Below are 120,852 nucleotides of genomic sequence, written 5' to 3'. Positions count from 1 at the left end.
GCGTCGCTATAGCATCAGACTTGCAGTTCCTACCAGAATGATGCAAGTGCAAGTTTTTGTATTTAGTTTTTTTTAAGATGCAGACATGTTGAGTGTGACAGGGTGGCGCAGTGGTTAGCAGCACTGAGACCCTGGGTTCAATGCCTGTGGTGCTCCCTGTGTGGAGCTTGTAAATGCAACCTATGTTCGCTTGGGCTTCCTCCAGGTGCTCCAGTTTCCTCCCACAGTCCAAAGACATACTGGCAGGTTAATTGGCTTCTGGGAAAATTGGCCCTGATGTGAGTGTGTGGGTGTCTGTGTTTGTGTCTGTCTGCCCTGTGATGGACTGGTGCCCCATGTACCCCGTCTTGTGCTTGTTATATGTTGGGATAGGCTCCACCTACCCTGCAACCATGAATCGGAAGAAGCTGTTAGAAAAGTGATCGATGGGTTGACAGACGTTTTGAGAATTCTCACTTTGCAGCTGACTTCACTGTAGCTCACTTTCCTTTGCATATTAAAACACCAACACACAGACCCACACATGGATGTCTTCCATAATCCAACCAAACTGAATCATGAAGTCACAGGAGATCAAAATTGACCTAAAACAGATTTAGATTTGAAAGAAGATGCTAGTTTTTTCCGGACCTCTTCTCAACTTTGCTTCACCCCCGTCCAGTAAAGGTACTAATAAACCCCCTACTGTACAAACACTTTGTAGGAACTTCGTGAACAAAAGATTCCAAATTTGAAAAAGCCTAGCTCAAAATTAAGCAACAAATGAAAATGGTTCTAAGGGGGAAAAAGAAAACTGAAGTAGATAAAGGGTTTATTATGTTTCTGTCTAGTTTGCAGCAGGGAATATTAAAACAAAGTGGGCTTTTGACTTGTCAGGAAGAGAGCAACAGTGTTCCAGGTGGATGATGGGCTGTTCAATGAGACACAACCACCAAAGAAGGAAGCTCTCTGCAGAGGTAATTGAAGAGCAACTACAGCAGCTTTCGATGTTGCAACTCGCCCAAGTATCTTCAGTTCAGTTCGGTTTATTTGTCATATGCACAAGAGCAATGAAAGAATGATTTGCATGCGTGCTCCAATCCAATACAAAGACATTAGCGGAATCACCAAAAAACATAAACACAGAACAGCAGCAACAACAAGTTAAATAACATACAACTTAATCTGGAAGAGGTGTTGGCTCCCAATTTCCAGGTAATGTTGGAGCGTAGCCCGTTCGTGGGATTCGATCTGGTCTTCCAGCCTACGAGTGGGGAACTCGTCACGCAAGGGGACAAAAAAGTAGGCGCCGCTTTTTCGTGGCGCAGCAGTCATTGGAATCAGTGGATCGGCCGTCAAAGTGCTCTGCTTGTTCTATGTTATTCTGCCTGGTCTTTTCTTCTAAGATCATTGTTTTCTGTGCCGACGTGATGTAACAACAAGCACAGCTGCATGGAACATCTCAAAGCTGATCTACAGTGGCGATAGATGGAGTAGATTAGCATTACAGAGCACCGGGGAGTCTGTTCTTGACCTAGTGTACCACTCATCCGTTATTCATTTTCTCTTCAGTACGTCTCCACTTTGCAAATGGCAAAAGCACTAATGAGCAGACATTTTAGCTGAAAGTGTAGCAGGGGATGAATAATGAAAGGAAACTATGTAAAACTGTATTTGATTTATTTTTGAGGAATTCAATTGTGCCATAAACAGTGTAAATTGGGATTGTGAGCTTAGTACAATGGTTGATAGAACCAAAACAGTTTCTAAGTACATGAAAATTGTCGGCTGAGTTTATATATGACATAAACGTTTGTGCATTCTCTAAGCAAACTATTTTAAGACATAGTATTATCACAAGAGAAATTTGAATATATACTGTATGTACATTCTTGTTAACGCCAGAAAGTCTGAATTACACTACAATCCACCTAACAAAATTATAATCTTTAACTTTCTGTAGAGAGAGGTTCAGAAAATCTGGTTCTCAAATGAAAAAACATTGCAAAAGCATCTTTATTACATTGCAAATGTTCCAATAAATCACAACTTAATGGATCTAAACATAAATTCTCGCAGGGAAATGATTTAGAACATTTTTCAGGAAATGCTTTTTTTTTGGTTTTGTTTTGTGACCCATTTTACTCCATGATTTCAACTTCTAATATATAGCTGTTAGTGCCTCTGAAGACTGCAGGCATTGAGAAATACAGGAAGTCCCAAATAGCTGTGGGAGACATTAGGTAGCTCCATTGATGCCTTAAAAGCTTAAGTAGCATCATCCCTCTTCTAAATTGCCAAACTCTTTTAGGTTAAGTCCAGTGTGTTCCACTTGTATGGGTCCTGGCTTTGTACTTTGACTGTATTCTTTAAGGCTCTGCTTGTTTGTTTTATTTCAGCAGGACTGTCACTCATGTCTGAACAGCCTGAGCTTAAGGTTACCCTGTGTAGCTGCAAGGCAACCTGGAGGGTGGAGGCATCTTGTCTTTGGGCTCGTATATCAAAGGGTATCAGTGTATGGTCAGTTCAACCGTGATGTTTACTTTGAGCCCTATCAGTCAAGGTAAATAGAAAAGCCATTAGGAGGTGTGGGGGAAATGAGTACTACTAATTCAAGATTTAAGCAATGGGAGGGTGACCCCCAACCCAAGGGCTAATGCTCAGAGAGGGCTGGGTTGTTCTACAGCTTCCTGAATGGTTGTCAGCTTGCTCAGTTGTAAACGGTATAAGCCACAGTATAAAGTGTAATCAGAGGCAGGCTTTGAGGCAACTAAGGAGAGCAAGAAATAAGCTACAGCTCTTCTAATTGTGCTGTCCTTACTGTCCCCCAAGCCCGTCTACATTGTATGGGTGACAGAGCCTTCTCCTGTTATGCCCCCAAGCTCTGGAACTCTCTGCCCAATGATATCAGAGAGTCACCTTCTCTAAACTCCTTCAAATCCAGACTCAAAACACTCTTCTTCAGAAAAGCCTTTACTTAACTGGTTCCATTCTTCACCCTTCTGCTTTTCTTAGTACCACCATCCACGGTCTCCTCTATATATTGTAATTGTGTTTTATCTTTTTATTCTTCTTATTTATTGTTGCGGTCATCCTGTAAAGCGCTTTGAGAAGCCACCTTTAAAGGTGCTATATAAAATAAAGTTATTATTATTATTATTATTATTAATAATAATAATAATAATAATAATAATAATAATATTGTTCAGGTGGGTAGCTGCGTCAGCATGCGTAGGCTGCAAAGGAACAAGTAATAGGTTTATTCCATGCTGAAAAAAAGAAGAAAGAGAACACAACGTTTCGGCCGTGGAGCCTTCTTCAGGTGTGTGATATTGTTGTTAAAGGTGGGTTCAGATAGTTTGGTTTCTGGCTTCTATTTCCACAGAGGGGACACAGAATGGACTTCTTCATCTCAAAAATACCCATCCTTCATTTTTTATATCCTAGTGAAGGGTATTAAGACGCATTTACTCCACACTCTTCTGGTGCTTCGCTCTTCATCAAAGTTTTGAACTGGTGCAGTAGGATAGATAACACTGACTGTCAAATATCAAACATAAAGCAAAAACTGTAAACATAAAATGGAAATACATACAGTATGCAGTTTTAAGAACTCAGGACATTTTACGTAAGCAGATATTCATAACATAGTGCTGCTCTGTCCCTCTCATATAGAAAGTTATAAAATTAGGGTTGTGGGGCCATATACAGTAGTACATATAGAAGTGGATGCAAGCTGTTCACCTTTACAAGGGCAGCACAGTGTTGAGATTATATTGTTACTGCAATAGACGTTTTTTCCTCCACGTTTGCAGCTTTTCATTTCATTGACTGCTTTAGATAAAGCCAATATATTGCAAACATGGTTCTAACTCCTGTAAAAAGATGCTAAATGCTTGTCCTTAACAAGAGCTGGAAAAAACAGATGGCAATTTTTGTTGTCAAAAACATCTGAAATTCTTCCTCTTTCTATCTTCACATTTGATATCTGAGTCATTCAAAAGTCACTCAGTTTACACAACGGTGCTCACTGCATTCCAAAGCTAGTCATAGAGAAGAAAACAAACCTGCAAGTAGCAGGTAGGTAGTTCCATTTAACACCTAAAAGCAGAAGGGGTCTCATCTGTCTCCTGATGTTCAATGATCACTTGCTTACTGGATTGAGATTGTTCACCTTTTTGCAAGCACAAATACAATGTAGCATAATTTTGAAGGGAACATGTGACAATACTGAAATACCCTTCCAAATATCAATCATTTTTTGAAACTGTGATTGGACAGGGGTAAGTTGACCTTGCTTTGAATTCTACTCCCAGATAGAATACACCCTGACCACTCAGGACTGCATTCTAATAGAAACACTGAATGTAGAGGCAGTAGGAGGAAGTGTAGACCGTGTTTTGTGATCTTTTAGAAGTCACTGATGGAGGTAAGAGGGAGAAGTCAGATATGAGTGGAGCTGAACTCCACGATATGCCTTTCAGAGAGTTACAAGAATCTGTTCCTCACTAGCAGCTTTTGAGAGCTCGAGAAAATAATAAAAACTCCATTTTAACATAAGCTCTCAGGGCTGTGACTCTTCTAGCAAGTTTTTATGTCAAAACCTGCTGAGCCTCATAATGCAAAGTAGACTTCCACTGCCACAAAACACAAGAGTACAACTGGAAAGTATGGTAAGTGTTAGGTTTGTGTTTGTAAGTGCTGCCCATGGTTTGGAACATAGGAAACGGCACCTTCTGTCCAGCAATTTGCGTCCCAGGGCTAGAGTAGAATTTAAGGTTGGTGTCAAGTTTCTAGCTGACAGTGGTAAAGCTTTATCAGTGAGAAGATGCGTCTCAGCTCGCACATTATACCTCTAATCACTTAAACCCTCTTCTTCCTGGCCGTGCTTTCTTGTTCAACAGGTGCACTTTTCCGGATTAAGGATCAGGATATCCTTTCTTTTTGCAGGTTTTTGATGTGGGAAAACCTTGATGTCCGGGGAAGAGAAGGCTGGTGCAAACTTTGTCTTGCTTTGCCAACTGAATCTCGAGATCTCTTTTGCGAGAAACGTGTGGTAGAGTAGAGCAGGACAGACCAAGATTTGACACAACCGGTTGTCTGTGGGACAGGATGAGTGAAAAGTGATTTTCAGAGCATCTTTTCAAGACAAAGGGGACTGACTGGGCCCATAGGTATAGAGATCTATTTAATAGTGGCACATTCTTACACTACAGCAGCAGAGCCCATTTAGATGACACATCAAAATCTAAACTAGAAAAGTGAAAAGTGCAATGGAAATTAGTTATTTCAGTAAGGGGCTAAGCAGGAAGTTTTCAGGTGAAGTTCTTTCTTTGGCAGACCCTCTGCCCCCACTCCCCCTCTCAAAGTCACACCCTCTCCACTCTCTGGGTCAGCTCAACAGCCAAGCCCTCATTCATCTTCAAACAAAGCAGGGGCACTTTATTGATCGTAACCCCCAGATCAAAGTCCTCCTCTGGCCTCTGAAGCAGAGAGGGATCAAAGCTCTGTAGCAGGCATCAGGGTGTGTTTACAATTTTGTTTTCAAGAAGAAAGAGGCAAGCAGGGTGGAGCTAATGTCAAACTTGTTCGCCCTTCTAATAAAAAAAAAATACTAGTAATGCAATAACACAATGCAGACATACACATGTTTTCAGTTCAGATACATTCAACATTAAAGTAATAAAGCTGCTGCCTACCAAATCTGAATTATGGTGCTCTGTGAAGTCTGTATAAAAATCAAATTAAGACTAATACTAAGCAGCCTGCTCTTCCAAAAATAAACACTAATTTAAAGGCAAAAACACTTCCTCATCCAAATCAAGTAAATATAATATCGTGTCACAGAACAGAATTTTGGAGAGTTCACTATAAATTAGGAAATTGCACTCAATCAAATCCTTACTGCACAGTGTCACCATCGCAGCTGCCTAATGTTGCTCAAGAGTCTATTGGCTGGAGTGTCGGAGACATTCATTCACTCTACTGATGATGGGGGAGACAGGGGGTTCAATTGTGTTGTACTGTTCTTTTTGTTTTCTCTTCTGTTCATATTGGAGACAATTAAAACTAATAATAGACCGAGAACAACCCAGTAAAAACAATCAAAGAGTTATATTTTATTACATAAAAGAGTACATACCATTAAAACAGCAGGAGTACATAAAAAAGTATAACTAGGCTAGCACAAGTTAGAGAACAAGAAATGGGCTTTGCATCCTTGTACAGGGTTTTAAAACTATTTGACAAGACATTTGTGTAAATTTAGGCCCAGACGTCTTTGTTCATGAATAAGACTTAAGTCCGGCTTGTGAACTTTTGACCTATCTTGGACCAATCGTAAAAAAAAAGTGCAATTGTAAATGTCACATTCTAAGGTCCTTTACTTTTAGATCTACTGATCAATTGTCACAATCCTGGGTCAGACATCCTGAGACATTCTGACCAGGAAAGCAGCCTGAGCTCTGTGATCTACATTCCCAAATCTGGGCTTAGTTATTAGGTGGCACCAATCAGGACTCATGGCAATTGGTAAGAGTCTTTGGGTAGCTGTGCAGCATGGAGCCCTGGAATTTGTAATGATCCAGTCATCTTGCCCTGTTAATTGAGATCTTCTTATTGCACATACTTTACCAGCAATCCTTACGAGATGCTCACTCTTGTGTGAGGCACTGTGTAAGATGGTGAAGAGCTTGGGAACTGTGTCTGATCTCTACGCCCTCTCCCACTTGAAGCATAGACATCAGTCCCTGAACACTCTTCAATAACTGCTCAACACTCTTGTGTTTTGAAAGAACTTGTGACCTCTCAACTCCTAACTACAGTACATCCTTCAGGAAAATCGTTTACATGATTTGGTAATGTGATTTGTTTATATCCCCTTATTCACTGCAAACAGGGAAACATACCAATAGTTAAGTTAGGCATAAGCTTGTATCTGCCCTGCCTGCTGTTTTAATATTTGTCGATTCTTTTTTCTTCTTATTTGTTTTTTGTGGAACACTTGCGCTTTCTATCTTACCTCATGCAATTGTTGTAAAAAAAAAGACAAATAATCATCAAGGAATGTAGAAAAGGAAAACAAAAGATTGTGGGCTTAACTTTTAAGTGATATTACTTCACTCCTCACCTGTGATGACAACAGAAACTGTAATTTTCTAAATCTTTCATAAATCTACAGTAATGTTATAATTGTAGGATTTGTTCAAGAATTGAGTTCTATTTTAAAACTTTATCCATTAATATCACCAAGGTACAACACAAAAAGAGGGAAGGTCTGTCTGATTTATTTTTATTCTATGTTAGTACTTGCTGTCCTGGAACTTTTCCTGCAGTTACTCCCGACTTCATAAAAAAAAATCTCAAACTGAGTTTAGTTCAGTTGTGTGTTTAGTGTCAGTGGAGCTGAGAGCTGTTTTTATTAGACTGAGCAACTCATTCGAAAGTCAGCTGTCTAATGTAATCAGCTATAATGCAGAGATACGATTAAAAAAGAGTTGGAGAGCAGATTTCAGTGAAGAGAGCAAAAAACTGGAATCTAGCAGTTACAAGATCTACTGTGCTTCAAAGACTGAAGGCTTATTATTGTCCTACATCTAATTACATTTTATTTACAGGTTCTGACCTCATAAATGTATAGTGTAAATTTAATTACTACGCAGCAATTTTCACTTCCCTGTCCCAATACGAATGCTTTTCACTTGTATATGCAATGATATTCTATATGGATGTACTGTATTTAGGTGTTCTGTGATGAATGAAATTTAAAAAATGCTAATAGCATCTTACAGTATGTAGATGGTATTTATTAATATTATTATAAGGATAGTGTGGCTTCCAAAAATAGTACATAGACACATTTTGTTTCTTAATTTGTTTTATATTGAGTGTTGCAGCTCGATTCAAATTTAATATAAAAAGAAGACATAAAATTGAATGAAGTCATTCAGGCTGTATTAAAAATATCACAGTAATTTTAAGGTGTTTTATGATAAAAATAACCTTTATTTGTTTTTGTAACTCAACGTTCTTTATACTGACTATTCACACTTATTAGTCTTTTCTGACAATTAGAAAATGAATATGAGTCTTTTCTGAGAAGGGGAGGCTCAGGTTCTGCAATCCTATTTAGCATTTGCTGACAAATTATGAATATGTACAGTATATAAAGAAAAACCCAAGTGTTTTTAGTATTCAGTGAGACACTTTCTAGAGCTAAATAGCAAAAGGTCAAGGAGTAAGTGTAGAATATACAATCCATGTCCTTTGCATTGTGTACTCTTAATATTAGATATGAAGAAACTGGCATTTTCATTTTTTAACCAAATGTCTTCTCTGAAAGAGGTGCATTTAAATGACAATTGAAAAATGTTTAAAATCTCTTTGAATTTTTTCCATTTCAAAATTTTCAATTTTAGTTTTTTTATTACTTAAATTCTTTTAAAAGTGGCTTAAGTCCACGTTCTTTCTTTTTAAGCCTAAACACATTAAGCAAATAACAGGACTGCAATTCACGTGAGTAACTAATATAAAGACGTTTAATCCTACACATTGTATGAGATTTGTTAAGCCTCACTGTATTCACAATGAGAAGACACAGGCTTTTATTGAAATTATTTTTTCTAACTTTTATGCTCTGCTTAACTTACAAACCAATACAATTGCTATACAGAAAACTCTCTAAAAGACGCCAATATGACACTTGTTTCTCTGGTGCAAACTGAGTCACATATGTCACAAGCAGATTGAGAGCACATGTCAGATCTGAAAGTGTCCTTGAAGGGCTATTCATAAATAGCACCAAACCTACATTAGAAGCCCAAAACATACTGCACAGACATCTTAGTGTTTCTTAATGCTGGAGTCAGTCCAACAAAATTGCTGGTTTACCAACAGACAAGTTAAGACAACCTTTCATTTGGCAAAAGGACACAAGTTCAATTTAATTAAAAATCAAGATCCTTAACAGCAATTGAAAGAAGTCTGAGATATTGCATCCTTGATGTTACTGTCAATAGATGATTTTATCTTCTGGCCAAAGCATAGATTAAGCGTAGGCAAGTAATGGATTCTATTCATTTAGTTCTCATGCCTCTGTGACCCGAGATTGAAGAAATCTGAGAAAAGTTACTATTTACAGTAGTGTTATAGGTTATAGAACCTTGAAACATTGCATTTCTCAAGTCAGAAATTAGAAATTAATTATATGATTAATCAGCATTGAGATTACATTTCCATTCTATAGTTTTAAAAGCTGCAGGTTACTGTAACTCCATGCTAAAACCAATAACAACTGGTGTAAGCGTTCTGAGGTAAGAGGTCTGAACAAGCAGATCTCTTGGTTCCTAGACACACATAGCTGAAGAAAACTATCTATATTATCTATTAAGAACACTGAAGGCTGAAGCAGACAGTATTGTAGCTAGAAGAACCTAAGATCTTATTAGCTTTTTCTCCCAGTTTAACCCATGGAAGATGACAACTGATTTAAAGCTAATCGCTGGGTAACTTCATGTTTCCCCAAATCCAGTTCATAAAGGCATTTTTGAAAATCATTCAATCCTGCCCTCCGAATACAAAAGTGTTCTTAAACACAGGAGAGCTGTAAAACAACTGTACAGTAAGTGATAATAAACAGTACATACAGAATAAATCTGGAAGTCATCCCTGCAGAATCTCAAACAGGTGAGACCCTGAGCACAGAACAACTCTCTGGGCGCTGCAAACTCATTTTGCCTGGTTTTGGGGGACCTTAGGGCATCTTTATAGCTTCAAAACCTGCCAATTATAGCTTAAGCTCTGTGAGAGCCATTATAAAGCAGGCTAATAAACCTGTTTTGTTTTTTGTTTTTTTTTCGGGGGGGGCAGCTGATATGATAGTCTCCTGCAGAGATCCAAAGGCTGAAATTCCCAGGGTGCCAGCTGACATCGATCCCTGACAGGGAGGGGGCCAGCCTGGGCACCATCTCCTGCATCAGCTTCACGTCCGAGGACTTTCCCTGAATCATGCATCAGCAAATGCGGTCGGAGAAGTGAGACATTTTAGACCTCCAGACATAATCTCAGCCTAAAGGCTAATTTACACAACAAGTAGAATGCATGTAATGGGGAAGAGGAGAAAGCAAGCTGGTGAACACCTGTACCTTGCATTTGGAGTTGGAAGACACGTTGCCAAACCAAACAGAGAGGCAGTCTGAATGCTTTCAAAAATGGCTCTGTAAAACTGTATCAGAATTGGTCAAGAGACACCAACAGTTTTCAGCTGGCAGAAAAACTGCATTTTCTGCTGTGCGTTTTTTGCGATACTGGCGATATTCATGTCCCATTTAAGGGTGTGGGAGATCATAATTCCCGAACATGTTGCCTCCTAGTGCAGTGGCTTCTACTTAAAATATTTGTTTTTTTTAATACTTCTAGCCTACAGTATATATATAAATACATCATAATCACACAATTGCACTCAGTTCTAATAAACGATTCTGTGTAAATTATAGATAAAACCTACGTCTCTCTATATATCTTACACTGATCCCCAAACTACAAATCTCATTAATTTTCTGCTGCTGAATAAAGTCACCTGATATCTCTTATGTTTTAAGATGGGACAGAGAGGAAGCTCAGTGGGTGTAATTCTAAGCTTGTTATAATAGCCCTGGAATTTAGCAGGTGTTTGCTACTGTATAAGCAGCTAGCAGAGACTACAGGTTGAAATCTGCATCAGCAGCTACTGCCGCAGAGTCAGGTAGAGCAGACATTTGGATTAAACGTCATCTAAAGATCTGATGGACCAGAAGGAGAATTACTTCTGTTATATATTGTTAAATTTGCACGGAACAGAGAATGAGTGATGCAGCTCAAACTTCAAGAGGAGCAGAAAAAATTGCAAATAGATACTGCGTGCACATACTGTAGATGGAACCAAATTTAAAGTCGACCAAATGTATACACTTCTCAGTTTAACCAGAGAGAGCAGGTCACAGGTCACAGGGAGAGCACTCAGTCCTGGTTATGTAATATTTAATTTCCATTTTTAAAGATTGATCCGGATTTGACTTTCAATAAGGCAATTATATTTATAAGGACTTTAAAAATAATCAGTGACGTTAATTATTCATGTTGTTCATTGTGTGTATCATTTGCAGTGCACATCAATATTAATACTATGTCTTTCAGACATATATCATATTACACATATTAAGGCAACCTTACAACGTCTGTATCTCCTGGCAACATCTTTCTGCTGAAACAAAAAAGGACCAACCAGATGTCACTTATTTTGCCACTTCCTGGAAACTGCCTGGTCTAATTCAATGGGCCGTCACAGGCAGCATGGCTGGTCTATTACTAGTGCATATGTTACTTTTAGCCAACATTTAGTCATTTAGCCAAATACTTTATTTAACATCAAGTTGGTTGGAACTTGGAATACAGCTCTATTGCAGCTACAGTCACTGGCAACAGTGCCTTACATCTCACTGGGAGGTTAGAGCAAAAACCGGTTGGGTAATTTGTTCAGTGTAATACAGTGAGGTTTAAAATGGGAGCTTCTTAGAAATGAGCCTTTGTTTTTTACCTCAGGAAAACCTAGCTGCACAAAATGAAAATCGACCACACAGTGCAATTTTAGTCCAATTTAAATTGTAGGAGCTTTCAACCTGCTTACACAATAGAAACGTCCTAAGTCCAGAATGTGATAACTCAGTCTCTTTAGCATTGATTGTGTGTGGAAAATGCTCTTCTCAGCTCTTGGGGTTTCTACAGTAACTATTACCTGTGTTACAAATGATTCATTCTAACATTATGTCATGTACATGGATTGAGCTTTTGACCAATTACATATATTTTTTATGTATTTTCGCATTTGAAAATAACTTTAACAAACACTATTACCCTTTATTCATCTGAAAAGCATATCCACCGCTGTTGGGGATGGCGGATGTGGATACTTCGTTCTGGGACTGTTACCAAAATAACTTATTTAGCATTTTATTATTTAAACCACAAAGGCACGAAAGCTACAGCTGTCAAGTTGAAATGTGCGTTTAAAAAAATGTAGGATTCCGTTGATCTTGCCATATTCATCACGTTGAAAGAGTTGTGGTGAGCTTTGTAAAAATGAATTCAAATTTCTTACAAACACCCCCCCATGGAAAGACATGATATTGGTGGCTGACGTGGCACGCATTTTTAACATCACGCCCTACTTTTGTATCCCCACAAATAGCTTTTTTCTCTGGGAAATTACAGATCTAAAGCGCTTAAATGTGGTTTATTTGCTTTTGAAATTTCACATATCAATCTATCACCTTCTATCATCTGTTCCCCGGCATTTCACAAGCATTCAAACCTCATAGCCAATGAGTTATAGTTTGGATTGTAAAGTATCTTCTCGTGTGTTACAGTTACAGTAAGCTTAAAATGCAGGATCTGCATTTTAAAAGAATTTAACACCCCAATTTCTGCCAATAAGGGGAAAAAGATGCAAACGTGTCTTAAAAATGTAGAAGAACATGTTGCCTATAACTTTGAATTTGCAATGCAATTTTTACAGTATTATTTTAAGAAAAAGAAGTACCTGTTAAAAGCTAAATCTTCATGCACTAATTACTATATGAAGACACTTTAGAAGGATATTATGAATAATTCTTTCGCTGTTTTGGAATGTTTTATAACATCCCATTTTAAAGGTCTTTGGAGTGCAATGAAGCTATATACTGTTCCATAAAATAGAAACTGACTGACCTGATGATACAAGCTCGCAATAGATTGCAAAGGCATTAACTTACTGTGCCAATTCAACAGACGTTTGTAGAGGGTAATTCCACTCTTCTTCTGGTAAGAAAATGCTATATTTTGTCCACTTCCTACTTTTCATCATGGAATTCGCTTATAATGGTTCCTTTACAGCCAGTCTGATGTCATAGCTTGGTCACTTGAATGTGACAAGAGCCTTTTACTAATTTTTAGTTGGAGATCAGCATCATGTTTACTGTGCAGGTGACGTATTTTAATTCTCCCACCTCATGTACTATAATTAACGTCACTTGAATCGCTGTCGCTAACCTACAGTACTGGCTTTGCCAGTGACACTCCAAAATAAGCATCTCTTCATGTTTATTTAATAGGGAGACGAATAAGTCATATGAATATCCCCAGAATACATCATGACAAAATGATTTGGGATTATTTCTACGGGAAATTATGCATTTCTTTATGTGTAATTAAATTACTAATACTGATACTTTTTGTTGTGGCACAGCATTGTCTTTGCCTATGCTAATCTTGTTTTATGCCTGTCTCCTCTCATCAGCCTGTAATTCTTTGCAGCAACTCATCCAAATTGTTCAAATCAGTCTTAACCCAGCTGTTGCCAATTTGAAATCTTCGAAGAGTAACACCTGATATTTCAGGGGCAGTATCGTAGTATCCCATAGTAATTCAGTACCAGGCAAATCATACGTTTTTATCAATTACAAAACTGACAAATACAGTCGAGTCCAAGACTGCTACAGAATCTATTTACTGTACTGCATGCCAAATCTTTCCACGAAAGCCAACACTGGGTTTTCGCTCCATATCATTCTAAGAAGGCTATGGAAACAAATGTAAATATTTCGTGCTGTAGCTAACTTTAGCAGCTTGTTTTCAACTAAGAAAATTAATGTGCATTTCCCAGATGACACAGAAATCCCATCAGATCCCAGCTACCACAACTATCATTCTGTAACCACTGAAGCTTAATTTTGCAGGATTACTGTGATTACTGTGTTTTTTGATTCTATATTTTGCATATACAGCATACAAGGTTTTACATACATATAATGCGTGAGGCAATGTGGTAATGAAAAATAAGCTTTCCCACTGCCCTCTGTTCTAACCAATAGCCACCAGAAAGAAATACTCAGAAACAGTCTCTTCAAAGGACATTGAGGCATCTTGATGAACAACTGACTTAGGGCCTCATTGTCAGACAACAGAACCGCAGTATTCCTCTGAACAAGTTAGGTAATAGAACATGAGTGCATTCAACTTTAAAAAAAACACACATTTATAATATTATATTATTATTATTATTAATTGCTTACACTTATATAGCGCTTTTCTGGACACTCCGCTCAAAGCGCTTTACAGGTGGGGATCCCCTCCACCACCACCAGTGTGCAGTCCCACCTGGATGATGCGACGGCAGCCATAGTGCGCCAGAACGCTCCCCACACACCAGCTCTCAGTGGGGAGGAGAGCAGAGTGATGAAGCCAATTCATAGAGGGGGATTATTAGGGGGCCATAATTGGTAAGGGCCAATGGGAAATTTGGCCGGGACGCCGGGGTTACACCCCTACTCTTTTCGAGAAACGCCCTGGGATTTTTAATGACCACAGAGAATCAGGACCTCGGTTTTACGTCTCATCCGAAGGACGGCGACCGTTTACAGTATAGTTTCCCCGTCACTGTACTGGGGCATTAGGACCCACATGGACCGCAGGGTGAGTGCCCCCTGCTGGCCCCACTAACACCTCTTCCAGCAGCAACCTTAGTTTTTCCCAGAAGGTCTCCCATCCATTATGGGAATTAGATCTGAATTATAGCAGAAAAATTATTGAGGCAAAGTTCTAGAACTTCTCAAGTCTGGTCCACAGTAGATAATTAAATTGTATAAATTATTGGAACAATAAGAAAGGTTGCAAATGAAAGACAGCCACTTGGTGAGTCTACAGTAGCCTTTTTACTTCTCTTTTAGCTGCTTCTCTTCTTGGTAAAGATACTGTAGATAGATACTTTATTGATCCCGTGAGGGAAACTGCAGACCTACTCTGTAGATTTATGAAAATGACACAATTGTATCCGAGCCGGAGTGGATTTTATTAAACGCTACTAAAAAACTGCAAGAAAAATTGCAAGCAGTTTTTTTTCTAAATATATTAACTTCATTTAGTTTTTTTCCCCCATCACAAGGTTAAGCCTTAATTTTTTTTTCTTCTGCACAATAAAAGGCATAGTTTTATTTTTTGTTGTTGAAACCGTTTGGAGCTCATAGATATTTGCAGGAAAATCTGACTCCGCTGGGGGCACAGGGGCATTTCATTGTGTGGATGTGTCTCTTCACCATCTTGAAGGAACAGTTTCATCACAGCCAGAGTGACAATCTTATTACTGAAAATGGACAGGTGGAAACACAGGAGACCATTCCTGGCTTCATAATAATGCACGTGAGATAAATGATTTCTAATTAAAATGCCTATAATTACCTTACCTGGGGCAAATTATAATTGCTCGAAATTTTGAGTTGGTGATATGCTGGGGATAAAGAGAAGATTCTTTTTCTATACTTCTCCAAGGTTACAAATGACAATACTTTTATCTCAAAATCAGCACCAATCTTTCCTTGTGAAAGCTATTGATTTTTGAGGCAAACTTAATCAGCAACAGCAAAAGAGTGTGTTTAAAAGAGCAATAATGGGGAATTTCACATGAATTCCTCAACTGCTAAGCACTGGGGGCATGTCTCAATGCTGTAGGACAGGAAGTCATTGTCCTGCTTTAGGCTTTTTTTTACTGACACTGCTTATCTGCAGTATTGACCAAGAAACACAAGTCTTCTCCTACTCATTTGAAAAGGAAGGAAGCTGAGAGTCAATACCTAATTAAACAAAGATTTCCAAGAAGATTGCATTTAGAAGTCAAAAGGTCAAAACAAACAAGAAGCCAAGATTGGTAGCAGGGAAAAAAAAAACATTTCAGCCGAGGACTTCGCATTCTGGATCTCTGAACACAGGGGACAGCATTTGAGCAAAGAGCACAAACAACTCACATTGTCCGAATACTTTCATTAATACAGAGTCTTCTCTATCTACTTTTTCAAAAGTATGCTGCAAGAACGATACTCCCCAAATTTAAAAAGTCCCTGGTCAATTAAACAAAAACTGGCACTAGAGGGATAAAGGTAACTGTACACAAACATTGATCTTTTATCACCCATTATGTGAAATGCTATGGTCAGTTATTAATAGATTAAACTGAGTTAAATCAAACTTGCTTGGAATGCACCAACAGCATATCACAGTTACAGTATTTGCTGTGGGCCATGCAACATAAAATGCAGATGGTTTGGTAGGTTAAAAGATTGCAAATATGAAGTAAAAAGCTCATATTAGCACAATGCACTTCACTTTGAACTGTCTGGCTTCAAACATTTTTTTTCCAGAACAATCACCATTAGAAACCCTACAGTCAACACTGTCTGACAAGGCTTGCAAACACAATTATGGATTTGGCCATATGAGCTGGGGAAATTAAAACAGAAAATAGACCAATATAAGTGAATAACATTTAAAAAATAACAAGGTAGAGAAATGATATTCGCTATACTGATATATCGCTTTACTGTTTTCAGTCACTGTTGTTTTTCCCCACCAAAGGAAATTACAAATAATCCCATTTCATTTACTAGGATTTTAAACATGACAGGGCTGTGTTGCACAATCAAGTTGCCATTTTTTTAAGGTAACAGTATTTTCCTTTTAGTGATTTACAGGGAGGAGGTAATTATGTTAAAATATAGTCTGAAAAACCACCTTAAACATTTTGTTTTCCTCACATAAATCAGTGCAGGGTTTGGGGGCAGGAAAAAGAACACAGGAATAATTACAAGCAAGAGGAGGACATTTGGCCCATCTAGCCCATTAAGGTAGTAGTTAACTGATCCAAGGATCTTACCCAGCCTTTTCTGGGAAGAAACGAAGGTATTGGCTTCACAAAAACAGAGCTTGTTTCATACTATCGCAACCCTTTCGGTCAAAGCTGGTCTCGGTTTTTACTGCGCTTCCACATGCGATTTCTACTTGAATCCTCGGATATGTGTTGCACTGTTTCACTGACTAACTGCCTGGCACTGACGTAGCTCAGTGTAGCAGGGCTTCAGACACTGTGGTCAGGGCTACCGAGGTTGCCGAATTAAAGACATGTCTCCCCCGTTTGGGGATGTGGAGCCTGGCAGGGCTCTTGTTCCACGCACATGGGGTTCATTGAAGTGCAACGACACCAGCGTAGCTACCCTGGGGTGAGGAAATAACAGATGGCCGGACGTCCTGGCCACATTCAGTTTTCTAGTCGGCTCCGTACAAATCAGATGACCCGCTCCAGTCACTTCTTAATCGTACCATTAAGTGGTAAATTAAGACTAGACAGCCAGACAGCAATTGCAGCTCTTGCAAGGCCCAAGCCTGGGCCCACGTTACTTCAAGTCCGAGAGCTCTCTGCTGCTGGAGAAGATCTGGAACAATGCGGCTCATATTCTAAAACTCTTTCATCTGCGTTCTCCTCACTTCAAAAGGCACGAGAGGCATCGTGGCTTTTGAAGTGCGTTTTTTGGGGCGATTTTTTTTTTTTTTTAGATGCGCCGTTCAACCGCTTCTCTGTCCTCTCCCGTCTAACCTCGGCCTTTGGTTCATTAACTAATCCAAATCAGATTTTGAGGGGCGAGAAGGAGACGTCTGCAGCCAGATGAGACACGAATGGCTCGAGGAGAGCCGCGCAAAGGAAAAGGTGATCAGCTTTTGAACATTTCAAACCGGAATTCCTTGCTTTTTAAAAACAAATCCTGTCCCCATTATTATATTAGAACAGAGAACATAAAGGAATTGCTTCTTAGAAAGGGTATGGCATTCAATACATGTAATGTTTCTTTTCCAATATACATTTTCCTACTTTGTTTGCATAAGAGAAACAAATTATTTGTGCTTGGCAGTAAATATACCAGAGTTTTAATTGCAACAGCACACTTTTTGTTTTGATGTTCTTTGGTTTCAGTGTGTACATACGTTGGGGAAGGATCTGAGTTTTTTTTTTGCCTAAAAAGCCTCAGTGACCCCCCCAGCTGTTTCTCAGAGCCGATGTGGTCAGTGTCCTCGAGGACTTCACCCTGGATCTTTAAATGAAAAAAGGACACAGTCCGATGGCGAGGTTGGTGGGCACTTAGCGCAAAATGAAATCTTTCTCATTCTCTTGCGGTATGGGTGTAAGTGGTGAGGTTGTTGTTTGAACTGGCTGGCGCATTTTTTCTGTTGAAGCAAAGAAAAAGCTAAACAAAATGACCCGTATCAGCAAAAATATATAAGCAAATATAAGCAAAACCACACATCATTTAGCAGGCTTGTGGTGTTAGCCAGATGCTCCAGTAAGGCTGCAAACATTTAAACCATCATGGGCTGGTTAAACAACCCATCTGCGTGTAACCTGGACCCAATGTACAGGGAGAAAAAGAACCCGAACATCTTGTTTACACAAATCGCTGCAGCTTGGTCTGTTTAACACTTCACTCCCTACTTCAGTCTCATTAGAAAATTAAGTATTTTTTTAATCAACTCACTTGTCCTAAAAACAACTGCTCCTCACATGTGAGCTCAGTGAAAACACCTTCCTCTTTTCTGAAGTTCAGGACCTCAGAAGGGCGAGATGCCAGATACGAATGCCTAAATAGAAATGAAGTACCGTGGTTTAGCACATGACACCGATATACAAGGAATGTCAACTGGAACAAGTGCCAAATATGAAAGGGAAAAAGACACCTGTTGACAACATAAAATGACACAGATGAAAAACCTCCTTATGGGCATTATTAATTTGTCCCTTTAATTTTCTTGGAGACTTATGGTACTTATGTCTACCAATGATAATTGCCCAGAATCACAATCTCAATGTTTGTAGCCAAGCATTCAGAATCATTATATTATATACTGCACACGTAAATAACAGACAACCCCCCGTACAGAGGATAACATAAAAACTGTAAGGTGATGAATGACCATCATTCAGTTTATGAATCTAGATGACAACAGTATCTTCCATATGAACCTAGAAATAATATAGCACATCAAAAAATGAAGTATAAGTGTCTGTCATGCCGTGCCCTAGTGCCAACAGCTGATTTAACATTTTACTGACATCATTTCAAGCTCACAGAGAGTGGCCATTGCAAGTCAATGGATAACCTGATCAAGTCAAAAAGATCCAATCTCAGAGCACCTTGAACAGTTGGCCACCATTACATGGAGAGTCCCAGTCACAGCAGACTAATGACCCAGAATCAGACAGCAATGTCGGGATTGCAATGTATTTCCTGACCTCCAGATAAGTAGCTCTACTGGTGGGGCCAAACCAGGAACCACTCATTGATCATTCATTTTGGTTTCTGGTGATATTTGGACCCTTCAATTAAATATTGGCTGACACTGGGGCAAAGCAAAAAGTATCCCTATGCCAGAAAAGACCAACAATCACACAGAATAGCAAGATGGAAAAGCATTTGAGCGAAGGTTAAATTCCTCATAAGAAGCCAAGCAAGACTAATCTTCTCGCAGCAATTTCCCACAATGCCACGGTTTGCAGTCGCTGCAGCTGGTGGGTTTTGTTTTCTTTACACGATGGAGATGAACAAATGGTTCTCCAGCAACATTTTGATGATCACAAAGACCTGTAAATTGTTTTTAAAAAAAAATAGGAGTGGAGGAGGGACAAAGTGTCTGCTTTGCTATACCCTAATTAGCGATTTTAAAAGAGTAAGGCAGGTGGACAGGTGGCCGAAGTTGGAGATCCCACTAAGATGGCCACATTCCGGCAGCTGATGCTGAGATTTGATGCTACGATGTCTATTTCGTGCATAAGCCTGAGTGAGATACACATGTGGCAGAAATAAGCATCTGGGGCTGACAGACTCCTGCATCTCTGATAGTGCTCAGAGGCACCTCAGTGAATCGGTTAGAAGATCAATGAGGACTCAGCAGGCATCCCTGCAAGCACACCGGCAAGCAACTTTGATTTTCCACCATCAAAAGCCCCTTGTAATTCCTTTGAAAAGAAGCGTTTATGACCCTCCGTCTTTCTTATAAGAAAATGTTAAATATTTCTCTCCCCTTTCATCTCAGCCTTGTTAGCGTGCTGCACTTTTTTTTTCCTTTGCAAAGCTAATGCAAGATGAGGACCAGCCCAAAAAAAAAAAAGGTGTCTACTGCCCTTCTCTCACAAGCACAGTTCAAGACAGATTCAGAAAAGTGTATAAAAACAGGTGGAAAACTGCCCAGGCAGAAGAAGAAAAGGTCAAAGCAGACACTTAGAAATAATTAAAATTCTTAGTAGGAAATCCTTCAAGGGGGTGAGCCATATTCTTCAGAAAAGCTTTGAAGAATGTTTGAGAAGGCAATTGTGTTTGGATAACACAGCTTTAGATCTGTTAAGTGCCATCTTCCCTTGTCTGATTGTTAAGACTGAAGATTAGCCTGTGCACATCTCCGAATGGATAAGATGGAGAATTTATGCTAAGGCATGTGAGCATTTGTTAATGGTGGGTGCCATTTTCTCACGTAAATGCTAGACGTCTAGACATAAACATGCATATTTGAGCATCTGTCCTAAAATCATACTGCTTTGAGATTAATTCTCACACTTAAGCATTTGATTCTAGCAAATGTGTTCTTGTAGGTACCCGGTCACAATTACCAGAGAAATAAATACTAAAATCTTGGCTCTTTTTTAGTACTCTTTGGATAAGGCAGTTGGAAAATGGATGGATAGTTGGATAAATGAATAGTAAGAGATTTTCTAGCACAGTTTCCCAAGAGCAACTCAGCTCCTGGAGATCCTTGTGTCTTTTACAATTAACAATTTAACAATGAACAGTTATTTTCTAAATTAGACATGTAGGAGATCTTTTACAAATGGATTAGATGCAAGGTGTTCCACTTCATTAAGGGTACAGAGTAAGAAATATTATAATTAAGAAGCAAAGGAACAGGTAACGGGTTTATTCCATGCTGAAAAGAAAAGAAAGGAAACAACATTTCGGCTGTGGAGCCTTCTTCAGGTGTGTCTTTTCAGCATGGAATAAACCCGTTACCTGTTCCTTTTGCAGCCTACGCATGCTGACGCAGCTACCTATGTGAACTACTTATAATTAAGAAGCTAACTAAATAATTACACCGTTATTAAAAATGTGAGTGGAACAAAAACCGAAAGAGAGGAGAGGAGCACAGTCACACATTTCATTTTCTCCACGGAGATGCAGTCAGGAACCAAAAATTATTTGTAGAATCCAACTTTGGTGGTTATACTGAATAATAGTTATAGAATAATGCATCATATATATTTATTTCATTATAGAAATTGGCAATATCTGTTTTTTGTAAAAAACATCCAATCCAAAGAAACAAAGTATACTGCAACACGTTCGTTCATTGTAAACTTCTTTTCCAGAAAGATAAGATGTTTAGCTTTTCCTTCTAATCAATCTAGAATTTAAGGCATATCAAAGATTTTCTGGGTGGAGCAGTGGTTAGTCTTGCTGTGTCATATCACTGGGGCTCCGAATTCAATTCCAGACCTGGAGTACTAACTGCATGGAGTTTGTCTGTTCTCCCTGTTCTTCTGGGTTCTCCAGTTTCCTCCCCACAGTTCAAAGCCGTACTGGTAGTTTAACTGGCTTCTGGGAAAGTTAGCCCTGGTGTGAGTGTGGCTCTGTTCTGTGTGCTTGCTGGGATAGATTCTGGCTCCCCTGCAACCCTGAATTGGAAGAAGCAGCTAGAAAACAGATGAGTGGATGAAACATTTTAAAAGCTTAGCTTTTACAAAAACCAGGGTGATCTGGTATGCATAAAAGGCAACAATGAAACTGCATTTAACACAATTGGCACCCCACCATATGATTACCAACCAGTTTTCCTGTGCTTTGACAATACTTACACAGTGGGCCAGACCCAAAGGGGTTAAAGAAGTATCCGCATTGGAATAAGGAGGGAAATGAGCTGTCAAAGCTATGGAGAATCTCCCTGCAGCACAACGTACTACTCATACAAGATGGGAAGGAGCCAGGACAAACAGCAATTAATTTACTTGGCACTAGGCTCCTCATTAGTCACTTCCTCAGGAAGCACTTAAAGAAGAAAATGAAATTGACAAGTATGGTTTTCAAGCCACATTAAAGCGGCGTACAGCATAATAAAAACACGAGCTTTGCAGGACTGATTAAGTCATCATTGTCTGTGTGTGCGGATGTGTAACGCCTGGCTAAAATGTTGATCTGCTATTAAATGTTTACTTTTACATGTTTGTTTTAAATGTTTGAACTTTTAAATGTTTTCTTCATTTCACAAGAAATGAAACGGCACCAGTCAATGTGTACCAGTGAAGCAATGGAACTAGTCACAGTGTTTTGTTTTCTATAAAATGAAAATCTGAGAAGACGCTTATATATCAGTTCTAACAGAAATGTGTTCACATGTGAAAACCGTATCAAAGAATATCTTTGATTTTGTTCACATTATACTTGTTCATTCTTTTATTTTTATTCAAGCCTAGGGCATTTCATTAGTCATTAGCTGTGACAAGAATTCTTTAAGTACCAGTGCACATGTCAGGGTTGACGTTAAGAGCACCTGGTTGGACCCTATGCGTTGCTGAGTCATTAGGCAGCTAGTCTTTGGTGTCCAAATCCCAAGGGCAAAAGGCAAAAGTCGTAGTCGAGGTAGAAGAGCTACAGTAGGTTGGGTATCACGAGAGTCAGGTCGAGAGCATCCACATCCAAAACGAGCTGAGACAAAGTTGAAACCAGCTGAAAAACAAGGTCGGGTAGCCAGAAATCAGGTCGAGAGTATTAAACACACAAGGCTATTCTCAATAGTGAGCAGGGACTGAGTGGAGTGAGAGGGTATAACTAGGGAAGAGCATAAGGAATGAGAATTGATTAATTAGTGCACGGGTGTTGGTGCCGAGAGGTGCTCGTAGGAATGCGGTTCTTTTATTTTTATTCTACTTTTTTGTTTTTTTTTATTATGTACAGCCTCCTTGGTTTCGAAAGGAACTTTATCAATGAAAAAGTTATTATTCATTTAATTTACATTTAACAGTTAACTTTCTCTTCTTTTCAATTACATAAGAGGGATCATTTTTGCATTGAAAACACCTGAACAGAAAAGTTATTTTTGATGATCCAAGGGGATTGTAAGGAAAATACAACACCGCATGAGTTTTCTGACAGTGTTACTACAGTATGGTATACCCTTTGCGCCATCATTGCTGTCAGTATTTACCTGGCATGTTATTTACTTTTGTACAATCATAATTGTTCAAACTCACCCCAATATTGTGTGAAGCACTGATGATTCCAATGCATCTTAAGATGCAATCCAAGATAAATCCAAAGATTTCAAAGAGCAATCTCACTGGTAGTTCATTGACGAGCATTAATGTTGAGTACTAGAAATATTGTTTCCAGACTTAACCTTAAAAGACAGCAATCTAGGGCAGAGATGGGCAAATCAAAGGTCCTGGAACTTTTTTAAGGTACCTTTGAGTTGGTTAACAGATTTATGAGATACTCCTTCCATCATTTAACCATTTTCTCCTTTTCTAACTACTTTATCCAATATAGGGTCAGAGGTGAGCCCGAGCCTACCCCAGCAGGTAACACGTGCAAGGCAGAATATACCCCTGATGGGACGCCAGTCCATCACAGGACATACACAGACACAGACAAGCACACACTTCACAGAAGGGATGGAAATGGTGAGTTAGCAGAAGAAATCGCCAGTTCTAAATGATTAGTTATACAGTGGAAGGACTATACCTGTACCTCACTCTTGTGATGCTTACATATCTATAGGGTGTAAAGCAGGAAAGATGTAGGAGGGAAATAAAGTATAGACAGCTACCCTTGTGTGGATGGGGGGGGTCAGTCTCAGGAATTCTGTCTCAGTTGCTTGGTTTTTTCCTTACCCCTGTACTGAGAGGTTTTGTGACAGCTCCTGGTTCGTGTCTCTGGACCTATTTTTCCAGTCTTTTGGTAGGCAGGGAGGCGTTACAATGGGAGCGGATATCTCATTTTCTGACACATGACCTGCACTTTATGGGACAGTTAGAAACTTTATTCAAGATCTCATCCAATGGGTCACATTCACCGCCGAGATATTATTTTCCTCCAAAACCTGGCTGATCTTGTCACACATCACAAAGAGAGGTTGACCACCGAGGGCATTTTAACAGCAGCCCAAACAAGACAAGGTGTGGAAACGTTTTTAGTAGGAGTTTTAGTACAACAATCCCAAAGACTGGAATGTAGTCAACCGCACATACCAGTACTGTTTCCCAGTATGAACCTTCTTGTACCACAGTGACCTCACTCCCAGCCCTCACTGTGTAAGAACAGTAAGAACAGGCAGTTGTGAGGAAGAGACTGTGACCCGTCTCTTGTAGTCTTACCACTTTTCTAAGGCTTTCTGGGCCCAGTTTCCGGATTCACCTAACATTTCTCACCAATCCTCTCCGTATATGGCATCTCCCTTGTTAGATCCCCCTCCTATGTCTTTAACAGGATTGGGGCAACGGGAAACAGTGGAAAGCACACCCCTCAAGGGTGAGAAATATGGGGGTGTTCAAAGGCATTGAGGTTCCAGTCAAGCGAGCCTTTTGCATTATTAGAGACAACTATTACCTCTAACTATCGAACCTTAAATGTTTAAGAAATGTAGGAGTTCAGAACCTTATTTCTGAATCAATATAACAAAATAAACAACCACTTCAGTCCCAGGAGACAGGCCGATATGAAAATGTTCCACCAGTGAAACACCAGTTAATTGGATATTTTTTATGTCTGTCATAGTCCAGGGACAAATTCCTTGTGTTTTGGAAATGCTGAAACTCTTTCCAGGAAAGTGCACACATAAGAGTCTAACAAAACAGCATCTGGGACCCAGACTATGTATTCTGTGCCCCCAGTCCAAATCATGCAGCTCGGTTTTCATCACACGAAACCTAAAAACAACTTGTCAACACTTTGTCATTTCCCTACCGCAAAAGCAAATTATGCAAGCACTTAGGACTGCTCTTCAGAAATTAAAAGTACAGAACTTTAGGAAGATAATCAGCACAGGGATCATCTCGACAACATAAATCCTTGAATATTTACCCTGGACTTGGCTCTTTCAGTATGTGTGTGGGATTTATTTTTAGACATATTTCAAATGTACAAACTTTATGTAATGTAAGATTCCAAAGAAGAATGGGATTCTACATTGAAAAACTACCCATCTTGTAATCTTCGTTTTACAGATATATAGAGGTAAATCAAAAAGATACAGCACAGCACTCGAGGCCACATCCGTCCATCCCCAGAGGAATCCCATTAAGAACATAAGAACAGTTACTCTATGAGCAAGAGTAGGCCATTTGGCCCATCTAGCCTGTTGGATCGATAGTGGTTAATTGAACCAAGAATCTCATTCAACTGTTTCTTGAAAGAAGTCAGGGTGTTGGCTACAACTTTTTTCCAATCGTTATGCTAAAAAATAAAGACCCTTTGCAGGGCTCGAGTCGGTGATATCCCCACACCGTTGCAGGAAGTCCTCATAGAAAATGTTCCAAAAAACGCAAGTCCTTATACTCAAAAACCGGTGGGCAGGTCGAAGGTAAAAAACCGGGCAGGGACAGTTCAATCGGGACTACAAATCCAAATCGCAAAGGCAGAAACAAGCGAGAATCCAGGAAGCAACAACGAGGTCAAAACCGAAAGAAGGAGGGTACACGCACTAGGGAGCTCCGAAGAGAATCCGAAATAGTGAGCGATGGTATGGGAAAAGAGGAGGGTTAAAGTAGTGATGGGAGTGAAAGGCGATAGGAAGATTAGTTGTGGCGTGAGCGTGGGAATGTGACGGCATTTGCGAGAGCGTGTGGAATGCGTGACAGCGCGAGTGCGTGCAGAATGCGTGACAACAACAAGGCAGAGCAGCTATTATGCCAAAGGATGCATCAGAAGGGGCTGTGCAAACAAGTCCACCATGCCAGGCATCTACTCCACCAGTTCCCATTGGTCTTAAGGCCAGTGTCCGGGTTTTCAGTGTTACCCTGCAGTAGTATGATAACGACTTCATGTACGGTAAACAGCCAAATTATCCAACCGCAGGATAATCAGAAAATAAATTCCAGTAGATGCCTCTGGAAAATTAAAATCTGCTAACCTGATCTGCTTATAAAAATAAACAGATTCACATAAGACATTACCTTGAGCAATTTGGAATTTTATGTGCACTTTGATTTCAGCGAGAGTCATCGGAAGCAGCTTCAAAGGAGGCCGCTGGCTGGCTGTTTGAAGTGGTTTTCATTTGATCTCACACCAGTTAAGTTATGTCCCATTAAATTTTAAAAGACTGATCTTAACCGTCAAGCAGCCAAACCAAAATAAAACGATCAGAAACGCATTTGTATACTGGGGAATTGTGGGTTAAGTCAGATTTCTGCAAACACTTTCTTAGTTTTATGAAAGAACCCCACGAGGGTTACAAGTTACTTGAACAAAATGGGAACTAAAGTACTTACAGTAACTAATTACTCTTACTGTTTCCCAATGTAAGTAAATACAGTTATAACTTGTTTGGGCAAAATATTTGCCTGGGCGATCACAGATCTTCCTCAATACATTTTAATTTAGGTTTGTGCATCATAGCTTTTGTTCCTCAACTGTTCTTGGGATTGAAAAGGAAGCACAGTTGATGTCCATGACTCCTAAGTGAATCAATCAGAAAAGCAGCTTATTAAAGTCGAGGTGGAACTGTATATTGTAATCTAATCCATGGCTGGTTTAAGCCTAGGGCATTTCATTAGTCATTAGCTGTGACAAGAATTCTTTAAGTACCAGTGCACATGTCAGGGTTGACGTTAAGAGCACCTGGTTGGACCCTATGCGTTGCTGAGTCATTAGGCAGCTAGTCTTTGGTGTCCAAATCCCAAGGGCAAAAGGCAAAAGTCGTAGTCGAGGTAGAAGAGCTACAGTAGGTTGGGTATCACGAGAGTCAGGTCGAGAGCATCCACATCCAAAACGAGCTGAGACAAAGTTGAAGCCAGCTGAAAAACAAGGTCGGGTAGCCAGAAATCAGGTCGAGAGTATTAAACACACAAGGCTATTCTCAATAGTGAGCAGGGACTGAGTGGAGTGAGAGGGTATAACTAGGGAAGAGCATGAGGAATGAAAATTGATTAATTAGTGCGCGGGTGTTGGTGCCGAGAGGTGCTCGTAGGAATGCGGTTCGTGACAGCACTAATGGTTAAAAACCATTTCCTTGGTGCTTATTTTGCAATGGTGAATTCTGGCACCTGCGAACTTGCAGTGATGTCAGTGAGCAACGTATCATTCTTCCAATTAATTCTAACTCGCCTGTAAGACACTGTGGAGCTCACGGACAAAAACAAATGGCATACTGTAGCAATTCATAACTTAAAATAAACCTTCATCTGCACAAATAATGCACAAACAAAATGTGAAGGATCACTCAGAGCTAAAAAGAGAAAAGAATATACAGTAAAGGTTTATATGTGATTTGATTTTGTTTTGCAGCACACTACCTTACAGAATAGCATGACACAAGCAGATATTAGACACATTATATAATCCACAAACTTGTGATGCCAAAGTATTCTTTGTGGATTATCTGTTATGAAGTAGATACATTGAGTTTCTGAGAAGACAAAAGCATTGTAAAAAATAAAGCAATAAGGTACGTGTGTTATTGAGGTAAAGTAAGGAATAGTATATTTTATTGCTTTTTAATTAACATTTATGACTAGTTTATACAGATCAAACAATCATTCCTCCCATTGCTGTATTCTTACAAAGTAAGCTATGCTCAGTTTTCATTTAACCATATTTTGATATTATTATATTATTTCTATAGTTTTTATGAATATCTGTGAAAACTGCTTCTTCTGCAGTATAAAAAATAAGGAATATTGGACTTTAAGCCAAGGAGCCAGCTGTTAGTATCTCTTGAAAGTCAGAAAATTAAGGAGACATTAAGCAATATAAATCTTTGTTATCTGTGCCAGGGTGCTGTACCTACAGATCACAATATACCCTTACTGAAATAGTTTACAATGAAGTTTAACAAAGTTCTAGCATCATTGTTTGTGTGGTTTCAGTGATGAAAGACAAACCCCAAAGGATCTGTTCGTGTATCCTTCTAATTTATACAAATTATAGTTACCCAGAGGTAATAGTTTAATATTGTCTTTTAGAGTCCACTTAATATTCATCTTACTCTGTACTAGCATGTCTTCCCAGAACATGGATCAAACTGTAACAAAGTAAATGCTAACTGAGCATCTTTTTTAGCTGATAGCTCTTATGGTCGCATAATATAGTTGATAGAGTTTTTCATAAACCCTCTACAGCACCTGGTATGGCAGATTGTAAATGTGCGTCCTTAGAAGAAAGGTTCAGAGCTGTGCTTGAGGTGTTCATTTAAAACAATGTGTATGTGTTTTCTCTTCCAAAACAAGACTCCCAGGGACTCCTGGGACATTTTTAACGCAAAATCCTGAAACCACAGGTCGAAAAGTGAGACACATACAGTACTATGGGTCTATGTTACAGACTATGGCCTATTCTAACAGTGTACTCAAACACAATAGTATACAAAGACGACTGAGAGACCTCAATTAACCCAAGAAAACATGACTAAATATTCATTTTTTGCTGCATTCCTAGAAGTACCATGTCAATCTTTGTACCAGGTGTCCCGTAGCCGTTTAAAATATTGTAAAAAGCAGAAAAGGAACAGGATGATTGTGACCTTAAGTAATATGGAAGGAACCATCAGGACATGACAGGGGCACATGCACAACCTCGGACATTTCTCAACATTTCTCCTCTTTTTAACAGGGGGCAATTTAAAAGAGCTGTATTCACAAGCCTGCTTGTTTACAATGTAATGGGGCGCATGACGTCATAGGAAGTTTTGTTGCCTCGTTCTGAATCCCAGAACATGGCTCTGTGCAGACCTGTAAAAACTTGGTCTGTTTTGTGATGTAAATTGGAGGTTTTACAAGTTACTGTGTACATTTAACTTGTGTTGTGGTTTGAAATGCACTCATCAATGTGGATGCTTTCTAACCCCAAAATATAAAAAGAGCATTGCAGTTCCCCTTTAACACCTTCTTAAATATTGCTCACTGTTACTTTCGTCATTTTTATGGTCCATATGCTGGTTTTTGTGTATTTCTTTTCTTACAAATGAAACTACATTACTTAAACGTTGTATGTTGCACCGCTTGCTGCTTAATCCAATCGCCAACCAATACTACTTCCTTGTTAACTCTACATGCAGATCACGTCGGAACATTTCTGTGGTGAAATGTCTGCTGCACAACTTGTACTCATTCGCTCGTACATCGCATTTCATTAGTCATTACAGAGACTAGTGAGCAGGAAGGGCTGCTTTACATCACAATTCGTGGGAACTCGAATGCGAGTTTGCGACGACATGGCAACTGGCAGTACTTTCACAAAGTTCACGATTTTGTGCTTAATCCTGAATTTGGAATATTTTTCCATAATGTCAATTAATTAATTTGTTAAGAAGATTTAATAACCGATCTGAGAAACTGGGACTGCAGTTCCCCTTTAAGAAGGTATTAAAGTACGTACTTGTAGAGGGGGCACTATGCAATAGAGATCATAGTGATAAAACTTTTTTACACTTATTAGCTGTAAGCCTGATGGACTTTAGAACAAAGCTAAATTTCCTTCTATTTTTCTTGCAAAGGGGACAGCAGGAAACATCTTCCTGAAGACAAAAATTCTAAAGACTGAAGTCCCATCATGTCCTTCATATGTTGCTGTAGGTCTTCCTCAGGATCTGCTGGCCTCCTTTGAAGACTCACCCATGATTTCAGACAGCATTTTGCCTTTTTGACTGAGAGAACTGAACCAACAGATGAAGGAAGAAGTTCAAATACTTTCTATGAAAGGGCTAGAGGAGCTAAGAACATAAGCAGGCTTATTTAGACTTCTAGTTCCTTTACTGAAGAAGAACAAAATCCAAAGGAAAGAAAAATGGCAAGTTTAAAAATTGCACTATATTAGAGGATGCAAGGGAAGAATTAAAAAAAATTGTATCTGTCTTACATAGATGAGTGAATAGTCTTTAACATGGATACAAATAAATGTCTACTTAAAGGTTAAAATAAACATTTCAGGATAAATCCAAAAGAGTTCACTGAGTGCAGTTTTAATTTCCTCCAGAGTGGCTTTCCAAGCCTCCTGGAAAGTAAAATAGACTAAAAAACAAATTACTTCAAATGGATGTGTCTAGTACAGCTTCAATTAGATCATCAGATGTTGTTTGCAGGCATGGCTGCCCTCACTGTTAAGGACATGAAAATTGTGGTCTGTCATACGCCTGCTGGCTGTTTCCTCTTCAGAATCTGTTCTGCATGTTCAAATATTGGGGTTGTATGGTACCTGGCTCCCTGTGGTCTAGAATATTTGCAGAAATGACACGAAGATGTTCAAATGATTTGTATTTCCACTAGTGGAGCGGTGGCTCTGTGGCTAAGGATATGTGCCTGTGACTGGAAGGTTGCCGGTTCAAATCCCACGGCTGGCAGAGGAATCCTACTCTGTTGGGCCCCTGAGCAAGGCCCTTAACCCTAACTGCTCCAGGGGTGCTGTACAATGGCAGACCCTGTGCTCTGACCCCAAGCTTCTCCCTGTCTGTGTCTCCATAGAGAAAAGCTGGGGTATGCAAAAAGACACATTCCTAATGCAAGAAATTGTATAGGGCTAATAAAGAAACATTATTACATTATCATTAGCCAGATAAGACTTTCTGACATTTTCAAAAAATTCAAAAAGCACACTTACTCTGATTTTTTGGGGTGAGTGACTGTACTACTTTTCTGGAAACTACAGATGATATTGTTCTTTATGTCTCATATGTTTGATGACTGACATTTTAAGAGTTGCATATATGGATTATTGTACTTGGATGTCATGGCATTAATTCATATCTTGATCTTTGTGCTGTGGACAATTACTAGTATTTGCAGATAGTGATCTACAGTTAAACTTAAGGATGTTTAACAGTTTAGCGTGAACAGTCTTTCTTAGTGTAAGTAAGCTTTTTAACATTATCCTGCAATTAACATGCAATTTCACAGCAATTAAGCACACAGCAGACTGAACACAGTCCACTTTAAGAAAGGAAAAAAAAATCAGATAATGGAAATCAGTGATAAACACTGAATGTCAAAACAATGTAAAAAACCCTAATATAAATTCCTGTCCTCTTCAGTGTCAAACTGGAATTTTAACTTTTTGTGACCGTCATCATTAAAGCCTCTTTTGTTTATCTTGTTACAGCTACGACTCGTACAATAATCCCAAAGTTCTGCTACAAAACTGAAGCAATATTCGCAACTTTTACCAAGTCTAATTTAATGAGCAGATTCTCAGCAACGACCTAATGTTATAACCCGTAATATAAACATTGAACACATACAAAAAAGGCAAGGCTGTGTATCTTAATGACGGCCTGATTAACAAACAAGAAAAGTTTATTGTTGCTGTGCTACTTCTTCAAAGAGAGATACACGCCAGATCTGCTGTCCAACAGCTTGAAGAAAATGTACAGCAAGAATCTTAATGACTACCTTGAAGTTGCCATCAAAGTATCCCTCAATTGTTGTCCTTTGAGCATCAAAATATCCCCAGACTAGGCTGTACTGATAGACCTCACCAAGAAAAACTTAGAACTCACATCAAATGCTGCCTTTGTTTTGATTTTTTTTTAACATTAACATATCAAGGGGATCTAAAATGCTTTGAATGCTGAGCTATTTTCCCTAGGTGTGTTCTCAGTACTACAAAGGGGTGACCAAACTTTCAGGAACGTTTCGAGTATGGCAATAAGCAGTATGAAAACAGGCAGGAATAATGTTGTACATAACAAATCCCATTTAGTCGCACATAATATTAATAAGCAATCTAGTTCAATACTGTAAACATCTGCAAATGCAGCGGGCTGAAAATTACTGACTAGCAATTTGTATTAATGTTTTACAGTAAAGACTAGCTTCTGTTCCAAAGCAATTGTGCCCAAATACTTTCGCAGTTCTTCTTGAGGTAAGTATTAAATGTGCCAGCTGTTACAAGTTAGAAATAAATGGAGCAAGTCGATCTACAATATCTGCAGGAGTTACCTACTGAATTTTCTCATGACAACCAGTTCCTGTACAGTCACATATAAGTAGCACTTACAGCAAATGAAAGCAACTACAACTACAACCACGCAGTGGATCACTAACCTAGAATTATAAGAGCAAGAAAGAGTAAAAACAACTCTTCGCATCGGACATCTCTTTCACAGCACTGTCTCCAAACCCACAAAACTCTTTATCTTCTGCCTGTGTTGTTTACGGTCTCACTACTGACAAAAACCCAGCATCTTTCTACTGCTCCATGCTTCTTAGTAAAATAAACTGGTGTGCAAACGATGTTATCCCGGCGATAAACACATATGTGGAGCAAGGTTATAAACAAGTTCTTTTTATGAAAAAGTGAAAATAAAATGCATATTTAGATTTTTTTAATTCATTATTATTTTGCAGTACAAGTAAGAAAAAATGATCTCCTTTTCTTTTACTCATACTGTGTGACCAAAAAATGTATGTGCACATTAGAGCAATTTACTAAATAATATTGCAGATAATTGGACACCGGGCAGCTTTATTTTAATGTTCACTCTACCCTCCAACTGCATTAATCTGGATAACCACTATCTTTTTGTCCTACATTTTAATTACATTCCTTTTCCATTCTTTTAACGTAATCAGTCTTAATCTATAACCCATTATCATCAATGTGTTCATATCTGGCTTTTCTATAATTATCCATAAACACTTATCCGACAAACAAAAAAACATCTTCGATCTAAGTGCCTGCCAAAAATAGTTTTGTGATCTAGTTCAGGAAAATAAAGAAATAAACAAGTCAACATAATAATATATTAAGGTTATCATTTGAGAGCTCGACTGGAAAGAAAAGAACTATATAAATGCAAGGATGTATAACTAATTATGAAAACTGGGGGCCTAGTTCAGCCAAAATGGTTTGCCTGAACCACATATTTAAAACTACTTTTGTCCTGTTCGTGGGAGCTGCTGTAATGACTGAACTGAAACCACCTTCTACCTGATGTGTTACTACGATCATTTTGACTCCCACACCAGATCCCCAACTTCTCTGAAAAATGACATTTGTAACACAAACTACACCAGCTCAAAAAACCATCAGGTCAGTTATCTCCACACAACTCCAATTAAATGGGAGCCTTTCAAGTATTTATGTTTACAACCTTACAGTGGAACTATTTGTTATAGTTGCCACAACATTTTTAACAGGTCAACAGAATAATTAAGGTAGTTCAACCGCCCTCACACACCAGATAAATATAGAAATTTAGTTTTGCAAGAACTACTGTCCTTGGAACTTACAATAAATCTTTCACTTTGGTGTAACGTCAATTGGATTAGAAGTACAAATTCATCAGAGTCCGTGGTTCGTTTGCTGAATTTGTACACAGTATACTAAGCATCAAAAGATGCTTATAGAAAGTCAGTATATGACTGTTGGATAGTTTGGATAATTTAAGATTTTTTCATAATGTTATTGAGTTTGTCGTATAAGCACAGAATCGCCTCATTAACGTGGGAGGATTGGGTCTATTGATTGTGAGGTCATATAGGGAGGGAGAAATAAGCCTTCTATTTTGGAGGCCGGACTAAGTCTGCATAGGAAGGCAGCCTGGCTGGACATTATAGGCAAGCACAGTCTCCAATGAAGGCCACAGTCTGCCAGACCATGAGTCATGACACATCACTGGATAAATGGGGAGGACCATTCTGTAGGGATTGTTAGCAACCTCACTACATGATGAGACATTATTCAAGACTTGCAACCTCACTTACTGAGTGACGCGAAGCCCCCACCTGGATGATGCGACGGTAGCCATAGTGTGCCAGTTTACTCACCACACAACAGCTGTCAGCAGGGACAGAACAGAGTGATGAAGCCAATTCATAGATGGGGATTATTAGGAGGCCACGACTGGTAAGGGCCAATGGGAAACATGGCCAGGATGCCGGGATAACACCCCTGCTCTTTTCGGGAAACACCCTGGGATTTGTAATGAGCACAGTCAGGACCTTGGTTTTAAATCTCATCCAAAGGACGGCGCCTTTTCACAATATAGCACCCCCATCACGATACTGGGGCATTAGGACCCATACAGACTGCAAGCTGAGCGCCCCCTACTGGTCTTACTAACACCTCTTCCAGCAGCAACCTTAGGTTTTTCCCAGGGGGTCTCCAATCCAGCTACTGACCAGGCTCACACCTGCTGAGCTTCAGTGGGCTGCCAGCTGAGAGTTGCAGGGTGATACGGCTGCTGGCATGTTTTTGTGGGCTCTTCCCAAGACCGTCACCTCTTGCTGAGTGTTTAACAATGGTTTCCTCACGAGATAATGTACAGGTTATGCCAGATGCTCTCCTTGTCAGCCTCGAGCCCACCGGAGCATCAATGGCATGAGCAGAGAGGAAATTTTGCTTTCCTTTATTGCCAACAGCCACTCCTTAACACCTTTGACGCCACCTCGTGTTCCAGAGGATTGCACAACAGTGGAATCTTCTTTGACTGCCATCTAAAATGTAATATGGATTATTATTTCACCTGCAAAGCCCACAGATTACTTTGAGGATAGCCTTACTTTAGGCTTATTGATTCTATACAAGGTTTTCTTCCTCTGACTAAATAGGCCGAGCCCCAGCCCGGTATTAAAGTACCAGCTCACGAAAGATTAAAACGGAGCCAAGGTGGTACGATTGACACATCTCTAATAAAAGAATCAGTTCTAAGTCAGGTTACAGAATATTGGAATACCTCTCCGTCTCAGAAACAAGAACCTCACACTGGTCACAACAGCTCTCAGATAATAACACCCAGACTGCATTGACGAAATTTTGTGCATGTGACTCTCAGTACTAAATGTCGCCAGACAATACGAGACAGCCTTCGGCTCTTGTAATTCATGTCTTAGGTACAATGGTTTGATAAGAAACAAGTAATAGGTTTATTCCATGCTGAAAAGAGAAGACAGAAAACACAACGTTTCGGCCGTGGAGCCTTCTTTGGCAATGTTTCGATCGTTCAGTTGCATTATTGTAGGATTGTGACAAAAACATGGCTGTTGTCTGCAGGTGTTGTCTGGTTGCCGCGACAACTCCACCAAGACTTTTGAAAGCTGGCTGCCAGGAAACTTACAGGACGGGGGGGTGGAGGGGGTAAATTAGCATTACACAAAGCCGAGAAACAACTTCAAGAAAGAATTCTCATGATCTGGAATAGGGGGAAATGAAGAGTAATAAACATACAGCCAATACACTATCACAGGATTTCAAGGTTTAAAAAAAAAACAGATTGTCCAGCACTAATATGCTATATCAGTTTTAATGGAACAGTTTTTAAGCATCACAAACAATGTTATGCAAGGTCACGACAAGAAAATCGCATGGTATGACAGGCCAACAGTAGCAAGCAGAATTAAAGAGACCGAAATTACAAAATGACATGAAATTAAAACAAACCTACGGCACTGCACATTTTTGTTAAGTGCATAATTTTAGAGGGGACTGGGCAAAGGTTTGCAAAAGGCTGAAGATATCGATTAACACATATAAGAAATATATTTCTGGGACATTTGCATTGATGGAAGGACTAGACTTTGAAATGAAGAAGAGCCCCCCAGCCTCAAATATCACAGAGCCTGTTTAAAAGACTTCAGTCAAAACTTTCATGTTGAAAGTTTAGCACACAATCAGCTGTGCTTAGTCTGCTACACACTTTGAGAAATTCTTACTTATAGTAAATCACTACTGTCTATCCCATAGGAAACGGAACAAATTCATCACTTAATAGTTGGAAATAAAGGTCAGTAATGTATTGTACTGTACAGAGGACAGGTGATTTCCAAGTTTCCAATGTATAGTGTACCAATCTGCACCCAGTCATTACAAGAGTGATTTTTCAAAATGAAACTTTTTTCCCCCCATTCACACTGTATGATATCATCCGGAACAACACCTGCTGAACTGGATTTGGGTTTCCAGTTTCTTTTTAGTGCCTTAAAAACATCAGTGCTCCCACTTTTACACAAAACAAAATCTGAAGAATTCTAATTAGCTTAAATACAAAAAGAATTACCAGTACATTCATACTGTACACCCTCACGAGGAGAAGCTTTTTGACATTGAACTACAGTAGTGAGGAGATCCGTGGCCTTACCAATCACTCACTTCCTAAAATGTTGGGTAAAAGATGGAAAAAGATGTAAAGACTCTGTCTGAAGTGCAGGAATCTATTTTTATGCCCTCACCCAAAAAGCTGCAGGAGAAAAAAAAACCAAAATAAGCAATTAAGAAATAAAGAGAGCTCACAGAGAGAAAGAGCAGCCCCATTCAGAAAGGAATGCTTCTGGAACCGAATGTGACCATGGCTATAATGAAGATCACCTTTTTCCAGCTATGCCTTAATTTTATATGCCTTCAATTCAGATTCAAACCAAAAGGGTATAGGAATGTCAAAAAAGTACGTTTTGTGTACCAGGAACCAAAGAAACGAAACGATGGCTTGGCTGTATTCCCTTAGTGAATGTATTTCCATCCTCGAGCTCTATTCAGAAGCTTTTTATTACATCGGTCATTAAAGAGTTGAGCATTTCTCTTCCTTTACTCCTCCGAGAATGGTTTCTTGCACTGTGAGGGCAATGTTAAAGGAAATCCTTTTTCAGACCTAAACATCTGAATGAAAAGGTCAATGCCTAGTAACAGAAATATGAATCCGAGACCAGTCAGAAATCTAAGCGCCCAGATCTGAGCAACAGCCCTCCAACAAGTTAATTGAAATTCATTGAAGTCTGAGCGTACGCGAAGAGGCAGAACAAAAGACAGTAAGGGGGGGTGAGGGGGGGACAAGTTTCTTTCTCTGGGAAGTAGGGTGGAGTGGGACCCCTGGCTATCTCACCCTGGCACGGGGATACAGGAGACACAAACAAAAAAACCCTTGTCTTTGCATGTAAACGCAGTTTACATTTATGCAAAAGAAAAAAGCCGAATGCCCTTAATCGTGACTGGCAGGCTGGGTGACCTCTCTTCCACAGGCTACCTCGCACACAAAAGCTGGCATTTTCAACCCTTTTCTTTAAAGTCTGTCCAACTGCTTTTAAAAAAAAAAAATTATTATTCCCGCCTAGTGACAAGGAATGGATAAGTCTTTTATTTATTTATTTAAAGCCTCTGAAACCTCCTTCAGGGGCAGCTAAGGGGAGAGTGGAGGCTAAGCGGAGGTTTAGCCGTGTTTGTCTGGGCCCTTTTGTAAGTGGCGGGGCTTTTTGGCTGCGACTGACAACCGGCTTTGATTCACAGGCTGACAGGAGTCAGCCTCAGCACCCAAGCTGAGACCTTGCTCTGTTCCAGCTGGCGAAGGAAGAAAAGGGCTTGGGTTCTTTTCACAGACAGTATTGCAACACCTTCAGTTTCCCCTTAGCAGGAAGGGCAACTTGCAGACACACACACAGCTTTAGTTTACTGGCCTATATTGCTGGAGCGGGAAAACTGCAGGTCTTGCTCAAGTACCACCACAACCAGGTGACTTCTTGACAACTGCGTGTACTTGGAGAATTATCAAGAGGTTTGAGGGCAACATCAGTGTAGCACTTCAAGAAATTGGAACAGAACATGCCTTGTTAAGATTCTTTCAAAAGAAAACCAGCATTTTAACCAATGTAAGGAAGCACTTCTTCAGGAGTTTGAACAAATATGGCTGTTTGGTTGCTCGGTTCCTTAAGAAGAAGACAAGAGCTTGACGATCATCTTGTTGGCACCTGACTATGATTAACCATTCACGAATTTGACTATTCATATTTTGATACAGGCTTCTGTTTCTGGAAGAAAGCTCCAACAAGTTCATGGGCACCCATGTGCATAAACATACACCTTTTGGTGAATTTCACCTCTATTAGAATTTAAGGCTATTGCTCACAGCAACTGAATGTAATGTACTGAGGAAACAAGTTAAGGACACACAAATCGAGGATTAAAACTTTAGGTATTCAAGACTTCAGGTGTGACAGGTGTAGCTCCTGCTACTCACCATTAATCTGCGTCTAACTTTGTTGCAACCTCTGTAGTCAAGACATTTTTTGTTGCAAAAAGAAAATTAGAATCGATCCGTAATTGGTTTGCTTGGGAGTATTTCTAAACTCTAGATCATTTCACAGATCAGATGCGACATTCCCAGGTTTTTATATTGGTCAAACATCCAGGGTTCTAGCCCTGTTTACAGTTTTCAGAACAACCATTTCCTCATCTGACGGAGGGAGACAAACACAGTACAACCCTCCAGGCCGAATAATCTGCTAATCGTTTTAGTGTTTTTATTTACCAGTCCAGAACAATGGGCATTTTGTTCGATGAAGCAGAATCGAGCCTATTGTTTCCGGCACATTCTGAACCAAATTAGCGGTACAATTTTCAGACAGCAGAGGTCAGTCTTCAGTGCCGCACTGTGTAACCCGATGTAAGAGACCGAAGACTTCAAATCAAAAGTCTTGCTCCTGAAAAAGAGAGATTTGATTTTTTTTCCCCTCTCTCTTAAGCACTGTACATTAATGAAGAGCAGTATCCTCATTTTTAGGAAACAAGTCCAACTCAGAAAAACAATACAGAATATACAGTCTTAACAAGTAGATACGTTTACACAATTATGTTTGTGAAGTATCAGTATCTACAGTATAATTATTTTATACTAAGAGCCAATACAAAACAACAAATTACTATTGAAACAAATAGCATTTGTTTTGTTTTAAGTACACACAGTGTATAATACTATGATACTATGAAGAAACTTAAATATTCATTATTTCACTCAACAGCCCTTGGGAATTCCTCCTGCACTCAAAGATAGAGGAGCATTTTTTTTGTGACAAATTGATTTCCATCTTGTACAGAATCTGTGCTAGTGCTAGACACACAACTGATCTCTGAAAGTCTGGCAATTTGACCATTTGAAATTTCTTCATCACAAAGTTTGTGAGCCAAATCCATTTGGTTCTTCATTCTGTCAGAAAATAATGAAGCTTAGCATGGACAATTACCTTTGTTATGCCTTAAACATACAGGAAGATACCAGGGTAACAGCTCAGGATGAGAGAGACATTAGGTTAGAAATTCAAGTTGACAGGTACATGTACAAAACGCAGAGAGTGTTCCAGATAAAGAGAGAGCTTCAGCTGGGATTAAGGACTGAAATGTGTGACCTCAGCTTTCATGTTACCTGCTAAGGAACTTGTAAATAAATTCAGTTTTGCCATTAGTATCACTTTCAGTCTTTTCCCAAGATGCTAATGAATGTTTTCTGCTACAAGGTCAAAAGTATTGGTAATCTGAAAAAGTACACAATTTATTCTGAAACTTTATCTTTCTTGACAGCAATATCTAAGGCATATCAGCCAGATTCAACAGGAAACTGCGGATCAAAGTTTTGGAATAATGGTGTTAACTTGTGAAACTACCAGGGTACTAGCAGGAACCTAAACTAGCAGGTTTGCTGCTGGAAGGTAGCCGAAATCGAGGTCTTCAGCTTAAACTTTCTTTAGTTTAGTATTCTAAATACTGAAAGGTTCCAATGAAGATTCCAGTTGTGACACAGTAAACTTTAAATTCTCTCAATTTGTTCATTTATACCTGCTTTTGAACACAACAAGACTTCATTTTTAGTTTTCCCAAATGCAGTTCTAAAAGCGTTTTTGAGTAGGACCAAGTTTAACTATAAAACACTGTTATTTTGGCTATATACTGTACAGTGTATTATAAATAACTGTACATTTCACATTCCCTTTTTATAAAAACATCAATTTGGTAATCACTACAATTTATCATCAAGAAAAAAGAAGGTGGAACTGACATTCAGATATAAAATGCAGGAATATCATAGCTTTTGGCACACTGAAAAAAGAAAGTTAATTCATACCAAAATAGTAAAATAAACCGAAATATCAATACCTTTATATACTTCTTGATTTCTCTGTTTAAGGGTTTTAAAAACCTGAAGCCTTTCTTTTGACATTGTTACCAATTTTCATCATTTCAAATTTGTCATATACAGTATTTGCATCACTAAGATGGTGACTTGTTCTGACATGACTACCACATTACTTACAGTCTGATTCTGCTTAGAGCCTTGACGTGTTTATAACATAAGCTACGTTTTTAGCACATGTATACCATATTCTATTACATGCAGTATTTAACGTACACACAGGTGTCTGTTCTCAAATCGTGTTATGTTTAACAAGTCTTCGTATTAATGTCCCAGTTCTAAAATTTTAAACCAAATGAATATGAAAAAGAACATAATCAATTTCAGAATCATTATTTCCATATTTAAAATTCAAATGAGAAATAGATTACAGCACAAATGCATTTGCTGTGACGTCTTCGCCACAATGGGCGTTCAGATAATAAAATGTTTCGTCTGCTGCCACCTGATGGACCGTATTGGTACTACACGACTAACTTGCAGATTGAGCGCTATCACTTCTTTTTTTAAAATTAAATTGACCACATTACTGTACAGTACATGTGACTTCAAATACATGAATTTATTAGAGGAGTGCTGTCTAACTGCCCTTGAATTTTAATTCCTAATTTCAAACTATCGTCTGCCGACTCTGAAATACACGCACTTTTGAGGCGGTAATTTATACAATTAAATTTGTTTATATTCTATTAATGTACAATTACATACTGTAAAAGGTCAACGTAAGAACAAATTCGAGTCGTAGTCATCAACTTATGTCAACTTTCAGAAATAGTGATTTTATATTATATTCTGCTGAGCTTGCCTCTCTTTTCCAGTGTGCGACAACACCCGTCTAATTGAACTTCAACTTACAAATTGTAAGTAAAGTACAAATGCCGATCACTTCTTTTCTTTTATATAAGGAATCAGAAATAAGTACCGGAAACAAATCCATTATAAGTTATTAAGCGTCAAAAGATACATCATTCACCCATGTTTATCCGAAATGAAGCATGCGCACATTCGATATTGATTAAATATTTTTGACCTCGTTTTGATGAACTGATCACTCATGCTTAACGTGAAAAACTCGGACATATACTGTAAGTGGTAAACTGCAGAACATCAAGAAAAAAAGCAACTCAACACGCCGTGGCTAAGAAGGCTGTCAGCACAGTCGCTCGCTATCTCGAGTGTTCACAACCACGAATCTCTAACCTGTTACCTTTGCAGCCAAAACCACGTCTCCTCGGTAAGATCGATGGGTTGGTCCAAGTCTAATCGTTTGATCATGATTTTGTCCCTCTGTGTCCCTCTAAAATTTGCTTTAGGGTCTTAAAAGGTCACATGTGTTTTGTAACTGGTATCAACCCCACACCAATTTGTGCGTTTCAGAACTGCCCCCATTCAGGTGTGTTGCTGGAAATGTATCCAATTGGACCCCTGCAGAAGGAAAAAGAAAGGTTTTTGTGAAAAATAAACTTCATTTCACCTCTTTCAGGTCAGCATACACTAACCACTTAAGAGCTGTTCAATCAGAAATTAAGGTAAGAAAGTGAGGTAGCAAGGGTTAGGGTGCTGGACTAGAAGGTTACTGGTTCAAATCCCAAATGAGACACAGCTGTTGTCCCCTTGAGCAGGGTGTGGCACCTGAATGGTTATGATAAAATACAAGCTGTAAAAATGGATACAAACATATGCTGATTTGGATAAAAGCATCAGCCAAATAATGCTTTATAAATTATTATAAATTAAAGTGGGTGGCTCTGTGGCTAAGGATCTGCGCCTCTGTTCAATTAAAGGCATCAATCAGCTCTGGTGTTTTAGAGCTCAGTTGGAACAGAAAACAGCTGACGTAAGCAATTATCTACAGAAGCTCATTTTTTTGTGATTGAAGGCAACTTGACTTCACAGTGGTGCTTTGAATACTGTATGTCCTGGGACCTCACCAGTCACCCTTCCTACAGGCTCAATCTGACGTTACAGCATTCCGGAAGCACGACACAAGACCTCAAGCTGCTCCTTCACTTTGTGAATGGGAGAGACCCTATATCACCCATGACTGCAGTTCAGTATCCACCCGGGTGAGGCAATGACATGCATTTTGCAATAGCAGTCCCACTACACAGGAGATCAGGTGGAGTAACAATGGAACTAAAGGGGAACTTTAAGGGAGGCAGATTGTGTAGAAGTTATATTGCTTCTGATGATGGCTATTTGCTCGTGACTTTCACAGGACGCCCCCTGAAGATGACTATTTCTGAAGTTGTTGCAGTTATACCCTTTCTTTTGATGCTCAGAAACAACTTGCGTTAACAACAGGCATTATCTATAAAAAGGCGTGAAGGTAAATATGTGGACATCTGGATGTTCGCACTACTAATGCACTTTGTAATGACCTCAGAATTGCATGGATCCTGAGGGTGAGTTCCTTGACTGGTTTATTGTTTGTTTTATGCTCATTCTTTTCTTTTTTGCTGTTGTAGGTTCAGTTTCATTGATACAAGATATCTGTACTATCGCCTACCATCAATATTTTGTATTGCATTTTCAGGGCCTTTTTTAAAAGCGATGTGTAAGAAGTGGAAGTGCACTAAGCAGAAACACAGAAAGTGAGATTCATGCAGGAGGAAAAACTACAAATAAACAGTGAAATGAAATTCGGAAGTAGAATACAATACTATTGGAACTTACTCAGATAGGCACAGGATGATTACCAAAAGTTTAGATACCTAAAAACAGTACCTTAAGTACCATTTTAGGCTTTCATAAAATAATGTACTGGACCCTAATTACTTCATTTTGTCCAAATGCATCATGGTTAGGTATGAATAAGACACGAAGAAATCTAAAATGTCAAGTATACTCAAATGTACCACTACAAAAAGGCATGTTATTTCTGTGTATAGGAGAACTGCCTAATAATACAACTACCCTATTGCCTTTTTCCAATGGCTCAAGGAAAGTAGACGTTTTCTAGATGAAAATGTTTAAATTATGAATCCAGTAAATAGTGCTTTGAAACTTGCCCCATCTTCCATTTTCAAATAATGAAACAGGTTCGTTACAGATCTATATTTATATTAAGCATGCTACTGTACATTAATATATTATATTATTATATTTATTAATATGATGTTAATCACTGGCACAAATGTGTGCTGGTAAAATGTCATATTTACAACCACAAAGCAGCACGCCTGATTCAGTTCATGATTTTCTTATCATGTATGGAAGTACCGAATTTTGGTTCCTTTTTACATACAGTATGAAACACAAGCAGCAATTACATTTACAAAGGTATAACTGTTTACAAAGTATCAATACGATCAAACAGACTGAATACAAAACATCTTTGTGATATTACTGAACGTGCAAAGGTCTGTAGTAGTTTCATGGTTTCACTCACAGCTGACATGATTTAGCAGAGAACTTGTTACAAGGAACGTTTAGAAATTAGGAAGGTATAATCGGAGCTGTCCACGTAAGTTAGCACAAATTTGTTTTAAACAAAATACACTACATCTAAAAAAAAAAGGATACTTGCCCAAACTGACATTGTCTCAGAACAGCATCTTCATTAAAAAAATAATCTGCTATTATCAACTGCTCATAACAGTGCAGTGTACTTTCTTAATTGCCTTGGCAAATAATCATCACCATTAATGACCCAGATCTATTTACGTCTCTACTAAAAATGATGATGCTGTTGGAAAAACTGAATTTAGTAAAAGAAAAGGCAATGGAAGAATGAGTTTAATAAAAAAAAAACATTTCACTGCGGAGTACAGTACGTTATTACTTTAATTCTCATCTGTTATTGTGTTACAATTGTAAGACTGTTTACAAGACTATACAACGGAGGCAAAACATTCATCTTTCCCCAGATTACTTCATGATGATCATTACAGCAACAATTCCTTGATGCATGCTCAGAGCCCGTTTCTTACATACTATGCATTACTAAAATACTATATACTGTATAACTGGAGCTATATATTGGACTACAGGTTCTGGAGAAGGCGTAAAAGTCACCTTTAAAACATCAATTTGTAAAGATCTAAAACCCAATTGAGTTTCCTTGTGCTAAAAAACACAAATGACACATCACACAGGTGACCTACAAGACCTTCATGGCTTCCCAGGACCCTATAAGATCCTGACGTATGATGAGATATTCTTCTTTCAGGCATATAAATTGATTTTTTTTTAGCCAATGTGTGAAACTGTCAAAACTGTACATCAGCTTACATAGAATGTGAACAATGCCCAGACAATTAAATCAGAAATCACTCTGAAAAACTGAGATCTTTTAATTGCAGATAACAACCAATGGGTACTTGTAGCAAGCCTTCTGGCAAGATGGAAACAATATCATTACAAAAGGTCTGCAGGTAAAGAACATTAATGTACTAACACTTAGAAAGCTTCAAAAGGGTGATTTACTACCACTGTGTCTTTATAACAAGTAGTGATGTAGAGGCAATTCTTCCTGGCTGCACTGCTCTGCCTTTTACGTTTGCAATAGAAGCACTATAGGTCGTGTACAAAGTAATTTTTACAGGTTTTTGAATATTAAATTAAAGTGATTTAATAACGACTACTGGCAAACCTTTTCAAACATTGAATTCATACAACTTTTCCAGATTCCCACAAGACAAGGTCCATTCCATGCGTCAAATGTTAGGAAAGAAGTTCTGTCCCCTCCACTGGAGTCCTCCTGACCATGATTAATCAACAGGGCTATCTGAAGAGAAATTTTAAAAAGAGGCTATGTGAGCGCTCTTGAAATGAGAAGATACAAAGGAAACTGAGGAATCTAAGAAAAAAAAAGTCCGATCTCTATCAAGGAACCGGTATACACCACACAAGTAGGAAAAAGAACTGGAAGGACTAAAACTATGCTTGCAATAAAAACTCCCACTCCTTTAGTTTAATCCGTAATACTACTGTAAGTAACCGATTTTTGGTTTGCCAAAATACTATGCAAGGCTGCATATATAGTCACAATAACTATTTTCATTTAGAAAACATAAAAAATTGCCATGCTCCTTTCAGCCAAACTCAAATTCTTACAAACATCGCAGATTTTAAAATTGACACTTCGCAAATCACAATTCAATCAATAATTTGAACAGAAAAAAATCTGCAATACCCTGCTATATTTTGGATTTTCCCTTTTTCTAAACTCTTAAGATTTGACAGGATCAAGTTGTTTTCATTTACAACAGGTATCGTGGCAGATTATACTTAATTCACTTTAGTCTCTATGCTGGGGCCACTGAAATAAAAGCACAACCAGTCAGAAGAAGAGCAGGTAGCACCTTCCTGATAACTTCGTATTTGGATTAATTTAATTTAACTTTGGTTTGAAAAATAAGAGTATAATCTACAAAAGGTTACAAACGAGAGGAGGCCATTTGGCAATAGCTAGTCATCCATGGATCTCAGGGTACTGGATTCAACAAGATGATTGGGTAGCGAGCTTGTTGCATCCTCCTACACCCCTTTGCGTACATATGTACCTCCTGTTCTCACTTTTGAATGGGCTTCCACGTAGTTAATGGATGGGGATGATACCCGGACTTACTAAAAACGTTACAAAGCAGTGTTTTTGATCACAAAGCATGCGTTTCATCTTCAAGCTCAAAGTAAAATGCTTACTTTTTTAAAAGATAACATCCACAATCGTATAAGAATATGGGAAGAATGAAACATACAGGCAACAGCATTCCTAGAAGCCTCAACCCTTCTACCTCTCTTACAAAACAATTGATAAAAATGAAGCCTGATTGAATCATTCAGATTAAACAAACTGTTCAGTGGAAGTAAAAACACAAGGATCCTAAGGTTTTGCAGACTAAGCTTCTACTCCCTCCAGACTTCACACTTAATTTGTTTCTTTAGCTGATGCACAACTAACTACACATACTCAGACCACATTTTAAAGTGCCATCTCTATTGTGGTGTCACACTTTTGTTCCAAAGCTGAATAGTCATTTTGGAATGCTCAAGTAGCTCTGTTCTTCAACTCTGGCCCAAGATAACAGATCAGCAAGCTTTATAGTACTGTAAAAAATGGATAAACAGATGGAACCTAGAAGACTGTGGCTCTCAAGGGCAGAAACTGAGGAACACCACTTTCAGTCAATAACTAAAATTTATGTAGGCTGAATATATATAAAAATCTGATCATTTAGATTTGTAATCTTTATCCATTGTAGTGCAAAGCCGAACAGATAACTTAGAGTTTTTTAAATGAGGGAGTTTAAAGAACAGGAGAAATAAGTAATAGTTAATAGTATGAATGTGCCTGTATTAATATTGAATCCATAACAGGATTCAATATATTTACTTTGGTTTGTAAACCAATATCAATGGATAAGTCTCTTTTTACTATAGTGGTGAAAAGACTAGAAGGAGACTTGAAAAATGTCACCATTTTAAGTAATAAATGTCCCTTTCCAAAAATGTCATAATTCAAGTTCTCCTAAGATCAGAGAGCATCTACACACAAAACTATTGAGCTTCTGAACGCCCGGCATGGCCTTTTCAAAATGTTAAACATTTAATGGTGTGATTTTCATCACAACGGGGGAGAAGACATCTCAGATTACCCAAGAGTTCTCAAAGTACTCCTGTCCCAAGATACATTGTCTGTTGTGCACCAACGCAGAATCAGCTGAAGCTGAAAGATCACTTCCTTACACAAGGACAAAGGTAGCTTGTTCCCATGTATCCCTATTATGGTTTGAGGTAAAGTCATGCAAAAAAAAAAAACAGACATATTTCACAAAACACAATTCAAGATGACACCTACAGAAAATGCCCACCTTTTGAGGAATGGGTCTAGAGTCTCGTGCATGTTGCAGACAATTTCAATTGGGTCAGCAAAAACAATATTGATGCTTACCATTACAAAACCACAGGAACCCCGATTCCTAATATTTCTTTATCTGCGTACACAGATAGAATACCAATATGTTCATGCCTATGGCCAAACGATGAGGCAGTCTGTACTCAGGCAGGCAAGATTTACTTATCCTTCCCAGAACAAACATCACTTCCTTATACCATCCTGAAAGTCACCAACATGATTTCACAAGGAAATGGTGTACTCGTGTATGTCATTGCGCTCATCACTAAACTAAGGTATATACAAGTGATGGAAATATATGTATGTTATTTTTAATAAGTTACATTTTTGTATTTCCAAATCCATAAAGCAACTTGATTCAGTTTCCATAATGTAAAGACCTGTTCTGTAAAATGACAGCCATACTGTCAATTAATGTTTCAATAGAAGACTAAAAATGTTAACAAGCTGCTTACTCCAGAAATGCCATTTTGTGTCTCTGTACATGGCATGTATACATGTATGAATTCAGGTATATGTACAATTTATTATTCATCATCGGGTTACTAAAGATTACAGATAACCTTACCGTTATGTTTACATAAAACTAGTCCACTGTCAACATATCTGTCAGGCATGACAGAAAACACAGCCTTAATCAAACTTTGTTTAAAACGTTTGTGAAAACCAAATCATTTCACAGCACACTGCCAACATCATTTTCTCAGTAACCTACCACCTAATATACTATAAATCATGGTCCGGTCAAATCAAATTCTTTGCGATGGTAAAAGTTTCAGCTACGATGACCACGCTCTCTCGATTACATTTGTAAGTAGGACTGAATTAAATTTCTTGTGAATGTGGCTACATTTCACTGAGCAAAACCCTGGTACGTAATTATATGCTTATATTTAGAAACAGGAGAAGCATCTTCGAATTGGCGATAAAGCTAGGAGTCTTCCGTCTGCGGGCAGGAAGAGGGTGTCTCTGTAGGCTGCGCCACTGTCAGTTCCTGCTCTTCTTCCCTCAGCTCTGAGCTCAGGCCCAGCTCCGCGTCCATCTGATCCAGTTCTCTTTGGTCCAGCAGCTCGAAATCTTCCTCCTCCAGGCCCCCAGGTGCCGTCGCCTCATGGGCAGGGCTTTCAGTCTCCTCTTTCAGGTCAGTCTCAGTCAGGGGCGTCTGGGGCTCCGGAGGGAGGAATTCGGCTATAGAGGGGCCCTCGCTGGCCTCGCTGGAGCGCAGGAGGGCGGACAGAGTGTTCTGTACCACAGTGGAAATGGCCGTGCTGACAATCTCCTCGCTCAGGGCCTCAAGGGAGAGCCCCTGGCCCTGAGCCTCCTCTCCAGTCCCTGGTGGCCTCCCGTGCCCGTTGAAGTGCGTGTTAACGAAATGCAGAGGGGACGCCAGGCTCTGGATCAGGAAACCTGCGGGGCTCTGCTCCCCGGGCCCCGGAGGGGCTGCCAGGGCGGTCTCGAGCTGCTGGCCCACGCAGCCTCGGGGGGACCCCTGCTCGATCGAGGTGTACTCGTCCACTGAGGGGAACTCTGGCAAGTCTTTGGAAAAGGTTTCCTCTGGCTCACTGTTCATGCTCTGCTGGTCCAAGTCTGCAAAAACATAAAACAAGGGGAAGATAACCACAGACGCATATATAAAATGTATGCATCCCTTTACACATTTTCTACCTCTCTGCACATCTTCAGAGATGCTATCAGAGCAGGCGGCACAGTGGCACAATGGGTAGCATTGCTTCCTCACAGCACTGAGGCCCTGTATGCAATTCCTGAGGTGCTATCTACATGGAGTTTGCATGTTCTCCCTGCATTCCTCCAGGTATTCCAGTTTCCTCTCACAGTCCAAAGACATGCTGGCAGGTTAATTGGCTTCTGGGAAAATTGGTGCTGGTGTGCATGTGTGTGCCCTGCGATGGACTGGCATGCAATCCAGGGCGTACCCTGACTTGTACCCGTTCCTACTGGAGCAGGCTCTGGCTCATCCGTGACCATGTATTAGACAGAGAAAATGGGGGTCAATTGGGTCCTAGTGAAATATAAAGAAAACCAAAGTTTTCATAAACAAGTCATCTTATATCCACTGTCCCTTTGTGAAAAAGTTAACACCCCCTTAGATTCAGTAGCTGCAAACAGACGCTTCCTGTAATTGGTGACCAGTCCCTCAGATCACTGTGTGGGAATTTTGGCCCATTCCTCCATGATGAACCGTTTGAACTTAGTGACATTTGTACGTTTTCTAGCAGGAACTGTTTGTTTCAGGTCCTGCCACAACATTTCTGTGAGGTTTATGTCTGCACTTGGACTTGGCCATTACAAAATGTTGAATTTCTTCGTAAGGTCTCAATTTTTTAATAAATTAATCTTTTTGAAATTTTTGTCTTTCAAATCACCCTTGAAGTTGAAGGTAAAATGACAGGCTCTCAAAAGGTATTCACAAATTCCACAGGCGAACTTACAGTTACAGTACCTCGTTATTTAAGGCATTATTAAAGTGAAACGTGTAATAAAAACTGTGTCTCTACAAACCAAAAGATTCTTAGTAAGACACAAACATTAGAGAATGAAAGAATCAGAATTTTGGAATTGTAGTCCTTGTGCAAGAACCTGTGACTAAAAACCATCCAACCTGCTGAATCACACCCGTCATTCCAGTGACATTGTCATTCAGTCTGTGAATGCTATACGATCTTCAAGATCCCAGACATATGAATTCACTTACAGTACCTACCCTTTGTGAAATCACTACACAAGTGCAGGATGTTTTTTTTTCTGAGAAGCAAAACGGGTTTACCTTCTGACACATCAGTGAGCTGTGGTGTTGTTGCCCTGGAGACAGAGAATCCACCGCTCTCCAGAATTGAGGCCTCTTCGTCAGACAGCTCCGAGTCTGTGATGGCCAAGGCGAGAGCAGCCGTCTTCACGTCCACCTGGCAGAGACATTGACAGCACTCCAGCCCTTTATTTCCGCAGTACATAAATAAGCCACTGGCCAGTCTGATACAGACACAGGCCTGCGAATCCTGAAGTGTGGCACACAGGACCTACTTATTTGCAGACCCATGGGAAGAGTACTTACAGTTGGAGAGAAACAGGAAAGCTCCTCCTCACTTTCACTCTCGGTCTCTGCCAGCGCCTCTTCACTTCCTTCTGGCTCCTTTTTCATTTCTACACAAGATGTTAACTCTTATAAGACCACAGCTCTTAAATGCAAGATATGTTTTTCATATCCTTACATCCACTACCAGAGACTTGCACCCTCTCCTTATTTACTGTATTACTTTAAAAAAAAGCATTTCACCAACACAGAATAAAGACACCCACTAATTAGCTGTTTGAGCCATTCTAGGATTCCTGAGCTGCTGACTAAGGGGGCAAGAGGAGACCTAAAACTGCTTAATACAGATGCAGATTGGAAATATATATTTACCATTTACTCACACTGAATTGGTACGAAAGCCTGCAAAGCTCAGTCATTTTTAGAAAATTTGACATTTAACAGTTTTGTAGCTTTTGCTTGTTGATACGTTTTGATGGCCCAAAATAGTGAAGAATTAGAGGAATCCAAAAGGGAAAAGTTGTTTGGCTTTTCTCAGTCCCTATACACTGTTTACAATGATCCTAAGTCAAACAATGGCCCGTGCCTTTGATGCAAAATAGTTACAAAGTCTGTCAATGTAAATATTAAACTAGGATAAAATTGGATCAACAATTCAATAAAACAGGCCCTTCATTAAATCTATTAATGACTGTTTATTTTGGCTCTGTCTTTTGTCAGCTGCCCTGCTGCTTTTCTTTAAAAGTGACTTACTTTTCTTCTCATGCTTGCGGTGCTGCGTGCCTCCCTTCATGCTGTAGTCGAGTTTCATCAGGATGGGCTCTAGCCCAGTGTACATCTTCTGAATCAGCTCATGGTATACCACCAGTGGCCAGAGCAGTACACTCAGCACTGCGGAACACACCAGAGAAACAGAAATAAAAAAACTGTCCTGATCTTGTTTTGAGACCTCCCATAAGATGACCAATTTAAAAAGTGGGATTAACGTCAGAGAGTGATCTGCACTCATATTTACTTACATATAATATACGAGATCATTATTCCTGGGATGTAATGTCCAACAACAGCCAAAATTGAGCATCCTGCACACATCATCGCACAGAACTGAAAGAACATAATAAAGAACACAATACTTAATTCTGAATAAGACCACTTACACCTAATACAAGTATTCCTTGTATTTACACAGTAGCTATCATTCTGAAGGCCGAGAGCTTCACAAATTGAATGGGAATCGATTCATATGAATGTGATGAAGCGAGAAAACCATCAAGGTCAGCTATTGGTAAAATAAAGGTGGGTTCGAATAAGTGGAAATTAGCCAGGACATGGGGGTTAACACACCTAGTCTTCATGAAAAGAGCACATTTAAGGCAAGAGTATATGTATTGTATGATCTTTAACAACCACCAGTACAGAAGGTGTCAGTTTAACACCAGATTTGATGGTCAGCATTTTCCTATTGCATAGTGATCGCACCACATTGAAGCGTTAGTCAAGAAGAGCACCACCTGCTGGTCCACTTGCACCACTTCCAGCTGCAACATGATTTTCCTTGAGGTGATCTTCCATCCACCCATGCTTGAGTAAACCAGAACAAATATAATGTATAAAACAGAAGAATAAGTTCCAAAAATAGGGGTTTTGGCTCTTAAAGATAAAAAAAGAGATCACTTTCATCCGTGTAGAAATATGAATAATTTCTGCAGTGGAATGCCATGTTTAGAGATGGTTAGAGAGGGTAAAAGACAGATAATAAGCATTATATTTACATGTATTTAAAATAATGTATAATATGGATAGCACAGTGGTGCAGTGGTTCACTTTCCTGCCTCATAGCGCTGGGGTTCTGGGTTCTATTCTAGACCTTGGCCGCCATCTGTGTTGGTTTGTATGTTCTACCTGTGCTCTTGAGGGGTTTCCTTTGGGTGCACCAGTCTTCTACCATAGTCCAAAGACATACCGGTAGGTTAACTGGCTCCTGGGAAAATAGACCCTAGGTGTGAGTGAGTGCATGTCTGTGATTGTGTCTGTGTGTCTGCCCTGAGATGGACTGGGCGTCCCATCCAGGGTGTAGCCTGCCTCACGTCTGCTGCTTGCTGCATACAGTAGGTTCCGGCTCCCCTGTGACCCTGAACTATATACTGTATAACATACTGTATATTAAAATCTACAAAATATTGTGTTGAACTCTTTTACATTAAGGAAAATGTTAAAGCAATGATAAAGGAGTAAACATAAGGTATTACTGCTTTGGAACAAATTCTGTTATACCCTGGATGGATTCTGGTTGAATGAAAACAATCTTCACTACAAACAGATTAAGAGTACAGACAAAATCTTAAATCCCATACATTAGAACATATCAAAACAAGTAGAACTAGGCATTTCAAAGTTTAAACTATGTATTCTGGAAATGTAGTGCTTGTTCTCCAGCAATCACTTTAGATAAAAATCTATTTAGATGAAGACCCGATCCACTTGATCATGCAATCATGTTAATCACGAGAGATATATTACCTTGCCATGATTGAGCCGTTTGTACTGCAGCATTTCTTGAATGTAGAGGCTGCAGGTCAGGTAGCTCTCAGCCAGATGGTGACTAAGCTCTGGAACACTTAGGAGCCGGGGATGCACTGCTATATTTTCTCTGAAGATACAGAAACAGTCCAGTCCCATTTCAAAAGTACTCCAATTGAGAATTTTTTTCCCCAGCAGAGAACACCAAACACACAAAAATAGACAAAAAAATGGATGCAATGTATGCTACAATAATGGGGCAAGGCTTGGAAAAATGTGTCAAATATTTTAATAGCTTCTAGCTTTGTTTTCAGATGTCACTCAATGGTTCAAACATTTAGCTAGAGGCCTTATGACCAAGGAGTGTTTCAGTAGGAGAAAGATTAGATAGGAGGCCAAGACATGTCAATACATTTCTACTAACAATTTCTAAAAGTATTAGTATTAGGAGCAAATTGTTGAAGTTTATTAGTTGTTTTTTCTTTGTACAAAGAAGTCCTATTTTTCTGTAACTGTTTTTGTCATTTACAACATGCAATATAAATAGTGCTTTGTTTCATTTTAAGTACCCAGATTTCTTTAGTTAAAATTAATTTACAAACTGAGAAGTCCTACTCAAAAGAAAAACCCGACAAATTGAAAATGCAAACACTCGCTCATCTCAATGATGGTTTCCAGATTTGTTCAAACAATTTGTCAAAACATGAAAACCACTGTCGCTGCCAGACTACACACCATTTACAGGCCTACTCAGCCTTCAAAAAGGTAACATTAAGTGCTTCAAGACATTCTGAAGAGAACGTGGCGAACATGTTTTTTGGTTGAGTACATACGTGTCACTTCCGGAGGCTTCTGGGTACCGAACTGCAGCCCAAGCAGGAGAAGCAAAAGAAAAATATTAAATGTTAAATGTTATATTAGAAGGACATCTATAGATAGAAGGATACTTCACTAATACTTTTTTAAAAAAAAAGCTCTACAGTAATATTATTAGCGATGACTAATTTTAGGGTCATGGTGCCTTACTGCATGTACGTACCAATACTGTTGATAAGGAGATTTGGGAGCTACAGTTCCCATGACATGGTGCAAGTTTTACCTCAGTATTATATCTGACCAGAAAACACAGCAAATGTTCAAAAGACTACTGAGGTGAAATAAGGTATTAGTCACTTCAAAAAGTAACATGCACAGCTCTTTCGCCTGCGTATACATCCAAACTGGGTATACTGGTATCTTTCTGCATTTTTGTTCTTGTATTTTTACCCTACTTGACATTCCTATTAAATCACCTCAGCACCTGCATCCAATTACTCGCTGATCAGGTAATGTTGAAACAATTGATTAATCAAAGAGATGTCAAAAACCTTTCAATTCCAAAATGTTATTTCTGAATTTTCTAAAGATTAACACAGACTGATATACTTGTTTTTTTATGTCAGTGCCACAAACAACAAAATTGCATCTTGTGTAGAATTTGTATTTGTCTTTTATTATTCAAGCCAACGGTCACTGCTGTGTTTTGGCACAAGTATGTTTAAATCAGACTCATTTCCATCAATTTTAATATTTTACATTTCATTACATGTACAACTTCATAATTGATGAGGATCTCTCTTCTGTTGTTCAAGGACTGATAGCAGATGTTCCCCAGTATCACAGAATGATTTGATAGCAGGTACAGCATTGGAAACTGAATCTTTGCGACAGGATAGTTACAAAAGAACATTCAAACAAAGAAAAAAAAACTTGATCACAAATCAATTAAACCCATTATTTAATAAAGTAACTTTGAACTCGCTGAACTGAAGAAGGCCGAAATATATTCGGCACCATAAACCAGGTTTTGAAAATCATTTTGAAGCCCAGTTATTTTTGCCTCTTTTGAAAACCACGATGTCTGTGTCTGCTGAAAATAACATATTGCATGGTATCTAGCCACTTGATATGCAGGATAATGTAAATGTTAAAGTTAATGAACTCATCTCAATACACATGAGACAAAACAGTGCTTTAAACTTAATCAAGTCACTTACACCTATAAAAAAAAGAAATATTGAGCAGTTTAGCCTTCTACTTTGATTTCTGCCAGATGTCATTTTTGGAACAATTAAGTAGAAGCATATTCAGATCATGGGAAATTGTCAAGAGAGGAGAAATTTAATAACCGTGTCAGTGCCATGTTTCATTAATACACTTTTACAGCATCACCTGGAAAGCTGCTACACACAGAGTGAGCCCTGCACCACACATTTTGCTGCTTAATATGAAACAGCTGCCACCACCACTAAATACTGGTTAACAAAAGGCAAGAGTAACTTCAAATAACTAGCCACACTGAGATGGGCAGCTGAAAGCCCAACAGCAAAAAAGAACTGGGTCAGGTCAAATCGGTCAGCAGGACCTATTTCCATCACACAAAATGACACGATTCATTTATTGCTTCTTCTTGGGGTACAGCTTTTTCAAAACCAAACAGCTCGCTTAACACACAATTAATGTGCTGGAACAAAAATAACAAATCAGCTCACGTTGTATCTAAAAATACAGTTTAAGCTCCTCGTATGGCTGACTCATCCTGTTCAAGGCAGATAATTGATCAGGGGAGATCAATGAAGGGCGGATAAGCAGCAGACAATATAATTCAGCAGCTCATAACTAGGGTGGTGTACTGTATCAAGGCTTGGTATTGAAAGTTGAAGTACCATCCTGAACCTCCAGAGGGCCATATTAGCACTTAGGTACCACGGACCAAAAGCCAGAGAAAAATACTCCAATCCCAAATGGAAGCCAATCCAACATTTAAGCATTGTACTTTTTTTCCCCACTTTATCACAAAGTCAGCAAAGGGCTCTTTCCTAAATAAGAATTCAGCAGAATTTCTGTAGACTCAATAAATCTGAACTTTATTTGGGGGGCAGTTGTTAAATTTTTTTAGGGTTCACTATCACTGTCACAACGCAACAAAAAATATTTTTGTACATGAGGATATATAAAACCATATTCTGGTCAATAGCTACAGCTAAGGTTTAGAGAGCCAGCAGCCATATCACCCTGCAGCTCCCAGCTGTCAGCCCACTGAAGCTCAGCAGGTGTGAGCCTGGTCAGTACCTGGATGGGAGACCTCCTGGGAAAAACTAAGGTTGCTGCTGGAAGAGGTGTTAGTGGGGCCAGCAGGGGGCGCTCACTGCTCACTGGGTCCTAATGCCCCAGTTTAGTGACAGGACACTATGCTTTAAACAGGCGCCGTCCTTCAGATGAGACATAAAACCGAGGTCCTGACCCTCTGTAGTAATAAAAAATCCCAGGGTGTTTCTCGAAAAGAGTAGGGGTGTAACCCCAGTGTCCTGGCCAAATATGGCCTCCTAATAATCCCCATCTATGAACTGGCTTCAATACTCTGCACTCCTCCCCACTGATAGCTGGTGTGTGGTGAGCGTTCTGGCCCACTATTGCTGCCGTCGCATCATCCAGGTGGGGCTGCACATTGGTGGTGGTGGAGGGGAGTCCCCATTATCTGTAAAGCGCTTTGAGTGGAGTGTCCAGAAAAGTGCTATATAAGTGTTAGTAATTATTATTATTAGAGATGTATAGGTATCATAGACACTCTATCATTGATGATAGAATCCCTTGAAATACCGGGTTTGAGTAAAAAGTTTTATTTCTTGTCCATCAGGAACAGTTTCAATATAAACACAAAATACAACCAGCCCGTTATAATTCAGGCTTTCATTCACTTTCCATCCCTAACCATCCTCCTACGAGCTCCTCACATTTTTTCTCAACTACACAACTTCACACACAAACAGAAGAGCACCACACAAACGTCTCACATTCCAGTCCGACACTGTGTCCCACCCATTAGTTAAGAGCTGCTTCTGGAATGTTTATTACCACAAATTACATATACGGATCCCGGTCATTAAGGAATCAAGAGTGCTCCAACAGTGTGTAAAACTACCTCTCTGTGCACGCTGAAAGCAGGTAGGGTTCTGACCCTTCCCTGCTCTGAGACGCTTGACTGTCCCAGTTTACCTGTGATGGCAGGCAGTTTGTCTTTCCACCTCTCCAGCAACACCAGCCCCAGCAGAGACAGGCTCAGCAGGAACAGGGGTCTCAGGGTCGTGGAGGACAGAAGCCTGTACAGAGGGAAGAACAAAAAATAAAGGAAAGCTGACAAATGACATCCTTTCACCAAATAATAGGTTATCATGACAATGTGCGGATGCATGCTGTTTCGAAGAATCAGTTACACGATCCAGAGGACTCAAAAACAAGACAAAAAAATCTCCAAACAAACCTTCCTGTCTGTACCAGGAAAACCGCATGCAAGTCGACGAAAAAGCCTCCCCCCCCTCAGAAAAGAGCTCTCTTTCCGGATGCCTAATTAATTGATTAGAAACACGCTGCTGAAACGACACAGCTGGGGGTCAGGAAGCACTGGCTGGCTCACGCGAGCAATTAACCTCAAATTCAATTATGAAGCTAGGTAATTAACGACAGCCGGACGGGACTGTCATGACACTGTGGACATCTGCAACTATCCTACCCGAGATCAGCGTTTTCTTGGTATGGAGACACAAATCCCCCAATGAAGTTAGATGATTAAGGTGCACAGCCCTCCCAATATTTTGAGTTTCTTTTGGTTGGAAAACTTCTCGATTGGCATACAGCTGCCTACAAGCAAACCAACCCCTTGTACACGGTAACATGTTTCTCTACCACAAACCCCATACAGGCATCGATGTCAGCAAGTTAAAAAAACAACAATTAACTTGTAGTGTCAATAAGAGAGAGTGACAGCAAAGACATTACTGTCTCCGAGTCTCTTTCCACCCACAAACTTGCACCGCAAATAAAACCAAGCGGTTCATAAAAATGCCACCCAAACAGCTTCTAGACGAAGCAAAGATGCATTGAAATGTGCACAGGAATTTTTAAACTCAACTATTTCAATCTAATTTTAGTCAAGCAAACTCGCCAGTGTGTGTGTGAACACTTCTGTCCTGTTAAGCTGCGATAAAAACTGAGGCGACTGTCATAAACACTATTTTCATTCTCTCAGACTCGCAGCTGACCATACATTCACGGACCAGACTTTTTTCAGTAAATGCGCTGCAGTTTTCTTTCTAAAATGTCCGGGCGGCGTGTTTTAGACAGGAAGGCCAATGGACATTTCTGCTGTCAAGTTGCAAGACATTTTTTTTTTTTAAACCCAGGTTCTCTCTCACAGTACGGTTTGCCGACAAACGCAGGCACGACCTTCCCGACTAAAAAAAAAACAAAACAAAACAAAACAAAAAGAAGACGGGCTCTGAACTCCACCGTTTCTGCCTTTAAAAGTGGTGTTTATCACAACCGAGCAACGACCACCCGGCTTGTGCGTTTGTGCGCAGTGCCGTTACTCGCAGTCTTACATGGCGTGACTAACAGGACGGGTTTAAAACGCGCATAACGGTGTCAGTGGCTTTCAAGAAAGGGCCGGTAGCCTTTAAAGGATGAGATGTTTTACCAGAACACGCCATTCAGCGTGCAGGCGACGACGATGCTGTGCAGTGGCCTCTCCCACACCAGCAGCCTCTGCACCCAGAGCACGGCGAGCTCGTACTGCGCCAGCAATCCCTGCAGACGTTCGCGGAGCCGCCGCAGCTCCGGGCTGCCGTCCCCGGCCGCCCGCTCGGCCTCCCCGGCCGGGAACAGGGCCTCCAAGGCGTCCGTCGAGGAGGACATGAAGGGATCCCGACCCACCGCGGCTCCTACCTCCTCCCCGCTCGCCATCTTCCAATGTTGTTGTTATGGTGCTGGAGATCACGGGGTCGGGAGGAGGGGACGTTAACCCCTGTCATGTGACCCCTCTTAAAGGTCCCTTGCGTGGCTTCATTACTGACACCTGCTGGACAGGGGTGACAGTGCTTTAAAAGGTTTCAATATTTTATTTCTCTTTCAAGAAAGAAAACTTTTGACTTGGGATTCTATCATCACAACAATTACAAAGTAATCGTTTTATGACACCTATCCATCTCTAATAATAATTAATAATAATTACTTACACCTATATATATATGTACACTCCTTCAAATCCAGACTCAAAACCTTCTTCTTCAGAAAAGCCTTTACTTAACTGGTTCCATTCTTCACCCCTCTGCTCTTCTTAGTACCACCATCCACGGTCTCCTCTATTGTTATTGTTGTAATTGTAATTGTGTCTCATCTTGTGAAATCTTCTTATTTATTGTTGTAGTCTTCTTATTTATTGTTATTGTCATCCTGTAAAGCGCTTTGGGAAGCCGCCTTTAAAGGTGTTATATAAAATAAAATGTATTATTATTATTATATTATATAGCGCTTTTCTGGACACTCCACGCAAAGCGCTTTACAGGTAATGGGGACTCCCCTCCACCACCACCAGTGTGCAGCCCCACCTGGATGATGTGACAGCAGCCATAGTGCGTCAGTCCACTCACCCACACACCAGCTATCAGTGGGGAGGAGAGCAGAGTGATGAAGCCAGTTCATAGATGGGGATTATTAGGAGGCCATGATTGGTGAGGGCCAATGGAAAATTTGCCAGGACGCCGGGGTTACACCCCTTCTCTTTTCGAGAAACACCCTGGGATTCTTAATAACCACAGAGAGTCAGGACCTCAGTTTTATGTTTCATCTGGAGGATGGCACCTTTTTACAGTATAGTGTCCCCGTCATTATTAGGACCTACACAGAATGCAGGGTGAGCGCCCCCTACTGGTCCCACTAACACCACTTCCAGCAGCAACCTTAGTTTTTCCCAGGAGGTCTCCCATCCAGGTACTGACCAGGCTCACACCTGCTGAGCTTCAGTGGGCTGCCAGTTGTGAGTTGAAGGGTGATATGGCTGCTGGCAATATTACACTAATTATTACAATATTCAATTTTCTTTATTAAGAATGAATAATTTGTTGGAGTTATTTAGGGCTATTCTTTACAAAGGATCCCAAAATACTGTACATAACAGAGTGGACCCACTATTGAAGTGAAAACATCCACCTGGGTGAAGTGATTTGGCCATTTTGCACCAGCAGCCCCAGTACAGAACAAATCAGGTAGTGAAGTGAGGATCTTTCACCAGTTTAATTAAGGGGGAACATTAGGTAGACCCGAATGTGCAATTCCAGGATGAAATTTAGCCCAGAGAGCCAGGGATAACAGCTTTACTCTTCAAATGATGCCATGCAAGATTTAATGACTATTTCGGGAGCACCTCCTACACTACTGTGAGTGTCTGTGGTTTCTTTCTCACTGGGGAAATCTTCGTGAAGTTCTGATCCAGAGGTTAGAGCGCCACCTACTGGTCTACCAGCACCAATTACAACAATAACCAGGATGGCCTTGGAGATCCCCCACCCCAGTACTGGAATTAACATAGGCTTGCATAGCTTCTGATCTAAGCCAAAGCCTTCTGTAGCTTCTGATAACAGTGCTGCAAATTATGGTTTCTCGTTGCAGTTTCTGTATAATCTATTCTATTGTATGGAGGTTTATCCCTGTTTTTAAAGCACTTCAAGTAGTAGACACCATTGTTTGTTATTGATTGATAGCTTTGATAAGCTTGAAGGTATTATCTTCTGTCCTGTTGTTAATGGTGACAGAGGAGAACAGTGTGACAGGCGCTTTCAAGGGACTTTTGAACCACCTGTTTACCAGGGGTGTATATTTGCACAGTTACCTTACATCCTGTTCCCAGAAGTTAAGTAAACACATAACTTGGCAAGAAAAAAAAAACTATGTTTCAAGATTGGTAGATAGGTGATGAGAAACAAAAAAAAAATCGATGCGACATGCAAATCTGTTTCAGCAGACATTCTAGGTTTGAATCATTAAAGTGAAGTGTTATCGTTGTAATTAACATTACAGAATAAGACAGGGGTGTAACAGTAGGTAGCCTTTGCATGTAATTGGGAAGGAGTCTCTCAGTGGCAGCTAAGGTGTTATTTTCAGGAACGATAACAACATAGTAAATTGGAAATTGACAAACTATGGTCCTTAATTTGTTTTATAATTTCTTTATTATTAACATGACGCTGCAGTGTTACATATGATCTGGGAAGAAACACAACTTCAAATTGGGCAGATGTACACAGTGTTGTGCTGCAGGCATGGTGTAGATTATGATACAAATAGTCATTAAATCTTGCATGGCTACCTAGTTAAATTGTAGATTACAGTAGTCAAAAATGCAGGGTGGCAAAAACAAACAGAGACAATGAGAATAACAAAATGACTTAGAGCAGTGGTTCTTAACCTGGGCGTGTGAGATGTGCTTTCTGGGGGGTGAAAGATGACTAAATGTTGAAAAAACTCATTTCTGAATGTCTAACAATACATTTCCACCTAGGGCTGATAAAGTAAAAGCAATCTATTGACATTTTTGCAGTGTAAGTTACAAATTAGGCCAGTTTTCAAATCCAGTTTTAATTCAACTAATGAACAAAAGCTGAAAATCACTCTCCTAACTTAAAAAAAAAATCCCAATTGAGATTTACTGGCCAGTTTTTTTTTAACAAACAAGGAACCATGTCCTGTTGGTTTGTTTTTTTAGTTTCTCAATATACCCAGCTCTATTTTTTAAGAAACTGGTTTTAGTGAAATTATCATATCTCCATTTTCAGAGATAGTATGTCTTCCTGGTATTGTCACCAGATACTGTACCAGATACTGTACCTGAAAGCTTTATCAGATGGTGGACATTTGGTTTGAAGAAACAGAAGCCATATGCCATGAGATTATAGTCTGGTCAATGAGATCTCCTGCCCTAAGAACAAATATTAGCACTGAAGATAAAAAACAATTACAGCCACTGAAATTGTTTTTTAAGGAATATATTTATTTTTACTTTTTTTTACTGTGAATCCCTTACCTGACACCTCTGGTTGTGACACAGTATTAAGAACTCGCAGGGTGCAGAAGAGTTTTTAGCACATCAGCTCATCTTTTTTAATTAAAAATGCTACGATCTTACGTCTTGTGCAGAAGACTGTGATGTGCATCTTGGATTGCCAGAAGCATATTGTATTGTCTTATTTCATCCCTTAAAATAGGCAAGGTAAGACATTTTTATATTTCTTTTAACAATGTAAAGGATTTTTTATGTCAGTTTTGATGTTAACCTCTGTTTTAAAACGTTATTGCTAGCTACTGCCCTTGTGCTTATTTCTGTTTATTTTAACTGCAGGTTTTCCAGCACTCATATTTACTACTTTTTTAATTTACATAACACAGATACTATACCTGTGAAGCTGGTACAATACTCTTATAAGAATTAATCTATACAGTATAAGCTCCACCTAAGGTATTTTCAGACAACAAATGGTTCACATGAACTGCCTTCTGCATAGTCTCAGCTAGTGATCCTGAGACAAAAAATCCAGTGGAATGAATTTGAGAATTTGAGCAAAATAGCAGGCAATTACCACAGACCTCAGGTACTGTAGGAAGAAAAGACTGCCTGGTTCAGCCAAGATAAAGAGGTCTGTGAGATCAATGAATGGATGAATGGACAGCAACTTTAACTATACTCATTCCAACTAAGTGAGAGGGACATGACCGCAAACCCCACACTGCCCCGCAAGGAATTGAACCTGGGAGTTTGTGTAGCCGTTGTCATATAAGACAACGGCTACACAAAGCCGTTTGCTGTAAGTCAATACAGCAAAACATTAGAATGCAGTTATTAGACCTCTGTTTCTGATATTGGGTTTGAGGTTGAATGGTAAAGACATTCTTAATGAACAGCATTACTTAACTGCTTAAAGGACACTTTGCTGGTAACCTTAAAATAGAAGCAATTCTACTTGCAGCTATAGTACACTACAGTAATGTAACATTCAGTAAAAATTAGCATTATTTGCATGATCAGCTCACTCAAATTAGAGATTGAGTCAGTCCAATCTTGCTTTCATATATCATATGAAAGTGTGGTTTGTAAGAGTAATATGGTAATTATACGGTAATAATATACAGTATAATGAAAAGAGCAATAATTTATATAAGAACATGAGAAAAGGTTGAAAATACAAAAGGTTTCAGAAAGGAGGCCATTCAGAACATCAGGGGGACTTTCTATCTGGTTTTTGGCAGCTAATTAGGTTTTTCATCCAGTCATTTCTTAAAGAAGCCAGTTTATGGGCTTAACAACATGACTGAGTATCTGTTCCAGACTTGCATGCATACCAGGCTATCTTAACTTTGTTATTGTGCTGTTTTTCTGACCATTGTTCAGCAAATAAATATTAAAATAGACTATTTTCACCAGAAAACATATCTAGTATCCCCTACAGTAGATTGTTTTAAAATGATTATGAAAATTTGAATGTGGCACAAAGGAAGCCCCAGTTCCACAGAAGAGCTGATATGACAGACATCAGTGAGAGACATCAATGAAACTGCTGACTAACCTGAAGGCCAGGAAGTGGAATTTCCACTCAGATAGCAAAAGTAAAAACAGGAAAGTGCACAGAAAACTGAGGGGAAAAAAACTGTGTCAAGGTGATGATAGAAAAATATCACCTTTATCTAGTTTAATGCCACAATGTAGAATAGGCCTAGAATAGGTTTCCTTAAAAAAGGAAACTCTCAGCATAACAACTTTACTGAAAACAAAAGAGCATAGCTATTGAAACTGTGTTATCGATGCGAGTTGATAATTATCACAGCTGTTCCTTAGCTCTGGGATTGATTGGGGACTGTCGAACTTTCTGTGTGGAGTTTGCATGTTCCCTTTGTGTTGGCATGATTTGTTTCTGCTTTTCTCCCACTCTCCAAAGGCATAATGGCTAGTTTAATTGGTGTTTCAACATTGTACCTACATGTTTGTGTGTGTCCCCTGCATTGAACTGGTGTCCCCTCTGGGTTATAGTCCTGCATTGAACCCTGTGCTCCCGGGGTATATTCTGGGTTGTGAAGAACTGATTTATCATGATCTGGTGAACATTCTAAGCAAAGTTGTCCACTGATGTTTTACGACAGATTCCTCTTACTGCCCTAAATAAATGACTAGCGGAATTGAACCTTTGCCAGAGGCAATGCAGCAGCAAATGTAACTATTATTACTATGACATATTTACAACCAGAAAGGCCATGACAGTGTTTAAGTCCCTTTGCAAACATGAGCTACACTCATCCAGTTTCAGGTTTCTGACTGCTGGGCATTATTTTGTTGTCCCTAGACACTTCATGTTTGCTTAAATGCAGATGAGTTAATTTGATCATTAAAAAGAATCCAGAAGAAACTTTAAGTGCCATCGGCCATTGTTAGTTTATAGTAAGACAAAAGGAACCATGAGCAGAGTTTGCAATTTTGGAAACATAGACAGCAAAGCAGGCTTGTTACTGTAATTTAAGCTAAGCAGAAAAGATTAACTTGCGGGGCGCACATGTGTCATCACACACCAGGTGAGAATGAGGCAAGGACAGCACTTACTGTTTTACATTCACCTCAATTCAGGTTTTTCAAAATCAGAAGTCAAAATGGAGACGTACTGTAACATGTGACTCAAACAAAAGAAAAACAAAGGAAAAAGTCACCTGGGCTTATACAGTATTTTCCAGGCAAATAGGGAATGTTTTCTGTAAGGGAGGTGCCACTATATTAGATATGTAAGGGCTTGGCTCAGAACCATGGTTTTGGAGCATAGTTACCCTTCATTCACTTTTACTGATTAACAAGTCAGAGCTTCATTGCATGAGACAGGAATGCAGATACTGTAACGTCTTCCAGACACTGGGGTTCTGGGCATTTCATTAGAGTGAGGGGACACAGGTGGAATACCCACTGGTCAAGATGGACACGTCTACCCCAACAACACAGCGGTAAGAGACAAAAGCCATTTGTTTTGACATTGGGTATTTTTTTTAGGTTCTACCATTCATTTCTGATCATGTTTGTGATGCTAATAAAGCTCTGGCAATTTAACTGTCTAGAAAAAGACTCACATTTTTCTATAATTTATTTTACAATACATGTCAGGATTGTGGAATTCTTAGAACTTTAATATAATATTAGATAAATATAATATTATAATATTACTACTATTATTAATAATTAATATAATAATGAAATATAATATTAGATACATTAACAGACAATATAATCTATTTAAACTCAAGGCATAAAAGAAAACACACTGATACAGTATATCACAGATCTGAAAAAAATGTGCTGCATCTTGTCTATCTTTTTCAATTGTGTAACTCCTTAAAAATACTAAACTAACTGAGGCTTACATGTCAGAGCTACATTTGACCCAATACTACCACAGTCTCTTTGTGTTCAATTTTGGACATCATTCAAGAAAGTTTTTTTTGCTCTGGCACTAGTCCAGAGAAGAGTGGCCAGATATATTCTCATGCTGAAAGGAATGTCCTTTACTCTCAGGGCTAAAAAAATCAGAATCTTTTTTATGTTTTGAGCAGAGATCACTTCAAGGACACCTCCTTCAAGTCTTCAAAATATTCAAAAGCATAAACAAAGTCAACCCAACAGACATTTTCAGAATCAGCATAGAAATGCTTTGAACTGCATTAAAACTGCAAGAAGCAAACCTTCGCTGTTTTTTGTATCATTAACTGAATCAGCTTACAATTTTTAAATGTATTTTAACCCACTAGGTCTGCTTTCCACACTGAGGAGACTGCGTTTCTGATTTTGCTCTAAGTTGTAGATAAAGGAATGACATCTATTTCTGTTTCATCTTCATACTTTCCACACTCTAGAACTCTGTGTCACATAATGGTTGGTCATGGTGCCTGAGAAAGTCAAAATTCATCACAGCTCTGTTATTTTACTTCTCTGAATTTCACATGCTGTTGGCATCTATCTTACTTTTTCTTTCTATTTCAGGAAAGGGATGTTTGGTATTAAGAAGAAAAAGAAAAAGGCTGACAAGGGCTTAGTCTTTGCAAATAAGGGTGCTCTGGGTAAGGCCTATAAAACAAACACACCCTCTGTTTACCAAGCACCTTCTCCAGTTATAAAGATGTTAGATTTGTTTACACTCTGTGTTGTTCGGTAATGATAGTGTGCAAACATGCGTTATGTTCACTAGGAAATTGTTATTTTTTTTAAAGAAAACATGTCTTATTAAGGCTTCAGGGGGAGGGTGGTAAATTTTGAAAATAAAAAGCATATACTGTACCTTAGGATGTTCTGTAAAAACAAAACAAATTGTCATACCAATCAGTCGATATTGTTGGCGTCTGTGTTTCAAATCCAATATCCTAAGTTTCAGAGTACAGAACGTCACAGATTCAGGGGTTTCAAAGAAAGGAGAGGAAGATGAAGGGAGGTATTTGAGTTCAGTTTATGTAGCTGGTTTGGTGGAGATGTTCCTAAGGCACAGCTGTGTGTGATTGGCTTGTCTATGATATCTCACCCAAACATCAGTGAAAAACTTCCATTTATAGTGACTGTGGTTAAGAGTACAGAATTGGTGGTGCTTCAACGTATTGATTGGAAATTGTACACTTTACAGATGGCAGTGAAACAGACGTCACTCCAGAAACCCCTGCGCTGGCTGGAGCAGGTGAAACAGAAGATGGCAGTTTGGCTGGCCCTTCGGGAACCCCCAGAAAACCAAAAATCAGAAAAAGGTATTCAGTGCTCAAGTGTGCTTAATGTTAAAACACCAACTTATGTATTGTTACACAGCGCCATAAGGGTTACTGCTGCTGCCTCTCAGTTATTGGGTCAAGTTCAGCTTGAGACACATTCGGTGTGGAGTCTGCATGTTCTCTATGTGCCTTTGTGGGCTTTCTGCAGGAGCCATGGTCTCCCCTTCTCCATCCAAAGACACACTGGTTATGTTAATTGGTGTCTTAAATTAGTCCCTGTGTGTGTGTTTGCATGCCCTGTGATGGACTGGCACCGTGCCCAGGCCGTCCCAAGTTGCACCCTGTGCCACGACGTTTGACAGAAGTGAGTGGTGTTCTCATAATGTGTGGTTGGATACTTGTGGAATGTGTCTGCAATCAACAATAGCAAAGTAAAATCCAATTATGCAACAAAACAAATGTTGTTTTTGTGTCTCCCTAACAGATCCAAGCCCGTAAACAAAATCCATGACAGTGAGAGTAAACCGCAGTCATTCCAGGTAAATGAATATTAAACAAATCGGAAAATGACAGAGATTGTTTCCGTATGTAAAATACTGCACTACAGCTGTTTCCAACAGCTTTTTCTGATACGGTCTTCTAATACTTGCATATATTGTTGTGTCAGATCTGTAAACTAAAGGCTGTAAAGTGCTAGAAAAAGCAAACAACTTAATTTTTTCTTTTACAGTGTGAATATTGGGACAATATTTTTTCCCTTTTATGTATCTTTTTAGCAGGGCCTTCTGTTAATTAACCATACAATTAAGCTGTAAATTGAGCGTACCACTAGAAAATCAACTGTAAATAACGCTTGCTCATTGTTTGAACACATATTTCTGGTTATAATGTACACAAATTAGCTCTGTATAAAGTCACTGCAAAGGAATGCCATACTGCTTTCATGAATTCCTTCATGCAAAAACACCTTCTGTGTTAAATCATAACAGATTTTCTTTGTAAATTATGCACAGTACTTTCTTGTTAAACCCAACGCAGAGCGCATTGCCTGTCAATTTAATTTTCTCAGTTTGTCGCTCTGTTCTGTGTGTACTTATCTTACATAGTTTCCTCTAAGACGAAGTTTACAGAGTCTGCCACTGTAAATCCAATGACAGATGTGCTAAATTGAATGAGCATTTACTACACTGCAAATGAATTACATACGTTGCATGTTGTACATATTGCATCGTATTCATGCCCGGGGTTGTTGTGAGAAAGTTTAAACGGAGTCTGTATTTGCGCTTTTAGATTTCCTTTAACATCACAGAGGCTCGACAGCTGGTGGGAGAGAACATCGACCCCTGTGTAGTGATTGAAGTCGGAGAGGAAAAGAAGCAAACGACAGTTAAAGAGGGGACCAACTCCCCATTTTACAATGAGGTAGAAAATGTTGCGATCTTGTCAGAGGGAATTAATACTCATGTCAGTGGGCCAGGAGAGCAGGAAGCAGGCACAGGGGTTTTCTGTTGCTGTCTCAGGTGAAGGTGTCAGTGACTAAAGCTCACGTCCAGCTTTTTCAAAAGACAAGAGTATGACCGGTCTCAAGCGGGTTCTGAATTACAGAGACATTAATAATGACACCATTATTAGCGTAAGCGACATTTAATTTCTGGGGAAACCACTGTATCCCTTTTTAATTGCACATTGAACACCGACAGCAGAGCCCTTTTGAGAATCAGCATTCCCATGCAGACATAAAAGGCTCCACATTTTGTGAATGTTTTTGCAGGGTTCTGACAATTAAAGTCGGAAAAGCAATACATGTATGTGTTAGTTGTAATTTTTGCGCCTTATAACATCTTTTGAACAAGTACAGTACGTCTTCCAAACACACAGTTGTGGACCGCTGTCCTTGGTGATTTAGAGCTGACGTTGTCTAACCTGTTTATCAAGCTTGTGCAGCTAGCTTTAACATTTGTTTATTTTGAGATAAGGACATAATATTAGATTATGAGATTAAAGTACAATTTAGTACTGCAATAAATGTTAGTTTTAAAAACTGCTTTTTAGAGTTTGTCAATGTAATATCGTAATTGTTCTCTTTTTCCCTTTTGTTAAACAAGTGATGTGTGTTTTTTTCCACAATATTTAATACATGCAGTAGAAATCGTCGACAATTTCTCCTGTAAAATTAAAATCTCAATCATCAGTGCTTTTAGTCGAGTGAAATACTTAGAAAACATAAAAGTTACCACAAGCAACTAACTCATTTCATATTTAACTGGTCACTTAACCATCCCTTTGTATAACAATTTTATTTAACAGTATTTCGTGTTTGACTTCTTTGGCCCTCAAGAAACATTTTTCGACAAAGTCGTCAAGCTCTCAGTAAGTACAACGTTAAACAGGTGCTATTACTGAATTAAAAATCAGGCTTTTTTTCACATTGAGTACAAAGAGCCTGAATTTACAGGAATAAATCTTCTACACTGCTGATACAAATCTCAAGGCTTTTCTGAATTTATTTATGTTTTAGTTCTATAATATAATTAGATTTTAATATAAGTCATAAGAAAAGAACAAGATGACCTGATTAACAGTATAACACAAAGACAAAATATATTTCGGATTTAATTAACAAAGTGATCGAACAGTAAATATCCTCATGTGAATAAGTATGATTCAGTAACAGGGGGAACCTCTTTAAGCAGCAATGACTCTGGCTTCTGCTTTTATGGATTTTGGCTGATTCTTCCCTACAGAACCCTTTAGAGGCTGTGACTTGTAAGGTTTTATTTCATGAATGGCTTGCTTCAGGTCTTGCTGTCTCAATTCAATGGGGCTTGGGTCCAAACTTTGACTAACCTAATCCAAACCCCCCAAATTGTCTTCCATTCTGTTGTAGATCTGCTTGTACAGTATGTTTAGGATCATTGTCTTGATGCATGACCCAGTTTCTGCTCCCATGAATGAATGGATTCTACTCCAGGATTTGCAGATACAACACCAAATTCTTGGTTCTGTCAATGATGACAAGTCATCCAGGTCCTGTGGGAGCAAAGCAGCCCCAAACCATGAAACTCCCACCATCATGCTTGAGCTACAGGATGATGTCCTTCTCTTGGAAGGCAGTGTTTGGTTTTTGCCTGGGGAGTTCGCAAATCATTTTCTCAGCACTGTGAAGTGAACTGAAATGACATAAAAGGGGAACTCCATGGATTTAAGAAAGAGTGAGATTATAGAAATAGAGTGATGGCATTAGACAGGATTAAAATTAGTGAGGGCTTATTAACAGAGAGGAAAAAATCAGTATTTTATATTGAATTAAATAACAGGAACTGTATTGCATGTCTTATTGCTAGAACTAAAACAGCTGAGAATATAATTATAATTTTGTTCCTCACCAAGGTTATGCATTCCAAAATTATGCGAAGCTTCACTATTGGATCTTTCAAACTGGATGTAGGAACTGTTTATAGCCAACCAGGTAAGATATTGCCTTATCAAATGTGGTACGAATCAATGGTCCAGTATACATTTGTCTTGGTTTCTGAATGTCTAGGGTGGAAGGCTGAAATGTAGACAGAGATGGAATTTAAAAAATGTTGAGGCCTTCAACAGAATGTGTTTAAAGTAGTTGGGACACTGACACACACCTCCTGGACCACGGTTTCGCTGTAGTACACATTACAATCCCAAGTACAGGAGTGTTCTAGTTTTCTTATTCTGGAAGTTTGATAACCCTCCTCATTCAGATGAAGACAACACTGACAGTACTTCCTCTAAGAAGCTCACAAAGGCTGTACATGTCTTCACGGTTAGCCTGAAGGACTAACAACTATGGTAATAATAATATTAATTGCTTACACTTATATAGAGCTTTTCTGGACACTCCACTCCACTTCATTCGCTCAATTCCTCAGGTCATCAGTTCTCCAACAAGTGGGCCATGCTCACCGACCCTGTGGACATCCAGACAGGGGTGAAAGGATACCTGAAGTGTGATATTAGTGTGACGGGGAAAGGAGAGACAGTGCAGCCCATGCAGAAAGCCAGTGACGCAGAAGAGCAGATCGAAAAGTAAGTACCTGCTCCCTTATTTGCATTCCAAATGGGAGCACCTTCATTTAAAAAAAAGTTGTCCCGTTAACCCATGTTTTATGTTGTGGTAGCCTAGTCCTCAACCCGCCTCTGTACTTATAGGTATGTGCTTTAACTTCCTATATATACCCACAGTTCTACTTGGTCTCATTGACGTAGAAGCAAACGCCACAGGTAATAAAGCTTTACTTTCTCCGTTCCCAGGAACCTGTTGGTTCCTAAAGGCTTCCCCTCTGAGAGGCCCTGGGCCAGGTTCTATGTGAAAGTCTACAGGGCAGAAGGCCTTCCCAGAATGAATTCCAGCATCATGGCTAACGTGACCAAGGCTTTCATCGGAGAAAATAAGGACCTCATCGATCCCTACGTGGTGGTTACGTTTTTTAACCAAATGGTAATTGTCACGACTCGTAAACGCCTTCTCCCGTAAGCGTCCTGGCATTCCAACGTGTACTAAATTCCACACACGCTCATCCAGGAACTAATTATCCTAATTAACTTCGCACAGGGGCAAAAAATCTCAGCCCTTTCAGAAATCCTGACAGTAATGGGCTTTCAGGAGGGCTTTCCACCTCGTTTGGACTGCACAATTCTGGATTTTGCGATCTGAGCCTTCAGTTTTTTTTCTGGTTGTTTTGACATTGACGCGGAGAGCTATTGAGATGGAGGGGCTGTTTGATCGTTTTGAATTTACCACCATCTGATTTAATCCAAAGACTACCAAAAAGGAATTCTTTTTTGAACCCTTTAACTCTTTTATAGCACTGTTGTTTCCAGTATGTGTTTTTTTTAGAATGAAAGGGAATTAACTACTGTACATCATCACATTTTAGGCAGATTTTATGTAACTGAAAGTATGAGAGCTAGTGTCTGAGATACCTGTAGCCATATACACATGGGGACCTAAGAAATCTCGATCCTGCATTTCTCTGGTGGCATTGTTTTTATAATTTAGCCCCAAAGTTCATAGTATGAGTGAAGAGCTTTGTGTTTTAGAACTGATTTATTTTTTAAGACGAGGAAAATCGACTTGACTTGCTAGATTAAAATTGAAGAAGGCCTTTCTCAAAGGCTCATGGGATTATTGCACGCGATCATTATTTTTCCCTGTATTTAAAGGGCCGAACGTCCACTCAGAAGAGTTCTGCCGATCCCGTGTGGAACGAGCAGATTGTCTTCAAGGAGATGTTTCCTCCTCTGTGCAGGAGGCTCAAGATTCAGGTCTGGGATGAGGGCAGTATGAACGATGTGGCTGTGGGAACCCACTATATTGATCTAAAGAAAATATCAAACGAGCAAGATGGGGACAAAGGTAACAGTCTACTCGTTCCTTCCTCTGGTTTACCTTATAAATAAAAATATCACTAGATTGTATTTCATTCACCGTTCAGTGAATTTCATCACTAAATCTACTTTGGAAGCCCCATTTTTTCACAAAGCCCAGATTTATTCTATGCTTTAGTGTTATCTACAGTACATTGCTTATCAGGTTGGAATTGCAACTGTATTGTTGCATTTTGCTTTAACATAGAAAAAAAATAGAATTTCCTTTCTCTTGAATATCAACATTTGTATCTTCATTTGTGTTTTATAATACAATAATTTTATAGATACAGTAGGTGCGTACTTGTTGCTACGAAACAAGTTGTGAGGAAACTAGTTGCAAGCATATTTCCCAGCATATTGAAAACAAAATCTTAAGTACTGCAACGTGGAGGAGAGGATAGGACTCTGAATGTATAACCAGAAGGTGGTGAACCCAAATCCCGAGTGTGACTCTGCTGTGTACCCTTAGGCAAACTATTTAATTTTACATTGCTCCAACAACAATGCTTACTGTGTAAATGGGGATACATTTCTACTGTTAGAGATAAAGGCACCAGCCATATAAATTAATAATAGGGAAAAGCCGTATATTCAGTTGTAAAACACTAGCCCAACTCTAATTGGATGTATGCACATCCTTCTTGCACTGTAAGACATTATTTTCATACTTTAAGGCAACAGTGAACTCAGAATTACAGAGCTAAAGAACTGGCTAGAGTATTGATGAAGTGCCCTGTGTTAACAATGCATGCTCACAAGTGATCAGCAAACCACGGATATCACTTTGAACACACTCAGCCCCGATGGTATGCAGCCAATTGTATGCCCTTCCTTCAGAAATCTCAGACACAGTTTCCTAGTGTCTTAGCCCCATTGTATTGAATGGCCCAACCTGATCTGTGAATGAAGGACTATTAGTAAAGCCAGTAATAAGAAACCTCAACAATTACCGATAAATGTCAACATCTTCCTTGTCATGTTCTTCTTGGGGTAAATGTATTTTCCCAAGCAGACATTGAGTATAGAGTATAGAGAAGGAGCTTTCCCGTTTGTCATTGACTGTAGGATTTCTACCCACGTTTGGCCCCGCGTGGATCAATCTTTACGGCTCCGCCCGCAACTTCACCCTCATGGACGACTTTCAGGAGCTGAACGAGGGTGTGGGAGAAGGGGTGTCCTTCAGGGGCCGTCTGTTCATAGAGCTGGCGGTGGAGATCCTGTCGGGCGCGGCCTCAGAGTCCAAGCTGTCCAAAATAGCCAAAGACCTCAAGCTCGCGGCGAAAACGCCGAAAGCAGCTGGGAAAGAGCAGAAAACGCCGCCCACGGCTGAGGAGACGAAAGCGGCGACAGAGAAGAGCACAGCCCTGGGGGCGGAGGTGACTCCAGTGGAATCGCCCGCTGAGGTGAGTTTCAAGTTTGTGAACTATTGGCATCAATTGAACGTCAGCAGAGCCAGAGCTTCCATCTGGATTCTTAGAGGACTCTGAATGGAGTTTGTAACGAAAGTTCTGGAGGGATGACAACAACCAAGTTCAATCAGACACAGCTGTCAATAAATAGCAATCACTCCTGATGTCATTTCCTCTCCTTAAACACTATAAATACTGTACGTGATCCCCTTCTCTCCCTTGCATACCATCTCTGGCCCACCTCCACCCCATCTCCACCTCTGCAGCTGCCCCTTGGTCACCCCCCACTCTGCGTGGGGGTCCCAACCTCCTCGTCGTCTGGCCGGGAGGTCGGCCTTCAGCCAAGTGGGTTCAGCCAAATTTTCACTCAACACCCTATAATCCTTTCAGTTCACGTAATTCTTGGGTGTTGTTACTCCTCGTGAATGTTAGTTGTGGGCGGGGCTGTCCGAGTATGTGCCATCGATAACATGACTATCACCTGTCTTGTCCAAACAGCAGTGAAGGTTATGGGGGTGAAGCAGCTCTCCTCCTTGTAGACAATCTTTGAACTATCCATGATTAGACAGGTGGAAACAAAATATAGCAGACCCTTTTCAAATTCTTAATCCTGATTATCAATGTCTGCCCTCTGGAAAACGGTTCCAAAATGTAGATCAAATCGATACAAATATTAATTTGTTCCCTTATCTGTTGAAGCAACAAGCAAATGGTAAGGGTAAATGCACATGGGTCAATAGAAATCATTCATGCCGTAAAAAACTATGTATGTTTCACAAGATTGGTATAAAACCTAAAATCTTACAGGAAGCTAAAATGTAATGTAATGGAAGTAATATTGTTTTAGGGGAGTGTCAGTCTCACACTTCATGAACTGAAATGTGTTTTTATACTGTAAATACAATATAGTTTGAATTGCTGCACTTAAACATGTTTTATCACTATTATATAGCTTCTGACGTCTCTTTGCTTCATTACGAGGGATAAGTGGAAAGATGTAAATATATTAATAAGACTTTTGGCCATCTTCCAGTATCATGCTCTGAATAATTTGTAGTGAATAAATTCATCCCACCCTTTTATATAGCACCTTAAAGCAGCAGCGCCAGATGATTTATATGAAGTCTGATTACAGATATTGTCAAGAGCATCAGTATCAGACTTTCAAACACATCAGCTGTTTCCACTTCAGCTTTCCCTTAAATCTGTGACCCAGGAAGCCCAGTTTTGCTGACTACATTAAGACTGTATGCAAAACATACTGTACCTCAAGCCATTTAGCCTGATTTAGAATCTCTGCACGTCTACCCATTCCTCTCTTTATTAACCACCCAATCGTGTAGGAGTGCTTGATTTCAATGCATAATGTCACCCTCACTCCTACTTTTCATTGACTGAATGTGTATGGTGAGTTTCATCCTATTGGATCCTGTCCCAAAACACATCTCATGATAAGATGACCCACTTCATCCACCAACCACTGTGTCATTTGCAGCAGTCATTTTGCACCAGCTGCTCCACTATACAACAGATCAGGTGCAGTGAGGTCAGAAATGTAGGGGGGGGCAGACTATAGAAATTCCAAATTGAAATGTAGCCAGGACACCAGGGATAATTCTTCTCCTCTAACAAGCATTAAATGCAGTGGGAAATTCAATGACAAAGCACTGATTTTGCTCTACTTTTTCATTTTTGTGACCTTCACAGGGCAAAAAGACAAATTTCAGATTTGGAATTCAATATCATGGCTGGTATTTCTGACATGCCATTATGCAGTGCAACAGTAATTGTACTTTACTCATGTTATTTATTTAACATAATGTCTTTCACAGATTGACAAAGACAGTATGGAAAGCTACCTGCTCTTTGGGTCTGTATTTGAGGCTTCAATGATTGATAGGAAGATTGGGGACAAGCCTATCAGCTTTGAGTTTACAGTTGGTAAAGATTTTTCCTTTTTTAACTTGTTGCGGACATAAAAAACATTTTTTTAAAACATTTCAACATATTTGTGAACAACTAAGTTTCTTTCCTAACCTAAAATGTCAAATGTCTAAACAAATGTTTACTGTTTGACTGTTTTAAATTTGTGTTCACATTTCATTCTTGAAAGCAATGCCAGAAATCGGTTTTTGTTAGATTTGTTCCAGTTTTCAGAATCTCTTTCCATGAATAATACTAATTTTGAACGACAAAACAGCCCAGGAGAGACTGAAAACACGATTACATATGCTAAATTGAGTATTTTCTTTTATACAGTGGGTGTCTTTTTCCAAATACCTCTCATGTTTTATGAAATATTGCACATTGAAAGATTATTTTACACATCAAATGCAGAGAATTAATATATCAATTTCCTCTTGTCAACTCATGGCACCAAAAGAATCATAATTTCCAATTCCAAATTAATTAAATATGACTTGGGTGTTGTTAAATTGTTTCTGATTAGATGTTATGTTCATACCACGTTGGTAGTAAGCTTCTTTTCTTTGTCCAGGAAATTATGGAAACTTCATCGACGGAGCCTCTCCAATCCACGCAGGGAGAAAGAAAGCTGTGGAGCATGGAGACCCAGAAAAATCTCCTCTCCTGTCATCCAGAGAGCCTGAGCGACACCTGGAAGCCCTACCCTGCAAATCTACAACCGTACCAGAGAGGCCACAGCTGATGGAGGGAAACAGGTTTCAAAGCTATGTTTTTCCTGCAGATCTCTTCTAGGCCTGGAGTAGATATCAGCTATTAAAAATAAGGAAATGTGACCTATGTAATCGCTAGGGCCACTATCCTGAGAGCAGATTCATATGTGAAAATATATGTATTAGAAGATATTCTGCCTCAATAAACACTGTTTTCCTTCAACAGACAGTACTTCTTTCTGCCACACTTAAATAAGAAGCCCTGTGTACATATTGTCAGTGAATGGGAGGATCAGACATTTCGTCTGTACTACTCAAACGTGCTGGAGAATATTGCTGTTGCTTTTGTAAGTTCTCTTGATTAAAATTATAATTCATTTTATTTCCCACTGGTGTACTGTACATGGTTAATGGTCACAGCATTACCCAGAAATGGAATGTTCTTGTTTTATATTAGGAAGAAGGCATAGAAGAGGTGAAAGAAATGAACAGGCTGTCCGATCCTAAAGCAGATGAACAAATGCTAAGTGTCCTTCAAGAATTTGTCAGTCGCAGCAGGTACGTTGTTTATTTTTCACATTATTTTCTGGTTTATGTCCAACATTTATTTTTGTCCTGCTGGAACCTGAATCCAGGGTGTCATGATGGCACAGTGGTTAGCTGGGTCTGATCTATGTGGAGTCTGTATGTTCTCCTCATGTTTGTGTTGGTTTCTCCCATAGTCCAAAGGCCTGGTCCTGGTGTAAGTGTGGATGTAGTTTCATATGTCTATATGAGCCCTGTCATGGACTGGTGTCCTATCCAGTGTGTATCCTGCATTGTGCCTGTTGCTGGCTGTGATAGGCATGATTACATTACCATATAAAGTGGTTAGAAAATGAATGGATGAAGAAGCCTGAGTCCAGAACATGATATGTCACCTTATTGCCCTCAACCCAAGTTTCCAGATACTGTAACTAATGTATAGCTAAGTTATTTGGTTGATGATTTTATTCAAAAGTGATTTGCAGTTAGAAGGAATTTGAGTGAGGTACTTTGTTAAAAGTTACAACAACAGTACCACACATAGGATTCAAGGCCACAGCCCACAGGCCAACCCCAGTTAAAACTCTACACTGTAAATAATACAGTACTGTATACACACCATACTACGTTCCTCAGAATTTGAACTTACTGTTTAATTTCCACCTTGAAAATAGAGCAAGCCTTTTGCACTGCCTGTTATGTTTGTATTGTATCATTTTCAAAAAGCTTGCTTTTTCACATTGGTCATAGAAATGTGTTATAAAATTTGAATGTTACTTAGCTGTTTTTACAAAGTAGTAATCCAGTAAAAGGATTTTTTTTTCTTATTCCCCATTGTTTGTGAAAATGTAGTTTTATTAAAATGCCTTATGGTTTCCCAATAGAAACTTCATTGCTTTTGCTGAGAAGAAAACAAAAACAAACAACTTAACCATGCTGGACAAGAAGAGGCTAACGCTGTGTAAACAGGAGTTGGTATGATGAATGAACTATTGTGTATTTCAAGTGTTGTCGTGGCTGTTTTCAGATAATAATAACTTCATTCTGCCATGTGTTGCAGTGCAGCTGAGGTAACACGCAGAATAAGTCAGGTTTGCGTTTTACCAAAAATTAAGCTAACATTCATGCACATCACTAATCCACAATCATTCATCCACCACAAGTTTATGATTCAGTAAGCATGCAATAATCTCCAACTGTAACACACAGTGTCAGACCTGTCCACAGGTCGCAGAAGTGCCACAGTGCCAAACATTTGAATCAGCAGGTCTTGCTGTAAGGGTTTTCTAGAATAAGAAGTAGAAATGAAAGCAACAGCAACAAACTCATTTTAGTATAATACACAAAATATAGGACCTGGAGCAAGATTAAATTGAAAGGTAGAAAAAGATTGCATATAGAACATGGCTGATACAGTGGTGTAGTGGTAGCATTACTGTCTCACAGTGCTGGGACACTGGGTTCAATTCCAGGCCTCACCTGGGTTCAAGACCAGACCTGGGCTGCTACAGTATCTGCATGAATTGTGCTCTCTGGTTTCCTCCCATCAAAAACTGGTAGATTAATTAAGTACATGGGAAAACTGACCTGTGTTTGTGGCTGTCTGTCCTGTGATGGACTGGCCTGGCTTCTCATCAAGGGTCTGCCCTGATTAGTGCTCATTGCTTGCTGGGATAGGCTCTGGGTCATCTGCACCTCTGAACAGAAAATGGATGGATGGAAGATTATATACACTCCATAATTAAAGAGCAATAAGCTGCCAGTTAATTAGTTCTTGGAATTACTGTTTTAAATGTTGATCTGATGGCACTTAAAACCAAGAACTGGGGAAACCTCTTTACCCAAAGCATTGTGGGAGTGAAACAAGCCTCCCAGCTATATTATTGAGCCGCTACTCAAGAAACAGCCAGAGGAAAGACTTGGTTCAATTTGCTACTAAAAACTAAATGGGCTAGATGGGCCTAATGGCTTCCTCTTTGTTGTAACCTGTCTTATGTTTTTGTAGTTTCACTGAAGTAAAGAGTAATCATCTTACTTTACAAATGAGGGCTTTTTTACCAATGAGGCTGCCCCCTCACAAAAACTACATATTTTTATCATTTCTACTGTATATGACATTTTACCACTGTGTTCTCAGCACTCATGTGGTGGAGGTAATGTATTCTACACCTCCATTCACTCCATAGTACATCTGAGCATTGTGTTATGCTAGGGCAATGTTTACCAACAGATATTGTGAGATATTTGAATATAGTCATATTTGCATACACTAGTGGAGGCAGTAGATAGATCGTCATACAGATTAATAGTTAATCATTATTTTTTCCTTTGTCATGTTTAAAAACGTTTTCCAGGTGGCCCTGTTATTTTAACCATCAGTGTGTGCTGTGTATAAATAATTCAAAACAGTGCTCATCCAGTACATGGATTAGGTGAAAAGCAAACATTTAAATTTGTGAACAAATGAAGAAACTGAAATGTAAGAAATTAGATTCTTACATTACAGGTATAAAACCATTAAGCATCTCTTTCCCTGTCAGTTTGCTTTTTGTCCAACTATAAGTCTGTCAATGCCTTGGTTGCCTTATTGAAATGGCTGAAATGTCTGTCTGGTTTTAGGAAAGTATGACAAATGATGTGCAGTCCATCGCTGAGCAGAAAAGGAAAAGATTGACTTTGAAAGAGATGATTCAAGAAGCACAGAAATTCACACAAAGACTTACGTTTCTTGTGGAAGAGGTACAGTACATATTTCCTGGTTTCAAGCTAAGAGCTGGAATTAGCCTAAGAAAAAAGAATTGAATTATTAATTATATTTCTTGATTCTTTACATTTGTTATGTCTGGAGTTGTATATTCCAAGAACATTTATTAACACAGAAGGCAATGTCCATTTATTTGAGTCTCTCATGGAAGACATCACACTGCTGATGAGGAAAGGTTTTTGCATGTGACCCTAAGTACAGTTTTATGTCGCTGGTATATCAGTATCGCTGGTATATCATTGTTCTTTCAATCTTTTCTGCTTTTGTGTCTCCCATTGCAGCCTCAGCACACGATCCCTGACATTTTCGTCTGGATGCTAAGCAACAACAAGAGGGTGGCCTATGCTCGTATCCCTGCCAGAGACCTTGTCTACTCTGAGTCCGACAACGAAAGGGGGAAGGACTGTGGAAAAATCAAAACCCTTTTTCTCAAAGTAAATCCCTTCGTGTCCAGGCCTATCCTCAGAGCCAAACAAACTCTGGTTCCTCTGCTGTCTCCTCTAAGCTCCTGCCATTTCAGTTTAATCACAGTGTTTCTTTCAGAAATTCCAAGGTTGAAATAAGACAAAATTTGAGTCTACCAAATTCTACTTTGAAGCATTAATTAGAATAAATTTGATTTAAAACACTGACATTTCAATGAACCCTCTGTTGCCAGTGGAGAATGAGTTTGGAGCGAGTGATATAATCAGTCTAGTGCTGTAAGCCATTCTGAAGTGCTTTTGAGTGACCCCCACAAACTTAAATTTATAAACCATATCATGAGAAAATGCACACAAGAATGCGGGCTCTTAAATCTACTGAGGTACAGTAGTTGAAACATTATTATTGTCATTTAAAGATTCTTGGAGTTGTGTCTTCACAACTCGAATGGGTGTTGGCTTTGTTTTTAACAAACTTGAGGTAGATTTGACCAAGATGTACAAATCTCTCATCCCAGACTTGTACAAATAACTGGAAGTTTTAAAAAGTCATGGCTTGCAACTACATTTAATAAAAAAGAAGAGGCTGTCTTTTATGTAAAAGGTTGTGGTTATACAGAAGAAACTGCCAAGTCAATGCGAATATTCACCAATAGGTTTCTGAATCTTTAAATTACTAGCAACTGAGTATGGTGTGTCAGACGCCTTATTGATGCTTCTCTTTTGTGTATTGAATTTTTAATTGGTCTTTTGTGTTCCACCTAATCTGGTCCTGTGAATATCTGTGTCCATAGGTCTTAATACAAGACCTATTCAAGTGCTTTGTATTTTCTTTTCCAGATGCCAGGGAAACGAGTAACTGGCTGGACAGTTCAGGCCAAGTTAGATGTTTTCCTGTGGCTGGGACGCTGTAAGGATTCCCATGTCATGCTGGAAAACCTACCAGAGGGATATGAACCCGAAGGTCTCACTGCGAGTTCCGAACACATCACCATGCCCTTGCCCGACTTCCTGGTTTATAAAAGTATGTTTATACAAAACTTTACTTCATTTTCAGTTGATATCTGCCACTGGCTGACAGAACCTACTCATCCCATCTAGCTGTTTTTCACTCATCTAGCTGAGTTTCCTTGGATCAACAGTGATCCATTCTTCCTCTTCTTGTGAGACTTGTCCTTTGCTGTTTCTATCTCTGTGCTCTTACAGCAAAATCAAACATTGGCATTTGCTTTCGCCCCAGCCTATGATTTTGTTTCAATATCATCTCGATGTTGGAACATGTATTTTGTGGGGGGGATTATGCATAGTTTCTGTATCGCCTGCATGTTCAGGGCTGTGGTCAGGTGTCAGGACAGTTTACTGATGTTCGTGGATGACTTCCTTTTTAAGGCACAAAGGCTTACAACAGACTCACAATGAACACCTGCTCATATTTGTATTTTGTTCTTCTGGTTATAGGTTGTATAGGTTATAGGTGATTTACCTTTTCTGACCTATGCTCTATTTCAGTTTTATTAAATAAAAACTGGTTTTGCTCATCACTCTAGAATTCTTATTGTCTCAATTCAGCCATGCAATGAAAGCAGCAATGTGGAACTCTTGAGGGCACAGCATGTAATTTTAATTTTCTGTTTCTTTTTTTTGTACTTCACAGCTCAGAACATATTCCAGCTCAGAGCGCATATGTATCAGGCCAGAGGGTTGATTGCTGCAGACAGTACAGGATTGTCTGATCCTTTTGCAAAAGTGTCCTTTGTGTCTCAGAGTCAAACGACAATGGTAATCTTCTGGTTTAAAGACCTACATCAGGGAAAGGACACAGCAGTGTACAATTCAGTGTACAGACTCATGTCATCCTAAAACAAGCAGCCTTCATAAATAAGAGATATGTACTGTACAGTACTTGTCATAAATATCAGTGTACAGTATCAGTGTTCTGTATGTAAGATATTTTTACTTTACTTTGATCACAGTCTAACATTCTTAGGTATGTCTAGCCTGTGGTTTTATCCATTTTACTTGAAATTCCACCCTATCTGCAACTTCTCAGTATACTCATAGATTAATATATTAATATATTTAAATACAGCACTGACGTTAGTGATCTGTTGTCCTGTGTAAGAAGATGTTCAACAACAGAATTCTAAAAAAAGTTCCGAACCCTTTGCCCATTGTTGTCTTAAAAGTTCTGCTACTTTGAATGTTTTGGATATTTGAGTAAATTATAAAACTACACAATGAAGACTTTGGTTTTGTACACTGTATATATTTGATTTTTGTTGGGTTACACATACTGTACTGTACACGTCAAAACATTTGAGGTAGCAGGGTATTGTAATGCCTGGAGATTATACAATTAACTAACTAAAAATGTAAAACTTTGCAATTATCTACATACTGTATGTATGTAGTCATATTGAGAAGAACATAATGTAATGAAATGGATGTAACCATTTTCTATGTGCAGGTAAACACAGTTTTAGATCATGTGTAAAAACATCACTAAAACGCTAACTAAAAAGATTTACCATCAGTAAAAATGTTTCCTAAAGACAGCTTCCTCCTACCTCTTCGTCGTTACAGATTATCAATCAGACGTTGACTCCTACCTGGAACCAGATGTTGCTTTTTAACAACATCGCTCTTCACGGAGAGTTGAAAGATATCACTGAGGACCCTCCCATTGTGGTCATAGAGCTGTACGACGACGATGCCTTGGTGAGCTCAAGTGATTTAACATCTCTGGTCACCACAATTTAGGCTGTTAATTTCCAACGAGCTACGGAAGCGATGTTCACTGAAAGAACTGGTGATAGAATTGCGTATTTATTGTAACAAAAGTTCTTTCCAGACCCTATGCGGACAACACAATCCGGGGTAGTGAGGAAACACTGGGGAGAAAAGTCATGCAGGAATCGGGGATCAAAACAGGGGGCCTGTCCTTGGTGCGCTGGTGTTCAGGGGGGGGCAAACAATCCAGTAGAAATCCAAATGGGAAATCCAAACACAAGCAAAGTCCAAAGCCGGGAAGTCCATCCGAGAACAAACAAGATAAAAACTCGAACCAGGTCGGAACTGGCGGAAGGGGAACGGGAACAGAGAATAAAACCTTAACAGGACAAGGCGCTTCCAGGTCCCGGATTCACATGATACTGAGATCAGATGCAGAGCCTGGATTAACGTCAGCACCTGGCTTTTAAAGGGGACAGGAAGGAGGCTGGAACAAGGAACAAGTGCGGGAAACGAGGCAAACAAGGAAGAGCCGGAGCGCCCTTAAGGGGGAGGGACTACAATCGTGACATTTATCCGTGATCACCTGCGTTGTATTGAAATAATTGCATGGGAATTGAGCAAGAGGCTGTGCCTTTCTGTACACATCAAACTTTCAATTGCAATTTCCAACATATTCTGAGGTTAAACTATTTGGTTACAATTCCCCTACTAAAAGTACTACGTATATGCTGAATATGCCAGGTTCTTAAACCGGCTGCTAAATTTTCTGTGCATTTTAATTTTCCTCAATGGTGCACATAGCAGAGAAGGATTTTTAACTCTGATGCAGAGAATGATTTCCCACTCTGGCCTGGGGTACAAAACCAACTGTTTCAATGGCACGTACAGACCGTATGGTATGGGAGAGTTTCAAATAAAAGAGTGTGTTTGAATGTATAGTGTACGTCTGGAGGTGAGAGGGAGCTGAAGGTCACTTCCTGGGTTAGAAAAAGAGAAGCAGATGGCTTATTGTTTGCTGTTCACACCTCTCTATCTGCAGAGCAAGGCAGAGTACTTGGGCTCCACGGTGGCAGTGCCTGGTGTTAAGCTCGCGGGAGAGAATTACATCCCTCCACAGCTCCAGTACTGCCCTCTGTTCTGCGGCAGTCAGTCAGGAGGGGATCTGCTCGCAGCCTTTGAGCTAATTCAGGTGAGGAGGAACCTTCAGTTCAAGATGTCAGTTTAGCCCTGGGAAACCTGGAACGATGCATTGGTCGGTACCCTATGCAGATGGTAAAATCCGGAAGTAAGTGGAAACTGACAAGGGGAGGAGATGATGAGGAACTGGGCAGGTTGAAGAACAGGGGGGCGTGACGACTGTGCACTGGTGCTCAGGGTGCGTGGCCAGGGTGAACAAGTCCAGAGGAGTCCAGGGGGTAATCCATGGCGAAGTCCAAAATCCAAAGCCGGGTGATCCATCCAAAACAAAGACAAGACAAGGTTTAAAAACCGTAGCGGGATCTGGTGCAGGGATGGGGAATAAAAACCCGATGATGAGGCCAGGCGCTCCGAGCCCCGGACCCAGATGGTCAGGATGCCAGGGTGAATGCGATGCCGTCGGGTCTCTCCTGGACCCGCTGGTAGGTGGGCCTCTGGGTGTCCATCTTCCAGTGCTGAGCCCAGAATAGTGAGAGCGTCTGACTTAAATAAAGAGGGGCTGGATAGAAGGCAGCTGCACATAATCAACTACAAAGTGAAAGAGCCGGAGCGCCCTTAAGAGGAGGGTTTACGATCATGACAGTTGTTTCATTCAGTCCTCAGATGTTTTCCTGGTTAATTTCCACCCTTTCTCCAATACGAGAACGATACGCCGAAATTGCCAGTAAACGCAGTAATCTCTCACTTAGCTGATTTTTTTCTTCTTCATTTGTTTAATTTTTTGGAATAAAGTTTGTATTCACCATAATTGGAACCTAATCTCAGGGTAGTAGGTTCATGTCCCACATCGGGCGCCAAGTCCTCCATGTTGGAGGTTGGGCACAAGGCTAACAACCCTGTTCCGTAAAAAAACTCATGTTACAGGAAGGCATAATGGGCAAACATCCATCCATCATAATTGGAATCATGTCTAATGCGTCATTATATGGTTGACTCCCTCAAAATGTCATTTAAACTATTAAATCTGATAAATAATTCTATACACATTTGCAGTTGGTGATAAAAATGAATCTAAGTAACAGATATGAGTGAAGCATGATAATAGCCCATTCACTGCAATTTCATGGTTCAGTGTGTTCCACGAAAGAATGTTGTACACCTAAGCAGGGCTCTTGAATAAGTTGACACTGTAACCGCAAGAACCAGAATTTCTTTCCATGCAGATCCCAGAATCTGGTGAGGAAACCGTTCCTCCCATTGATGCGCCAGATGGAAATATATACCCAGTCCCTGCAAATATCCGCCCAGTGTTGAGCAGGTATAGACTGGAGGTAAGCCACCTGCAGATATCAAGTATCATTTCAGAATGAGCATTGTACAGTTCATATTCCTTAAAACACACACTTTTTTAAATGCTGCGAAAAGCTGGATCCATGCCACAGTTTTCTGGAGTCAATGCAGTTGATCTGTGTCAAACACTGTGGCTCTTTGGCAGCGGAGATGTTGGACTGATGAAATCTTGTTCAGTTGATTAACTACCATCTTTGCAGGCAGCACAATTCCTGACATTTTCAAAAACTGTATCTGAAGATCCAGTCCATTAGGGCACTTTTCATAACTTTTCTGTCTTTTGAAATCATGGAAACTCCCGATTTAATTCATGTCAAACTCTTATTGTGGTGTGGAAAGAACAGTTTCCTAGCCGTTTTAAAGCTAACTGAGAAGTGACTGAGAACAGTGCACAATGAAGTCTAATATCTTGAGTAATGTTTGATTTCAATGTAGGTGTTGTTCTGGGGCTTGAGAGAACTCAAGAAAGTCCAGCTTCTCTCCGTGGACAGACCTCAAGTTTTTATCGAGTGTGCGGGGAAAGGAATCCGATCTTCAGTCATTCAGAGTTATAAGAGCAACCCCAACTTCACAATGCTTGTGGATGCTTTTGACGTGGTGCGTTTGTCTTGATTGATTAATCTATTTTTAATTGCACTGCATTAATAAGACTATAGTGTATTTAGTGTCTTTATGCAAGTAGCTGCAACTCTGGGAGTTCTTTCTGGAAAAGGAACATTCAAGCCCTCCTTCTCTGGCACCCAGAAATGGTTTGTTCCAAGATTAATCACAATAACCTTCCATTGTTGCTTCTTAAACTGTGAAGAAGAAGGTTAATTGATTGGCAGAAATGATGGTTTAAGAAGAACGTGCATTCAAACTTGACATGTGTGGGCTCCTTTATAGAACTACATGGCAGGCCAGGGCATCAGGACAAGCTTTAACTGAGTGTAGAGTGTTAAATACCCTTTCCGTGTCACTATCTTTTTAGTGAAACCATAAACGCTGTCACAGCTTAAGAGCATAGTGAAAGATTGAGTTTTCATTACAGGCTGTTCAGAAATGTTTGTCTGTACCCACCTGGTAATGCTATTCCACACAATGAACAGGAGCTTCCAGAAAACGAGCTCCTGCACCCTCCTCTCAGCATCAGCGTGGTAGACTGGAGAGCGTTCGGGCGGAGTACGCTGGTAGGGAACCACGTCATCAACAGTCTCAAACAGTTCAGCTACAAACCTCCACGCCTGCCCCCAGCAGCAGTCCTAAAGAAGGAACAAAGGCCACAAGAAGGTAAAAAAAATAATAAATAAATAATTTGAGTCTGGCTGCTACATTTCTTCTAGTCTTCATCACATTTTGAAAAAACAAACAATTCAAATTAAGTAAGGGTCAAATTATTCAACACTTAACTGAAGAATTTAATATTAGAATTACATTATTTGAGCTCAAGGCCCAAGCTCAGAAAGCAGGTTGATACCCATGGTCCTCAAGTTGCTAGTCCTGGCCGGGACCATGTGACTAGCCAGTTGTGTGTGGCCAAGGTATGGTTGAATTTTGTCAGCCAGGGATGGATTTTCTGGTAAACAGTCCAGCCTTACTATGTTTTGCAGCTAGAAGATCTAGTCTTATACAATTGCAGGTTACATCTTAGAAGAGGGGCTGAGGTGTTGATTTAGTCTGGGGCTAAATCTAAACCTAAGGTGGCAATAAATATTTGTATTTGTCAAAGCTGTGCCTGTCGCTGAGAGCAGTGCAATTGAAGTTTCTCCATCAGAGGGCGTCTATATCAACATTGAACCAGAATCAGCACCAAAACCTGAAAAGTCTCAGGAGAAAGAGGTGGACCCAGCAAAAAAGGTACATTGGCCAGTTACTTGTGACTTACTAGTGGCTTACTATTATGAGAGATGTTCCCACAAAAAAAAGAAGGGAAGGAGGCATAGTAAAGTACTGGACACTATGTCCTTTTACTATGAACATCCATCCATTTTCTAGTTGCTTTATCCAGTACAGAGTCACAGATAAAACGAAATCCAAGTGAAAAAGAAATGCTTTTCATTCAGGATTTTATTTGTAGTTACTTTTTTTCTGAATGTCTGAGCATTTGTTGTTTTACCTGGAGGTTGTGTGTTACAATGTGACAATAAAAGTAAAAAAAATCTGATTTAATGTGTTTTCATTTCAGCCACAAATGTGTTACTTTTGAAGGGTGTATAAACTTTCTATAGGCACTGTACTCCATGTTGTAGCTTTCCAACCCAGGCTTTTGATTCCCAAAACCCAAGATCCTTTAGACACTTTGTAAACATTTTTTAAAACTTTAAGGCGTATCCTTTCAGTATAGCTTGGCTTTACCATTGTTTCTATTAAGTCAATTTCACGTGCTTTTTTCATTTTTCTCCTTTTTTTCCTGGTGTGGGTGCGCTTCTGCATAGCGCTTTGAGGTTATTGAAAGAACTCCTAGGTTGCTCATCCGCAGTCCGTGGAAGGGCAGCGCATTTTTTGATCAAGTGCCATTTTGAATTTTGGAGCAAGTTAATGGTTATCCCATCAGCACCTTCTCAATTCTTTAGGCCGGACGAAAGACGACTAGACGGTCGACAAAGAGGCGAAAACGCACCGTGGCCGACGAAAGTGCTGAAAACGTCATCGACTGGTGGTCCAAATACTACGCATCAGTGGAGAAACTTAAACAAGTAAGGTCACCGTAGAGCACAATGTCCACTATTGCTTGGCTTTGAGCTGTGATCTCTGCTCTGAGTCTCTGCCCTTCAGATCTTATAGCAGGGGGAGGCAGCTGTGGCAATATGGGAGGGGGGCGTGTCCAGTGTGGAGGCGGAGCCCTGGGAGAATTTTGTAGGTATTGTAAGTTGCAGCAAGCAGGAAGGAGGAAAGGAATTCTGAATTCTGCAAAAGAGCAATGAAAAGCTTGCTGGTGGGTCACCTGCCAGAGATATTGTTATTGCGATCCAAGAAAAACCCCAGAATGAAACCATTAGTTTCGTGACACAAAACACTCAAACTTGTTTCCAGCATTCTTAAAGTACATAACATTGTAAGATAATTCCATTAAATATTTAAATGTCCCATGCAATTTACCATAGATAGCTATGTGAACCTCTTTCTATTGTTATTTTAGCCTGGTTGCAAATGTGGATATTTTCCCTTCAAATAAAAGTAATTAATTTGTCAATTTTGATCATTTTTGTGGTACTGTATGTTCAGTTACAGAAGTGTGATGTTTTAAGCATATAAAGAAATGGGGGTTTTCTAATACATTCTTACACTACTTTTTACTAGACCTGGTTGACCCAGTAAATGTGATAAACCTTACTGTACTATGTATTTGGATTGTCTTCAAAAATGTCTACTCAGTTGTGCTGTTTATGGTGAGCTTGATTTAATTCATTTGGTTGCTTGTCTTTTTTCAAAAGGCAAAACAGAGGGAGGCACCTGATACACTAAATTTATATGACAATGGTAAGTAAGGTTCATTTTTCATGATTAAGAATAGGGTCGAAACTCATTGGTCAGGTGAACCTATGTTTGCAATAACTCACAATTACTCTGGTCTCTTAAGAAGATGTGTAGCTTGAGTGTTACCTGAGAACATGCTGCATCTATGCTAGCATGAAGCACTTGATAAAGCCATTATAAATTGGCTTGTGTGCTCGTGTTAAAGGTGGAAGATACAGTGAGAGGCTACTGGTCTTTATTTTCTCTGTGCACATTCTGACATGAAGAATACAAGTGTCTTGCTCCTTGGTAAATTAATTACATACTCCTTCAGGCTCCTTTAATGTGCTACACCTAACTAAAGAAATTTAGGATGAGATTTTGTATAATACAGACGTTAGGCAAGCCAAGCTGATTTTAAAAAGCAGAGCTACTGTACATAATAAAAGGTTCACTTATTCTTATGATAGATTGAGTGGCAGACTCTGATCAAGGCTGTATTGATGTGTTTTTCTTCATGTCCCGGCTCACAACAATGTTTGTACTGCAGTATCTCCACTGCACAGCTTGCTTTCGGACGGAGTAGACTCTCTGGGTAAGGAATAGCTCTGGTTTCCCACTTTCAGATTCCTGTCCTCTGGGGTGTATTCTGATAGGAAAAGATTCCTGTCAAGCTGTATCATTTCTTGGAAAGATACACTTGGGCAACATGTCAGAAATATTACAGCATGCACACTTATGTACCATTCATAAATGCTCTATATATTGTAGTCCTTCCAAAATTCTGCATTGTTTTTTTTCCTGAAGGCCTGGCATTAAATATATTATCCAAAAATGTTTTGTGCGAAGTTGTGTTAACTCCTTCATTCTATAGTTCATGACCATAACATGTTGTTCATGTACTGCATATATTTAGCAGAAATAACTGAAAGTAGAACAAATCTGGAGTAATTCCTTGAAAAATCCTACATAAATTATTGCAGCAGAAATTAACTTCTAGGCAGAAGTAAGAATCCAAACTGTACAATGTCTTCTTTACTTAAATTGTTTGATCATTGTCTTCAGGATTTTCACTGGTGGAGAGCATCACTTTCCATAATGTGTGGCATTTTATTTGTAGGATATACAGTACTTGTTACACTCACCCCTCCGCTCCACAGCAGTCGCAGTTCAGTGGCTGGCGCTGAGTGGATTTGAACCCTATTCAGCCTCTCGTTGGCGATCCGGCATCGACGTTTGCATTTTACTTCTGAACCTCGAAGCCCGCCTGCAGTTATATCACCCTGCAGGTCTTAACTGGCAGCCCACTGAAGCTCAGCAGGGTTAAGCCTGGTCAGTACCTGGATGGGAGACCTCCTGGGAAGCTATGGTTGCTGCTGGTATTAGTATTAGTGGGACCAGCGGCTGGCGGCCACCCAGCGGACTGTGTGGGTCCTAATGCCCTGGTATAGTGGCGGGGACACTATACTGCAGTGGGCACCATCTTTCGGATGAGACATTAAACCAAGGTTCTGTCTCTCAGTGGTCATTAAAGATCCCTGGGCATTTCTCCATAAGAGTAGGGAGTTATCCCGGTGTCCGGGCCAAATTTCCACCCTCGGCCTTTACCGTGGCCTCCAAATTGTCCCCATGTATGAATGGCTTGTACTTGTCCTGCGATGGACTGGCGTCCCATCCAGGGTGTACCCTGCCTTGCGCTCGTTGCTTGCCGGGTAGGCTCTGGATTCCCACGACACAGTATGGTATAAAGTGGTTTGGCACATGACATGACATGACATGAACCGAGGAGCCCGAGGAAACTGGAAACCAGGAACAAGAAGGGCTCCGCTGGGAAGCCGAAACGCTGGATCAGAAGTGAAATGTAGACGTCAATTCCGGATGGATCGCCAAGGAGAGGCTGAATAGCCTATATTAAATACCCTCAGAGCACCTGCTACAGTTACCGCTGTGACTATAGCCAGGTGCTCTGAATCACATCGCTGTCTCCACGGTGATCAAGGCCGAGCGAAAGGCGTGGCCGCCGGCCGCTGAACTGCGAGCATAACAATACAAGCCTCTTCTGAAATTGCTTATCGGTTCTAACGAGTCTAACGAGGCTTCTTTTACAGAAATACAGTGGGTGCTGTATGTCTGCGATGGTTTATACGGCACATTCTGCTGCTCTAAACATTCTGACATGGTTTGCTTTGAGTACTGACACAAGGTGATTTCTGAATCAGACTGGGATGTTTCTAAGCAGAAACATCAGCATGCCTGAAAAAAAAATTACGGGTTGAATGTTAAATCGAAGAATAAAGAGAGAAGCAGCCCCCCGTTGTTTTAAGCAAATCTCACTTTATTTGTTAAATGGTGAATCGTTTGGTCTTTCACCGTCTGTCTGTGCCAGTCGACTGTTATATTTGTGTTTTCCACACTTACATAACTCGGTCATTTCTTGTTTTCAGTCATTACTGACCTTGAGAAAAAGCATCATATTCTGTAAAGGATATACACATATTCCCTTAAGAATATAAAGATTTTAGGCCTCTCATCTTTACATGTACAGAAAACTTTGCCAGGGTGAATAGAACACAAATTTTGAACATGAAATTAATAGTGCTTATAGAAGACCTTGTTTATAGAACGTGCCACATACAACAGTCCAAACTGAAAAGTAGCTCTTAATTAACCAGTAAGTCAAACAAATATGGGATAACCAATTACCAGACATCTCTGTTTTACTTAGCAACCAACTTCAGAGCTCAGTGATGCAGGACAGACCATTCATTAAAAAAAAACACAATTTGTTTATGAAGAAATATTCAGAAAACTTTGTGTTTGTCTGACAGTATTCAGAGACATTCATGGTTTAAAATATTGTGTACATTGTCTATTTAAATTCATCACTCCCTTCCAATGATGGGAGTTTCTTATTTCTTACAGATTTATACCCGATTTCCCTTGTCTTCACTCACAGGGGAACCTTACGGAGAGATGTATTTTTTTTCTGAAATCATCTGAACCACTTTTATCAGAAACAGACTAAGGCCACTCTGCTAATTATGCGGCTGTGTCAAAGCAATTTTTTGTACCTGAACTAATTAGGTTTTCCATAGCAAAGATGGTGAATACCTACAGTATGCAGTGAAGAAGTTAAGATTCTGATTTTTCTTTGTAGTTTTGGCATACATTTAACTTTTTACCCATTCCACCTGTGAGTGTTCAGTTTCAGCTTTCAAGTTTTGACAAAAAGTCTTCACCTTAAAAAATGTGTATGCACTATTTTTTTTAAATGGGGTATCATTGGGAAGCAGTAAATATTTTTTTGCCCCTAAATACTAAATATTAGGGGTAAATATTTTTGAAAGGTACTGCATGGACCAAAATTAAAAAATAAAAGATTATTTTTTTACACAAATTACAATTCTAAATAAATCATTGTTAAATGTTTCCTTGTTTGAAATGGTGAGCATCATTATGTTTTTCATAATGATCTTGTTTTTAATGTTCCATATACAGTGCATAACCTATATTTTTCTACTCTGTGCATTCCAGATGACAGGAAAAGGGGCTGGATTATTTTATTTCTATTAATATATTTTACACTTTACAGAGAGCCTTGGTGGGACGCCTTGTATGCAGTGAAGAAAATTAGCTTTGTTTTAATTTTAATCTCAACTGATTATAGAGAAAGGAGAAGCTACTGCATACTGTACAAATTAAAAAAATCTCTTAATGAGTTAACAACCCACCAAGTACTACTATGAAATCAAAACTTGTTTGAGATCACTACGTCACTACTTTCTTATGTTTTCCTGTGAGAATCAAAATCATCACTTGAGAATATGCCCCTTAGATATTCAGGATTACATGCATACATAGAGTGAATAACATCGACCTTTGATGTTTGTAGTGAGCGGACAGTCTGAACAGTATGCTTTGGCCTCAAGAGATGGAGACAAGAAGAAAAAAATTGTCAAGTTCAAAGGAGCGCAGGATCAACCTAAACTGGCCACCTTACAGGTGAGAGTAAAAGCACGATCTGGCAGTCATGAGTTCACATTGCGACAAACATTTTACTCAGAATTCAATTTCCGCCAGATATACGATAAAGAGCTGGAAGCTGAGTTTGGGCCGTTTGATGACTGGGTGAACACCTTCGAACTGTATCGCGGGAAAGCCAGTGAGGATGAAGGCACGAGCGACGAGAGAGTGGTGGGAAAATTTAAGGTTGGTGCCCTCGACATTTGTGGCTTTTGGTGGCATTTGGACTTGTGAACGTTTAAAGGAAACCATGGTCAATGTGCAGACATTCATGTACAGTGTGTTTCCTCGCCTGTGTGCTTCAATCCGATTTCTGCCAAAGGATCTGTGGTTGTATCCTCTAGCTTGGTACAGATCTGATCAGCAAACCTTCTTCATCACTGCCAGTATCTGAGCTCTCCTGTGGCACATGAGACACTAAACATAGAGCACACCATCACATCTTCATCTTACCCTGACAGTTTTGTGTCACTTGCATTGCCATTAGAAATCAAAAGATACTGTTAATTAAACTACCCCTTATTTCATATGTTTTGACCTTGCTATAACTATAGTACAACCTACTCAATTTGGAAACATTATCAGCTATTTATACTGTATCCACACAGTTCAGATCATTCTGTTCTTGGGTTGTTGTTCTCAAAATCTACATAGAATGAATGCCAAAAAATGTTCCCATCTTTCTAAAACTTTAGTAGCTGAAAATAGTTGGGAAATGATGCAAAGTATTTCACAGTCAATCTTATGATCGTATATAATACTTGTCCTGATAATCTATAACACATGTAATATAATACTTGTTAGCTTGGTTGCTTCTCACAATGCTCTTTTTATTTTTGCAATGGTACAGGGCCGGTTTTGTTTATACAAGCTCACCGATGAAGATGACGACGAGATCGACCATGACCCTGGTCAGTTCAAGATCACCCAGGCCGTCCCACCTAATCACCCTGTGAAAGTCCTGATCCGTGTCTACATAGTGGCAGTACGTTTATTCCTCCTTCCTTTCACCTGTCAGCCAGTTATTTCCTAAGATTAGAAAAAAGGTTTACAAATGGTTGTGTTAGCTTTTTTAATTGACCTAGGCTGATTAGACAAGCATCATGGAAAGTGCAGGGTCCTTTGGTTTAAGTAAAAGCTCATATTACATTTTTATTCCTTCATTTAGATTTCAATTATTTTTATACTGAGTCTGGTTGGCCTTTTTCAGGCGTTCAATCTCCACCCAGCAGACCCAGATGGCAAATCAGACCCTTACATTGTACTAAGGCTGGGGAAAACCGAGATCAAGGATCGGGATAATTACATCCCAAAGCAGCTGAATCCCATCTTTGGAAGGTGTGTGAAGGAGATTTACTCATGATTACTACACAGACATCTCCTGTGCTCACTCCCCTCCGACCCCACAAGAGGCATGTGTTCCATCTTTGTCGCTTCATGACATTACTTTCCAACGATACAGGGAAGCAACACCTTGAGGTTTGAAACAAGGGAGTGCATTGCCAATTAAAAAGCAAACTGTTAGAGACGACTGAGTGTCCATTATCATTGTACCAACTTTTGTTCTGATAAACTCCCTGTTATGCAAGATTGGCCACATTTCTGTTCAAATGAGAATAATCCTTCCGTCCTTTTTTGTAACTATTTTATCCAATACAGGGTCACTGGGGAGTGACCTGGCTAGCAAGGAGCTCAAGGCATCGCAGGGCACACACACTCACACCTGGGCCAGTTTTCCCAGAAGCCAATTGACCTCTTAGTGTGTTATTGGGAGAAAGCTGTAGCATCTGGAAGGTATGGAAGCCCGTTTCCGCCAGGTAGTAAAAAAAAAACGTGCTATGGTACAGTATCTCAGAATTGCGACTAAGTCGGAATTCTGAGTTACTAAGTCGCAATTCTGAGAGACCATAGCGCATTTTGTTTTTACTACCTGGCAGAAACGGGCTTCCATAGGAAGTGAAACCTACAACCAACATGGGAAGAACATACAAAATCCACACAAATACAGTAGCACCTGGGGTCTGAAATTCATCCAGGGCCCCAACACTACGAGGCGACAATGCTAACCGCTTCATCACTGTGGCAAATGAAAATGATATTTCCCCCAAAAGTTTGACAATTATATTCGTTTGACTTGGCTTTTTGTTTTTTAGATCTTTTGAGATCCAAGCTACTTTTCCCATGGAATCCTTACTGTCCATATTAATATATGACTACGACATGGTAGGGGGAGATGACCTGATTGGAGAAACTAAGATTGACCTAGAGAACAGATTCTACAGCCGACACAGGGCAACCTGTGGGATACAAAATGAGTACGCCATGTGAGTTACGCAACGGGCATCGTTTCGCGGCCTTGAATGTCATTTTCAGGTGTTCGATCGAAATCCCATTTCATTTCTGTTTTCTGAAAAGGCAAGTCTGACAGCTTAGTAATGTAAGGCAGAAAGAATCATTTAGCCTGGGGCAATTCCATACTAGAAAGAAGAAAAATTGAATTAACTTTTGCCTTTTGTTATTAAAGAAACGTGCGTGAAGATTACAGCGTAAAAAAATGATGATAATAAGCCATTCAACAGACGGCTGATGCTCACAAAGTACTCCAGCCAGTGTGTCCTTCTTCTGTTTGTAAAATTTTGGAACCTTCTCAAGTTCAGTAACTGTTCTCCTTCTCACAGTGATGGTTACAATGCATGGAGAGATGCAATAAAACCCACTGAATTACTGACCAAGCTCTGTAAAGAACATCGCTTAGATGGACCTCACCTCAGGCCTGGGAGAATTACCATAGGGGACAAAGTATTCACTGGAAAAACAGTCTTTGTAGATGAAGGTACTGTATGTAAGGTCATGTTTTTAAATCTAGACAAAGTGCCAGGTAAATGTGTATATTAAGGATCCTGATGTATTGATGACATTGACATTCTATCAATGTCACTAAATAAAAAAACAAAATAAAATGTCAATTGCTTAAACGTTTTTTCACATTATAGGGAAGGAACTATATTTTTTGGGGAAAAAATTTTTTGTAATGGTTAGGAAAAAAAACCAATTTTGTGTTTTTTGCTACATTTTTTCTGCCCATTAATAAATCGGGAAATCCTGTTAAGAAGCTAAACCTTCAAATGACGGCGCAATAGCGATTTGAAATATACTTCAACAACCAAGGTTGGATGTTGACATCTGTTACTTCTTGTGCAGATCAAACAGTAGAATCCTATGAGCACCTAGCGCTGAAGATTCTCCATCGCTGGTCAGAATTCCCTGAAGTTGGGTGTAAACTGGTCCCAGAACATATCGAGACTAGGGTCCTCTATCACAAAGAAAAGCCTGGAATGGATCAGGTAACTGGAATCAATTTATAATATTAATAAACATTGACATGTATTTGTCCTTTCTTAACCTAAGTTGTTTTAGCTACATGTAGCAAAGGTTTCTGTTCTTTTTTACTAGTGTAACAGCTTTTTCTCTTTATTGTTTAGTTACCTACAGGAAGTAATAATTCTAATTTCACTAACAAAATTAGGATCATCATTAAAATGAAAATACAGATCTTTCTAATTTGTTCCACCAATGGTATACACGTATCACTGCAAAATCCATCTTGTGGCTGTCTTTATTACAATCAAATAAAAAATAATAAGAACAAATATACTCACAGAATTATGAAGATAAGGCCAGATAATTAGTGATAAACATGAAAACGAACTAAAACTGCACAAATGACAAGATTCCCTCAGCAGACAAGATTGAACGATGTGTTGCAGTTACAACACCGGTTGAGCTGTGGGGTATTTGCAAGGCCTTTCTGGTTCACATGATGTCATGATTAAAATTTCAATGGCTTCTTTGCTTGCAGCCACAGCACAGTGTTTTATATTACCTGTGCTGCTTGGTGTTTTGAAATGAAACTGTAAATTCTCTACAGATTTTTATAGAGAAATGGAGTTTCCTATTGAATACTTGATGTTGTGTATGAAAGGGTACTTCCAACCTTCCAGACAAATGCCCAAAGTTCACATTTCCAAGGACAGCAGCCATAACTGTACCGGTGCCTAGTTCCTAACCCTCATCACCCCAGCTGATCTCCGGGAGAACATTTGTCATTCTGAATTTCCGTTTGGCCGGTCAGTGAGTCAGGGGTCTGCCTGGAATACAACCACTCTGCCTTTCTTGCTGTGCTTCTGATACGGGGTATATTCATGAATCATTCCAACCTCCTGGAGTCTCAGACACTTACGAACTCCACTCCTGATGAATCATGAAGATTTGTGATTTTCATCTCTGCCATACAGTACTTGGGTTTTCTCACTTATTGAATTGATTTATTTGTGCTCAAGTCTTCACAGTTGAATAGGATTACAGATGTCTAATAATTCTGGTTACTGCAAAGTGCCACTTGACTCTAGAGACAGAGGGGTGGGTGGGACAGACTCCACTGAAGAGTCCTTGCTAAAACACATATTCCAGCTAATGAGTGTCACTGTTTTTCTGTGCTTTGTAGGGTCAATTGCAGATGTGGGTAGATATGTTTCCCATGGATATGCCTGCTCCTGGGCCTTCGGTTGACATATCTCCACGCAAACCAAAAGGGTAAAAAACATATACTGTATCTCACTGTCTCTGGCCAGGCCTGATACCAAGGAAAACGTATCTGCAATAGTTTTCATATCCTTTCCTATATTCTTTTCCAAAGAGGTGTCAGCTGGGCTGTATTTTTTCAAAAATCTTGCTTCCAGTTTTACCTGAAATGAAAAGAAGTGCTATGCAGATAAAGTTTTGTGTTTCCCTCTGTTTTTACACAGCTGCGCATAATGACCTTTCACCTCTTGTTCAATGATGCTGCACTCCTGTTTTTCATGTTTCACCAAAGTGAGAATTTACTTTTGTTTATCTTGCAAAGGTATGAGCTGCGAATTGTAATCTGGAACACTGAAGATGTGATTTTAGAGGACACAAATTTTATCACAGGTCAACAGTCTAGTGATATTTATGTCAAGGGGTAAGTGCATCTTGACCCGCTTTTTCTAAAGCTGTTCGTTAAAAAAAAGGCTGCCGTTTCATTAAAAAAAAGATTAACACCAAATAGTAGCCTGGTTCGTTCAAAAGCATGACATTCTCTTAAAAAATTAAAGAATACAGTCATCTCTCATGACGGAGGTTGAAAGGTTCCTGGAAATATAACGTATTGTGCTGATCACGATTTAAAAAAGTTTCATGTACAGACGCGCACTATGAAAAAGACATTCATTGAAAACTACCTTCCATTTAGTGCTTACAGTTAGTGCCAACAGCTGGAATTACTCTCTTAAGTGTGCCTGAAAAGAAATATGGAAAAAGGTTCAGGTGAGAAGGGAATCCGGCGTCAAGGCACACACCCACCTTCCAAACCAGGAGGATATACTGTAAAAGTACTTAGGTCTTTCTTCTGAAAGTTAATTGTACAATCTCCTCCCCAGACCCACCATCAGCACACTCACTGGGTTCACACAGCCAGTATGCCATCACTCTGCCCAGTGTTATCGATCCAAAGAATTGTGACAAAACATGCTTATCCCAGTAACCACAAAATATACAGTATTAAAAGCATAGGGGTATGACTGCACATACTGATTTAGACTTTTAAACTATTTAATCAAATGCGTCATTAATGTTAATATATTTTTTCAAAGATACCTACTGTAACAGTTCAACATTACAATCAAAGAGTGGAGGTTTTTGTTTTCTGCATTAGTACTATTTGTCCAGGTGGTATATCATTTCCTGATGCACCTAGTGACATTATGGATATGTGAGTTTTTAATTTGGGATTAGCACCATACTATGCTTAGATACATACCGCTTGCTCTTTGGTGTTGCATACAGTATCTTAAAGGTGTTTACCTGTAGATATTAAATACTCCAGTGATACTACTGTATATATTCCTATATACTATATATTCCTATATATTGTTCTCTATTAAAATATAACATTGCTTTAATTCACGTTGAATTCACAAAACCCTGGTGTATTAGCCCATATATGCCAGAGAAACCACAGAGAGTGGTAAACCTGTTGTGTCTAAATTATTAATTAAGAGAAAAGGGTACTGAAGTCAATTTATCCCATTTGGTTCAGGTGGCTGAAAGGCCTTGAGGATGACCGACAAGAGACAGACGTTCACTACAATTCGCTGACGGGAGAAGGCAACTTCAACTGGCGCTTTGTGTTCCCATTCAACTACTTGCCTGCCGAGAAGGTGCTGGTGGTCAACAAAAGAGAGAACATCTTCTCCCTGGACAAGACCGAGCGCAAGCTTCCAGCCGAGCTTGTGCTGCAGGTCTGGGATTTCGAGAGACTGTCTTCTGACGACTTTTTGGGTAAGATGGCAGAGTCAGTTTCTCAGTGGGACTGAGCCAAATGCCAAACAGAAATCTCATGAAGTTATTCGAGATGATCAAACCGAGAATGTGAATGGACACATCTTGTGCGAGACACACCAAATCCAGAAAAAAACAATACCCATTTGTGGAACATTAGTAGATGTTTTCTCAGGGATATTGAGTTGCGGTCAAATCTTTTTCATTCATTCATTCCTCAACATTTTTGTCACATGATCAATCCATCTGCTTAGATGTTAACTGCTCCCCTAATGTGACTTTCCAATAAGAAACTGTCCTATTTGTAAAAGAGTGTGAAATGACAAATAATACTGAGGCTCGGGAATGAAAGTAAAGTTACTATTAGGCTGATGAGGTTACTGAAGGTGGATGACTTTTGAAGGAACCGTTGAACTGGACCTACATGGATTCCCAAGAGGAGCCAAGTCTGCCAAAGGGTGCACTTTGGACATGCTGAAGGACACCACAGAGAAGATCTCCATTTTCCAGCAGAAACGTTCAAGAGGCTGGTGGCCCTTTGTTAAATCTAGTGAACTTACAGTAAGTAAGAGATTAACAGTTTTTTCCATTAATAGAAATATGTGATATACAGTATGAAGCTAGAAAGATTTCTGATTTCTGCAGTGATTTAGTAATAGTGTCACAAAAAACAGCAGATGCACAGGGAGACAGGGCTTTCGAGCCACACCAGAGTGCAGCAATAGACTCAGAACATAATGTACAGTCATACGAGCTCAGAAAGGCAAAGCAGTGCCATTATGTACCACAGAAATATAATGTTGTACAGGTTCAGAAAGTTAAATCAATACCATACAGGTACAGAATATACTCCTTCTCTACAGAATAGGATGAAAAACATCATCATCACTTTTCCTACTAATAAAAATCTTCATTTTCAGTAGTTTGGTTAAATTCTAATTTTAATGAATCGAGCTGACATATTTGAAGGAGTAGAATGAAGGAGGAATGAACCAGGGAGGCAGCTTCAATGGTAAAGTTGGGATGGAGTGAGTGGAGCTAGAAAAGATTTGTGCATGGTTGTGGGTAGTCAGCGAGTATTTTATACATAGGAGAATAGGGGAGAGGACATTAGAATTTGACCGCCTCTCGAACTTCTGTTAAATAACATCATTCAATATCCTCATTTCCATTTAATTCCAGGGAAAAGTGGAAGCCGAATTCCATCTGGTGACCGCCGAGGAGGCGGAGAAGTATCCTGTCGGCAGAGCCCGGAAAGAGCCAGAGCCTTTGGAGAAACCCAAGTAAGAGCAGCTCCACTTGCACAGTCTGCATTTTCTCAAAAGCTGACTGCAAAGCTTGTCTTAACAGCAGTTAAATATTGTTTTCCTGAACAATCAAAAGCTTTTGGTAAACACACAACCTCTCCCAACATGGAGCACACATGCTGACGTTCAGACTATATCACTACTCACAGCTAGTGCCTGGAGGGCAGACAAACATGCTATGGACCCCAAGAGATTATTCTTCTCCTTATGGAGTTTGATTTGTTTTTCTCTCCTCTTTGTCTGGTGTTACACTGTTACCAATACACTACATTAATGTAGACTGTATTAAATATAGACTGTAGTGTCTTGGTCTGCTAAGTAAGTGCAGTATTTTTGTACGAAAACTCAATTAATGGGCCTCTATCTGATCTATAATGACTAGCTTTGGGAAAGCAAAAAAGATAGAAATCTAGCCTTCTTTTGCTTTAAGGAGTTTAGCACATACACAGTATTAACAACTACTGGCAAGTCAAAAACCTTTTGAGTAATACGGTGAATAGTGCCGTAAATAATGTGAATGTTAATGAGACAGATCGCACTCTTTCATTTATCATTAGTTTCATATTAGTATAGCCATTCACTAAATAGACTTACGTAGTGCGTGCAGGGTTATTTCTTGCATTACTATAGGTCTTTCATCTTGAAATTTCCCTTAAAATCCAAATGTAATGTAGAACTTGCAGTGTCTAGATTAATCATCAATTCGAATTCACTCCCTGACTGGATTATTTGTCTTTTTGTTTTCCTAGCCGACCAGACACATCATTTTCCTGGTTTATGAATCCGTTCAAGTGCTTCTTCCACTTGATCTGGAAGAATTACAAGAAGTACATCATCATCGCCCTTGTCCTGTTGATAACTGCTCTGTTCATTGCTTTGCTCCTGTACACTCTTCCTGGTGCCATTTCCCAAAAGATTGTCAATGGTTAGACTCTGCTTGCTGCCCGTGGAAGGATCCACATCTGCATGCACAGACGTACCCCACTATCTCAACCAACCCATGAAAACTAGTTTCATTTAAGCATCGGCATTCAAGCAAATCACATTTTCTTTCTTTTATCTGCAGATCTGATGTATATTAACTGTTTTTGTTTTGCAAATATGATTTGGAACAAACTTCTGTCTCAGCACTGAAAAAAACGTATGCCATTCTATTTTCCATTCTGAAAGCTGATAGGCAACATGGCTAAAGACCAAAGGACCGATGCAGAGACAGAAGTCTTTGTAGTCTTTACATTTTTTCTAATTTTGGATTCGTTATTATACCAACTTCACAATTTGTTCAAAGCAGAGAATATAGCTTCTAAGTATTTTTGCATTTTTGTGTTCTGGCCGACGATGAATAACATTGTTTCAACTAGTTGTTTTATGCATTTTTGCAATAAAGGTGAATTCGTGGAATTTCGTTTGGGGATCTCTCAAGTGCGGATGCAAATAATCTCCATTCTGGAATGGAAAACATCTGGTCATTAAGACTGTATTAAGGTGTTCTTTTTCTAACGTGTTTTCAACCACTCTGCAAAACAGCAAGAGCAAAAGCAACGTGTAGTCCTATACGTACAGTAGGTCAGATCCTATACGTAGCGTAACAGTGAGGGAGTGGGCGGAGCTGCAAGCACCGATAAAAAAGTCAACGCCCCTCACTGAGGGACGGAAGCACCGGTGTGAGGGGAGCAGGAACCGGAAATAACACGCAGAAGGGCGGAAAAACGAAACAAAACAAAAAGAGGGCTGTGCCGCTGAGCATCGTGACATCCAGGCTGGGCTTGCCCTATACAACGGGGTCCAGCCTGGGGAAAAAAGAAGAGCCGCTAGCACGGGGGCGATCAGACTGGACTTTAACAGGGTCAAAGCAGGGTACGTAAGGCCAAAACAAAAGAGAAACCCAGTGTGTGGAAAATGTCTGCCTGCCCCGGTAAAGATATGTGCCAGGATGATAGGCAAAGAGAAAAATAACGTTGGGTACAGTCCCATCCGGGACTGCTGGTGAAAAGATACTCAACTTCCATGGGTACCCCTGCTCGTCCCTTCGGGGGGTGTCCAGTGTGCCTTTGTAGAGCCCCCACAGCTGTGGCTCGTCCAGCAAGGACACACTGGACACGCCCCCCGCGGATAGCCACAGTAGGTTTCTTAGGTCTCTAAAAACCACTACCAGGTAACTGCCTACCAAAGAAGGCCATTGTAGGCAAGTGGCTAAAACTTAAAGTCAAGAACTCGGCGTGGAATAAAAATTGGTTGGCAGGTATCATACAGGTATCACTACTGATATAACAAGTGAAATTGATCTACAGAAGTCACCTATCAGTGATGGATGCACGAGCCGTGTAATTGTCTAAAAGGGCATTTTGTCAGATAAAGACAATATGTCAGATAAGCATGAATGGTACTGTATAATGCATGCAATTGAATTGCTAAAGCAATTTTATGAATACCCCCAGAACAATGTGTCCATTGAGCTGGATTTAAGAATATTTTCCAAGATACAGTACATATCATCTCCAAGATACCCATAAACAAAAACAGACAACAACAGACACAAGTCACTTCCCCATTGCTTGCATATTAAATAATAATGTTCTTAAATCCCACATTGTGACAGAATAGTGACGGACATCATTTTCACACAAACTATGGCATACAGTAAGTTCAAATAGTGTTGCATTTTTGCTTGGTGGGAGTTCAGTCTTTTGAAGTAGCAGAATGGTCTGCTGGAGGGTTTTGTGTGACTCTGGGCTGGAAGTATGCTCAAAAGATGGCGATCAAATCTTAGCTGGAAGCTGATCATCTTAACAGCTTGTCATACCATGACATTTAATTGTAAGATGTATAAGAACATGTATTTGTGCTGGGATAAATAGCAAAATGTGATGACATACACATCAAAGGTGAGACAAATATATTATACACTTATGCAAACTAATATATTGACAGGAAATTGGATGGAGATTACATTCTCTGGCTGGAAGTGCAATGTTTTCTCCAGCAGTAGTCCTCAGAAAATAAAAATAATATTGGAATACAGTTTATGGAGTTTTTCTTTTCCTGTAACACTTTTTGTTTTATGTACTTGCTAAAATAATATATACTGTTTTGGATTAGTTTTATTCCAAAATAATATCTATTGCACAATAATAAATATGGGACGAGGCACAACACTGCTCAACTTAACTCTTTTAACTAGGGACCACTGTGGGAGTCTGTCACTATGCTGCAACAGAGATGTGAAAATATATACTGTAATTAGGAACTGAAGGTCTCAGAATCCTGAACTTGTAAGTGATGGTTCTGGGACAGGCATGGTAGCAAGACTGGATTGGTAGATCTTATTATTAATCATTGCTTTCAGCTTTTGGACATCATGCCACCAACAAAAGAGACATTGCAAATTTATAAGAACCTGAAGGGCAAAGCAAGACCTTACAAGGTTAAAATTAGCATATTTATTTACTGTTGACATAGAAGACTACCACGATATACTGAACAGAGACATTACTGTTTTAATATAATTGAAGCTGTTTGAAACAAACCTCCTTAGAGTTGGGGATGAAAAAAGCAAGTTGTTCTTAGAGGTTTCTGTGACAGAAAGGGGAGTTCTGTTTTCGTTTAATAAACTCATTCTTTACGGCACATTAAACACAAATGACCTGTTCTATTAACTTCACAACAAAGCATCAGTATGCGTAGCAATGCCTTTACAATAAATTCAAGTTAAGTGAATTTACCATTTACTTCTGAGTTTTGACATTTCATTTTCCTATACAAAACGTCAGGACCGTTCAAATTTACAGTAAAATGTATATCAAGAAAATGAGTATACAGAGTCAGTACTGAGCATGTAATAGTTTGCAAAATGGTATAAATTTGAGTGCAGCTGCAGAAATATTCAGTAGGAATTAGTATCTTGCTTTAAGACAAAACATTCTGAAATAAAGTTTTACACCTGTTCAGAATTAGATTAAAATAGTTCTTTACAACTACACGTGGCCAGCAGCTATGTCACTCTGCAACTTACAATTGGCAGCCCACTGAAGCTCAGCAGGTGTGAGCCTGGTCAGTACCTGGATGAGAGACCTCCTGGGAAAAACTAAGGTTGCTGCTGAAAGAGGTGTTAGTGGGGCCAGCAGGGGGCGCTCACCCTGCGGTCCATGTGGGTCCTAATGCCCCAATATAGTGACGGGGACACTATACTGTAAACAAGCACAGTCTTTCGGATGAGACGTAAAACCGAGGTCCTGACTCTCTGTGGTCATTAAAAATCCCAGGGTGTTTCTCGAAAAGAGTAGGGGTGTAACCCGGCTTCCTGGCCAAATTTCCCCTGCCCGCTAATAACCCCCCCCTCTATGAATTGGCTACATTACTTTGTTCTCCTCCCCCCCCTCCCACTCTGACGGCAGGCGGAGCGACGCGCCGGTTGGAGTATTCTCGTCGCATTTAATGGCAACGTTTACAGAAGTCACCTATCAGTGATGGATGCACGAGCCGTGTAACTGTCTAAAAAGGCATTTTGTCAGATAAAGACAATATGTCAGATAAGCATGAATGGTACTGTATAATGCATGCAATTGAATTGCAACGTCAGCGCAAAGATTTGGTTCAAACCACCAAATGGAGACAGGCGTGCCGACAAGCGGACCCTGCTGATGCGGGATTAACGCTAGGATAAGAGAGAGTTCTTTACAACGACACAATTTCCAGCATCGCAACTCATTCACTAACATTTCTCAGATCTTTCACTTTTTTGCAGCACTGACTGTACAAGATGAAGTGTCAGGCAGTTCTACAGGGGAAAAAAGTACAAATGCTCAAGGATTGTCCTGCACGGAGGTGCAAAAAAACGGACCATTTTCCTTACAGCAAATGCACAGGGGGGATAAAGTCAATAAAGTTTTGAAGTACCCTGTATTATGTGGATAAAACACGTGAGAATAAACAAGCATCTGTCCCAAATCACATACTTTTTTATGCTACCATTTTTAATTCATTCTAAATGCTTTAAATGCAAATGTCATTTAAATAAATCTCATTAGATTTAGAATAGATTTAACGCTTTTTACTTCAGGAATCTGTTACTTTAGGTTTTCCACTCAGGAAAATCATGTGGCCAACAAAAACATGCTGGTGATTTGTGATTTTGCTGGGGGGGGAAATGTTGCACATTCGCACACAAACACAAATGAGTCCAAAGTCAAAAGTGTTTGTGAATGCGCTGGTGCCTCCTCATTGCTCCTTGTTCCCTGAAGCCCCTGCGGCACTGGGGACAGGGGTAGGGCTTCTCCCCACTGTGAATCCTCCTGTGGGTTTTCAGGTGTGTTAACTGGCTGAAACTCTTCCCGCACTCAGGGCAGTGATACGGTCTTTCCCCAGTGTGGATACGCCGGTGAATTTTGAGGTCCCCGGACTGCTTGAATCTTTTGCCACAGTCGGCGCAGCTAAAAGGGGTCTCTCCAGTGTGAGTGCGCTGGTGGGCTTTCAGGATGTCGATCCGCCCAAAGCTCTTGTCACATTTGTCACAGCTGTAGGGGCTCTCGCCCGTGTGAGTCCTCTGGTGAGTTTTCAGATAGCCTCTTCGGTTGAAGCTCTTGTCACACACTGTGCAGTGATACGGCTTCTCGCCACTGTGAATCCGCTGGTGGACCTTCAGGTCTCCAGACTGTTTGAAACTCCGACCGCATTCCGGACAAGAATATGGCTTCTCACCTGTGTGGATCCGCAGGTGCGTTTTTAAGGATCCCGCATGCCTGAAAACCTTACCACATTCCGTACACTGTGGGGGGCCTTTTGTGTCTCTTTGGGATTCAGGAACAGATCCAGAGCTGGCATTCTGCTCATCTTTTTCCTGGCGAGTCTTTTGAGTGCTGGTCTCTCCCGTCAACTTCCTATCAAAGGTGATTTTGAGGTGAGAAGCCTCTGGTGGGCTCTCTTCTTCAACAGCTTTAAAAACAGAAGGAGAAGAAGTTTCATTTCACACCTCTCTACACCCATTCTGACTTCACACTTCACGATTGGCCTCTCTTTCTGTCCCCTGCTCCCGCCTCTCACTCCTCCTCCCTCCCAGCCTTTGTTCTCCCGCTACATTTCTTTTGCCTACTGCCTTGTCTCTCTCACACCTGAAGAAGGCTCCACGGCTGAAACGTTGTGTTCTCTTTCTTCTTTTTTTCAGCCTGGAATAAACCTATTACTTGTTCCTTTACAGCCTACGCATGCTGACGCAGCCCCCCACCTGAACTAACTCTTAATTAGTACATCTGAAAGCAAATACATAACAAAATACCTTAATTCATAACACACAGTATATCCCAGCAGTATACATTTACCATGCTGCACACTGCTGTTAGATGTTATTCTTGTCTGCTGCAGAATTCACCAAGGACATCTGTGCAGTGAGGTGTACTTACATGCAGTGCAGCTAACGGAAGCAGTCGGTTCTTTAAGTTCTCCACCATACACCGTCCCAGGAACGCAACATTCATCCTTGACAGATCCCGGCACACAATTCTGGTCACACACCACAGTGAAGCTGCCTGGTAATTTCCGGCCTTCAAGAGGTTCCTCTTTAACGAGAGCAGTTCTTATTTCGGCCACCTCTTCTTTCACTTGGACAGCTCCACCCCAGCGTGCCAGCTGTTCTTCAGTCGGATTCCCTGGGGATCTTTGGGCTCCTTCCTCAAAATCTAGGGAAACCCGGCTCTCCACTGTAAAGAAGGACAGCAGCAAAAGATTAAATGGTTGATCCGAGGTTAGGGGAAAAACGTCAAGGCAGGACTAAAACACGCCAAACAGTTATGTATGGGTTTAATTTATTTCTTATTGCTAGAATATTTTGATTGGTAATCCCTGATCTGGATTTGAATCTGGATGCGTTTATTTATGTGAATTGGTTTCGGATTGTCCCTGGGCTAACTTCCAGGGTTAACATGATACACTTAGTATAGTAAAGTGTAGTTTGACACAGTACACATACTAATGATAGCAGTATAAAAAATACATTAATATAATTTCATGACTCAGAAATATTTCCCCCCAAAAAACCTAAGTAACCATCATAATGTTTATTGCAGTTTTACCAATTTCCAACTCCAAGGATAAAATATTTCAAATACTTAAATCTGGGTACAAACTGCATTCATAGATACTGTTTGAGAAGTTCATTTAACATACAGCTTTTGTGCTGCGTTCATACAATTTCTACAACAAAGTGCAAGACATAAAACTGGATTATTCCAAACTAGATTATACTGATCTTTCAATAGTACGTTGCTTTCTGAAAAGTGAGGAGTTGCAATTTACTCCTAAGAACGTCACAGTGTGGTGGGGACTACTGTAAATTTGTTGTAATAAAAAAAAACGTCATGCATACTACCGCCGAGTATACTGCTTTGTATCCTTCTAGCTGGAAAGCCAATGTAATATTTTGACAAACCTTTGGCAGGTGCCCATTCTGTTGACAGTGATGCGCTCGCTTCACAATCTAAAGCAATGAATGGGAGATCCGTTTCTGTTTTAACAACGACGGCTTCATGGGCTAAATCCTGGGCGTTTTCCGAATTTCTGAGAAGTTCAATGCACCGGGTTATATCTGACAAACAAATACTGTCCGAACCGGGCTGGGTTTCAGCTAAACCGTGAGGAACGGAGGGGTGGTTCTCAGTCGATGGACCCTTCGCTTGCGTGCAGAAGACCGTCACAAACTCGCCTGTTCTGGCATTTTTTGCCAGTGGGACTACTTCATTCGCATTAAAGTAATTTAAATTTGATTCCTGCTCTATCCAAACCCTCCTGTCGCGGCGCTCCTCGTTCCCACTCCTGACGGCACTCATGTATTTACGAAGCGTCTTCATCTGACACCTGGAGATTTCCAGCATTTCCTTCATGCTTTCGTTTTCTTTTTCTTTGACAGTCATTTCTTTTTTCACATCCTCTAGCTTGCAGCCCACAAAATTCGCCATTTCGCCCAGAACCGTATCCACTGCCGTCCTGACAGCCTGATCGATAACGGAGCCCAGCTGGTCTCTCAGCAACGAAACGGAGATGTTTAAGTCCATCTTCTTCTCAAGAGAATAAGCTGCTATTGGGTTTTGCAAATCCTGTTATTGTCAATCTATACAAATCTTCGTGTACATTCGGATTATGTTAAAGCGGTTACCCTCTAATTTGCTGTTGTTTTTAACCAGTGAATCGGCAAATAACAGCCCGTAGGGAGGCAAAACTCGAAAACCACGGATTAAAACGTATTTTTTATTTATTTAATTCAGGTATTTTAAAATGTAGCTCTAGAGTTGGAAGAAGTAAAATAAGATTCTTAGCGGACTTCCATTTTAAAGGAAACAGTAACACCACAACGGATTTGAATTTCCTGTTTCAGCACCACCACAGACAACACCCGACTGCGCTAAACACAGCGTGCGTCCTCTACCGGACACTGGTGCCAATATTTTTTTGTTTCATATACAGAAGAAGAAAAGTCAATAGTTAAGGTCATGTACTGTATATACTGTATTATAAGTTGACATTGTAATATAACATATATTGTAATAAAAAAACCAACATAAAATGAATCAAAAGAACAACCAAATCTTAGCATTGCGTTTTAGGTCACATAACATAATCGAATTTATGCAACCAAATTTGTGTAAACCAGTTTTCCAAGGGCATTTGTTTAAAGAATTTGATTAGAAGCTAAATGAATTGATCAAATCTTACAGACGTTTTAAGCACTCTACATTTATGTGCTGCATGTACTTCTTTAGGGGTACTTAAAACATCAAGAACAATATCCTTACAAGATTTATACAGATCTTTCTACTATTTAACCAAGAACACTAAAGGTCAATATGATCACACACAAAAAATGTCCTTGAGTGTAGCAGAAAGGGCTGACGTGGCCAGATGTACTACACGTGTGATAGTATGTTATAGTTGAGGGAATTCAATAAAAATCCTATCCTCTTTCTTGCAGAGTGTTCCCATTGGTTAGCTTGTGTGGTTGTAGTTGTATGGATGACAGATATTTGGGCCTTCAAGGATATAGCACTGGAATAACAGAAATAATAGAATAATAGGAAATGGCACTGGAATAATAGAAATAATAGGAAATATGTCTTTTTCCCTTGGGGGTGGGCATAGAAGAGCACTTGGATGGTTTTTTAAAAGTTATTGCATTATTGCAAGTTGAATTATTGTCCAAATCAGTTTGTTTTTATTTATTCCACTTCGTATATTTTGCCAGCATTTGTAGGGGTTATTCATTTTTAATCTGTATCACCTTGGGTCAGAAACTCTGCTAAACAAATGATTTATACATATAAATAATCCATATACAGGGTGCACTAATGAGGTTTCCTAACCGCCACATCGAGAATACACATACCGGTTCTATTCTAAGCTTCTGTTATTAACAGCTTCAATGTCCTAATTAATAAACACCAAGTCAGGCAACACTACTGGTCACTTACAGCACACGACTGACCTGGCCATGATCTGCATATTCTTCAAACTTACATCTTTGACAACGAGACTTGTTTATGCAGTAGTCTTCTTGTCAGCAGAGTATACATGAGTATACACCTACTGTATGTGGAAAACAAAGTCCTGGGTATATGTACTGTATAAATGTTTTACAGTTAGGAGATTGGTATTAGGGTAACAACTAGAGTTATCCATGTAGAGTTACAAGTGATCCAGAAGGCAATTCACAGAAGCATTCTAAACGACATAAACTGAAGTGACAGAAAACACAGAAGGGCTACCCCAGAGCTTGAAAGAAGTAAAAAAAAAACTATTGTGCCATCTTCTCTGTTAGTAATGTTTGTCTTCCTTGCTGTATTGTTGGATTGGATTGTGTCAAAAAAACACCTTTCCCCCAGAAGATAAAAAAGCTTGAATGGAACTGTGGAAAGTGTAATTGTCTTTTTTCTCTTTTCTCTGAGTGTTCAAGTCCTGTGTTCAACCAGTGCTTGTAAGGTGCAGGGTGCAGACAAGGCGCCTTGAACTGCGGTGGCTTGCTCTGCATTTATTCACATCATAGTCTCCTGGCCTGGACGTCTAGGTGTGTCGAGTGTCTCAATTTGCCCTCTCTCCTATACACAAAACACATACAGTATCTAATTAATATGCCTGTGAATTGAAAGCCCATGGCAAGAGTTTGAAAGCTAAATCAGGTTCTTTCGAACTGTTGCTTGTCGGGCAATTCAGACGCCATTCCTTTTTGGGGCAAAGCAGTGTATACAGCCATATAGGTCAGAAAAAAATGTTTAGAAAACATTGAAAGGACTATATTCCTACGTATCTTTTCAGCCCTAAAACACAGCCATGCCATCAAAAACTGTCTACATTGTACGGGAATTAAAACCCTAACCCTAGCTTTGGGTTTTGCTAGTTAGGGTTAGGGTTGAAATATTTCTCAAAGACAATCTTCTCAATATTCCACTCATTAGACTGGAAAATTTCCTTCTCTGAATCAAAATATGAGTCTGAAAAGACAATACAACACTGCCAAAACCAAAAGAATGTCAGGAATGGTCAAATTAATTGTTGAAAGCTATTCTTTCATTGGACATTTTGGGTTGAACAGAGTGCTAAATGAATGTACTTTAAGGGTCAAGTGGCCTAAAAGTCCGAAACAACTAATACATTTTGGCTCTATTTGTTAATATGCCTGTGATTTAAAAGCCCATGGCAAGAGTTTGAAAGCTAAATCAGGTTCTTTCGAACTGTTGTCTGTTGCGCAATTCAGACGCCATTCCTTTTTGGGGCAAAGCACTGTATACAGCCATATAGGTCAGAAAAAAATGTTTAGAAAACATTGAAAGGACTATATTCCTACGTATCTTTTCAGCCCTAAAACACAGCCATGCCATCAAAAACTGTCTACATTGTACGGGAATTAAAACCCTAACCCTAGCTTCGGGTTTTGCTAGTTAGGGTTAGGGTTGAAATATTTCTCAAAGACAATCTTCTCAATATTCCACTCATTAGACTGGAAAATTTCCTTCTCTGAATCAAAATATGAGTCTGAAAGACAATACAACACTGCCAAAACCAAAAGAGTGTGTCAGGAATGGTCAAATTAATTGTTGAAAGCTATTCTTTCATTGGACATTTTGGGTTGAACGGAGTGCTAAATGAATGTACGTTTAGGCTCAAGTGTCCTAAAAGTCCGAAACAACTAATACATTTTGGTTCTATTTGTTAATATGCCTGTGATTTCAAAGTCCATGGCAAGAGTTTGAAAGCTAAATCAGGTTCTTTCGAACTGTTTTGTGTTGCGCAATTAAGACGCCATTCCTTTTTGGGGCAAAGCACTGTATACAGCCATATAGGTCAGAAAAAAATGTTTAGAAATCATTGAAAGGACTTTATTCCTACGTATCTTTTCAGCCCTAAAACACAGCTATGCCATCAAAAACTGTCTACATTGGATGGGAATTAAAACCCTAACCCTAGCTTCGGGTTTTGCTAGTTAGGGTTAGGGTTGAAATATTTCTCAAAGACAATCTTCTCAATATTCCACTCATTAGACTGGAAAATTTCCTTCTCTGAATCAAAATATGAGTCTGAAAAGACAATACAACACTGCCAAAACCAAAAGAGTGTCAGGAATGGTCAAATTAATTGTTGAAAGCTATTCTTTCATTGGACATTTTGGGTTGAACGGAGTGCTAAATGAATGTTCTTAACGCTCAAGTGGCCTAAAAGTCCGAAACAATTAATACTTTTGGCTCTATTTGTTAATATGCCTGTGATTTAAGAGCCCATGGCAAGAGTTTGAAAGCTAAATCAGGTTCTTTCGAACTGTTGTCTGTTGCGCAATTCAGACGCCACTCCTTTTTGGGGCAAAGCACTGTATACAGCCATATAGGTCAGAAAAAAATGTTTAGAAAACATTGAAAGGACTATATTCCTACGTATCTTTTCAGCCCTAAAACACAGCCATGCCATCAAAAATTGTCTACATTGTATGGGAATTAAAACCCTAACCCTAGCTTCGGGTTTTGCTAGTTAGGATTAGGGTTCAAATATTTCTCAAAGACAATCTTCTCAATATTCCACTCATTAGACTGGAAAATTTCCTTCTCTGAATCAAAATATGAGTCTGAAAAGACAATACAACACTGCCAAAACAAAAAGAGTGTGTCAGGAATGGTCAACTTAATTGTTGAAAGCTATTCTTTCATTGGACATTTTGGGTTGAACGGAGTGCTAAATGAATGTACGCTAAGGCTCAAGTGGCCTAAAAGTCCGAAACAACTAATACATTTTGGCTCTATTTGTTAATATGCCTGTGATTTCAAAGTCCATGGCAAGAGTTTGAAAGCTAAATCAGGTTCTTTCGAACTGTTTCCTGTTGCGCAATTTAGACGCCATTCCTTTTTGGGGCAAAGCACTGTATACAGCCATATAGGTCAGAAAAAAATGTTTAGAAAACATTGAAAGGACTATATTCCTACGTATCTTTTCAGCCCTAAAACACAGCCATGCCATCAAAAACTGTCTACATTGTATGGGAATTAAAACCCTAACCGTTGCTTCGGGTTTTGCTAGTTAGGGTTAGGGTTCAAATATTTCTCAAAGACAATCTTCTCAATATTCCACTCATTAGACTGGAAAATTTCCTTCTCTGAATCAAAATATGAGTCTGAAAAGACAATACAACACTGCCAAAACCAAAAGAGTGTGTCAGGAATGGTCAAATTAATTGTTGAAAGCTATTCTTTCATTGGACATTTTGGGTTGAACGGAGTGCTCAATGAATGTACTTTAAGTTTCAAGTGGCCTAAAAGTCTGAAACAACTAATACATTTTGGCTCTATTTGTTATTATGCCTGTGATTTCAAAGCCCATGGCAAGAGTTTGAAAGCTAAATCAGGTTCTTTCGAACTGTTGCCTGTCAGGCAATTCAGATGCCATTCCTTTTTGGGGCAAAGCACTGTATACAGCCATATAGGTCAGAAAAAAATGTTTAGAAAACATTGAAAGAACTACATTCCTAAGTATCTTTTCAGCCCTAAAACAGCCATTCCATCAAAAACTGTCTACATTGTATGGGAATTAAAACCCTAACCCTTGCTTCGGGTTTTGCTAGTTAGGGTTAGGGTTCAAATATTTCTCAAAGATAATCTTCTCAATATTCCACTCATTAGACTGGAAAATTTCCTTCTATGAATCAAAATATGAGTCTGAAAAGACAATACAACACTGCCAAAACCAAAAGAGTGTGTCAGGAATGGTCAAATTAATTGTTGAAAGATATTCATTCATTGGACATTTTGGGTTGAACAGAGTGCTAAATGAATGTACTTTAAGGGTCAAGTGGCCTAAAAGTCTGAAACAACTAATACATTTTGGCTATATTTGTTAATATGCCTGTGATTTCAAAGCCCATGGCAAGAGTTTGAAAGCTAAATCAGGTTCTTTCGAACTGTTGTCTGTTGCGCAATTCAAACACCATTCCTTTTTGGGGCAAAGCACTGTATACAGCCATATAGGTCAGAAAAAAATGTTTAGAAAACATTGAAAGAACTACATTCCTAAGTATCTTTTCAGCCCTAAAACACAGCTATGCCATTAAAAACTGTCTACATTGTATGGGAATTAAAATCCTAACCCTAGCTTTGGGTTTTGCTAGTTAGGGTTAGGGTTCAAATATTTCTCAAAAACAATCTTCTCAATATTCCACTCATTAGACTGGAAAATTTGCTTCTTTGAATCAAAATATGAGTCTGAAAAGACAATACAACTCTGCCAAAACCAAAAGAGTGTCAGGAATGGTCAAATTAATTGTTGAAAGCTATTCTTTCATTGGACATTTTGGGTTGAACGGAGTGTTAAATGAATGTACTTTAAGGGTCAAGTGGCCTAAAAGTACGAAACAACTAATACATTTTGGCTCTATTTGTTAATATGCCTGTGATTTCAAAGCCCATGGCAAGAGTTTGAAAGCTAAATCAGGTTCGTTCGAAATGTTGTCTGTTGCGCAATTCAAACGCCATTCCTTTTTGGGGTAAAGCACTGTATACAGCCATATAGGTCAGAAAAAAATGTTTAGAAAACATTGAAAGGACTATATTCCTACGTAACTTTTCTGCCCTAAAACACAGCCATGCCATCAAAAACTGTCTACATTGTATGGGAATTAAAAACCCTAACCCTAGCTTTGGGTTTTGCTAGTTAGGATTAGGGTTCAAATATTTCTTAAAGACAATCTTCTCAATATTCCACTCATTAGACTGGAAAATTTCCTTCTCTGAATCAAAATATGAGTCTGAAAAGACAATACAACACTGCCAAAACCAAAAGAGTGTGTCAGGAATGGTCAAATTAATTGTTGAAAGCTATTCTTTCATTGGACATTTTGGGTTGAACGGAGTGCTAAATGAATGTTCTTAAGGCTCAAGTGGCCTAAAAGTCCGAAACAACTAATACATTTTGGCTCTATTTGTTAATATGCCTGTGATTTCAAAGTCCATGGCAAGAGTTTGAAAGCTAAATCAGGTTCTTTCGAACTGTTTCCTGTTGCGCAATTTAGACGCCATTCCTTTTTGGGGCAAAGCACTGTATACAGCCATATAGGTCAGAAAAAAATGTTTAGAAAACATTGAAAGGACTATATTCCTACGTATCTTTTCAGCCCTAAAACACAGCCATGCCATCAAAAACTGTCTACATTGTATGGGAATTAAAACCCTAACCCTTGCTTTGGGTAATGCTAGTTAGGGTTAGGGTTCAAATATTTCTCAAAGACAATCTTCTCAATATTCCACTCATTAGACTGGAAAATTTCCTTCTCTGAATCAAAATATGAGTCTGAAAAGACAATACAACACTGCCAAAACCAAAAGAGTGTGTCAGGAATGGTCAAATTAATTGTTGAAAGCTATTCTTTCATTGGATATTTTGGGTTGAACGGAGTGCTCAATGAATGTACTTTAAGTTTCAAGTGGCCTAAAAGTCTGAAACAACTAATACATTTTGGATCTATTTGTTAATATGCCTGTGATTTCAAAGCCCATGGCAAGAGTTTGAAAGCTAAATCAGGTTCCTTCGAAGTGTTGCCTGTCAGGCAATTCAGATGCCATTCCTTTTTGGGGCAAAGCACTGTATACAGCCATATAGGTCAGAAAAAAATGTTTAGAAAACATTGAAAGGACTATATTCCTACGTATCTTTTCAGCCGTAAAACACAGCTATGCCATCAAAAACAGTCTACATTGTATGGGAATTAAAACCCTAATCCTAGCTTCGGGTTTTGCTAGTTAGGGTTAGGGTTCAAATATTTCTCAAAGACAATCTTCTCAATATTCCACTCATTAGACTGGAAAATGTCCTTCTCTGAATCAAAATATGAGTCTGAAAAGACAATAAAACACTGCCAAAACCAAAAGAGTGTCAGGAATGGTCAACTTAATTGTTGAAAGCTATTCTTTCATTGGACATTTTGGGTTGAACGGAGTGCTAAATGAATGTACTTTAAGGGTCAAGTGGCCTAAAAGTTCGAAACAACTAATACATTTTGGCTCTATTTCTTACTATACCTGTGATTTCAAAGCCCATGGCAAGAGTTTGAAAGCTAAATCAGGTTCTTTCGAACTGTTGCCTGTCAGGCAATTCAGATGCCATTCCTTTTTGGGGCAAAGCACTGTATACAGCCATATAGGTCAGAAAAATGTTTTAGAAAACATTGAAAGGACTATATTCCTACGTATCTTTTCAGCCCTAAAACACAGCTATGCCATCAAAAACTGTCTACATTGTATGGGAATTAAAACCCTAACCCTAGCTTTGGGTTTTGATAGTTAGGGTTAGGGTTCAAATATTTCTCAAAGACAATCTTCTCAATATTCCACTCATTAGACTGGAAAATTTCCTTCTCTGAATCAAAATATGAGTCTGAAAAGACAATACAACACTGCCAAAACCAAAAGAGTGTTTCAGGAATGGTCAAATTAATTGTTGAAAGCTATTCTTTCATTGGACATTTTGGGTTGAACGGAGTGCTAAATGAATGTACTTTAAGTGTTAAGTGGCCTAAAAGTCTGAAACAACTAATACATTTTGTCTCTATTTGTTAATATGCCTGTGATTTCAAAGCCCATTGCAAGAGTTTGAAAACTAAATCAGGTTCTTTCGAACTGTTGCCTGACAGGCAATTCAGACGCCATTCCATTTTGGGGCAAAGCACTGTATACAGCCATATAGGTCAGAAAAAAATGTTTAGAAATCATTGAAAGGACTTTATTCCTACGTATCTTTTCAGCCCTAAAACACAGCTATGCCATCAAAAACTGTCTACATTGTATGGGAATTAAAACCCTAACCCTAGCTTCGGGTTTTGCTAGTTAGGGTTAGGGTTGAAATATTTCTCAAAGACAATCTTCTCAATATTCCACTCATTAGACTGGAAAATTTCCTTCTCTGAATCAAAATATGAGTCTGAAAAGACAATACAACACTGCCAAAACCAAAAGAGTGTCAGGAATGGTCAAATTAATTGTTGAAAGCTATTCTTTCATTGGACATTTTGGGTTGAACGGAGTGCTAAATGAATGTACGCTAAGGCTCAAGTGGCTTAAAAGTCCGAAACAACTAATACATTTTGGCTCTATTTGTTAATATGCCTGTGATTTCAAAGTCCATGGCAAGAGTTTGAAAGCTAAATCAGGTTCTTTCGAACTGTTGCCTGTCAGGCAATTCAAATGCCATTCCTTTTTGGGGCAAAACACTGTATACAGCCATATAGGTCAGAAAAAAATGTTTAGAAAACATTGAAAGGACTATATTCCTATGTATCTTTTCAGCCCTAAAACACAGCCATGCCATCAAAAACTGTCTACATTGTATGGGAATTAAAACCCTAACCCTAGCTTTGGGTTTTGCTAGTTAGGGTTAGGGTAGAAATATTTTTCAAAGACAATGTTCTCAATATTCCACTCATTAGACTGGAAAAGCTGCTTCTCTGAATCAAAATATGAGTCTGAAAAGACAATACAACACTACCAAAACCAAAAGAGTGTGTCAGGAATGGTCAAATTAATTGTTGAAAGCTATTCTTTCATTGGACATTTTGGGTTGAACGGAGTGCTAAATGAATGTACGTTAAGGCTCAAGAGGCCTAAAAGTCTGAAACAACTAATACATTTTGGCTCTATTTGTTAATATGCCTGTGATTTCAAAGCCCATGGCAAGAGTTTGAAAGCTAAATCAGGTTCTTTCGAACTGTTGCCTGTCAGGCAATTCAGACACCATTCCTTTTTGGGGCAAAGCACTGTATACAGCCATATAGGTCAGAAAAAAATGTTTAGAAAACATTGAAAGGAATATATTCCTAAGTATCTTTGAATGGACTATATTCCTAAGTATCTTTTCAGCCCTAAAACACAGCCATGCCATCAAAAACTGTCTACATTGTATGGGAATTAAAACCCTAACCCTAGCTTTGGGTTTTACTAGTTAGGGTTAGGGTGCAAATATTTCTCAAAGACAATCTTCTCAATATTCCACTCATTAGACTGGAAAATTTTCTTCTCTGAATCAAATTATGAGTCTGAAAAGACAATACAACACTGCCAAAACCAAAAGAGTGTGTCAAGAATGGTCAAATTAATTGTTGAAAGCTATTCTTGGACATTTTGGGTTGAACGGAGTGCTAAATGAATGTACGTTAAGGCTCAAGTGGCCTAAAAGTCTGAAACAACTAATACATTTTGGCTCTATTTATTAATATGCCTGTGATTTAAAAGCCCATGGCAAGAGTTTGAAAGCTAAATCAGGTTCTTTCGAAATGTTGTCTGTTGCGCAATTCAGACGCCATTCCTTTTTGGGGCAAAGCACTGTATACAGCCATATAGGTCAGAAAAAAATGTTTAGAAAACATTGAAAGAACTACATTCCTAAGTATCTTTTCAGCCCTAAAACACAGCCATGCCATCAAAAACTGTCTACATTGTATGGGAATTAAAACCCTAACCCTAGCTTCGGGTTTTGCTAGTTAGGGTTAGTGTTCAAATATTTCTCAAAGACAATCTTCTCAATATTCAGCTCATTAGACTGCAAAATTTGCTTCTCTGAATCAAAATATGAGTCTGAAAAGACAATACAACACTGCCAAAACCAAAAGATTGTCAGGAATTGTCAAATTAATTGTTGAAAGCTATTCTTTCATTGGACATTTTGGGTTGAACGGAGTGCTAAATGAATGTACTTTAAGGGTCAAGTGGCCTAAAAGTCCGAAACAACTAATACATTTTGGCTCTATTTGTTAATATGCCTGTGATTTCAAAGTCCATGGCAAGAGTTTGAAAGCTAAATCAGGTTCTTTCGAACTGTTGCCTGTTGCGCAATTTAGACGCCATTCCTTTTTGGGGCAAAGCACTGTATACAGCCATATAGGTCAGAAAAAAATGTTTAGAAAACATTGAAAGAACTACATTCCTAAGTATCTTTTCAGCCCTAAAACACAGCCATGCCATCAAAAATTGTCTACATTGTATGGGAATTAAAACCCTAACCCTAGCTTCTGGTTTTTCTAGTTAGGGTTAGGGTTCAAATATTTCTCAAAGACAATCTTCTCAATATTCCACTCATTAGACTGGAAAAGTTGCTTCTCTGAATCAAAATATGAGTCTGAAAAGACAATACAACACTGCCAAAACCAAAAGAGTGTGTCAGGAATGGTCAAATTAATTGTTGAAAGCTATTCTTTCATTGGACATTTTGGGTTGAACGGAGTGCTAAATGAATGTACGTTAAGGCTCAAGTGGCCTAAAAGTCTGAAACAACTAATACATTTTGGCTCTATTTGTTAATATGCCTGTGATTTCAAAGCCCATGGCAAGAGTTTGAAAGCTAAATCAGGTTCTTTCGAACTGTTGTCTGTTGCGCAATTCAGACGCCATTCCTTTTTGGGGCAAAGCACTGTATACAGCCATATAGGTCAGAAAAAAATGTTTAGAAAACATTGAAAGGACTATATTCCTACGTATCTTTTCAGCCCTAAAACACAGCCATGCCATCAAAAACTGTCTACATTGTATGGGAATTAAAACCCTAACCCTAGCTTTGGGTTTTGCTAGTTAGGGTTAGGGTTCAAATATTTCTCAAAGACAATCTTCTCAATATTTCACTCATTAGACTGGAAAATTTCCTTCTCTGAATCAAAATATGAGTCTGAAAAGACAATACAACACTGCCAAAACCAAAAGAGTGTCGGGAATGGTCAAATTAATTGTTGAACGCGATTCTTTCATTGGACATTTTGGGTTGAACGGAGTGCTAAATGAATGTACGTTAAGGCTCAAGTGGCCTAAAAGTCTGAAACAACTAATACATTTTGGCTCTATTTGTTAATATGCCTGTGATTTAAAAGCCCATGGCAAGAGTTTGAAAGCTAAATCAGGTTCTTTCGAACTGTTGGCTGTTGAGCAATTCAGACGCCATTCCTTTTTGGGGTAAAGCACTGTATACATCCATATAGGTCAGAAAAAAATGTTTAGAAAACATTGAAAGGACTATATTCCTAAGTATCTTTGAATGGACTATATTCCTAAGTATCTTTTCAGCCCTAAAACACAGCCATGCCATCAAAAACTGTCTACATTGTATGGGAATTAAAACCCTAACCCTAGCTTTGGGTTTTGCTAGTTAGGGTTAGTGTTCAAATATTTCTCAAAGACAATCTTCTCAATATTCCACTCATTAGACTGGAAAATTTCCTTCTCTGAATCAAAATATGAGTCTGAAAAGACAATACAACACTGCCAAAACCAAAAGAGTGTGTCAGGAATGGTCAAATTAATTGTTGAAAGCTATTCATTCATTGGACATTTTGGGTTGAACGGAGTGCTAAATGAATGTACGTTAAGGCTCAAGTGGCCTAAACGTCCGAAACAACTAATACATTTTGGCTCTATTTGTTAATATGCCTGTGATTTCAAAGCCCATGGCAAGAGTCTGAAAGCTAAATCATGTTCTTTCGAACTTTTGTCTGTTGCGCAATTCAGACGCCATTCCTTTTTGGGGCAAAGCACTGTATACAGCCATATAGGTCAGAAAAAAATGTTTAGAAAACATTGAAAGGACTATATTCCTACTTATCTTTTCAGCCCTAAAACACAGCCATGCCATCAAGAACTGTCTACAATGTATGGGAATAAAAACCCTAAACCTAGCTTTGGGTTTAGGGTTAGGGTTCAAATATTTCTCAAAGACAATCTTTTCAATATTCCACTCATTAGACAGGAAAAGTTGCTTCTCTGAATCAAAATATGAGTCTGAAAAGACAATACAACACTGCCAAAACCAAGAGAGTGTGTCAGGAATGGTCAAATTAATTGTTGAAAGCTATTCTTTCATTGGACATTTTGGGTTGAACGGAGTGCTAAATGAATGTACTTTAAGGGTCAAGTGGCCTAAAAGTCCGAAACAACTAATACATTTTGGCTCTATTTGTTAATATGCCTGTGATTTCAAAGTCCATGGCAAGAGTTTGAAAGCTAAATCAGGTTCTTTCGAACTGTTGCCTGTTGTGCAATTTAGACGCCATTCCTTTTTGGGGCAAAGCACTGCATACAGCCATATAGGTCAGAAAAAAATGTTTAGAAAACATTGAAAGAACTACATTCCTAAGTATCTTTTCAGCCCTAAAACACAGCCATGCCATCAAAAACTGTCTACATTGTATGGGAATTAAAACCCTAACCCTAGCTTCGGGTTTTGCTAGTTAGGGTTAGGGTTCAAATATTTCTCAAAGACAATCTTCTCAATATTCAACTCATTAGACTGCAAAATTTGCTTCTCTGAATCAAAATATGAGTCTGAAAAGACAATACAACACTGCCAAAACCAAAAGATTGTCAGGAATTGTCAAATTAATTGTTGAAAGCTATTCTTTCATTGGACATTTTGGGTTGAACGGAGTGCTAAATGAATGTTCTTAAGGCTCAAGTGGCTTAAAAGTCCGAAACAACTAATACATTTTGGCTTTATTTGTTAATATGCCTGTGACTTAAAAGCCCATGGCAAGAGTTTGAAAGCTAAATCAGGTTCTTTCGAAATATTGTCTGTTGCGCAATTCAGACGCCATTCCTTTTTGGGGCAAAGCACAGTATACAGCCATATAGGTCAGAAAAAAATGTTTAGAAAACATTGAAAGAACTACATTCCTAAGTATCTTTTCAGCCCTAAAACACCGCTATGCCATCAAAAACTGTCTACATTGTATGGGAATTAAAACCCTAACCCTAGCTTCGGGTTTTGCTAGTTAGGGTTAGGGTTCAAATATTTCTCAAAGACAATCTTTTCAATATTCCACTCATTAGACAGGAAAAGTTGCTTCTCTGAATCAAAATATGAGTCTGAAAAGACAATACAACACTGCCAAAACCAAGAGAGTGTG

General features: G+C 39.4%; 3 protein-coding genes across 6 annotated transcripts; 1 reads left to right on the top strand and 2 right to left on the bottom strand.

Moving 5' to 3' along the window:
* Nucleotides 1-43,650: 43,650 nt before the first annotated feature.
* On the bottom strand, nt 43,651-58,180 carry retreg2 (reticulophagy regulator family member 2). The gene is made up of 9 exons (XM_006636828.3): nt 57,886-58,180; nt 56,409-56,512; nt 53,207-53,237; nt 52,374-52,503; nt 50,873-50,957; nt 50,607-50,744; nt 49,875-49,963; nt 49,590-49,725; nt 43,651-48,391 (listed from the first exon to the last, which is right to left on the bottom strand). The coding sequence occupies exons 1-9, from the start codon at nt 58,149-58,151 to the stop codon at nt 47,736-47,738; spliced, it is 1,635 nt and encodes a 544-aa protein (XP_006636891.2). The 5' UTR covers nt 58,152-58,180; the 3' UTR covers nt 43,651-47,735.
* Nucleotides 58,181-61,114: 2,934 nt separating this feature from the next.
* Nucleotides 61,115-100,865, top strand: fer1l6 (fer-1 like family member 6). 4 transcript variants are annotated; one of them, XM_015359499.2, is made up of 42 exons: nt 61,115-61,452; nt 65,248-65,324; nt 65,879-65,996; nt 66,442-66,496; nt 67,248-67,379; nt 68,265-68,327; nt 69,348-69,426; nt 69,863-70,019; nt 70,245-70,431; nt 71,157-71,349; nt 72,429-72,766; nt 74,605-74,713; nt 75,270-75,453; nt 75,635-75,755; nt 75,866-75,966; nt 76,818-76,908; nt 78,553-78,672; nt 78,979-79,131; nt 79,960-80,143; nt 80,774-80,898; nt 81,703-81,837; nt 82,892-83,041; nt 84,213-84,320; nt 84,775-84,936; nt 85,428-85,608; nt 86,048-86,175; nt 86,892-87,014; nt 87,753-87,798; nt 88,325-88,369; nt 91,667-91,776; nt 91,855-91,983; nt 92,648-92,782; nt 93,008-93,135; nt 93,951-94,121; nt 94,476-94,630; nt 94,999-95,141; nt 96,302-96,390; nt 96,701-96,799; nt 97,916-98,157; nt 98,561-98,718; nt 99,340-99,440; nt 100,214-100,865. In XM_015359499.2, the coding sequence occupies exons 2-42, from the start codon at nt 65,255-65,257 to the stop codon at nt 100,392-100,394; spliced, it is 5,499 nt and encodes a 1,832-aa protein (XP_015214985.2). In that variant the 5' UTR covers nt 61,115-61,452; nt 65,248-65,254; the 3' UTR covers nt 100,395-100,865. The 4 variants fall into 4 exon arrangements, with proteins under 4 accessions (XP_015214985.2, XP_015214983.2, XP_015214986.2 ...); XM_015359497.2 differs by lacking the exon at nt 61,115-61,452 and adding an exon at nt 63,935-64,217; XM_015359498.2 differs by lacking the exon at nt 61,115-61,452 and adding an exon at nt 64,903-65,139.
* A 2,012-nt stretch (nt 100,866-102,877) lies between these two features.
* LOC102684868 (zinc finger protein 774-like) lies at nt 102,878-107,797 on the bottom strand. The gene is made up of 3 exons (XM_015359505.2): nt 106,885-107,797; nt 105,860-106,156; nt 102,878-105,395 (listed from the first exon to the last, which is right to left on the bottom strand). Exons 1-3 carry the CDS (start codon nt 107,504-107,506, stop codon nt 104,650-104,652), a joined length of 1,665 nt encoding a protein of 554 aa, XP_015214991.2. The 5' UTR covers nt 107,507-107,797; the 3' UTR covers nt 102,878-104,649.
* Nucleotides 107,798-120,852: the final 13,055 nt, after the last annotated feature.

The sequence above is a fragment of the Lepisosteus oculatus genome, chromosome 12 (genome assembly GCF_040954835.1).
Source record: "Lepisosteus oculatus isolate fLepOcu1 chromosome 12, fLepOcu1.hap2, whole genome shotgun sequence".
Lineage (NCBI taxonomy): Eukaryota > Metazoa > Chordata > Actinopteri > Semionotiformes > Lepisosteidae > Lepisosteus > Lepisosteus oculatus.
Note: the sequence above shows the minus strand (reverse complement) of the source record. Positions and strands in the feature narration are given on the sequence as shown.

What these genes read in the sequence shown, in the direction of transcription:
- retreg2 (XM_006636828.3), bottom strand. Translation starts at nt 58,151, where the DNA reads ATGGCGAGCGGGGAGGAGGTAGGAGCCGCGGTGGGTCGGGATCCCTTC. An exon ending in CAAACTGCCTGCCATCACAG is followed by an intron (nt 53,238 to 56,408) that starts GTAAACTGGGAC and finishes CTTGGGCTGCAG; the next exon opens with TTCGGTACCCAGAAGCCTCC. An exon ending in GCTCACTGATGTGTCAGAAG is followed by an intron (nt 48,392 to 49,589) that starts GTAAACCCGTTT and finishes ATGTTTTTGCAG; the next exon opens with ACTTGGACCAGCAGAGCATG.
- fer1l6 (XM_015359497.2), top strand. Translation starts at nt 64,189, where the DNA reads ATGGACACGTCTACCCCAACAACACAGCG. An exon ending in ACTCCCCATTTTACAATGAG is followed by an intron (nt 67,380 to 68,264) that starts GTAGAAAATGTT and finishes TTTATTTAACAG; the next exon opens with TATTTCGTGTTTGACTTCTT. An exon ending in GAGCCTTTGGAGAAACCCAA is followed by an intron (nt 99,441 to 100,213) that starts GTAAGAGCAGCT and finishes TTGTTTTCCTAG; the next exon opens with CCGACCAGACACATCATTTT.
- LOC102684868 (XM_015359505.2), bottom strand. Translation starts at nt 107,506, where the DNA reads ATGGACTTAAACATCTCCGTTTCGTTGCTGAGAGACCAGCTGGGCTCC. An exon ending in AGAATGGGCACCTGCCAAAG is followed by an intron (nt 106,157 to 106,884) that starts GTTTGTCAAAAT and finishes CCTTCTTTACAG; the next exon opens with TGGAGAGCCGGGTTTCCCTA. An exon ending in TTCCGTTAGCTGCACTGCAT is followed by an intron (nt 105,396 to 105,859) that starts GTAAGTACACCT and finishes CTGTTTTTAAAG; the next exon opens with CTGTTGAAGAAGAGAGCCCA.